At 38.3% G+C, this 144,179-nt stretch overlaps 1 long non-coding RNA gene across 4 annotated transcripts; it reads right to left on the reverse strand.

Moving 5' to 3' along the window:
* Positions 1-26,568: 26,568 nt before the first annotated feature.
* On the reverse strand, positions 26,569-89,909 carry LOC102151835. 4 transcript variants are annotated; one of them, XR_005384392.1, is made up of 7 exons: positions 89,805-89,909; positions 85,152-85,262; positions 77,410-77,502; positions 76,749-76,843; positions 31,097-31,248; positions 27,436-27,556; positions 26,569-27,303 (listed from the first exon to the last, which is right to left on the reverse strand). It is a non-coding gene; the product is annotated as an uncharacterized LOC102151835 (long non-coding RNA). The 4 variants fall into 4 exon arrangements; XR_005384393.1 differs by lacking the exon at positions 27,436-27,556; XR_005384391.1 differs by lacking the exons at positions 26,569-27,303; positions 27,436-27,556; positions 31,097-31,248 and adding an exon at positions 33,420-33,860.
* Positions 89,910-144,179: the final 54,270 nt, after the last annotated feature.

Genomic DNA, 144,179 nt, shown 5'->3' on the forward strand with positions numbered 1-144,179 from the left:
GAACTGCATGGGTCCACTGATGCATGAGTTTTTTATAGCACAGCACTGGGAGTATATTTTCTCTTCCTTATGGTTTTCTCAATAACATTTTCTTTTCTCCAGCTTGCTTTATTGTAAAAGGACATTATATAATACATATAACACACAGAATGTGGTTTAACAAATGTTTAGGTTATTGCTAAGGCTGATGGTCAACAGTAGGCTCTTAATACACAAGTTGTTGGAGAGTCACAGGCTATACCCAAATGTCTGGCTAGCCCTGTGTTATTCGAGAGTCCGTTGTATTTGCAAAATACAATATAGTAAGTGCTTCACTCGTACCTCTGGGACATTTCTTCTCATGACTGTTGTTACTTTGGGAATTAAGACAAGAACCGTGGGCACTGATGAAGAGAGGTAGGTTGTATGAACTCCATCAGGGCTACAGTTTGAAAGATGCAAAAGCCATTTGAAAGGGGTAAAGGGATATGTACTCAGAATATTTTGGTTCTGAGACACAGACCTCAAAGAGGCTTGGGATGTTTAATCTGATCATGTGTAAGGCTCTGCACCAGGCTTTTGTTTGTTTTATACATTATCACGTGCAATCCTCATTGCCATGAGCTAGATTTTCAAACCTTCATTTCACACATGAAGAGAATAGAGTTCAGAAAAAAAAAGATATAGCACAATGAAAACACGTGGATTTGGGATCCAGTCTTAATCTCAGCTCCGCTATTTATCAGTCATGTGATGTTTTGAAAGTCACATCACCTTTCAAAACCACCCACATTTTATGTGTAATACAGTGATATTACTACTGATACCACAGAGTTTTGTAAGGATTCAAGATGCTTGCATAGGCCTTTGAAAAGTGCTCATGCATGATAGGTTCTCAATGGTAGTTATTTTTGTTATTGTATTATTTTAACCATTAATATGTAACCTGGTTTATCTGGTGTCCTAGCTAAGGAGAGATCACCTAATTACAGCTGCCATAAAATTTTGAACTTCTCCTTCATAGGATCTTACTTGTTTCTTCCTTGCCAAGAAACAAGCTCCATGAGAGCAGGAACCATATTTATCTTGTCCCGTCTGCCCATCTGATGGGCTGAGTTTCAGAGAAGTGTTCTGGGCAAAGAGAAAATCAAATGCGGTGTGGCCACAGAATGAGCCAAGCATGGAGCAAGCACTCGTGGCAAGCATCGGTGGCTTTGGGAATTGCCATGCATCGTCTACCATGAGCAAAATGCAGAGATTTCAGAGGCAGGAACTGCCCATAAATGTCAGGGAAAGTGGGCTAAGAGATCCATCTGGAAGTGTCACTGTATATTCTAAGACAATTTTTAGAATTGTTTACAGTTTTTGATTTCTTCCATCTCTCCTCTCCGTGTGTAGGTCTAGCTCAATAGTTTATAACTCTCACATCATGTTTCTACTCTCAGGGAGGTCTTCTGTTCCCTTAGGTATAATTAGCAATCCCACACAGGAAATATCTGCAACATAACACATGCCATATCATATGTTTGTGTCTGTAGAGAGCTGACAGAGAGAGAACTAAAATTTAGAGTAGATCATATCCAAGCAGACTCTGCTTTTACTACCTAAATAAAGGTTTTGTGATTTCAACCTAGGATTCAGTAGCTTCCAAGTCTACAGGGGAAAAGAAGTGAACTCCTAATAATCAGAGGAACATAGACCCCCACTTACCTTGGATAGTTTCAGCTTTCCTGAGATAGTATCAGTTTACACCCATTATTCTAGAGTAATTATTAATGGTCCCTCTTTTTACTTTTGTACATATCCCAGTTAGGATAATAAAATTCATAGTTTCCCTGTTTATGAGGAAATTTATAATCAGGTTCTTCTGAATCCATCCTAATTTACCACCTGTGTACCCTGATATATGACCCTGTAATTATCCCATTTCTGATGTCTTTCCCACACTGCAATAGCTTATTGGTCTCCTCTTTGCCCTCTTCCCTTTCAGCGTTTGTCATCAATCTTTATCCTATTTCCTTTGCCACATCATCCCTAGGATGTACTCCATTGACTGTCCTTGACAGTGCGTTGTTAGAGCACTTTTCATTGGCACCATACAATTTGCTTTGGTTACATATGTTTGGCAATTAACCTCTGATTGTCTCCCCAGACAGTTTGCAAATCTATCAACAACTGAGAATTATTTGTACATTTGAGTCCCATTTCTTTCCTCTTATTTTTTTTTTTCCTTACAGAGTACTGGTTCCTGAAGAAGCATAAGATAAGGAATCAGAATTTGAAAAGCACTTGAGATTATGTAGTCTAGGTCCTTCAACTGAAACATGAGGAAGTGCATTCATGGGTGTTGAGACATAAGTTTAAAGTCTTAGAAGTCATCAGAGAAAAAGTCGGGCTTAGAATACTGTTCTCCCAATATTCAGTCCAGTATTTTTTCCATGTTACAATTCTGTCCTCTTGAGTGTTCTTTAACTGACTTCATTATCTTATACATTGTTTTTTTTAAGATGAAAGTATGTTTGTCATTTTGTCTCTCAGAAGGAGACTCAGTGCATCAATTCTAGAGCAAATGGGACAATCAGGCTGGCTTCACAAGTAAACAAACAAACAAACAAAATACACTGTGTGAGGTCAATAGTGCCATCTGCCTCCACATAGTCTAAGCACATTCTCAATGGCTTCCTGGCACTGCACTTAGATACTACAATTTAGAGATACATTCTTTTCTTTTTTTTTTTTTTTAGAGATGCATTCTTTTGATACAAGATCTACTCTTCAACTAAAATGCCCATGGGAATGATAGCTAATTAAATCTAACTCTGCATTTGTATGTGGCAATTTTGATTTATTAAATTCTTTACTGAAACTTTGAAAGACTGGAGAAAGAAGAAAGCAAAATAACATTAGAGCTCTGTGAGAATAGGAAAAGGAGGCTTCCCTAAGGAATCAAAGGGCACCAGATGAGGGGGATGTGGACACATACATACCAACTCAAGAAATTTATAACTGAGTCCAACTCTAAGGATAATGATCTGGGGTATTTTAAGAGAAACTATCTTTTTTTCTGCACTGATTTCTAGGGTGAGCATTTTTTTCTCTTGTTAGAATGGGTTTTCTTATTTTTATCACTCTCTTCCTAAAAAGGGAAAAATGCATTGAGTTGAACTATATTTTAGACCAATTTAGAGTTAGCAAAGGGATGATCCAATAACTAAATGCCTGAGGTTAAGTAAATAAACATTTCACACTTCCATATTTAGAAAGCCCTGCAAACCAAATGACTTGGGAAAAATTAATAAACTTTGGGAACAGCAGATTTCTGAAATGTTTAATAAACCATGAAAGACTACACAAAGCCACAGAATTAGGATATGGAAAAAAATGAGAAGAGAGGGGACTTAAGTAATAGACAACATTTGTTAGTAGTCTTCTTTTATGGAATGTTATTGGGACTTTATATCATTTTTCTCTTCTCTGTGTTTGTTCAGTTGATATGGATCTCCTTTTGGGGTTAGTCAAGACATTGCTGGTTTCCTACTCAACACCTTTTCCTTACTAATAGAACCCAAACTTTGTTCAAATATTTGAGAATGAGGAAGGTACTGTGTTCAAGAAATGTAAGCTCAGCTTTAAGAGGTGAACATATTGCACCTAATTCAGCCATGTGAGTCCTGCTCTCCCTTGGCCATTATGGGTTGGAAGTGGGGATATTGCTGGATTTTTTCCCAATGCAACCTGAGGGTACAGTTGACTCTTGAACAACATGGGAGTTAGAGGTGCTGACCCTCTCTACCCCAAGCAGTCAAAAAACTCCCTGTATAAATTTGGACTCCTCAAAAACTCTACTACCAATATCTTACTATTGACCTCAAACCTTACTAATAACATAATCAATTAATGCATACATTTATGTTATATATTATATATGTTTTATAAACTATTATTACAATAAAGTAAGCTACAGAAAAGACAATTCCATTAAGAAAATCCTAAGGAAAAGAAAATACATTTACAGTATGGTACTGCATTTACATATTTTTAAAAATCCACATATGAATGGACCTGCACAATGTACACCCATGTTATTCAAAGGTCAACTGTATATGTCCTGAAGGTGCTCCAGGAAAGATTTTCTTCCCTAATCAAGAGAAAAGTACGAGAAGAAGTCCCCACTTCCTGCCTGCCTATGGACCTTGACATGTAATAATATAATGCTTGGTGCTATGGCAATTGACTTGTCATTGTGAGGCCCGAGAGCCAAGAGAACAGCAATCAGAATTGTTCCTCAAGAATTTTGAATTGGGATAAAGTAACTGTAGCTCAACCTAGCTACAGCCTAGCCTAGTCTTTGGTTTAAAAAATAAATAAAGTGTATCTTGGAACTGATGATAACATTAAGCAAATGTCACTTTGCATAAAATCTTTAGTGGTTTCCTATCTCATCAGGAGTAAAAAATCAAGAGTTTCACCATGGCCTGCAAGACCCATGACCTGGTTCCAGTTACCAGTCTAACCTCAGGTCCTATTTGCTTTTTTCTTGCTCATATTGGTTCAATCATACAGAATTCCTTGCAGTCCCAGAGAGTAAGCTTCAATGCCTCTGTATTTGCTATGACAGATACTTGGATGACTTGCTTCCTCTGTTACTACAGTAGAAACCTTTCCCTTAATCATCATAAATGCACACATATACACACAAATACATATTGCTTTGTTTTCTGTTCTTCCTATATTTTTCTTTATAGAACTCATCATAAATTTACATCACATATGCATATATATTTATTTTTTTTCTCCTCCAGAGTCACCAGAGCCCACTCCACCCACTGAGGACTCCTCTGACCAACTATAAGCAGGTCAGTAAAAATTCTCTCCCTTTCCTCACCCCCCACCCCCCTTCTTTCTGCTCTTCGGATCTAAGGAGTAAGGGGGAGAGAAAGAAACCTTAGATTGATGAAATTTGAGCCTCTATGAAGAATTATGAAATTCTACTTTTGATTCATTTTGTGACTAATCTCTGGATCAAAGAATCAACTACAAAGAAAATCTAAGGAAATTTAATTCGTGTTTTGAATGTTAACCTGAAGCCATATACTCAACTACTTCTCCCTAGCACATGGAAGGAAGCCCTTGTGAATCACCACTTAAGCTGCTGTGTCTCTCTATGGCTCAGTGTGGAACCCAGAATCCCAAATGAGGATAATATTCATCGATCACCCTTGTTACAAGGCCACACATTTAAATCTTCAGTGTTATAAAGAAAATTCGACAAACAAGTTACTCAGATTTTACTCCTACTGTAGTACATTCTTTTGGCATTTACTCTCATCTGATTGTGTTCCTTCAAAATTTGTATGTTGGAAACCTAATGCCCAAGTGATGGTATTAGGAGGTGATTAGGATCTCCTTTGGGAGATGGATTGCGTCACAGGTGAGGAGCCCATATCTTTTAAAAGAGGCTCCCGAGAGATCCAAACTCCACCTAAGTCCCTTCCACATGTGAGGATATGAGAAGTGTTTGATCAGAAAAGAGCCCCCATCCAACCATGCTGATACCCTGATCTCATACTTCTAGCTAGAACTGTGAGAAATATATTTCTGTTGTTTAAAAGCCCCCTCGTCTGGGTATTTGAACTAAGATGGCACTCTTTAAAACTCACACAAGAGCTCTTATGGACTGGCTTGGTAGAGGCAAGCGAAAAATCCTGGGCTCAATCACCTTAAAATGACCACTACCCTCTAAATCTGATACTCTTAAAATTGAACCAAGCCTAATTAACTTGACTTTATCTTCTCTAAGGTTTCTTTGACCCATACATAAGAAGAGCTCTGGCTCTAGCTAATCAATCTCGTTTCCAAGGATGGTCTCTATAGTTCAGAATGTTAACAGCAGTGACTCTCAAGTATGGCCCCTTCTTGAGAAGGATCTACCACAGTCTTTGAACCCCAATTGTTTGCTAGGAAAATATTAAGAATATTTAGAAGTTATTTTGGCTGGTTACAGTCAACGGTGTTCCCCAAAGGGGAAATTCACCTCAGAAAATTTAATCAGCATATTCAAGAAACCTGTGCTTTGGGCTAGAAGTCTCCGATTAACCAAAGAACTCAAGCTTTTGGGATTTTTAAAGATAGCATAAATGTCTATCTTTTTTTTTTTTTTTTTTGAAGATTTATTCACTTGTTTTAAAGAAAGAGTGGAAGAGAGAGAGCATGGGGGGAGGGGCAGAGGCAGAGTGAGAGAAGATTCAAATCCTAAATAGGCTCCACACTTGGTACAGAGCCCCACACAGGGCTCCATCTTATGATGCTGACATCATAACTTAAGCCTAAATCAAAAGTTGGACGCTTAACCAACTGAGCCACCCAGGTGTCCCAAATTGCTGTCTTGTTTTAATCCATGTCTCTACAACATACTTGACCACAAAAACTTTCCCTCTCACACATGGGAAATATTGAGGTAGTCCACTTCTTTGCTTCTATAGGGACACTAAGGCTGATTTCTTTTTTCTTTGACAACTAAGGAGAATGACTAAAGAGTCATAATTTGTGGATTTTGATAATTATACAATTAGCTATACATCTTAAAGTTTTAAAGAAAAATGAGCAGAAATCATACTCATCTCCAGGCATGTTGTGAAAGTTGCTTTTAAAAAAAAAACAACTAAAATTAATTTGTACTTTAAGAGATTGCTCATTCTATTAAAATTAAATTATTAAATTAATTTATTAGGGTAATAATTTCATTCCGATTAACTAACATTGTTCTTTTTATGTCTCAGCATTCAGCCACAGGATACGTAAAGAGATCTATTAATATGTGTACAAAACAGTGCCTTTAGGATGAAAAAATGCATAAGGAAAGTGAAGTATATTTATAGATCTCCAAGGAAAGATTGCCATAATGGAAGAAAAAGTCAGAGACAAGTATTATTCATAAAGCAAAGAACATTCTATAGTCATTTTATCACTGCTTATTTCAACGACAGTCAATGAGACAAGTAATAATTGGGCATTGATGATTTTTCTCCAGTATAGCCTGGCAGAAAGTTAAGTTGTCTCCTTCTGAAATTACCTGTCTTCACACAAGTTTAGTTCCTTGATTCTTCTCCGTGAGGGTTCAGAAACAATATTTCAGAAAACTCCATGTATATCCCTGGAGCCACTTTCATTGAAACTTTGCACACTTGAATGCTACTGACTTATCTAATCTTGTAAAGTAGAGCAGATAGATAAACTCCAGAGGGACGTGATAGATGTTGTTCATTACACCTAGGTAGACCTGGGCAAAAATCATTGATTTTGAAATGCCAAGACTTTTTTTTTTTTTCTGGTACCTCAAGGAAGTCTTCCAGAACCAATAGAAAAGTTATAGGCAGAAATATAAGTGAAGGATATCCACCCATTTCTATGAGTAGGCTCAGGATCAAATTTTCAACTCATCTTTAACAATTAGGTAGAAAAAAAAAAACAATTAGATAGGAATTCCTGGCATTCGTTTTGATTGTCAGGTTTATTATTTTATTTTATAATCCTTTTGCCTTTACATAAGTCTCTTTACTTATGCTGTTCTATCATATTATATGAGCATTCTTATAAAGCTACTCATATCTTTTTTTAATATGATTAAGGAAATAAGTACTCTTATTCACCCAAGACTTTGCTCTATTTTGATTGTTCTATATGCAAATAAAAATCTTTGTCTGACAAATATTTTAATGAATATTTTACTTACTGATTATTAAGTACTCAAAAGTTATACTTTGTAATGAAAAATTAAAAGGAATCATCCTGTTTTAAATGGCTTATATTGTTTCTTAGGAAAATAAGATTTTTATACATTTCTATGTATTCTCTCTCTCTCTCTATATATATATATACTCAGCTCAACATGCATTTATTATAGATTTCTGTAATAGGCAACAGGGAGAAATAAACATTGACTAAGCTCCTGTTGTACATCAGGTACTTGGCATGTTTATTTCACTTACAATTCAAAACAACCCTTGGTGGTATGTAACATGGTTTCCATTTTACAAATTAGGAAACAGAACCAGAGAAGTTAAATAATTTTCCAAAATCACTTAGTTCATTTCCTAGTTATAAAAATCCTGGATGGAAACTTAAGTGTATAAACTCTACAGCTTACATTCTTTCCCTTAATAGTCACTTATAGTGACATGAGGTATCCTCTCAGTAGGTATGATATTACTTTGTACAATGATTCACAGAAAACAATCAGTGTAGTCTGACATAGTAGGGACTGACTTCAAGAGGTAGGATTTGATTTAAAGGATGGATAGGAAGAAAAAAAGTCAAGAGGACTCCAAGTAAGTTGATCTGCACAGGGAGACACAGAGAAATGGGAATGAGTGTAGCACATTTGGTGATCAGTGAGATGTCCATTTTTGTGGACTGGTAGATTCCTTTTTCATCAATATAATGGGGACCTATGATTCTAGAATTATTTTAACTATGTTAATGCACCATCAGTTATAATGATAGGGATGAGCAAAACCAAAAATGATGATAATAGTAATAAATTGCAATATACTCTTTGCCAATCTTCACACCAATGGTAAAAGATTGTACTAACACAGTATTTTACAGTTGAGGAAACTAAGGGTCACAAATTAACATCTAAACCAGGATCAAAAATAAATAAATAAATAAATAAATAAAAAATAAACCAGGATCACACAAAGAGCAAGCCCCTATGCTTACCTGCCATATACTGCCACACTGTGGGTTGACTTTTGGGAGCTCTATCAAAGGTACGGAGCCAGACACAAGTGAGATTCTCCTTGTCAAATCATGCTAGAGTTTACAGATTTACTAACTAATACTAATTAAGAAAATTTTAGAGACCTTTGGCAATGACATACAATGTAACCTCTTTTATAAGAAAGAAAAGGCCCAAAGAGTTTAATTGTCCATGTCATATAGACCGGGCCATGAACATAGTATTAACTGCAGGGTTTCCAACCTAACATCATTTCCATTGTTTTTATTCTGACTCAAAATGCTGTTTTAGAAATATTTCTCATGTTCCCTCTCTCACTCTCTCTCTCTCTATTTTGCCAGTTTTTCAGTCTAAAATTACAGAGTACAACAGTGTTGTAAGGCTCCCTTTGTCAAAATCACCTTTACATTCCAACAGAGATGTTTGCCTCTCTCCATTCAATTAATAATAGTTTTTATGATTATCTGTATTTATTAAATAAATCACACTAAAACCAAGATGTCTTTTCCCAGAAGAGATAAATTAAACAAGTTATAAAATTGAGATACATTTTGCTAGTTTGATGTTTAATATTTTTAATTAAAAATAGTGAGAACTGCCTAGTGAATTTGCCTCAAGTGAGAAAACTAAATTATGCTCGGATGATGTGATTAATAACATCTGGACCAGAGGAGGAAATTATAAAGGTCACAACACCTATTCCCTTTGAAGCAGAAGCCCAATTACAGAAAATATTCTTGTCCATCTTCCCCAAAAGTAGGGGTCCACACAGCTTCTTGGGAGAAAACAAAATACAAATTAACTTAAAAAAAGAAAAACATATCCCATAAGCAGATAGGTAAAACTAGTATGGGTTAACATCTGAATTTTTATTTATTTTGAAAGTAGAATGTGTTTTTTGATTTTTTTGTTTCAAGTTTTTTATTTTAATTCTAGTTAGTTAACATATAGTATAATATTGGTTCAGGAATAGAATTTAGTGATTCTTCACATACATATAACACCCAGTGCTCATCACAGCAAACACTCGATTTTTATTTATTATTAATCTTAAGGTTTTATTTATTAATTTGAGAGAGAGTATGAGTAGGGGGGAGGATCAGAGACAGAGGGAAAAGCAGACTCCCCACTGATCAAGGAGCCTGATCGCAGCTTGATCCTGGGACCCTGAGTCATGACATGAAAGCAGATGCTTAACCTACCGAGTCATGAGATGCCCCAAACACCTGAATTTTTAAGTGGTGTTTAGGGAAAAGAACAGCAAAGCATGGAAAAGGAGAAACAGCAGAATAAAGGATAAAAGAAAGAAAAAGAAAATGTTAATTACATGTCATTTTACTCTGTGAACTCTTGACATATTTTTAGGTGGACTATATTTTCTTTGCCCTTAGGAAAGTACTTTTATGTACATGACCTTGGAATAGTTATTTATAATATCCCACTTAATTAGGACTTTATCAGTTTGGTTGACAAATTATGTGCTCGCTCTTCTTATTTTGAGTGAACTCCAGTTATGTATGAATTTAAAAGAGGTTCAGGCACTCTCCAAAGTGCACAAGGGGGGAGGACAATCAACAAGAAGGAGCATGATAACTCTTAACTCTCCACAGTTCATTTCAGACAATGTTAGCATTGAGAGGGAATACACCTATCCTTCAGTTATAAGACCAACACTTCTCTCTGACCATCATTAGTTGAAATGAAGAGTTTGTCTAGGGTGGTTGGCAATAAGTAGTCCTAACATCTCTATTTTAGGAACCAGAAAAATATCGTTAAGCTGTGGTCATTGTAATAGGTCAGGGAAGTTTTCATTATAGATGGTAGCTGTTGGGCCTTCTTGATGCTTTCTTTTTTTTTTTTCCTTAAATATTTTATTTATTCATTCATGAGAGACACAGGAGGAGAGGCACAGACATAGGCAGAGGGAGAAGCAGGCTCCCCATGGGGAGTCCCATGCAAGACCCGATCCCAGGACTGAGAGATCACAACCCGAGTCAAAGGCAGACCTCAACCACTGAGCACCCAGGCACTGCCCCTCTTGATGCTTTCTTAGGGAAGGAAAAGAAAGTTTGGGGATGTGACATGGGTTTAGGAAGGGATGAGGTAAGGGAAGAGAAAGAGTTGAGGTAAAAGAGTGGAGTAAACAAATTAAGACCGAGATTAAGAGTGGAGTAAATGATGTAGGGCCCAATCTAGAGGGTTAATGGTTTTTTTTAAGATTTTATTTATTTGACAGAGAGAGCAAGCAAGCAAGAGCAGGGGAGGGTCAGAGGGAGATGGAGAAGCAGTCTCCCCACCAAGCAAGGAGCTCGACGTGGGACTCAATCCCAGGACTCTGAGACCATGACCTCAGCTGAAGGCAGATGTCTAACCAAATGAGCTCCCCAGGTTTCCCAGAGGGGTTAACATTTTAAGCATTTACTGAATCTGCCTAACTCTAGCCCAAATGATATATCATGTTGTGAGTGAGTTACCTAGGATAAGATCTCTACCTTATATAAAAGTAGTTGTGCTCCCAGATGAGCAGAACAACAGTGAATAATGTGTAGGAAGTTTGCCAATTAAGAAGGAAAAAGCCATGAGGAGCAGTTTTTAAATTAGGATAGGTTTTTTTGTCTTTCGTTTTTTGTTTTAATTTGGGGGAAGAGAGATGTTGTCTGTAAAACATGGGCCAAAATAAGCCAACCAGCTGAGAACCAGCTAGGCAGTCCCATTTCAGGGTAGCCTTTGAGGTGCCATTTCCTTACAGATAATTACACAAATAAATGCTAACTGGAGGGAGCTTACCATTTCATTTTTTTTCTCATGCTAACCAATCCAAACAATGGGCACAGCTGGAAGGTAACTATCATAGAGGAGAGATCCCTTTACTTACTCTTTAAACACAACCACAGAAGATAGCTCAAGAAATAATAACTAGCCACCTGTTCTAGAAAATTCCTAGGTAGAAGTTAGATAGTGCCTGATTCTTCTACCTCCTGGAATATGTGAGCTACTGGCCCAGTTATATACACTAGAAAGTCAGTTAGCAGAATGGTCAGGGGCATGAGTGGGCTTCAGAGATTGAGACTTGAGTTCTAACTTCAGCCCTGCCAACTTCTGGCCACCTGATTTCAGTTAAAATAGCGTCAAGTTCTCAGATTGACTTTTCCCCATTTAGGAAGTGATTCTCGGGTTGTTGGGAATATGAATCAAGTAGAGAAAAAACCCTTAGCCCAATGCCTAACAGATAATGCACACTCAAGAAATGGCAGCTATCTGTACGAAAACTGACTTCAAATATGACATTTCATTACATGGGACCCTTCATTCATTTTCTATTGTACTTGGAAAATACACAAAACCCTAAATACATCTCTTCATGATAGGCAGCCCCTATCTCGTCTTGACACTCTCTTTCAATGAGGCACATCTGTTTTCCTTCTGTTTCTTGCTGGTCCTTTGGTGTAACAAACTCTTACCCCACTCTCTGCACCACCAATGCCGAGTACAGTGACTGGCAGGATGCGGGCTTCCACAAATGTATGCCACATCAATGAGCCCACTGGCCCAGGTCACAGGAGTATAATACAGGGAAACACTTAGCTCTAATTTTGTGGTCCAAAAGGATTACTGCAGTCTCTGAGTGCCTGAGCATATTATGTAGGCCAAGGAAAGAAAAAAAAAAAAAGACATTTTACTGAGTTTTGGACAAAGCATATTCCAGGCATCCAGTTATTAGCACTTTGGTCTCAGTCACTTCTTCATGTTTGGCATTAGATTATCATTCCAAAACCACTACAAGTATGTTTGGTGTACTTTACTGTTTTTATGTACTTTACTGAATATTTTTCCTGTTCAGGAATGTAAATATGCATATGTACCTCTGTGTGTCTGTGTTTGTGGGGAGAGAGAGAGAGACAGACAGAAAGACAGACAAAGAGGAATGTGTGTATATATAAAACTCTCAAAAAGTCACAAAAATAAACAAGAAAAATGGGGTTTCATATCACATTTGTTTTTATTCTAAAGGGTATAGAATATCTCCTTTTTCTCTGAGTCAGTTCACAGCACACTGTGACTTTCTGTAAATACTTTTTATTTTTAAATACTTCTATTTAATCAGGGGAGCCTGGGTGACTCAGTGGTTGAGCGTCTGCCTTTGGCTCAGGTCATGATCCCAGGGTCTTAGGATTGAGTCCCACATTGGGCTCCCTGCAGCGAGCCTACTTCTCCCTTTGCCTATGTTTTTGCCTCTCTCTGTGTCTCATGAGTGAATAAAATCTTTAAAAAAATAAAAGTACAATACTTTTATTTAACCAGTATTAGAATCATATGACACAGAAAAAGCTATAATGCATTTTTATATAACTTCATTTCCTTTGCTTTATATAAATTGTCCATGTGGGAGGGGGGTGTTCTTATTTTCATTATTAAATGCCACATTCGTTGTTATGAAGAAAATAATTTTAAACACATTTCCAAAGCAAACCTCTCATTTCATATTTTTTTCTCTTGCTTAGTCAAACTAAATTGCACACCCAGTTGAAAAGTGTCAGGGATTCTCATTCTGTTTCATTAACAGTGATAAATCAAAAAGGAATCAAGATGCTAGTCCTTTAAAACAAAGCAGAGCCACTCCTAAGGAGTAGAACAGAGGGTCCCAGGGTGACTCCAACAATGCCCACCCACACACGTTTCCTATGGAGCAGAAATCCTGCATGCAGAGATGGCGAATAACAAGGATAGAGCAGTGGTTAGTTCTCAGAAGGGAATTAAAGCAAAGGTATTACACCATTTCAAAAGACTGTCACAGAATTAATCATTAAAGACTGTCAAAAACTCCTCCATCCATGGGGTCATTTCCAATCCTTGTTAAAACTGGGAACCAGGGATGCCTTGGTGGCTCAGCAGTTGAGCATCTGCCTTTGGCTCAGGAAGTGATCCTGGTTTGGGGATCGAGTCCCACATCCAGCTCCCTGTATGGAGCCTGCTTCTCCTTCTGCCTGTGTCTCTGCCTCTCTCTCTGTCTCTCATGAGTAAATAAATAAAATCTGAAAAAAAAAAGAGAACCAAGAGAATATTGTATCTGATATTTCCCCTACCCCATTTCAGTATAGCAAATTAATCTTTCATTGAAGCCAGTTCTTAAGAATGCTTTTGTTTTATTCTAAGGAGCAAATGACTTAGCAGCTGAAATGTTATTAAGTGTTACTACCTCTACCACTACTATACTACTAGAGCACTGCCACTAATGCTGCTGCTGCTTCTATACTAATACTACAGCCACCATGTGTTGCCATGTATGCATCAGCGTGATATACACACACACAAACACACACACTTACACACAGATGTATCTGTGTGTATATAAGTAATGGTATTTTTCACTTCCACTTTCTAAAAAGGCATTTTTAAGATAATTATAATAACTAATATTAGCATAATGGTTTTCAGTATAATCATCACCTTATTTGCAGTGATGTATAAAATCACCACTGATTTTATACATCTTTTATAACAAAAGTAACAGAAGGACATGTCCAAAACCAAGACCAACATATTCTGACTCCAAGTGACTTCTCTTTTTCTGTTCTAACTGATCCTCTCTTTGAAGAGGTTGCCCTTCTGAAGCAAGGAGGAATTGGGGATGCAGCATAATACCTTTAATACCTACCTTCAAATACCCATGAAAGTACAAAGAGTCAACCTGAGAATGGTGTTTCCTGACATATTTTTGGCTCTATTCAGATAACAAGATTAATACACATAACAATAAATTAGGGACACCTAGGTGACTCAGTCACTTAAGCATCTGACTCTTGGTTTCCATTCAGGTCATGATCTCAGAGTCTTGAGATCCAGCCCCACATGGAGCTCCGCACTTTGTGGGGAGTCTACCTCCCCTCTCTCTCTGCCCTTCTCTCTTACACACTTTATTTCTCTCTCTCTTCTCTAAAAAAATAATAAATAAATCTTTAAATAATAATAATAATCCATACTTGAAGTGCAGGGACAAAAAAACTGCAAGTGAAACAAAACAAGAAGCAGAGAAATATACCCACACATTATTTGAAAACAATATATGACGGAGGTGAAGTTAGAAAGAGTAGACAACAGCCGCTTGCTGCTGAGATCGTAGGTCACACAGTTAGTTGGAACAATTAAAGTTTGATCCCTACCTCACACCATAAAGAAATAGAACTATAGCTGGAGCTAAAACTTAAATGTGAAAAGCAAAGTCAATTGGCTTTTATCAGAAAATAGAATATTGTATATATATCTGGCCAGGAAATCATTTTCTGCTTAAGACTTAAAAATTAGATACTAGGAAAAAAAAATACGCTTGACCACATTAAAAGTAAAACAACAGGTGCATTTTAAAGAGTAGAAAACACAAGCTGCCATTTGGAAGAATATATCTGCAAATACTTAATCAACAAAGGATTAGCCTTCAAATTATAAAATTATCTTCTCCAAATCTGTGATAAACAATCACTCCAAATGGAAAATCATTAAGTATAAGGAACTCCCAAGTAAGGAAATTCAAATGTCCAAAAGAAACAAAAACATGCTCAATTACATCCACAAGCAGAGAAACACTAGTTGAAATACTAAAACATAATTTAGCATCTATCAGAGAGGCAGAAATTAAAAATGTGTTGAGAAGATATAGAGAAAGAAGTCTCATACTGAGATAGTGGAAGTCAGTATTAATTAAACTTCTTGGGAGAGCAATTACAACAACAGTTGGTAAAGTTAAAGATATGAATGAGCTCTGATCCTATAATTCTCCATCTTTGTATATATCTTAAAAAAACAATATGCATCAGGAATCATGTATAAAAACATCTACAGCAGCATCTTATAATAGTAAAAGTAATAGAAATAATTTCAGTACTCAGCGATAATTTGAAAATCTTGGCATATACACACTAGAATGCTAAATGAAGTTAAAATGATTGAAACAGAACTGCATTATTAATATGAATATATCAAAATATAATGTTGAGGGACACCTGAGAGGCTCAGTTGGTTAAGCTTCTGCCTTCAGCTCAGGTCAGGATCTCCCAGGATCCTGGGATTGTGCCCCGCAGCGGTCTCCCTGCTCAGCAGGGAGCCTGCCTCTCCATCTGCCTGCCTCTCCCCCTGCTTGTGCTCTCTCTCTCTCTCTCTCTCTCTTTCACTCTTGCTGACAAATAAATATAATCTTAAAAAGTATATAATGTTGAGTAAGAAAAACAAACTGCACAACATACACAGTATCGTCAGTTTATAAATTTTAAAATTTGCCAAGCAGGGTTACATATTATATGTAGATACCTATTTACATACCTATTTGGAGATATTCATGACAACAGTGAATACTAAATTCAAGATGGTTATTATCTCTGTGTAGAGAAGAAGCAAATTTTTACTTGGATACGTAGGGGTCTTCAAATGCTTCTGAAACATTTTGTTTCTTAAAAGTATCAGAAGCAGGAGGAGGGGCAAGACGGTGGAAGAGTAGGGTCCACAAGTCACCTGTCCCCACCAAATTACCTAGATCACCTTCAAATCATCCTGAAAATCTACGAATTCGGCCTGAGATTTAAAGAGAGACCAGCTGGAACGCTACAGTGAGAAGAGTTCGCGCTTCTATCAAGGTAGGAAGACGGGGAAAAAGTAATAAAGAAACAAAAGGCCTCCGAGGGGGAGGGGCCCGCGAGGAGCTGGGCTGAGGCCGGGGCGAGTGTCCCCAGGACAGGAGAGCCCCGTCCCGGAGGAGCAGGAGCTGCACCGACCTTCCCGGACGGAAAGGGGCTCGCAGGGAGCTGGAGCAGGACCCAGGAGGGCGGGGATGCCCTCGGGCTCCCGGGGACACTAACAGGCACCTGCGCCCCGGGAGATGCGCCGAGCTCCCTAAGGGCTGCAGCGCGGGCGGCGGGACCCGGAGCAGCTCGGGGGGCTCGGGGGCGGCTCCGCGGAGGGGGCTGCGGGGCGGGAGCGTGAATCCAACAGTGCAGGCTCCGGAGCACAGGGCGCCGGACACATCCCGGGATCCGGCCTCCCCAGGGACAGGCAGAGGCCAGGAGGGCCCAGGACAGCAAGGACGCTCCTGCCCCAGCTGAGCAGATCAGCGGCCCTGCCCCGGAGCCTCCAGGCCCTGCAGACGGAGAGCTCCGGAGCTACTGCGGGGGCTGACTCCAGGACTCCAGAGCTGCCGCCGCCACCGTGGTTGTTCCTCCTGGGGCCTCACGGGGTAAACAACCCCCACTGAGCCCTGCACCAGGAAGGGGGCAGAGCAGCTCCCCCAAGTGCTAACACCTGAAAATCAGCACAACAGGCCCCTCCCCCAGAACACCAGCGAGACGGACCAGTTCCAGGGGACGTCAAGGGACTTAAAGTATACAGAATCAGAAGATACTCCCCCGTGGTTTTTTTTTTTTTTTTTTTTTTTTGATTTTTGATTTTTGATTGCTTCCGCCACCCTTTTTTTCACCTTTCTTTCTTTTTCTTTCTCTTTTTCTTCTCTTTTTTCCTTTTTTTCTTCCCTTTTTCTTTTTTCTTTTTCTCTTTTCTTTCCTTCTCTCTCTCTTTTTCTCCTTTTCCCAATACAACTTGTTTTTGGCCACTCTGCACTGAGCAAAATGACTAGAAGGAAACCCTCACCTCAAAAGAAAGAATCAGAAACAGCCCTCTCTCCCACAGAGTTACAAAATCTGGATTACAATTCAATGTCAGAAAGCCAATTCAGAAGCACTATTATACAGCTACTGGTGGCTCTAGAAAAAAGCATAAAGGACTCAAGAGACCTCATGACTGCAGAATTTAGAGCTAATCAGGCAGAAATTAAAAATCAATTGAATGAGATGCAATCCAAACTAGAAGTCCTAACGATGAGGGTTAACGAGGTGGAAGAACGAGTGAGTGACATAAAAGAAGTTGATGGCAAAGAGGGAAACTGAGGGAAAAAAGACAACAATTAAAAGACCATGAAGATAGATTAAGGGAAATAAACGACAGCCTGAGGAAGAAAAACCTACATTTAATTGGGGTTCCCAAGGGCGCCGAAAGGGACAGAGGGCCAGAATATGTATTTGAACAAATCATAGCTGAAAACTTTCCTAATCTGGGAAGGGAAACAGGCATTCAGATCCAGGAAATAGAGAGATCCCCCCCCCCCCAAAATCAATAAAAACCGTTCAACACCTCGACATCTAATAGTTAAGCTTGAAAATTCCAAAGATAAAGAGAAGATCCTTAAAGCAGCAAGAGTCAAGAAATCCCTGACTTTTATGGGGAGGAGTATTAGGGTAACAGCAGACCTCTCCACAGAGACCTGGCAGGCCAGAAAGGGCTGGCAGGATATATTCAGGGTCCTAAATGAGAAGAACATGCAACCAAGAATACTTTATCCAGCAAGGCTCTCATTCAGAATGGAAGGAGAGGTAAAGAGCTTCCAAGACAGGCAGGAACTGAAAGAATATGTGACCTCCAAACCAGCTCTGCAAGAAATTTTAAGGGGGACTCTTAAAATTCCCCTTTAAGAAGAAGTTCAGTGGAACAATCCACAAAAACAAGGACTGAATAGATATCATGATGACACTAAACTCATATCTTTCAAGAGTAACTCTGAACGTGAACGGGCTTAATGACCCCATCAAAAGGCGCAGGGTTTCAGACTGGATAAAAAAGCAGGACCCATCAATTTTCTGTCTACAAGAGACTCATTTTAGACTGAAGGACACCTACAACCTGAAAATAAAAGGTTGGAGAACCATTTACCATTCAAATGGTCCTCAAAAGAAAGCAGGGGTAGCCATCCTTATATCAGATAAACTAAAATTTACCCCGAAGACTGTAGTGAGAGATGAAGAGGGACACTATATCATACTTAAAGGATCTATCCAACAAGAGGACTTAACAATCCTCAATATATATGCCCCGAATGTGGGAGCTGCCAAATATATAAGTCAATTAATAACCAAAGTGAAGAAATACTTAGATAATAATACACTTATACTTGGTGACTTCAATCTAGCTCCTTCTATACTCGATAGGTCTTCTAAGCACAACATCTCCAAAGAAACGAGAGCTTTAAATGATACACTGGACCAGATGGATTTCACAGATATCTACAGAACTTTACATCCAAACTCAACTGAATACACATTCTTCTCAAATGCACATGAAACTTTCTCCAGAATAGACCACATACTGGGTCACAAATCGGGTCTGAACCGATACCAAAAGATTGGGATCGTCCCTGCATATTCTCAGACCATAATGCCTTGAAATCAGAACTAAATCACAACAAGAAGTTTGGAAGGACCTCAAACACATGGAGGTTTAGGACCATCCTGCTAAAGATGAAAGGGTCAACCAGGAAATTAAGGAAGAATTAAAAAGATTCATGGAAACTAATGAGAATGAAGATGCAACCGTTCAAAATCTTTGGGATGCAGCAAAAGCAGTCCTAAGGGGGAAATACATCGCAATACAAGCATCCATTCAAAAACCGGAAAGAACTCAAATACAAAAGCTAACCTTACACATAAAGGAGCTAGAGAAAAAACAGCAAATAGATCCTACACCCAGGAGAAGAAGAGAGTTAATAAAGATTCAAGCAGAACTCAACGTAATCGAGACCAGTAGAACTGTGGAACAGATCAACAGAACCAGGAGTTGGTTCTTTGAAAGAATTAATAAGATAGATAAACCAATAGCCAGCCTTATTAAAAAGAAGAGAGAGAAGACTCAAATTAATAAAATCATTAATGAGAAAAGAGAGATCACTACCAACACCAAGGAAATACAAACGATTTTAAAAACATATTATGAGCAGCTATACGCCAATAAATTAGGCAATCTAGAAGAAATGGACGCATTCCCTGGAAAGCCACAAACTACCAAAACTGGAACAGGAAGAAATAGAAAACCTGAACAGGCCAATAACCAGGGAGGAAATTGAAGCAGTCATCAAAAACCTCCCAAGACACAAGAGTCCAGGGCCAGATGGCTTCCCAGGGGAATTCTATCAAACGTTTAAAGAAGAAACCATATCTATTCTACTAAAGCTGTTTGGAAAGATAGAAAGAGATGGAGTACTTCCAAATTCATTCTATGAGGCCAGCATCACCTTAATTCCAAAACCGGACAAAGACCCCACCAAAAAGAAGAATTACAGACCAATATCCCTCATGAAAATGGATGCAAAAAGTCTCAACAAGATACTAGCCAATAGGATCCAACAATACATTAAGAAAATTATTCACCATGACCAAGTAGGATTTATCCCCAGGACACAAGGACTGGTTCGACACTCATAAAACAATCAATGTGATGCATCATATCAGCAAGAGAAAAACCAAGAACCATATGATCCTCTCATTAGATGCAGAGAAAGCATTTGACAAAATACAGCATCCATTCCTGATCAAAACTCTTCAGAGTGTAGGAATAGAGGGAACTTTCCTCAACATCTTAAAAACCATCTACAAAAAGCCCACAGCAAATATCATTCTCAATGGGGAAGCACTGGGAGCCTTTCCCCTAAGATCAGGAACAAGACAGGGATGTCCACTCTCACCCCTGCTATTCAACATAGTACTGGAAGTCCTAGCCTCAGCAATCAGACAACAAAAAGACATTAAAGGCATTCAAATTGGCAAAGAAGAAGTCAAACTCTCCCTCTTCGCTGATGACATGATACTCTACATAGAAAACCCAAAAGCCTCCACCCCAAGATTGCTAGAACTCATAGAGCAATTTGGTAGTGTGGCAGGATACAAAATCAATGCCCAGAAATCAGTGGCATTTCTATACACTAACAATGAGATGAAGAAAGAGAAATTAAGGAGTCAATCCCATTTACAATTGCACCCAAAAGCATAAGATACCTAGGAATAAACCTAACCAAAGAGGTAAAGGATCTATACCCTAAAAACTATAGAACTCTTCTGAAAGAAATTGAGGAAGACACAAAGAGATGGAAAAATATTACATGCTCATGGATTGGCAGAATTAATATTGTGAAAATGTCAATGTTACCCAGGGCAATGTACACGTTTAATGCAATCCCTATCAAAATACCATGGACTTTCTCAGAGAGTTAGAACAAATTATTTTAAGATTTGTGTGGAATCAGAAAAGACCCCGAATAGCCAGGGGAATTTTAAAAAAGAAAACCATATCTGGGGGCATCAGCAATGCCAGATTTCAGGTTGTACTACAAAGCTGTGGTCATCAAGACAGTGTGGTACTGGCACAAAAACAGACACATAGATCAATGGAACAGAATAGAGAACCCAGAGGTGGACCCTGAACTTTATGGTCAACTAATATTCGATAAAGGAGGAAAGACTATCCATTGGAAGAAAGACAGTCTCTTCAATAAACGGTGCTGGGAAAATTGGACGTCCACATGCAGAAGAATGAAACTAGACCACTCTCTTGCACCATACACAAAGATAAACTCAAAATGGATGAAAGATCTAAATGTGAGACAAGACTCCATCAAAATCCTAGAGGAGAACACAGGCAACACCCTTTTTGAACTCGGCCACAGTAACTTCTTGCAAGATACATCCACGAAGGCAAAAGAAATAAAAGCAAAAATGAACTATTGGGGCTTCATCAAGATAAGAAGCTTTTGCACAGCAAAGAATACAGTCAACAAAACTAAAGACAGCCTACAGAATGGGAGAAGATATTGGCAAATGACGTATCAGATAAAGGGCTAGTTTCCAAGATCTATAAAGAACTTATTAAACTCAACACCAAAGAAACAAACAATCCAATCATAAAATGGCCAAAAGACATGAAGAGAAATCTCACAGAGGAAGACATAGACATGACCAACATGCACATGAGAAAATGCTCTGCATCACTTGCCATCAGGGAAATACAAATCAAAACCACAATGAGATACCACCTCACACCAGTGAGAATGGGGAAAATTAAAAAGGCAGGAAACCACAAATATTGGAGAGGATGCGGAGAAAAGGGAACCCTCTTACACTGTTGGTGGGAATGTGAACTGGTGCAGCCACTCTGGAAAACTGTGTGGAGGTTCCTCAAAGAGTTAAAAATAGACCTGCCCTACGACCCAGCAATTGCACTGTTTGGGATTTACCCCAAAGATACAGATGCAATGAAACCCAGGGACACTTGCACTCCAATGTTTATAGCAGCAATGGCCACAGTAGCCAAACTGTGGAAGGAGCCTCAGTGTCCATCAAAAGATGAATGGATAAAGAAGATGTGGTCTATGTATCCAATGGAATATTCCTCAGCCATTAGAAACGACAAATACCCACCATTTGCTTCGATGTGGATGGAACTGGAGGGTATTAAGTAAGTCAATCGGAGAAGGACAAACATTATATGTTCTCATTCATTTGGGGAATATAAATAATAGTGAAAGGGAATATAAGGGAAGGGAAAAGAAATGTGTGGGAAATATCAGAAAGGGAGACAGAAAGTAAAGACTGCTAACTCTGGGAAATGAACTAGGGGTGGTGGAAGGGGAGGAGGGCAGGGGGTGGGGGTGAATGGGTGACGGGCACTGAGGGGGGCACTTGACGGGATGAGCACTGGGTGTTATTCTGTATGTTGGTAAATTAAACACCAATAAAAAATAAATTTATTAAAAAAAAGTATCAGAAGCAACAATGGCAAAACATTAGGATTTGATAGATCTGGGTAGTGGGTACATTGGTATCATTTTGTTATGCTTTATGCTTTGCATACATATGAAATATCTCCTAATATCAAAAGGCAAAAAGGTTAAAAATATAAAATAACTTGAATTAGTATCACAATAAAATAGAATGCATTTTATATTATTAAATGTTAAAGTATCTAAATTGCACTGTGCCTGTCCAATTCCTAAATATTGCATATGGAAATGCATTGTGTAAATTTGAACTACATTAGTACAGGGTTATTTTGTTTTTAGGAGGAAAATTCCACTAACTTGATGTAGGAACATCAACATGCAAATTAATAATATACCCACAGCTTACATTACACCAGACAAAACCCAATTGTCACAGTGGGCTGAGCCAACAAACAAACCACCTATATCCCAAAACTCAAGTTGATAAACCAGAAACGTGGTTTATGATTATTATATAATCATAATAAACCTCATTGGACAGGCAATTGTGAAAGTTATTGTGCTGCTAGTCCCTTCACGAGCCTGAATTTGGATTTCAGTCAGGAGCTCCACATTCTTCTTCTACGACGTGGATCTCCATCCTTGGAGCTGGTGGCCAACCTGGCCGGTGGCATCATCCTATATTGGGTATCTCAGAGTATCTACGCATTGTTATTTTTTATAATATTTTCAAAGATAGTTCCTGAATATGTATGGTCACAGCTCTTCATAAAGTAGTTTTTATGTATCTTGTTAACAATACACTGGATTTTAATCAGTGGTTCTTTAAATCATCTTATCTAATTTTCTGAGCAGCATTCTATGTATTTTTATTACTCTCATTTTACAAATCAGAAAAATGTGGCTCAGCTACATTATACAAGTTGCTAAAGAAATGACAGAGCTTTGATTCAAATGCAGTAGGACTTCTAACATTCAGTTACTCAGCAATTCCCTTCTACCAGCCTACTCCCTTAAGGGTGGGGATAAGAAACCATTGCGTCAGTCCCCTTGGGCTTTTAGCAGATTCACAAGCCAAACTCATACAATATTATATTATGGGAATCATAGAAATCATCTCTTTTAATCATCTCGTGTTTTTATTGTCTTATTTTTATAATTTTACTTTCATATTGCAGATATTACATATAGTTAATTCAATGCAGACCTCATATAAACAAAACTTGAAAACAAGAGCCTCTGAAATGTTCACCCATCAGTTGTAACACTCTGAGTAATTCCATGCATGTAACTACAATGCTTTTCATGAGTCTTAATATATTCTCCATAAATATTAATACTGTCTTTACACATGAATAAGAATATATTCAATATTTTTCAACTTGATTTTTTTCAGTTCATATGTCTAGGACACAGTTTGCTCGTCCATATATTACCTACTTCTTTATTTTCAAGGGCTACGTAGGTTTTCATTATCTAACCAGTTTCATATTGGTGTGCATTGAGATTATTCTTTTTCTTTAAGATTTTATTTATTTATGAGAGAGAGAAAGATCTCAGGCATAAGCGGGAGGGAGGGGCAGAGGGAGAGGGAGAAGCAGACTACCTGCTAAGCAGGGAGCCTGACATGTAGCTCAATTGCAGGACCCTGGGATTATGACTTGAGCAGAAAGCAGACATTTAACCAACTGAGCCACTCAGGCACCCCTGAGATTCTTTTCGGTTGCTTTATGAAGGAAGCTACAAGAAACTTTCTTGTAGATGTCCTCTCAAACATTTGTGGAAATGTTTATGCAGAATAAAATCCAAGTAGAAGTGCTAAATATAAGGGTATAAACATGTTTAATTTTTATAAATATTGCTGAATTGCCCTCAAGTAAAGACTATCCAGTCCCACTAACATTACACTTTTAAATAAATTTTAGCATGCTTCAAGGCTGGTGAATTTCAGCACTAAAAATGTGGCAGTTCATGATCCACTATTAGAAAATGTTATTAACAATGTTTGCCAAGTCTTTCTCTCAGCATTGCTATAAAGACCAAATAGAACACTCTGCATGTTGTAAGAGCTCTTATTCCAAAACCCAGTCTCTTAATAAAGAGTACCTATATATAGTAAAAAGTACCTGCATATGTATAAACAATATGAACAAGTTTTACAATGAAAAGTAAATATCCCTTCCATACCAGATGCCCAGTCTGTATCTGTGAAGGCACAGAAACATTGTTTAAGCCTAGTATAATATGCACATATATGTGTACCTCCCCCCCACCCCAACACACACTAGATGATGTTTTTGATGGTGTGGCAGATTGTATTCAAAACCTATTTTTAAACTTCCGACATGCAGATGTGCAAAAGCCTATATTCTCTAGAATTCCTTATAACTAGGATTCCAGATGTGTTGTATTCCCTGCTACAATGATACAGTGCTGTGAGATTTCCAAAAAGAAAACGGGGCAATGGTGCTGCTTTTACGCTTTTGCATTTGCTGCTGAGGAGCCAAATCGTGGAGGCCTTTGGTTTTTCCTGGCAGCCTTAGCAGAGATCTCGATACCAAGTAACTACCCATCAAGAGTCAAGGTATAGGACACCCATCTTGATGCAGACTGGTTCTGGCCAGGTCATTAAAAGGAAATGCCTGGGACGCCTGGGTGGCTCAGCGGTTAAGCATCTGCCTTTGGCCCAGAGCGTGATTCTGGAGTCTGCAGATCGAGTCCCACATCAGGCTTCCTGTGTGGAGCCTGCTTCTCCCTCTGACTGTGTCTCTGCCTCTTTCTCTCTCTGTGTCTCCCATGAATAAATAAATAAAATCTTTAAATAAATAAATAAAAGGAAAAAAGCCTTATCTTGATGGAGACAGAAATATGAGTCAACAAGCCAATGGGACTTATGGTACCTATCACTTCTTTCTAACACATGCATCACACATAACTTCAGTCCGTGTATTATGTACCTGAATGTTCTATGTGACATTTAAGTATTTTTTCATAATTCCAATAGTGTAATCTGATTTAATTTAATCTGTACTGAAATAACTTTTTCCACCTTTTCATTTTTATAGTTATTGAATCATTTTGTTGTCAAGAATATATTTGTATAAATATGATATAGCATCTGATGACTAACTTGAATTATACCTGATATGAATTTTCTTTTACCTTTATCCTTCTCCTATTCATTCCATATACTGATTTTACAAATCTATAATTATTTTTTATTCTAAGATCTCTGAGAACTATTTGTTCTTTTTTCATAACTTTGTTTACTGAATTGTATTCATTTATTTATATGCTTTATTATATTTCCAGTTTTCTCCCTTATCTAAGGTTTGTGTTTAATTTTGTTTTCATTAAAGTATAATGTAAATGCATTAAAAACAGTACAGCACTCAGTTCTGCAAGTTTTGACAAACACATAATCATATAAGTACCTACTGCCTCAGTGAAGATACTCCTCACCTGAAAAAAAGTCTTCCTTGTTTCTTTGAAACTAACCCCTGGCTTCACTCCTGTTTCCTAGTGACCACTGATAGCTTGGCTTTGCAAGAATGTCATAAAAATGAAATCATAAAATATGTGGCTCTTGGAGTCTGGCTTCTTTTGCTTAGCATAATGCATTAGCAATCCACCCATGCTTTTGAGTGCGTCGGGGATGTGTTGCTTTTTATCACTGAGTAGCAGTTCATTGAATGGATATACCACAATTTGTTTACCCAGTCCCCAGCTGCAGGTGTCTGTATGTGCATACATCTTAATTTCTCTTAGATAAATGCGTAGGACTGGGATTGCTGGAGCATACAGTAAGTGCATGTTTAACTTTATAGGAAACATCAAATGTTTTTCCAGAGTGTTTTAACCATTTTGCATTGCCATTCACAATACATGGGAGCTGTAGTTTTCCACAGCCTTGTTAGTTCTTGGTAATGGCAGTTTTGTTTCGTTCTGTTTTGTTTGCCATTCTAATATGTATGTATTGGTGTCTTATTGTGGTTTTAATTTGCATTTTCCTAATGACTAATGATAGTGAGCATCTTTTTACATGTTTACTTATCATCCACAGATCTTTTTTTAGCAAGTAACTGCTCAATTATTTTGTCCATTGTATTGTTGAATTGTTTTTTTTTTTGCATTATTTTTGACTTCTGACAATCCTGTATATATTCTGAATATTAGTCCTTTAATCAATATGTAATTTGTATATCGGTGATTGGTCTTTTCTATGACTTATTTTAATTATCTTAGCAGAGTCCTTCAGAAAGCAGATATTCATATAATTGATAAAGTCCCAATTAGCAGCTCATTTTCTTTATGAGTTCTGCTTTTGGTGTCACACCTAGGAAATTTGTGTGTAGCCCAGATCACATGATTTTCTCTTCTATATTCTCCTAGAAGTCTTATAGCTTTCGACTTTACATTTAACCCTATAATCCACTGTGAGTTCATCATTCGTATGTGATGCAAAGTATGAACTGAGGATTATCCAGTGTGTGTCTAGTGCCATTCATTCCTTATCCCGTCTCCATTGAAGGTGTACTAGCTGTTTTAAAAGTGTGTATTTATTTTCCTCAGGTGTAAGTCATTGTTTTTAGTGAGTTTGACATTCATTTTTTTTGTTCTAGCTTCTCATTAATATTTGGTGAATTTCGATTCTGTTTTCATCTTTGCAGTTGAGATTGTTATTCAAATTATCTGCCCCCCCGCGCCCCGTTTGTGTAGCCCGATTTGGTGATGTAGGGATCTCAGCAGCAGGTCTCATGGTCATAAATGATTCATCTCAGACACTGTCATCCTCCTCGGCAGAGATGGCATAATCAGCTTGCTTGCTCAGCACTTTCATGGGGAGACGCACATTCTTCCCACTGCTGAGTAGTCTGCCTCCTGCTTCTACTCCCACTGGCTCTCTCTGCACCCCTCCTAATGCTAGTTTCCATCAGGTAACCTTCATGTTGCTCTCCCACTTCCATGATCACGTCTGTGTCTGCACGTCCACATTTTCTCCCTGTGAGAAGAACAGCTACTCAACAGATATCCTTAAAACAAACCAATACAAATGAATTCATCTCAGGGAATTTCATAATGTCCTGTATACTGGTGTGACTTGAAGTGTCTCTAAAAGAATGTGAAGACTAACCATGTGAGGAAGAGGAAGAAAATCCAACATCAGAAGCTCATTCTCACGGGTGGTCTGGAAGTCACAAAAGCTCTTTGGCTTCATACTTCTCTTCTGCTTCAAGTTCTCAGATTCAATGACACTATATCAAAAATGTGTAAAGCTAATCACTTTAAATTGCATTCAATTTGTGTGGTATGTCTCAGTGCTTCTCCGCACCTAAATAATTAATATCTACTTATCCTGAGTTATGTTAAATTACTACATAGCTGACCTACTTTATAAGATTAATCTTTAGTAATACAATTAAAATTAAATGCTTATTGATTATGTAATTTTAAGCTCATTGCTAAGAAAAATTATTGTACATATTTGTTGTCCCCAGTTCTTCCTTGGCTTTAAATAACTTAATCAAATACTTAGAAGGATCACATAAAGTGCTTGTTAGAAAGAGAACCGATGTATTGTAAAATAAAATTAAGTGAAACTATGAGTATTTCTTAGAATAAAACCAAAGCAATATGCTTATATTCTGAAACCCTAAAAAAAAAAAAAAAAGAAAGTTTGAGAAGGAACTTTCTTTCTCATTGTTTATGTGAAAATCATCACATTTTCTGCAGTGACATGCTATTCAAGAGCTTGTTAGACAATGTTAAACTTATGGGTAAGGTAAATCATACAAGAAGATGTGATCATTTTACATACATTATGGTATCTGTACATATTAACATGATTAAACATTAAAGAAATTTATAATATAGAGGTTTGTATTCCCATAAGGAACTGAACATTTAGCTAAAAGAAAAATATTTGGATACCTGATTTTTGTAGCTATCATTTAAACGAAGGTAGAAAAAAATTATCTGGGTTATCATTTCATAGTTCTGTACAGAAAATAGAATTTTCTCTACATCAGAGCATCCAAAGGAGGAAAGTTTTGAGATCTCAGTACAGAACTAATTGGATTTGCCTACATTACTAAACCCACGCATTATATCCTAAAGAGAGATACATAAAAAACATTTCATATTTGGGAGCATCTGGGTGGCTGAGTCCATTAAGAGTCTAACTCTTGATTTCAGCTCAGGCCATGACCTCAGGGTCTTGAGACTTCATCAGGGATACTGCTTAAGATTCTCTCTCCCTCTCCTTCCATCCCCCCACCCTTTCCCCACCCCTCAAATAAATAAATCTTTAAAAAAAATTACTCCACACTTGCTGAGATGATGGTTAGAAAAGCTAGCAGAACCAATATCATCACGTTTCCCACTTTATTTTCAGAAATTCACCTTTTCAGGCAAATTCCAATAACTTTGAATCAAGAGCTCAAAAGTCATCAAGTTGGATAAGGAGGGAATCAGAGACCCAGTGATGGCCAAGCACAGATAATGATCTCTGTCTTCTGGTTAAAGTGCCTGTCCCAGAAAACCGGGTGTCAAGGGCTTCACGTTCTGAGCACAAGATGATAGAATTCCTCCAACACATCATGAAGGGTAGACCTGACTTCACTTCCCCTGAGCAAAGAGGACAAATGAAGGACCCGAAAAAATACACTTGTGATCCTGAACTAGAGGAGGAAACTGTAGATGCTGTTGTTGGTGATGGAAATATCCTAGGCCTCCCAGCTAGATTAATTTCATGTCAGCTACATGAATAAGTGTTCTTCACTTGTTAAAAAAAAAAAAATCTGTGCTTTGATAACGCAGCAAATTTCAACTCAGCAAAATGCTGACAGGACTAGTTCTGATGTTTGCCAATTATTTGAGAGAGCTCCATTTTCTAACACAAATGGCATTTAAAATATATGAACTAAAAACTTCAAACACGTGTCACGTCAAGCCCTCCCCTTTGACTTTTTTGGTCCACATCTCCTAGATCATACAAGCAGTAGTAGCTCTTAATGCTCTTTATAGTTAGTTTCAAATGGTAACTACTATTCTTGCTTAATAACAATTGTTATTTTCTATGCAACGGTCTTATCCTTAAACATTTCTTTTTTAAACCTAAATTTAGGCTTATATTTTACAAATGAATAATTACCATGAATACCTGTCTAAAAATCCTTAATAATATTTTAATGATGAAATTACTAGAACAAACACAAATGTTAGCGGGTTTATATTTGGCTTATGTTTAGATCTCCAGTGGATTTTAATCTACTCATAGTTATACAGAATTTTTCTCAGATACTGACTACTTACCCAAATTATCTGACCCAAACAGAAAAAGTTACCAAATTAACAGTATTTTAGGAATCGGGAGAGACTATACAAATAAGATAGTCCATCATCCTTATTTGACTACTTAGGAAATGGAAATCAAGAAGTTACTGAATCACAGAATGGCTAAGGTTGCATACCTAGCGAGTGACAATGCCCAAATCAAATGTAAGTTCTGTAATGCCCAAGTTATAAGTAATTTTATTATTACTTTTTATTTTGTTCCTTTGTTTTTTTTTGTTTAGTTTTTATGTTTATTTTGCCTGCTTGGTTTCATACCCAGAACTTTAAGAGAGAAAACCAAGATGATTTTCTTATGAGACTTTATCAGACAGAATTATTTTATTTAAAGTGTATTTTAATTTTAAAAAATGTATTATGATTTATTACATTCTCAACGAAATCTTTGAGGAAGTGTAAAAGAAAGACAATAAGGATTCCCACATGATAAAAACTATTATTATGAATGACCAAAAGAAAAAATAACCTGAAGTAAATAAGTATTGTTGAATCTGACTCTTTAGGTAAAAAAACAAAGTCTTACACAAATGCAGATCACCTTTATAAAATAATCATTAAAAATTCATTAGCATTGATTAATAGTTGAAAATGAAATTAGAACTATTTCAGAGACTCTTAGAAGTCATACTTACATGAAGCAAATGTTTTAGGGAAAAGGAAACAAAAAACTCAAAGTCATCACAGAACCATCCGTTATTGAGAGAACATTTTTTAAAATCAAGATTCAGATAAACAGACTCTAACAACACATGGAGTCAGGTGGGAAATAAAAACAGCAGTTGTTTCTAAAGGGCAGCCTGACTGTTGGCAGATGGATGGTATGCCTCTCAAGGGAAGGGAAGGAAACATGTCATCCATGTGGACATGGGGTAACTGTTCTCCATAGTTTGGGAGGACCCCGTTTCTTGAGGGACAAAGGGTCAGAAAGGAAGCACCAAGATCTTGCAGGGGGGTCCAAAACAGGTGAGATTGCCTCAGAGAGAGGCCACCAGGTAGGGATGCATGAGCAGCATCTCTTGGTCCACAGGAACAGGGACAGCTCCTGGCTTCCTTGCTGAGGAGGAGCCCGCTCCTTCAGGGAGCCCAGCCAGGTGCGTACCAGCCCGTGCCAAGTGGACACGTTTGGGGAAGTGAAGTGTGGCAGCAGGGCAGTGGTGACCACAGTGCAAAGTGCTATGACTCTCTGGAATCCTGGGAACTGTTCGTGCAGGAGAACCACTGCATGACCCCAGCAGCCTCCTGGACACGGGGAGACAGCCGCTGCCAAGTGCCCTGGGGTTTGACATCCTATGAAGCCAGAAGGAAAAATCTATAGAAACTGCCATTCCAGCAGGCATACTTGTTTGCTCAACATGGAGTGACTCTTGTTATTCTCATACTTCCTCAAGTAAACCCAGTCGAGAGACCTGGCTGCTAAAAAATTTAAGAGGACATCACTTTACCTTCTTTTCCAGTTTTCTTTGTGCCTCCACTATGTTATGCTAGGCACTTTTTCAAAACAGCTCGATTCTTTATTTCAGTTCAGCAGAAGAGGGATCCAAAAGTTATAGTAGATTCATAGTTGGAATTAGAAACACGTGTTTTCTCTGCATTTCTATGAAACGAGGATGAACATATCAATTTTTCAAATAAAAGCAAAAAGTAGCTTTGAATTAAGGGAAATATGGGTATTCATTTGATCAGATTTAACCTCAAATTACCTTTATGTGTATGCACTGGGAAACAGGCAAGGAGATAAGACTCAGAGTGGCAGGAGAAAAAAGAAGAATCCTACTAACTCAGAAGCAATTTGGGTTATTCAGACGACAACAGTTGACACTTAGAAAATATGTAATATTGAGGTCTTATGAATCTGTCCTGCTTTTAACAGAGCGTTGATTTTCCTGAAGACACTCTGGACTTTAATTTTAGCCTGTAAAATAAGCTTCTCAAGAGTCAAATTCTCTCTGGATTTAACAAAATCTATGTACCTAGATTGCTTTCTGTTTTAAAAGTAAATAGGTAATTCTAGAACAAAGATCATCTGGTATGTGAACAGTGAGCAGATTCCCAAAAAATTGGTGATTGCATATAAATTAAAAATATGTATTATTTCTCTTTAAAATTACATTTACACTAAATTTCTCTCAACTGTAGGCTTGGATGTTTTGTTATTTGGGGAGTTCTAAAACACATGAAAATCAATAAAGACCATAGATCAAAGGACTCAATATTTTGATAAATTCTAGAATGTGTAATCCTGCATCTTGCGCCTATTCACTGAAAAACTGTTCACTAGCCATGCAGGAGTCCAAACCTGTGTCAAGGTGGAAAGATCTGTGAGGGAAAAGCGGCCTTCCTAACATTCTATTTAGGGCCTACTTTGGATTAGAGTATTTTGTCCAATGCCAAGGAGTCACAAAGTTTCCAGTTTCTTTCCTCTGCCTTTTCTTTTTTCATTTTTTTCTTTTTTCTTTTTCTTTTTTTTTTTTTTTTTTTTAAGGTCCAGTTTATTCTTCACAGCCCCTAGCAAGGTTAATTCGGCTGTCCTGAGTGATTAATTGCTGTGCTCAGAAGTAAATATCCTGTGCCACATCAATTTCTTTGTATGTACTGTGTGTGGTCCCCTGCATTCATCTACGGATATGTGTATGTGGGACTGAGTGAAAACATACTCTCTCCCACCCCCACCTCTTTTTATCACAAAACAATCCCAACGTAGACATATTCCAGGAGCAGTATAGCTGCAAAGAGTAGAGATTTGCTGTGTTACAAAAGCATCACAATTAATGGCATTTTATACAGCTCAAAAAGTGTTTTTATCTGAAAACTTTCCTTTTGTGTGTTGTCAACATACCTTAATTTGAAGTTGGAAATCAAAGAATGGGACCGGGCAGCTTTTCTTTTTTTTCCTATATTTTTAGCATTCATCCAGCCAGCCTGTTGATGTTCAAAGACTACACACAAAGTACTTTAAGCAAATGGGCAGAATTAGCCTACACTAAATATTGCCACCAACACAAATGCTACTCATTATGTTAATGTCCGTACAGCTCAGGGGATCATGGTAAACTGAGGACAGGAACATCTTAGTGATTCGGGGTTGACCCAATGAGGAAGGATATCGGAAGTGGTGTCTTGACCATAAGTTATTGTGCAGCTCAGAATAAAATAAGTTAAAGGCATACAGAAGGAATTGTTTGTATATCTAGTTGGAGGTGTGAATCTTACTGCTGTGCAAATTAGAATGCATCTGCTTCTTTGTACATAAAGACATTTGTTGTACAATAAGTGATGTGACTGCAACAAGAACTCTGAGAAATGAACCACTGTTGCATAAAGAACTATCATTTAAAAAAAAAATAGTAAGTTGAAAGTATCGTATAAAGGATGCCTGAGTGGCTCAGCGGTTTAGCACCTGCCTTTGGCCCAGGGCATGATCCTGGAGTCCAGGACCCAGTCCCATATCAGGTTCCCTCCATGGAGCCTGCTTCTCCCTCTGCCTGTGTCTCTGCCTCTCATGAATAAATAAATACAATCTTAAAAAAAAAAAAGAAAGTATCTTACAGTATATATATATATATATGTATATATATGTGTGTGTGTGTATAAAATCTTCAGTTGAAAGAAAAAAATATGCACCATTAAGAATTTTAGCTTATATTTGAAATAAAAGATTAGTAAAATATTAATATTTTGCAGACTATATCAGCTAATCAAAATGGTGTGGTAGAATTGTGGAGAAATCATCCTGAGTCTGGAATATTTTAAGGAAGTAAAATAATAACAATAATCTTTATTAGCTGTCCACAAAGACCACATTTAGCCTTTAAAAGCTCCACTTCTTTAGTCTGTACAGATGATTTTCCTCCAACATCCTCCGGACCACACAGAGCAGAACTGCAGTAGTAAATACCCACCAGATGAAAGTTCTTCAGGAAGGGGAGAGATTTTTGGCAATAATTTTGAGGAAAGGCAGTTACATATTATCAAAGGAGTATCCTGAAATTCTGAGAGATTGATACAAATGCAGGATGGCCTTCTGATCAGTGAGTCTGCAAGAGCTGAACTCTCTGGCCTGGGGAGGGCGGATGCAAGTATTTGAGGAGGAAGCTAGATAGGATTTATTGCAGAGATGAGCAGATGTAATAGGTCAGATCAGGTCACTTTACTGGGATGAATCTCTTGTGGGAGAGATTTGCAAACCAGAAGCCATCAGAAACCGATCTGGAATAGAATGGGAATATGAGATTACAGTGCAAATAGCAAGCCTATCAGTTTAAGACACGCTTTTTTATGTGTTTTGTTTTATTTGTAGTTGATGATATAGAGCAAAGCAGCCCAAGTTAATACCAACCTGTCCTGGGAGGAATAACTAGCCAAGGAAACCAACCATGGTTATCATGTCCTCCTCGAAATATGGAAGCCAACCTCTCTTTTTGAAGATTTTCCAGGAATGAATAAGAAAGTGTAACAAAATGCTAAAACAGGAGTTATTCTTCTTTTTCATGAAGGATTACTGTGTGTCTAAACTTTATATTTCATTAGAAGTGCAGGAAAAGCATATTGGATCGGAACTTCATGATGACTCTTAAAACTAGGGCATGTTTTATAATTCCTGTTCCACAGATGAGAAATTTAACACTCAATCAAAATGAAGGTGGCAGAAACACTGCTGATCAGCTATCCACATGCTCCCCATCTATTTTGCAGATGCTCTTACCCTGAAGGTAGAGCCTTTTGATTTGAGTGGCCAACAGACCAGAAGCAGAAATGATGGTGTCATTCTGAGCTGGGGCAGTGAGCCTCCTCCCAGTCTTTCCCTTGCCCTGAGGGTTCTGGAACACACACAAAGTCTGTGTGTTCCAGATGGCCTCTCTGCACAGTGGAGGAGGCTGCCCAACATACAGTGGACAGCACAAGCAGGAGAAATATATCTATATGATATTATCCCCTGGATTTTAGGGTTCACACTGGTAGCCCCAAGAGATAAGTATTCTGACTAATGTAGAAACTGTACAGAGGATGGACTGGCACACTGGTGATTTAGGTTAGGAAGACACGAAACATCCCAGGATGGTGCCACACATGCTCGTATGGGAGGTGAGCCACAGGCCTATTGCTTTTGCAACTTAGTGAAAAGGCTTAAGAAGTAGAAAAGTGTTTTGTGAATTGCCCACTATTGGTAATATTTGGTAAGATGCTATAGATGTGAGGTGAGGAAATGAGAGGCAAGTAGAAATTTAAAGAAATAGATGATGTTCAAAAATTCAGGGACCAGATATATTGAGAAACTGCGTGCTTATAAACTCCAAGCAGGTGGGCAGGCCAGCATACAAACAAATGGAAATCCAAGGTTGGACAGGGGAACTATGAGGTCAAGAAGGCTTTAAGTGGCAAGAGTCCCATAAAACTTCGACTATATAGGAAATGCCTGAGCTCAAGTGTATGAAAGAAGTCAGGATCACACTAAGGGAGTCCTTCCACCACCACCACCACCACCACCACCACCACCACCACCACCACCCCGCAGCCAGCTCCCACCCATCCACTAGCTTACCCTACCTAGGCATTCATCAGAAGTGGGGCCTAAGCAAAAGGCTTGTATGCAAAAATCTTATTTGGGAAGATAGAATGAGGGATATGAAGTGAGTCAAGGAAAAGGAAAACCAATAGGGAAATGCTTTCGGAGTTGGCCACTGCTCTAGACAATGCCATTAAGTTTTGCACAGTATAGTGAGATTTGCAGAGTTCATCTCAGAGCTGTATACCAAGGAATAGAAGGTGAGAGACTTTATCCATTGTGTCCCATTCCCCAAAATCCAAGAGTGGATACATTTAGATTCATTTCTTCAGCAATTCTACTTCTGGTGTATGAATGTGAAGGGTCCCTGAGGAGGTCACATCCAATATGACATCAAAGAACCCTGGAAGAAGAAGGAAAAGATACTTGACTCCAGTCTGTAGAAATGTACTGCTTGATTATGCTTGGAGGAAAGTGATCAAAACCCACGTGGGCCTGGGTGAGCAACAACAGAGAAATCAAAATATGGCACCCAGGCTTGGGCATGATGCACATGAGGGGGCCAGTAGAAACACAGCTGAGTTGACAGAAGTAAGCATCTAAGCAGAACAGAAAGGAGGAGGGAAATCAGATTAAGAGCCATGTTTCAAAGAGAATTTTGAGTAGACTTACTGGCCCATAGAACAGATGGGATGCAAAGAGACTGGAAGCCTACTAAGTTTTGTTGGTGGGGGTAATTGATACACTATTTTTCCAAATGAATTCCAAGCCTTAATCAAAATAAATAGGAAAATAAATAAAATCCCTTTCACACTTTGAAAATTGACATTCTCTGTAAGCTCCTTATTTTCCATATATATGGAAGCAGATCGCAAGAAAGTTGTGCAACTTGCCAAGTGGTCACATTCCTCAACATCTTTTTCAGATGTTGCCAAAGACGATGATGGAAAGGGCAAAACAGCCAGGAGGGTACAGCTGGAGTTCCCAGAAAGAAATGGAACACAGAAGAAATGTCTCAGGGAGAGGAACAAAAATGTAGTCCAAGTGCCTCCCACAATACAGGGAAGGGGGTTTTGCAGCTTCTGCTCTCTGTGATTTCATCACTGCCACAGGACATTTACAGCTCTATCCCATTCCTCTTCCTCCCCACTGGGGATTCTATTGCATCTCTCACTCCTGCTTCAACATTATATGTAGCGGATATATGTAGAGGGGGAGGAGCACAGATAATTTGCCATGTTTCACCCATGGGCCTCTGGAGCAAAAGGAACAACATTTGGGTGAAGAAGATATGGCCTACCCAGAAATCTTGGATTTGAGCTAACTGTGGTAACTAGATGGGACTCGGTGTCATCTCCCTTGAGGAGGGAGGGGGGTGTGATTTCTGTGCTGGAAGAATTGAATAGGATATTGAGTGACCCAAGGATTAACAGGCAGAGGTTGTTAAGGCATAACAAATATCTCTGTGCTTCTCTCTATTCCTCAGCCTTTCTGGAAGTTGGGTGGGAGATATGAAAGTAACCTGACCAAGGCAATAGGAGGGAAGGAAGTCATTTCTGATCTCAGGGAGTTCAGAAACACTGTGTCCCATCCTCCCTATCTGCCTGTGCCATAGTGAGGGGACTTTGGAGGCTTCATGTTCCACTAGATGTAGCCTGAATCCCACTGTTTAGAAGAACTCTTCTAAGGAGTGGCATCACCAGCCACAGATATTGACATGATTGAGAGTTCATTTTCTGTTACACCATGGAGATTTGAGAACCTGTGTGTTGTATTAATTACCCTCGCTAATATAATGAGAGGACTCAAACCTCATATGTGTAATTTGAAATCCCCTATTTTTTCAAGCATAGCAAAAAATAATAATTCATAATTTAAATTAGAGGGTTTGACAGCTGTCATCTATCTGCCCATTTCGTGTATCTGTTTCAATCAAACCCTTCTGAATTACTACCATGTCCATGCAATCCTGGTCAAACTGATGAGGGATGGGGAGGTCTGGGGAGGGATGGAGAAGAGGTCTGTGTTCGCCTTTCAAGTCTCAGCTCAGAGATGGCCTCATGTATGACTCTGTTCCTGACACGCTTCTTCCCTGAGAAGAGCTGACCATCTGTCTTGGTCTCCCCACTGAACTATTTAATCTCAAACACAAGAAACCAACTCTAGCTAGTTTATCCAGAAAAAAAATATTTATTAATATATATTGGGTAACTTATCAATCCTTTGGTAGGACACAGAATAATCATAGATGCACTGAATGCTCACAAGCACATCATAGAGCTGTTTCAATAGAGATTTCACTGTTACTATCCTGAGCATGGACCTTTCAGCTTCTACCACCAGCATGACAGTGTTAGGCATTTTATTAAAGGGGCTCCTCTCCCTCTGCTGCTCTGGAACTCAGAGCTGTCACCACCCACACAAGCCTGAGACTTTCTTTCACTAGCTTCCTCTTTAAAATCTAGCCTGTACCATAACTGAAAAGCAAAGCTGAAGAAGTGAACACGATGTCCTGAGAGAGGAAGGAGTAGGGAGCAAACAATTTGGGGGATTTCCCAAACATAAGAAATAGTTTCTGGGTCTCAGTGGCCAAAAGAAAGGACCAATTCCACTACATCCACGTACATCCTGCTCCCTGGAACCATTGCAGGCATGTAATAGACACTTAATAAGTATCTGTAGGATGGACGAAAATAACAAAGAGTGACCAGGATTGGAGCACTCAGTTATTGCCATTCACACAGCATCACTTTAAATGACACAAGAATGATTGCACTATACAGCGGGCCATATGGCTCCCGTGGGTTCAACCGAATTATTATTTCAGTCCCATTCAGTTCAATAGCAATCAAAGCCAGAGCTACAGAGAATGAGCTCCAAGTGACACACTCAGCCCCATCCTATGGACCAAGGAGAGGAGCTCAGCTTTAATAGGACGCTGAAGAAAACAGAGTAGGCTCCCACTATCAAAGTGAAGTGGGGAATTAGAGCAATTTCCCTGACACTCCAGACAAAAGTGGGCAGTTTGTCTGGATTATCTAGGTCACTGCTGCAAACTCTCAGATTCATTTTGCCCGTGGAGAGCTGTCCTATTAGCTCCAGTTACCACAGTAACTAACTCAAAAAAAAAAAAAAAAAAACACGCAGGATAAAAACATCCTCATTCCTACCAATCTCCATTTAACTATATTTAAATGTCCATAAATTTTGGTCATATTGATCTAGGCTGGATTTAAAAGAGCAACCCTTGGAGGTGGATTGCAGATGCCACACACTCTCCACCTGCTATATTGCGGAGTGCAGAATGCGTCAAATCAAGCTATAAAAAATGAAGATCCAATTCTCTCTCAGGCTGACTTGCAGGATTCCCTCATGATTATGATGGGAATGAATCATCCGCAATGATATTTAGGTTAGTAATGCCATTATAATAAAGTGTGTAATTTAGGTTAGACTCCATCATGTCGGGAGAATTGCCACAGACTCACCTCCTTCTCTGGCTCCTCGGCTTTGCCCCTGTGGCTTACTCAGGGCACTGTTAATTGACACAATTAAGAGTGAAGACTGATTTACAGGACCCAGAGGAGCCCTAGGAGAGTGAGGTTTATGTTCTCGGGAGAAGGTTTTATATACTCTATATTGACTTCCTTCCTGACATCCCAGTTCTTCTCCAAGTACAAGAGCTAGGGTGGGGGAACCCACAGTAATACTGTTCCTGAAACTGCTCTCACTCATTCTAGTTTTATTTACTTAAATCAAATACCCTTTCCTGGTTCTGGTTTCCTTTTAGGGTTCTATTCCATTTGCCCATCCATTTGTCTTTTCCTCACTTATTTCCTGATACTGCAATATATAATGATAAAGTATCACCGAAAGCCAAAATATTTTCGAAATTATTTCCCTATGCTTAGAAAGGAAAAAAAAAAAAAGCAAAAACACAATGGGATAAGTGCATTCCCCTCATTAGGTAAGGGAAATTCGTGTCTATTCCCATTAAGTGAGTTTAGCTTTTGAGATGCATACGGCATTTTGCCTTTCAGCTCACTGTTGAGATTCTTATTTACCAAGCGACCACTTGATCTGTCTAGCTTAACATCTTAACTAGGAAAATGAAAAAAGCCTGGAATTAAGTGGTTGTTTTTCACATGCAGAGTCAGAGAACAAAAGCAGAGACCCACATCTGTACTTATTTTAGTTCTGTGAGTCTTGCATCTCTTCTTAGGGGATCAGCACTAGCAAACTGCTGTTAACTGGGATAATTATACAGCACTCCGAGCAGTGAGCATAATAACACTGTGAGTGTCCAAGGGTTTGAACAATTTGGACTGATTTTGTATAGTGTATAATTTACAGTAAAGATTCAGAATGCCTTGTTTTCTTTTAAGAACAGCTTTCATCCTTTTGCTCTAGATCATTATATATGGAGACACATATTCATAGTCAGAGTTGATACAGATAAATCTAAACATCTGTGAAACTAGAATAATTTCATTGGCATTTACACTATGAAGCGGTGCCTCAGGCCTTTTCTGTAGCTGATTGTCAAAGCCCTAGAAGTCACCTACGTCTAGAAATGTCTCAAATCGGTAGACTGATATCAGGACTCTAATATTATTGTTAAAAAGTTAGTCAATGGGATCCCTGGGTGGCGCAGCGGTTTGGTGCCTGCCTTTGGCCCGGGGCACGATCCTGGAGACCCAGGATCGAATCCCACGTCGGGCTCCCGGTGCATGGAGCCTGCTTCTCCCTCTGCCTGTGTCTCTGCCTCTCTGTCTCTCTCTGTGTGACTGTCATGAATAAATAAATAAAATCTTTAAAAAAAAAAGTTAGTCAATTAAGAAATATAAGTGAGAAAGATAATCTAAAAGTGGAATTTAGAAACAAGCGCTCAAATATATAATCAAATAATATATGTAAGACCTAATTATAGTGCTATAAAAAACACTACATTTTTTAAAAGTATGCTTTAGTAAGTTTTACTCATTTGCTCATTCATTCAGTCATTCAACAAACATCTGCTTGCTTTGGGGAAAGAGGGGTACTCTGAAGAGTGCTGGACACTACATGGTTGAACCAGATGGTCTATCCTTAGCTCAAAGATTAGCTACTGGGTAAATACATTTTTTTAAGAAGGCAGAATAATAGCAATCGATACATCTAGGGTAAAATGGAATTTCACTTCTTTCATAGATAATTACTTAAATTAACTTTTGTATTAAGTGATGATGCTCAAAGAAACGAAGTCCATAGAAAGTCTAGTATACAGATAAAGAACAAAACAAGAACACTATCACTCCTGCAATTAGTTCTTTATAACATTGTTTTGAGTTAATTCTAGCAACTGTTTTAGTAGCTTAGCCCATTTGTAATAAAGAACTAGCTAACCAAAAATTTTGGCATATTTACATGAACTTGCTGACCAGTTAGTCATTGAAAATTTATTTTTCATACTGGATTTATTATTTAAGAGCCATCAAGATTAACTTCAAAAGTTGGTTTCTTAGTATTTTTGTGTGTTGCCTTCTAAATCAAAAACTGAGTTTCTGGAGATAAAGAATATCCGCAATCTTGGAAATTATAATCAGTTTTTAATATTTCTTTTTTTCCCAACCAAGTCTAAAATTTAGAAACTGGAATGGAGAATATGAACAGAAGAGGTGAAGTGAATTGCATTGTTTAGTGGACATAAAGAAAGCAGGTCTTCAAACTTTGGTAAAGTTAACATATAATGTCTCCATAGGGGTGTGAGCATAATGCCTTTGTTTTTGTTTTTAAAGATTTTACTATTTATTTGAGAGAGAGAGAGCATAAGCCAAGGGAAAGATGGGGGAGAGGGAGAAGCAGACTCCCCGCTGAGCAGGGACCTTGACATGGGGCCCAATTCCAGGACCCCAGCAGACACTTAACTGACTGAGGATGCAGGTGCCCTGAGCATAGTGCTTTAGATGGAAGCAATTAATTCCATCTTCCACAAAACTTTTTCTCCTCACATGATCTTCTTGAAAAGGTGCCTACAGTTAGGGTGTCAGGCTATTCTTCCTTTCCTATGCCTCCTTCTCATTTTACATAAACCTATCACAATAGCTAAGATAAACAATACTGACAATATCAATATCAGGTGATAGTAAAGTGATAGAAAAATGGTAATTTTCATAGAAAGCCAATAGATGCAAAATTGCATAGCCACACTGGAAATTGGTTTGGCAGTTCCTACGTTAAATACATACTTAACATAAGACCCAGCAAACCCAATACTGCATATTTATCTTACAGAAATGAAAACCTATGTTCACACAAAAATCACACAACCGTTTATAACAGATCTGTTCATAATTGCCCCAAATTAGAAACAACCTAAATGTCTTTAGATGCATGTATGAATAAACAACTGTGTTATATCCATACAACTGAATACTACTCAGCAATTAGAAGGAATGAACTTATAGGAATCTTAAAGGCGTAATGCTAAATGTAAAAAAAAAAAAAGTCTCAAAAGGTTACATAGTATATGAATGCATCATTACAACATTCTGGAAAAACACATATGTGGTGATAAAAAGCAGAATAGTGTTTGCCAAGAGCAAAAGGAGGTGTGGGAAGAGAGCCTGAATACAAAGCATCAAGGGAGTGCAAAGAAACTTTTTGGGAGAAGGGGCCAATACAACTTTCTGTTTCCTCCCTGGCACGGGGTTCACGTGCCTGTGGTAGAGATCCACAGAGCTATACGTACAGAAAAATAAGAATACATCCAAACTAAAATACATATAAAATAATCTTTATTTAAAGCAAAATAAAAAGAAAAACAAATAAAAATTTGCATATCCATTCAGAATTACACCATGGAACATTGCTCCAAAATATTAAAGTTCCTTGAGTACCGAAGGACAGCTTAAAACATTGCAGTTTATTTATTTATTTATTTATTTATTTATTTATTTATTTATTTGCAGTTTATTTAGAAGGATAAATGAATCTCCTGACTATACAACATAATTTTACGTGGGGTTTGTGGTTCATAACACTTTGCTCTCAACAAGATGTTCATAGGATCTCATCTTTTTGTTGATTAATGTGTGTTTTAAAAATTTTAGGGATAGATCTCTATGTGGTTTTTGATAATAAGGGTTCATGCAGTTAAGAGCTACAAGGAAATTTCCTCCATTCTCATCTACTTTTTTATGTGAACAAAGTTTCTCAGCTCTTAGATCTATAAAAAATGGGGGAAAAACCCCCATGTAGGAATAGAACTGATGCTGACCCCTGACTCAATCAGAACACCTGTTTTTGTTTGCAAATGTCTTGTCATATCTGTCCAAAGACTCGTTTCTTCATTTCCTTCATCCTACATATCAACTTCTTTGGTTATCTTCTCAATCTTTTTGTCTACATAGATTTAACAGTAAAGCATAAATAGGAAGACCAGAAGCTTTGTCTACATTCATGGAGCTTGGCGGTTTTGTTGGTCTAATGAGTTGGATTGTGTCTACCCTCAAATGGACATGTTGGAGTCCTGACACCCAGGACCTTACCTCACAATGTGACCTTACTTGGAGACAGGATATTTATCATAAAGTTAAAATGAGGTTATTATTGCAGGGCCTTATCATACATGACTGCTTTCCTCATAAACAGGGCGAATATGGAGACACAGATGTGCAAGGAGAAGCCGGCCATGTACGAGCCGATTAAGGAGGTCTGTCTGGGACAGATTCTTTTCTCACAGCCCACAGAAGGAAGCAATGCTGCCAACACCTTGGATTCAGACTTCTAGACTCCAGAAATATGAGACACTTAATTTCTGTTGTTTAAGCAACCCAGTTTGTGGCACTGTGTTCCTGTGGCGTGAGAAAGCAGTACCATCGGGAAGCCTTGTGTATTGGTACCTCGCACTGTCCTGGCTGGTTAGGCTCTGTGAAGTTCTGCTGGGAACTCATGGACCCGGCTGCCAGCATTCTGAGAGCTGATGGAAGGAAGAATGCTGAGTTCTTAACATGGAGTGTGTGTTTCCTTCCAGTAAAATTTTAACTAACAGCTGAGCCTGGTGTTACCCAAGCCAGAGACTCTGTTACCACCTCTCCACAGGGGTAGCCTCCTGCCTGCTGCCAGTGGGAGAAGCAGTTTGGGGCTTCTCATACAAATTTCAACAAATTTCTGTATATTTATCCCCAAATTTACCCCAATTACTAGATACCCAATGCTACAAAGTCCTGAGCCTTTTGGGGGTTGGGGGCAGGACTGTGTTGTATAAATAAGGTCATTTCTTGGCTTTTCCTGCTTCCAGCTTAGAATCCAGCTTTTTTTTTTTTTTTTTTTTTTTTTTTTTTTTTTTTAGGGGCTGTTCATTCCATTATCATGAGTATAAAGCTTCCTGGCTTCCAAAATGTTAATGCTGTGGTTCCATTCCCATTTTCCTTCAAATCAGGAGTCTCAAGGTTCATTATTCCTACGACCTCAGCAATATATTATATATGATACTTGATATATTTTGGTATATGTTTTGAGTCAGGAGCTATTTTTAGGGTGACTACTCAGGCATATGGCCAGAAAAGGCATGTTGTAACTATAACACTTACTTACGGTGATCAGAAGATATTAAATCATCTCTGAGTTGGGATCTGTTCCTTTTTAAGCACCTAGAGTTTATCAGGGCTTATGCACAGATGCACTTATTTTCATTCAGCACAGTTTGAATTGCTACCTAGTAACACATCACAGCTACCTGGAGCTACACTGATGTTCTAGGAGAGTTTATACTCAATCACTAGCCATCTGTGAAAACTGAATCTGGAAATGTGACTTCTTTCTCAGGCTCCATCATTTATAGTTGTGTGCTATTGAACGCATGCAATATAACTACAATCTCAGCTTCTTCTTCCATAAAACATGTAACTCCAGAGAAAAATTCTATAATTATATATTTTTAATTGAAAAAATGTCCATCCTTTTTCATGACTAAGGCATGGAATTGGTAGGTCGTATTGTAATTTTGTATTTAACTTACTGAGGATCTTAAAAACTGTCTTGCACATCAGCTGCACTATTTTACATTCCTACCATTATACATTCCATACTGGTTACTATTTGTTTTATGTAGTTAAATGCTCTGATGTTGGGTGTACAAATATTTACAATTGTTATATCTTCTTAAGGAATTGATCCATTTATCATTATATAATGAATTTTTTGTTTCTTGAGACCATTTTTGGCTTAAAGTCCATTTTGCCTGATGTAAGCCTCATTACCTCTGTTTCTTTGGGTTATCATTGCCTGAAATATTTTTCCATCACTTCACACTCAGCCTCCATATCAGTCCTTAAAGTCAGATTGAGTCTCTTGTAGGTAGCACATCATTGGATCTGGCTTTTTTTTCTTATTATTATTCATTCAATCATTCCGTCTTTTGATTACAGAATTTATACGTTTATATTTAAAATAATTATTTATAGGTAAGGATTTACTATTGCTATTTTGTTGTTTTCTCTTTTCTATTTTGCTTTGCTTTCCCTTTCCATATCATACCTTGTGGTAATATACTTTATCATAATCTTTGTGGGCTTACCACAGGTTTTTCTTTTGTGTATCATGATGTTTCTATAAAAAACCTTATACTTAAAAATCCTATTTTATGCTGATAACTTCAGTAGCACACAAACACCTTTACTTTTTCCTCCCCTTGTTACCTTTTAGGTTATTAATGTTAAAATTTACATTTTTGGTATTACATAGCCAATAACAAATTATTATAATTATGGTTGTTTTGAATATGCTTTTTTAACTTTTACTTATTTTTTAAAACATTTTATTTATTTATTCATGAGAGAGGCAGAGACATAGGCCGAGGGAGAAGCAGGCTCCTTGCAGGGAGCCCATTGTGGAACTCCATCCCAGGACCACAGGATCATGACCTGAGCAGAAGGCAGTTGCTCAATCACCGAGCCACCAAGGTGCCCCTGTTTTTTTAACTTTTAAACCAGAGTTGTGATTTATGCAGTACTATTACAAAATCAGAGAATATAACTTTCACTATATATTTCCCTTATCAGTGGGTTTTACATGTTTATGTGTTTTTACAATGTTAAATAGTAACATTTTTTAGCTTGAAGAATGTTCTTTAACAAGTCTCGTAAGTCAAGTTTAGTGGTAGTGAACTTTCTTAGGTTTTGTTTGTTCCAGGTCTTTATCTCCCCTTACTGCTGAATGATACTTTGGCCAAGTGTAGTATTTTTGGTTCACAAGGTTTTTTTTTTTCCTTTCAATATTTTGAATATACCATCCTCCTCTCCCCTGGCCTGTCAAGAGAATCCACTACAGTTGAAAATCCACTGATTGTCTTATGGGTTTCCCCTTGCAATGACAAGACACTTTTCTTCTGCTGTTTTCAAATATCTTGCTTTGTTTTTGACTTTGATAATTCTGTTATAATGTCTTCTGCTAAACTGATTTCTTTTGCTTCACTATGTCTCTTCTTTCACATGACTCTTTTTACATTATCAAGTAAAGTTCATATTATCTCTCTGCTTAAAATCCTGAATGGCCTTACATAATACCCTGAGTAAAAGCCATGCTCTTATATAAGCTTGTAGGACCATATGTGATCTGACCCAAAGAACTTCTTTTGACCTCACTCCCTACCAGTTTTTTCCTTGATCACTATGCTCCAGACACACCTGCCACCTTGACTTTCCTAAATGCTCCAGTCCCGCTCCTGTCTCTAAAGGGTTCTTCCAGATATCCATATGATTTACTGCTATAGTTCCTTCATGCCTTAAGCTGGGTATTATCTTATCATAAAGGACTTTACTGACCAGCTTATGTCAAATAGCACTCCTTTCACCCTCTGTTCCCTGCTTTATTCTTTTCCATACTACTTATTATCTCACAGGGTATTTGTTTGTTATCCATCTACCTCCATGAGACTAACCAATCCGTGAGAGTAATGCTCAAAATATATCTTTTGTAAGAATGAATATAGAAATAAAAAAAAAGAATGAATATAGAAATAGAACACTTTGGAAAGAAGATGATAGGTTTAGTATTGATCATGTTGAATTAGACATGAGCATTGCATATGTTTTTTTCTGGAGCTCAGGAGAGGACTAGCTGCATACAGATTTATAAGTCATTAACATATGTCACAGTAAAGCCACAAACATGGACATAAAATACATAGTTTGTCGTTGATAAAATCATTGGCTCAAAATTAAATAATTATAGATTTTGGCACTGACTCTAGGCAGTGTGACTCCTCTTGTGGACATGCCAATTAACTTGGCCATTGAGAAGTATAGAGGCTATGGGACCCATAGTCAAGAGTTCCTGAGGTCATTTATGTTGAATCTCATAAAATGCATATCTTGTTAAAGTCTAGTATCAACACCTAGAAATTGAGCATTTCCCCAAATTCTAAACAAGTAGAGTCTTATGATGTCCCACTTTCCAAATTTAAAAAAAAAGATTTTTTTAAGATAAAAGAAGAATTATATCTTATATTTAGGAGATTTCAATCTTTGCAATTGTAACAGAATGTTCAGTAGATCCTTTGCTGTTGCTCCAGAATTAGTGAATGAGGTCCAAAAATGAACACAAGAAGTGATGATTACTACTACATTAAAAGGAGTCAACATTGAAATGTCCAGATAACTCCCCAGAACTTAAATCAGGCAATCAAAAATGGTCTGCTTCCTCAGCCATTTTCCCATTAATCTCTTCGAGCAAAAGTTATAAAGTAGGAGAAGATTCAAGGCTATACATGGAATGGTGGGTCATTGGCATAGAGTAGAGAGTTCTGGGACCCTTCTCTATTTTCCTGTGTGGTAGTAGAATGGGGACATGTTTTTGTCATCTTTTTTACAACCAAGTAAGAAGGCTCAAAAGAGTGGCATCTCATTCCTGACCATTCAACTTCTTAAGAAGAGCTCTCTGATCTGCCTCCTGTCCTCTTGAATGGAGAAGGGGGTAGGAAGTGAGGATAAATGGCTAAGCAAAGAAAGGAGAGCACAGTGAAATAATGTGCAATAGTGTAAGTTTTGAGTAGTAAGGCAGAGAGATCTTCTGTGGCTTAGATAGACATAGAAGAAAGAAGACAGTCTTGTACTATTGGGGGCAGTCATGTATTATACAAAACCTGGGAAAAGAGGTATGTGGTTGTGGAGTACCTAGCTAGAAAAGGCAGTTGAGGAGGTATTACTGAATATCAAAAATGAAGAGTTTTCCCAAGAGCTCATGACAGAACCAGTCCATGAGATGTACCATGAGATGGTTCACAGGCCCCAGGAAATACTCTGCCTTAAATACCAGTGACATTGGCCCCAAGACAAGTCCACAGTCTGAATACCTGCAAAAAAAAAAAAAAAAAAAAAAAAAAAGCCCTATGATATCCCCAGAGGCTGCATACCTGTGTCATAAGCAACCCAAAAAGATCATAGTGGCACTTGCTAATGAAAAGATATTTGATGCTCTTGTTTAATCTTTCCCTTTCAGTCCAATAACTTAAAAGAAAGGGACACAGAAAAAAGAAAGACCAGAGTAATATAACAGGCCACTCATCCACCCACTCCTAGTTGTCAACTAAAATTTCACTGGTAGCAGTGGAAGGGCAACAGTGAGTGTTAATTGGATGTAAAATTAAGAATTTTAAGAATTTAGAACATTTTTAACTCTTGAGATCGAAAAGCCATGGAGGTTGGCAGAGACATCTTACAGTCAATAGGGTAGATTTTTCTAAGCATGATTAAAAACAGTGAGAAAAGAACATTAGAAAGTTTTGGTTTTGTATCTGGTTCTACAAAACCCTTTAGAGTTTCATCTAGTACAGATTCTCTAGTAACAAATTCTTATAGTTTCTTTTATTAAGTGCCTCTATTTTGTTTTCATTCTTTAGAGATATTCACACACTAAGGGTAGTATTCCACTAGCTGTAGGACTCCGTTGTTTTGAGGATAAATCAGAGATCATTTGAATCATTTTTTACTTTTATTAAATTTGATTTTTTCTGGATACTTTCAAGATTTTCCCTCTATCTTTGGTCTTTAGCAGTGGACCGGGATTACCTAGGTATATTTTGGGGGGATTCATCCTACTTCAGCTTTGCCGAACTTCTTGAATGTTTAAATTTATGTCTGTCAACTTACCAATACCTATTCTACCAAAACACTACTCTGTTTAGCATTATCCAGTATTGAGTTTTAAATATTTGCTCTTTGGGGTATCCTTGAAATTATCTGCCAGAGCATTGGCCCAATAGATGCTATCTGGTTACTTCCTACATAAGAACACTCTATTGATATTTTCCATGCTGTCAATATTATAGCATAATATTCTCAAGCTACATCCCCTCAAAATAAATATATTTTTAAAGATTTTATTTGTTTATTTATGAGAGACAGAGAGAGAGAGAGAGAGGTGTAGAGACCTAGACAAAGGAAGAAGTAGGCTCCATGCATAGGACTGACATAGGACTCAATCCCAGGTCTCCAGGATCAGGCCCAGGGATGAAGGCAGCACTAAACCACCAAGCCACCTGGGCTGCCCCAAAATAAATATTTAAAACTGAATATTGGAGCATGTTGGGTAAGAAAGTGTATTGCTTGGTATTGTGCCTAATGAAAATTATTTCAAAGCTTTCTTTTCAAAATAATTATAACTATGATAATTACTGTCATTATATACTTTAATAGAATAACTAAGTCTTATTATATCCTTTAATTTTTCAAGTAGTGTTCTAAATGCTTTAAATGTATCAATTTATTGAATCCATTTAAAAAAAAAACACACGAACATGTATATACTACTATTGACTCAATTTTAGAGATGAGAACACTAAAGTATAGAGCGTCCCAAGATCACCAGATAGTACGGCAGTAGAGAGTGGTACTCAGGTACCCTAGCTATATGTACAGGATTTGTATTTAACCATCAGTTTAGAGGTGATTCTTAGAGGTGATTCAATATCTAACTGCAGGAAAGGAAGTTTGGCTCACATTGTTTCCAGCACAATTTGATGATATAAAAGATTTCCCCTCTCAGAGCATAAGAACACTGAGAACACTGTAAATTGAGACAAGAAGTTAGGGAAATAGAGGTCTGTGCATGTGTGTATTTCCTTAATGGAATGGGATAAAGAGCTCGTCAAGAGTTAAAGGGAAAATCAGAAAGTACTTATTTTTGGGATTACCTCCATCATCATGATCTTACTTTACACAAACATCAGTCTACTGATTTATTCACCCTAGTCAAAAGGAGAACTTCTTGAGCCTCAACAGATTTTAAAAGAGCTATAACAGGACAGTATGTCCTTACTGTGGGGAGTCAGTGACTGATTTTAAAGAACAATTTGATTTTGGTGACTAATTTTGAAACACATGTGGTAGTGGTAAATGAACAAGTTAGTAGAACTCTAACAAAACAGAAACATCATTTTGGGGATTATGTTTTAAAAATAAGAAATTCAGTACAGAAAGCAACATAATTATGAGGGCTCTGATTCTACCTGACATTCAACCTTTTCCCAACCTGAGACTTATGGCAAAACAGTTCATAGAGAAAAGGCCATTACCGTTACCAGTATGGAAAACACAAGTCATGTGCATACCCCAATTTCTCCAAAGATGAATAGCCACTGATGAAGGGTGAATATTCATCTTAAATAATAACAAAAAATTTAGCCTACATTGCTCTACTCTGAAATACTTTGAGATTTCTATGTGGAGGAATTTGAAAGAGGGCTTATTTTAGAAGTGCAAGGCTAGAAGAGAACTTGAACATCAGACTCTATTTAATTTTAGTGATAAGGAAATCTTAACCAAAGTCCATAGTAAACATCACTTAATCCATTCAAGAAACATTGGCTAAGCTTCATTTACACGCCAGCCACATGATCATATATGTATGAATACATGGAAAAAGTAAAAGATAAATTCACAGAATAACACAGAGATGGGCTGAGAATTCAGATCTGGGGGTAATTCAAATCAAGCACTTTCTCCAGAAGGAAAGTGGCTAACTCAATGAATGAGTGGTAGCATCTGAAGAATCATAAAATTTAATTAGATTGATTATAAGAAAAAGAGACTTTTTAAAATCCAAAGCTTTCAATGGAATGTTATTTAGTAGGGTTTGGTGTACTTTTACTATCTTAAACTACACTATCACCTTTTGAAAGCAATGCAGAAAAAAACATTTTGCTTTCAGTGAATCCTTCAAATACCTCTTATTCAAACAGAGCAGTTATCTCCTCCATATAAACATATCACTTCCATTAATTTTGGAGACTTGCATTATTCGTTTTCAAAAAAACTGTTTAGGATGCTAATTGGTGTTTTAAAATGTTGGATAAATGGCAACTACTCTATACATTCTACTACACAATGAGAAATCTCATTTTTCCACATACCAAGTGAAAGGTATTAATTTGAATTAAATGACCAAATTATAAAAGGCAACAGAGGTTAACTTTACACAGTGTTTTCCAACACATTTGAAAGTGAACACAAGTTTGGAGGACCAACTTCAACATGAAAATGTTCCCAAATACTGCATTCCCCAAATACTTGCACAAAATTATTGAAATCAAAATAATTCTGAATGCTGAACTTTTTTTTGAGAGAGAAAGTGTGTGTGTGAGAGAGGGGAAGGAGCAAAGAGAGATGGAGAGAGAGAATATTAGGCAGACTCCATGCCTGCAGATGAGGGGCTGGATCTCACCACCCTGAGATCATGACCTGAATAGAAACAAATTAAGAGTCAGACCAACCTTCTGAGCCACCCAGGAACCCCTCTGAAAAAAAATTATTTTGTAATGAGGGCATTAATTTACATTATATTAATGTTTGCCCTATGGAATCTGAGATTGTTTTCATTATTCTGTTATAGTTTAAGGCAATGGCCAAGTAATAGAGCTAACATTTTGCTCCAAGTTGATCAAATGATGATACTAACATGGAGTGAAGATTTACTATATAAATAAGCTACGGAAAGCCACACTGTGCTCTCTCTTCTCTGAAGTCCCAAATTTGAGTTTCATTTCATTTCATCAGTGACTTAAACCATACTTATTTTATCTGTATAATATAGTGCCACGTGCTGTGGAAGATAAATTGATGACTCAAATATAAATATTTCCTTCAAGATATTTAGAGATTAATAGCAGAGATAAAAAATATATGTAAATTAAAATGCAAGTATTCTTGGGGCTCCATTACTGTGTAAACAGTAACAAATCAATGGTAAAAACAATGCTACAAAGCTGCCAAGAGCTATCACATCCTGAGTACACAATGTTTTCCCCCTGGGAGCTACTAAGAGTTTTCTATCAAGCTAACTTTAGGTTGGGGAGAGGGAGTTGTTACCTTTAATTTTTTTATAAATTTTTTATTTATTTATGATAGTCACACACACACAGAGAGAGAGAGAGAGGCAGAGACATAGGCAGAGGGAGAAGCAGGCTCCATGCACCGGGAGCCCGACGTGGGATTCGATCCTGGGTCTCCAGGATCGCGCCCTGGGCCAAAGGCAGGCGCTAAACGGCTGCACCACCCAGGAATCCCCGAGTTGTTAACTTAAAAAAAAAAAAAAAAAAAGAGAAAGAAAAAAAAGAAGAACCTTTGCAGAGAAATAAATTTGAGAGAGAATGAAGCTTACTCTACAGCAATGCATTCAGTTAAGTAAGAGGGTGTCTGACGTTCCCTGCCAAGCTCTGGTAGCTTGAGAGAATCCCCACTGACCACCAGTGGTCTTCATTTGAAACCCAGCATATGATGTTGGAGAAGGACTCTCTTCACTGACAGTCTCAATATAAACTATCTCAATGGTCAGGAATTCTTCTGAGCTCTTGGTTGAGAAATTTCTCAGATTCCTTCCTTGGAAAGAAGATCCCTGATTGGACTGAGTATTCTACTTCTTCAAGGATTTTTCTGTACTTGGTGGAATTATTTTGGCAAGGTAGCAATAGGGAATAGATTCTTGACTGAAAAGAAGTCCAGGATACCTCAGAGCAAGTCCAATGTGGGTAGATCTGTTAGCCGCTTACCTGAATTTGAGAAGGACCATCAACTTCACTACCCCAAAGAGAGAACACAGCAACAACAACAAGACACATCTCTTGGTAGTATACAGACTGCCAGATTAATGATATAAACCAGATGTTTCAAAAGACTTCTCTGTCTATTCTTCTTACTCTAGATATTCCTCTTGGGATCAAGTCTTTGGAAAGCCCTCCAGACCAGACTGGAAATGCAAGTAGGAATTCATTAATTACTTTACCTCTTCTTTTATTCTACAAGTATTCATTAGGCAGCACTTCCCTGAAAAGGTGACCTTTCCGCTGACTTTTGAAGAATGTGTAAAAGGCAACTGGATTTTGTAATGAAGCGTTTCATACAGAAGACAGTCATATGCAAAGACATGGTAAGTTTATGAAACAAGTGGATATATCTAGAATCATAGATTTTGGGGATGGTGATGCTGGCTTTATTGACACGAAGTCATGATGGTGCCTTATCTGCTATGTCAGACCTGGGACTTTCTCCTATAAGTTACAGACTGATTGAAAGATATTAACAAGAAATGCATGAACAATCTTTCCATTTTAGAAAGAATCCTCCAGAAAAGTCTGAACAATAATTGGCACTCAATGAATAATTTTTGGATGAAGCAATGAATGATGAGAATCATAATGAATCCAATATCAAAGAAATAAAAAGGACAATTCTAGAGATAACATAATGATATGCTCTTTAAAAACTCAAAAATGACTGAAGTCTGGATTGAAAAAAAATAAGAAAAGTAAGTATAGCTGTGTAATAAGAGAAAACAGAAAGAACAAAACCTCAGGCTTCTTGTTTAGGGCTTTCCCAACACACTTACCCACATGGACAGGACCTCATTTTGGATACACAAATGCTGATGCTCTCTACCCATAATTGGCATTTATTGAAGCTCTAGGGTGATAGTGGATACTGTGGGACTTATTTAATTCAGCCTAGATAGCTCTCCTACAACTTCTTGGATGGATGTACCATTTAAACCATGTCCTCAAAATTTCTAGCAAAATTGGCATATTGTCCCAGCAAAAAACAGCTGCTTTGATTCAAATAGTTCATATAAAAAGCAGCAACACAAACTTAGTAATAGCACCAAAATTTAAAAAAAGCCACAACAACCCACAAATGGTAAACAAGATTCTTTGTCTATTTTTAACATTTGTTTTAATATTGAGAGCAACACATTTTTGAAACAAATAATATTCACTTTTTCCTAAGTTGTTTTCAAATGCAAATCTTTAAAAACACTCTGAGGCAAGCCTTTGGAATCTTTCAACTTAATAAACTCCAGCTGCCTTAAAAAAAAAAAAAAAGCGATTTAATCTTCCACTATTTGCCTGAACCTCTTCTGATTTTAGATGTAATTGAATTGGTCCAGAGTTATATTACAAAAGAAAAACTCTAAGAGGATTTTGGGAAAAAGGAGATGAAATGTTTAAAGTTATTTTTTAGTTCATTTGGAGGACAGCCATATAGACAGAAACTGTCATAGCACTGAACTCTAAACAAGTAATCTCAGTATACTTGCAGAACTGAAAAAGAAATTCCTACTGTAATCCATTTTTAGTTTTAGAAGAGATGAGAAAGGACTATGTTCAGTTATGTATCAAACTCTTTTTTATTTATTTTTATTTTTTTAAAAGATTTTATTTTTTTTCATTCATGAGAGACACAGTGAAAAAGGCTGAGACATAGGAAGAGGGAGAAGGAGACTCCCTCCCTTCAGGGACCCTGATGCAGGACTCTATCCCAGGACCCTAGGATCATGACCTGAGCTAAAGACAGACGCTCAACTGAGCCACTCAAATGCCCCCAAACTCTTTTTTATTTATTTTTAATTTAATTTTATTTTTTTCAAAGATATATTTATTTATTTGAGAGAAAGAAAGAGAAAGAGCACAAGCACAAGCATGAGTTGGAGGGAGAGAGGGAGAGAGAGTCTTAAGTAGACTCCACAGTGAGCATGGAGCCAGTCTCATGACCCTGAGATCATGACATTTTGTGTCCCTTGATATGATGTACTATGAAAGACACAATGTCATTTTGTAGTATTTTTGATAAAAATGCATAAACTCAGTCTAATCATAAGAAAACATATTTAGCCAAATTGGGGAACACTTGAAAAAATAACTTAGTGCTCTTCAAAAGTGCTAAGGTCATGAAATACTGAGAAGTCGACATAAACAGAATTGAGAAGGTGGGGGCACTTGGGTGGTTCAGTTGGTTAACCGTCTGCCTTTAGCTCAGGTCATGATCCTGGGATCCTGGGATCGAACCTTGAATCGGGCTCCCTGATGAGCAGAGCCTGCTTCTCCCTCTGCTCCTCCCCCTGCTCATTCATGCTCTCTCTCTCTCTCTCTCTCATTCTTTTGCTCTCTCACCCTCTCTCTCAAATAAATAAATAAAATCTTAAAAAAAAGAGAGAGCTAGAGAAAGTGCCCCTAGCATAACAAAACCATTGGAGAGGAATACGGTGTGGGAAGTCCTTGACAATCACACTGAGGTTTATAAGAATCAGTGATCAGCAAGAGCTCCACCTCTTATGGAACCCAGAGTGGGTGCTGGGGGCAGAAGGCACAGGCCTCCTAACCCGTTTCCTGTCCAGAGCTGCTGAAACAATCACGTCAGTTGAGTGCATGTGTGAGTTGAAGGAGACAGAGTCCATAGGTTGTGACTGTGTGTGGAAGAAAACACAGCGGCCATGTCTATCACTAATTCTTGTGCTGGAAGACTTACATGGAAGAAGAATGTTTTGCAGTGAGCCTCAGGATCTGATATTTAGTTTGCTCAAAATGATGTGAATTTGGTATACTGGATCTGGGCAGAATAAAAGTCAAAACCAGAGAGGCTGGGGGAAAAAAAGGAAGAATGCACAGAAACCAGAGGTCTGGGTAGGGAGAGTCCAAAGATAACCAGAGAAAGCTGCACCGGCATGCATATGCATCTATTGGAGATGTGCATTCCCCTTTCTCCCTTGTACTCTGTAAAAAAGAATCTCTCAAGGATCCTCCTAAACATATATTTTCTCTTTTTTTAAGATTTTATTTATTTATTCATGAGAGAGAGGCAGAGACACAGGCAGAGGGAGAAGCAGGCTCCCTGTGTGGAGCCTGATGTGGGACTCAGTCCCAAGGACCCCTGGATCACAACCTGACCCAAAGGCAGATGCTCAACCACTGAGCCACCCAGGGTGCTCCCAAATATGCATTTTCTTGACATCATCTCCAGAATACACTCTGAGATACAATGGCCTAAAACTAAAGGCTTATGGTTAGATTTGGGGGCAGGTCTGGATATCTCGAGTATTTTATACACAATTTTGTATATGGGAGTTTGCCCATGTTTCTACACTTTGATTTATAGCGTCTCTAGATTTTCAGTGAGCCAAAAAAAAAAAAAACAAAGGAAAAACCATGTGAACCATCCCCTGGTTGAAACAGGAACCAGAGGTGCTGGCACTACCTCCTTTATTTTTGTCAGTAATAGTAATAACTCACTATAATTTGACCACAACCATGCACCACTTGCCATGTGCTTTACAACATTAGTTCACCTGGCTTTCAGGAAAGTGATACAAGTGATAACCATCTGTTTTGCAGATTGAAAACCCAAGGCCAAAAGAGGTTAGTTTCTTTCCTGGACTACAAAGCTAATAAGAAGTAAAGCTCAAATTAGTATCCAGGTCTATAAGATTCCTATGCCCCTGACTTTTAAATTGCATTAAGCTATTCACTGCAACCTAATACTTTACTACAAATCTATGTAAATTGTTAAAAACCCACTTAATACTATAAAAATTTTATTTTTTAATGGTTCTAGTAAATTTGGAGAAGTTGTCTATTTGCCTGATTAGCTGTGAATACAGCAAACGTATTTCAGCAGCTACTTTGGAAAGAAATGAACCAATATGCATTATTATACATTTTCCAGATTCCTTCATCTGAAATGATAATAAAATCCTTTGCTACCCCAATTTTTCTGTTGTACAAATTCTCTTGATGTGATCACTTGAGATTAGCTACTAATCTGCTTGTGGACACACTGATAATTGCCAATGTCACTGAAATTCTTTTGCCTAGGCAGTACAGGCTTCCTGAATTCAAATAATTCATCTTGCTGCATCATGATAAAGTTTTGCTTATAGTAAATTGCCTTCAAATATACACTATGAAAATGTTCTAAATTTTGAAAAAAAATGACTAGGTGGTAGATGCAAGGAAAGAGAAAAACTAGAAATCAGTATTTACCATCAGTTCCTATTCTTAAAACAATCCAGTATTTATTTACCCTAATCCAGTGTTAAACTCATGATCACCTTCTTTAAGTAATAAACTTTATTTTTTAGAGTAGTTTTAGGTTCACAGCACAATTGAATGGAAAGTATAGATATTTCTCATATATCTCCTGCCCCCACACGTGTGCAATGTCCCTAACTATCAACACCCTGCACCACAATGATACATTCATCGATGAACCCACATTAATGCATCATTATCTTCTAAGTCCATAGCTTATGTTAGGGCTCACTCTTCACATTGTAGTTCTAGGAATTTGGACAAATGTATAATGGCACATATCTAGCACTATCCTAAAAATCCTCTCTCCTATGCCTATGCATCTCTCATCTCAACTACTAATAACCACTAACCTTTTAACTGTCTCCATAGTTTTGCCTTTTCTAGAATGTCAAATAGTTGGAGTCATGCAGTATGCAGCCTTTTCAGATTGGTTTCTTTCACTTAGTAATATTTATTTAAAACATCTTTCCATGTCCTTTCATGGCTCGATAGCTCCTTTCTTTTTAGCACTGAATCATAATAAGCCATTGCCAGGATGTACCACAGTTTATTTATCCACTTACCTACTGAAGGGCATCTTGGTTGCCTCCAAGTTTTGGCATTTACACATATAAATTTGTAAGAACACCTTTGCATGGGATTTTGTACAGACATAAGTTTTCAACTCATTGGAGTAAATACCAAGGTGGACTACTCCTGGATAAGACTGTCTTCCAAAGTGACTTTACTACCCATGATCATATTTTAAAAGATCCAAAGGAAAAAAAAAAAAAAGATCCAAAGGTCTCTATGAAAATCATTTTCTAATTCTTAGGATAACTTAAAAACTCACTATAAATTTGCAGGTGGCTCTTTTTTAAAACCTGTGAATTTAAAACGTGTAAACACCCAGCTCCACTCAAAATCAACAGGATCACAATTTCTGAATGTTTTAGAAGTTCTCTGATTCTATCCGGCAGGTGGGTAGATCCATACCAAGGAGGTGATTACCTAAAAATCCCACACCACCGCATGAATGCATTGCTGCATTTGTACACATACTTCTATTTGTGACAAACCATCTAGTAACATGATGGTATTTAACGTTTCATGCATTGGTAAGTATAACTGGCTGTCATTAGGCTGCTGTGCTCTATTATCAGAATGACAATTGTACAAAGGCAGCCATTTACTCCTGCTGAATTACGTTTCCAGTCGTGAAAACAACCCTCTTTGCACTAGTCATTCACAACTAAAACATATCTTCACAGAAACAACACTGGGGTTTAACAAATGACTTTTTAAAAAAATGAGACTTGCAATCAAAAGAACAGCATAAAATACATCAATTGCTCATCAATTGTTTCTGGCATCTGAGAAAAGAAGAAAGATAGATTGAATATGAAAATGAAATTTTGGCAAGGGAGAGCCAAATGATCTTTGAACTTGTTACATCAAGAATATCTCACGATACATGAAAGTAGTAGAATTGACTCCTCGAACATCGTATAGTCACATAGACAACTCCATGTCAAAAGATGCTGTTTGCTAGTGGTGGGTAAGACCTAACTGAATGTATCCCATCTGTGCTAATGTGTAATAATCTGTTGCTAGTAAGTGCAATGGTGTAGACTGAAGATACTAGCTAGGACATGAAAGCAGGTTCTCTTCTGAAACATAAGGTTTCTCTGATGACTAACCTTGGCTTGATAACTCCCTGGTGGCCTTACAAGCCTTCCTTAAGCTGCTTCCCCTAATCTAGAACGCTTCCAGTCAACTTTCTTTCTGTCAGTCCTCCACGGGCTCAGACTTCTATCAGACTTCCTGGTCCTCTCCCTATTGTTTCTCATCTAAGTTTCTCTTAATGAAAGTCTCCCATGTTTATTATGGCCTCTGTTTCTCAGAAGACCTAGGCTAACACATGGGTCCCCCAAAACACTATAAGCTTGGTGGCTGAAAAATGATATTGTTTTCCTCAACGCACATCATTAATCATTTTAAATTGATAATCATTGTAGTGTCGAGTTGTTGATTTTCTGTGTTTAGGTGAGTTCTATCAAACTGACTCCAAATCAATCATTTTTTTCAGTTCAGCTACCTTACCTCCAGAGGTTAACCCAGGCAGCATGGTGAATTCTCTCTCCAAACATAATTCCCACTTGTGCATACTCACTCCTGCTATAAAACTAAACCACCATCAACTGCTAATGTGTGTTTTGCTAAATGAACCAGCTCCACCCAGTCTTGCTCATTCACCACAACCCAGTTTTTTTAAACACCACTCAGATTCCTGCTTCGACCATTTGTGCCCATGTTGGCTGGGTTCTCCAACAATTTAGGAAAAGTCTGGAGGCCAATGAACAAGTAAACTTAAACAGCCACAAACCACAGTGCCCCAAGTCTAAATTACTGAGTTTGCTTATTTAGTATACCTCAAGCTGGGGCAAACCCATGGCCAGCCTTAGCTGGAGGCCAATGAACGTCCTGAGAATGCCAGGAACGCACTGCTTAACATCTCTAAAAAACACATGGTCTCCCCTATTCAGAGATCCAGCTATGAACATAAAGCAATATTTCCTTTATTGCTCCATAACTATATAATCATTGCTACCATACTTAAAAAGTTCTTCACTACCTTTGGGATCTAACCCACTTTTCATTTTAAAGGACAACTCAGGGTGGGGAGATGGATAGGAAGAAGCACTCCAGATTTTTGGCATTGCCATCTTTGTTACTTGTAAAGGGAGCTTACAGCAAATAAGGAAACAGAAGCAGAAATGCAGACGCAGTACAGTCATCTCCATCACTGAGAAGAACAGTATGGCATATGCCATGAGAGGACCAGGCTCTTTCCACGTTTCTGAGCTAGAATCACCTGGCGAGCAAGAAGGTGACATCTGGCATCTCTGTTCGTATTACAACCATACAGATGGGCATGGACTTAACCCATCTCCCAATGCAATGAAACAAGACTTTCTGGCGGGGGGGGGGGCAGTACCCAAGAAGCATCATCACCCCAGGTGACTCCAATTTCCATCAAATTTAAGAAGAATTACACTAGGCCTAAGACATTAGTTCTCAAACTTTATCATGCACCAGAATCACATAGACACTTGTCAATACAAAAATTGCTGGGCTTTACCCCCAGTTTCTGATTATGTAGTCTAGGTAAAGAATTTGCATTTCTAACAAGTGCCCAGGATTTGTGAATACTGCTGCTGGCCCAGAGACTTTGAGACCCAATACTCTAGGAAACTCTAGGTTATCCAGAAGGTCCACCTAAGCACACTCCTGCTCACATTTTATCGGCAATGACTATGTCACCTGAACATCGCTAGCCACAAGCGAATCAGAATATTAAATACTTTTATTGAGCATAGTACTGCCCCAAACAAAATCAGAATTCTCTTACAATACGAAAGGAAAGAAGAGATATCTGGCAGGTCAGTATTTCCTAAAAATGTTAGTATCATGTGAACATGAAAATGATGTTCTTTCTGGGGCACACTGGATGCTGATGCAGGTACTGCAGCCACCCAGGTTCTGTTCACCCCTGAGGGGATCTGAGTTCTGTCCACGCAAGTGATGAAGCTCTGCACTGGCAGCTAGCAGTGTCAGCTACGGAAACACACCAAGGTAAACTCCTGACACCTGATCTGTCTGACTGCTCCATTCTTTGAAGGAAAGAAAAGGTTCATATTCAACAACTTTAGCAAGTGTCAATTTACATAGGAGCAGGTATGATGAAGATGTGGCTCCTTATGGCCAGCCTCCCACTTTCCTGGGCAAACTTCATTCCAAGGGTCATGAGTGAACTGGCTATACCACCAGGGGGCCAGGGGATATGTTTGCACTCTACTGTCATCCTCAAATGCCATTTCCTTCATATTTTTTTCCTCTATGAAGAGATCTCACACCATGTAACTTTAGAGTTTTAGAATCATTGCCAGGAGATTAGCTGAGTGACTGGGGGAGCACCTATCAGCATAATGTGCACCAATACCCCTAATTCTGCTCTTGCCTCTGCCCACTGAGCCCATTTGCAATGATTGCAACGCTTCCCATTTTTCTAATGGTTGAATCTGAAAAGGAAGTGGGCCCTGAAATGCCTTAGTGCAGAGCAATTTTAAAAGATTTGAAAGCTTTTTCCTTCAAGCCACAAAATGTCCTGAAAGCTTCTGATCACTTGACTGTATTCTATCCCACCCAGATCTGACCAAGCCCCAGTCCATCAGCCTCACGCTGAAAAATATGTCTTTAATCATTAAGATGTTCCTACTGCTTCAAACGACTCTATCGTTCCTATAAAAGCTAAAATTATTTTCACTTGAGAAGGCTCAGGCCTGTGATTTCCTTTGCCAAAGGAATAAGGCCCATAAGTAAAAATTACATAAAAGCAAAGGTTTGCATCCAAAATGTCTTACTGTATATAAATAAGATGTAAGGACTTCTAATGTATATTGGTCTCCCTTGTTAAAAAAGGAGAGAGAGAGAGAGAGAGAGAGAGAGAGCATGAGCACTATAGTAATTGCTACAATCTTGATGGCATTACTGCTGTCACTCTCTGGGTGATAGAAGGCTCATTGCTGGGACAGTCACAGAGCCATACACTCACACTTTGGTCTGTGGCCCCCCCGCAATTTCCAAGGCTTACTATTGGGTGAAATGCTACATCTTTGTTTCTCAGGCTGTTAAACCTTTGCTCAGAATTGATCACCTTGGCTCTGATGGCCATTCACTGACAGCGCTCCTCCAACTGCTCTGGGCTTTTACAGTATATCAGGGGCTTTTTAGTAAATGTAATAGTAATGAAGAATTAGCAAATTCTGCGTTAGGTGAGATTGTTAGAGCTCCGTGATCACACAAAATTCTTACTTCCACCTTCTCTATTAATTTTCAGTATTAAGATTATTTAAAAATATGTTCACATCATCATTCCCTTCCTAATTTCATGAAAGTGAAGTTGCAATGTTTTGCTGTTGGCAAATCAGCCTATTTCCTTTCCTACACATTGACATATAGGGTCTTTTATTTAATAATTGATAAAGAAAACATCACATCACCTCAATTAGAATTAATATGAATACATTCTTCCACCAGTCACTTGGAAAATATTTATTGAGTGTCAGCTACATGTAGACTCTGTGCTAATTGTAGGGGATGCAGCAGTGAACAAAACAGTCATAGTTACATACTCAGCAAGCTCACATACATCCAATACATTGATTTATACAGTGCATATTTAATCATCTAGGTTTCTTAATTGGGCTCTTGCAATCACGGGATGAGTTTATTTTGGATAGTTTTCTAACTGTGGTGGGGGAAAGTAAGCAACTGAAAATGATCTTTCCCTAGCATCCAGTGTATATGCTTCTTTTGAGTCTTCTTTCCTTTGGCCTCATTACCCTCCTTCGGTTTTTGTCCTTGGTCCTCAATCCACAAAGGAAGTTAGTAAACTAATCATTTATTTATGTCTTTCTCCCTCTTAGAGGATGAGCTCCATTCTTGAGCACAGAGAAATAACCCTTCATGCACGGTACTTGCCTCTCCCTGACATTTCTCGCCTCTGACACAGCACATATAGGAGCCCCCATCACTGGAAGAGCCCAAGCCCTGTTGGATGGATGGATGGATGGATGGATGGATGGATGGATGGATGAGTGCATGCCCAGCTGTGCCCAGAGAACATGTCTATGAAATTGGTACTTTGTTAAAGTCACTACCACAATTTATTTAGTCCACATGGCATCCTTATAACAACAAACTCATTTCTTCAGGTTTCGAAGGACTCTGTGAAAGCAGAGTACTTGGGCCCTGTACTCAGTACTCAGGGAAGGGACATCATATTTTCCCACAAAGACAAGCTCTTCATGGGATCTGGAAGGCATCTCAGAGAACATCCAGTTCAACTCCATGATTTACAGATGTGGAAAGGAGCCATGAAAGATGAAATGTTCTACCTGAGGTTATGCTACAGGTCAGACACCAAACAAAGATTAGAACCAATAAGTCTTTACCTCGAGCCCAAGGCTCTTCTCTGTGCACAGTACGGACCCCACTTATAAACAAGACAAAATGAGGCAAAATTAAGAATGTCTTCGACAATGGACCATAAACAGGGATGGACAGATGGTTCACCAGGTTTCCTGGATGCCAGCCAAAGGTCCAGGGAGAAGGACAGGGCACCTTGAATTTATATTTGCTCAAGAGGCTACAAAACGTTTACCCAGAATGTGTAGCAGATGCTACGTCTTCCCATCTGCCTTGGCTATGCAGCTGAGCCCAAAACTCTGTGAGGCCACTTCCTATGCAATAATTCGGTTGTGCTTCATCCCCACCAAAAGCAAATTTAAAAAGACAGAACAAAATAACAACCCTGACAAAAACTTAAAGATGTTATTTAAACCATGGTAGATGTTCCTTCATTATAAAATAAGTACAATCTGGAACACAGTGGGGCATTTGGGAAAAAAAGGAATCGTGGTACAGAAGAGCATGACAAAGAATTGTTAAAGAATGGCATTCCCTTGGTTATCAGAATTAATAGTAAAGCTATATCGTTTTTAATTCACCCAAAGTGTAGCACACACAGGTGGAGTAGTCTGTACACATCTGAGAGGCAAATAAACTCTGCTGGCCCACAAACAAACTTAGGCAAATTTCAGCATGAGAAAATCACTCCTTTGGGCTTAAAAGTCTGGTCTTCAAAGTACAAATAGTTGGAAGAGTTGTATCATAAAAGCATATAATTATACCATCAAATTCATAACCTAACGCACTTACCTTTAAGGACATGGTGCAAAATGACATTGCCAACCCCCTCCCTGGTGGAGTGGGCTATTTGTTTCTCTGACAGGAGGACATCCCTAGACCAGCAAAGTTCCACATTGTGTACATGTTGTAACACACTCTCCTTCCCCAGAGAGCTTTTAAAATTATTTCAGTTATAAGTCAAAGGATAGCTAACTCAAACTGGCTTTTTTGCCTCTGTATTCATCTCCGATTTTGCCTTTGTAGCCAAACGATGAAGAGGGTAAGCAAGCTTCAAGTGAGATTCTCACATCTTCCCCCTGTTTGTCATTTTGGCTACATCCTCAGGATGGCTTTTCCATCAGAATGGCCAGGGCCACTCTACATGTCACACCATTCATAGCAGGAGACATCACCTTGTCCCCTGTTCTATCCTTAAATAAAGTCATGGGATTCACTCTTGTCTGACCACATTCCAGTAGATGTCTTTCCCTACACCAATCACTGCATCCAAGAGGATGGACTATTCTGATTGGCTAGGGCTGATTGTGGTCAATGTCTAGAATTTGCAACTGCATGGGGGCAGAAAACGGGCATTTGCTGGGACAGTCACTGCAGAGTGTACTATGCTAGATGTGAACAAATGGAAATTGTCATGCTGATAGAACATGGGAAAAGAGAACGTAAGTTCAGAACCGGGAGAGTACCAGAAGAGGATAGACACAGCTGTATTCCAGGATGGGAGTTCTGTAGTACCAGACTGATATATCAGTCTGCGGCTGAGGAAAGGGAAATGGTTGCTTTGAGTTGAGTTTTAGAAAGAGATGCAGTGTTTTTTAGTCCACAAATGCCATAATTTACAGATGCTTTCTGCAAATCTCTAGCTCAAATGTATCAGTAGTGGATGGCAAGTACCAAAACATTCACATTTCTCCTTACATCTCTCTTTCCCTATGGAACATAACTCAAATTGAATAACAATAAGGTTCTACAGGTCATTCACCACATTCTGGGTGGGAAAAGGATAAAGAGAGAAAGTAGAGTTCCTCATAACCTTATTGATCCATATTGTACTCTTCAGATATGGCTGTTTAAGATCATTGTTAGGCTTTTCTTTGAAAATTAGAGGTTCATTTGCTTGTTTTGTGTGCAAAATCTTTGTAACTCAAAGGATGAGCCTAAAGATGACTGCTCCTTTTCTTTGTCTTGCTCCTGAGAAGTCATCATGTGCCCTCCCTTCTTGATTCTCCACATGCATCTCTGAATATGCCTTATCATACAAGCATTCTATGAAGTTAATTCAGGGTAATAAATGCTGCAGACAAATCAGCAGTTCAGAATAGTAACAAGTGCACACAGTTGCTCAACATCGAGCCTAGGAAACCACTGCTAACTAACTGTGTACTTTGGTCAAGTCCTTCCTTTTTCATGGCTCCTGCAACAATTTTTTCCTGAGATAAGAATATTAATGCCTTACCTGCCTAAAAGCAAAGAGCTGGACAAGATAATCTCTTGATTTCCCTGTAGGATGAAAATATCTATGATTCTTGGGGAAAAGTCAACAGATGACACTTGCGAATGACATGGTAATAATCCTATGATATTTCAAAATGTTAGTATTAACATAAATGGGCTACTGGTGTATTCATTGATGGTAAACAAATTACCACTGTGAGGCAAGTTAGCAAAGGGCAGCCTTCATTCTGAGATTTTTGTATCTTGTGTCTCAATCAATCACTCTTCTTCAATTTTGAGTTCAGTTTTAGTTGTAACTTTTTGTGATATGTCAGCATATAAGATGAAAAATACAGCGGTTTCTAGAACCAAAACATTACGCTAGACTGATGACTTCTCCCTTACCCTATAATGTGCCAAGTATTTAAACTTAATCTATTAAAAGGCACTGTTATTAGTTTGATTACTCTTTCTTGAAAGCTGCTTTTGTATTTAGCTGTTTCCTGCATTGTCCTTAGAGGTGTTCAGTGTAAGACTGGCACTAAAAGCTAATTTATAACACATGTGTGTAGATAAACAGTCATCTACACACATGCATGCATTATTCATACATGCAGGATATACAGTATGTGGCAGGCACTATGCTAGGAGCTAGTTATGGAAAAGTAAGTGAACAAAAGCTTCCCCTGGCTTCATGAAGCTCCGAGCAAATGTCAACAACAGCATAAAGGAGGATGCATTGTTCTACTTAGAGAAACCTGAATGGATTCACAAATTTGTATGAGTATCCTCCATATATCCATAATAACCAAGTAGGTGACATATCCCAGGAAAACAACGCAAAGCTGGAAGATAGGAAAATGGAGTGCAGAATATGGTGGAGAACTTAGATTTTAAGAAACTGGTGGAAGAGGACAGAAAAAAATAGTGAAAAAAATACAGTCAGAGAGGTACAGGAAGAATCAAGAGGCAGGGTATTTCAGTGATCAGGGTGGAGAGAGTTTCAGGAGATCAACTCAACCTCACATGGTATGGAAAATTCCAATAGGATAACATCACAGACAAGGGCTTAGATTTGCATGCAGGTGGGCACTGGTGTTGTGTGGGGGCATCTTTTAAAGAGCAGCTATTTTATTTACGCTATCCTGGGCATCTCTCAGACCAAGAGGCCACATTTAGGTCATTAAAACATTCTCAAAAATCACAGTAATCAGTTCACCACCACCGGTTGATCCTGTTTTCTGTCAAGGGGACTTGATAGCCAGCACTAGGGAATAGGAACAGCATCTATAATACACGGTGTCTTTCCTTTAACCTCTCAAAACAACTATTTCCTTTCCTTCTAAGATACTGAGGGCTATTCACATTCCTGGACAGAGCCTCCCTGATATCCTTCTTCACCTTCCAGAGAAAGGAAATAGATTGTACCAATGTACCTGAACCTGGGTTGGAGGGCACTTCTCAGGGTGATAACTAGCATCTAAGACCTGGCTTGAACATCTCGAATCTCTTCTGCCTATCGGCATCCTAATTCCTTCACCTTCCTCCCTAACGTTTCAATTGGAGTCTTTGTCTTGGGTCCTCGACTTTGACAATTATTTCTAAAATCATCTTGTCCTAGGAGACCAGCCAAGTCTTCAGACAAATAGAATTTTTGATGGTATAAATGCCAGAGATGCTATAGTTGATAAAATTATGATCCTCCACAAATTTTTCAAGATCTATTTTGCAGTTTGAAATCAAGCCATTTATAATCAAAACTGGATCGTTTCTTCTTATATTAGGATAGGTTTGATTAGAATCAACTTCAGATTCTCAAATAAGTATGCACCATATAATTTGCCCTATTTAAACATGAAATATTAACCAATTCTATTTTTCTTGGCATTTCCTTTCCTGTCTGGCCCTTACCTCAACTTTGATAGTAAAGTTTTTTTTATGCTTATTGTGTCAAGAAAGGTATGTGTGACAGTGGAACAGAAGAAAAGAGAGAAAAAAATTTTCCTCTGGGTGAATTTTAAAATATTCCACTCATAGAGTAATTTAAAAGACTTGTGGCCTAACATAGATTTTTGTGGGACAAAAAGAGTCAGATTTTTTCTTTTCACCATACCCTTCCAAGGGCAAGGAAATAACTTTTTTCCTTTTTCTTTTTTTTTAAAGATTATTTATTTTTTCATGAGAGACAGAGAGAGAAGTAGAGAGATAGGCAGAGGGAGAAGCAGGCACCCTTCAGGAACCCAATGTGAGACTCGATCCCAGGACCTCAGGATCACGACCTGAGCCAAAGGCAGACACTCAATCACTGAGCCACCGAGGTGCCTGTAGAAAATAACTTTTTTAGGCTAAGAAGAGGGAGGACACTCAAACTGGAAGTGAACAGAGTGTGAGGTTGGTGGGCACTCAAGAAAGGGGATTGGTGTTTTACTGCTTCCAAGGTGGAACCTTGAGGAGGCAATACAGTCTCAGATCGGTTTGGGGATATAAGAGAAGAAAGGAGATAACTCTTGTTTCCTGGATAGAATCCTGGGAAATGGTAAGAACCCAGAGAGAAGAAATGCTCCCAACTGTGTCTATGTGGAATGGTCCTTACCCAGTGTGTTGGGATTGTCACTGCCTCCTGTGGGTCAGGATATCATAGTAGGGTCATCAAGAATTATAACAGCATAGATAATTTAAAGAAGGCAACATACAGCAATGAATGGCTTAGTAGATGTCTGTATTGACAGATGAATGGTGTGCATGGAATAGACACCTAGAAGAGGCACCCTCAACGCCCACCATGTTCTGCTGGTGAGATCACAGGGTTGCAGAGAGTGTCGGTGAGGGCTGAATGCTTAGCCTCAAGCTTGAAGGCTATGTCCCAGCTATAATTCAGTTCTATCACTACATAGGAAGTATATTTTTTGACAGGAGATAGCATTCTCCACTACAGGCTACCCGTCATGTCACCAAATTTCTACATAAACTTCTCCTTATATGTAAAACACTATCAATTCTACTCAAGGGAAATAAAAAATTCCACCCAGTTACTTTATCCTACGCAAATTTCATATTTTGTGGGTGATTTTCTGTCCTCCATCAGGTTGGGACATGGCTCCCTGTACACAAAAACTGATTCATAAAAACTACCATTTAGAAAACTGAACAAAAACAGTAGATGAGGTAGGAAGTGCAAAGAATTCCTGATCTGGGAGTGATGACTTACTTCCATGCTGGCCTATACAGTTAACCTTGAAGGAAGATTCTGAAAAACAATAATTATATCCAGTTTTACATGTTTTCTATTATATTGTATTTCTAATTTTACGTGCTCTCTATTATATTGTATTTTACATGCTCTCTATTATATTGTATTTCTTCTTGAAAACAAGCCAGTCATTGCCTGAGTTCATCATTCTTATAATTCCTCAATATAATCCTCAAGAAGCAAATTCATGGGCAGCCGTGCTGGCTCAGCGGTTTAGCACCGCCTTCCGCCCAGGGCGTGATCCACAGAGACCCGGGATCGAGTCCCACGTTGGGCTTCCTGCATGGAACCTGCTTCTCCCTCTGCCTGTGTCTCTGCCTCCCTCTCTCTCTCTCTCTCTCTCTCTCATGAATAAATAAATAAAATCTTAAAAGAAAAAAAGCGAATTCACTCTTATAATATGACGCCAAGTGCTTCCTTTAAAGCCAAGGATGTTTACGTACATTGTCCACCTTCCAGGTTGTTCCAAGGGTAGTTCTACTAAATATTTTTCATTGCATAAGAAAGATGACCAGCTCTGCAGGCTGCAACATGTGTCTGCCCCACATAGCCTGACAGCTTAGCTAAGGACATGTATTTGAGTCTTGTGGTATTATTCAAGCTTCTCTGTTCTTTGTTGGCCTAAGAGATGCCAGGTTAAATCAACAGCATAAAGAAGTTAGAAATTCATTTCTCTCACAAGAGTGAAAAGAAAAAGTCTAGGGGCAGTTAGGTCAGTTCTTCCCAGTCAATCAAAGACCTGGGTCCTTTCCATCTTGTTTCTCTGCATGTGCAAAAATGTGTGGCAAAGCTGAGTCTCAGGCATGTCCATATTCCAGTTCATGGGGAGAGGAAAAGGCATACAAAATATTGAAGAGCAGGCCTATAAAATGAAACATCATATTTAATTCTAGTCAATCTCCAAAACTTAGGCATATGGTGGCCCAGAGCTTCAAAGGATGTCCCAGCCTAGACAATTGCATTCCAGCTAGAATGCTACCATTGTGGAAGAAGAGAAGACAGGGTCTGTGGGAGTAGTTAACCATCTATTGCTATGAAACAAAGACAGAATAGGCTCTAGTGGGCAATTTTCAGCTTCTGCTAAAGCATGTTCCTTTCCCTTATAGTTTACAGTCTTATTGGAGAAACACACAAGATTAATAAATGTATTATATATAAATAGTCTGTTAAAGACTATGACAACTGGGGATCCCTGGGTGGCTCAGCAGTTTAGCGTCAGCCTTCAACCCAGGGTGTGATCCTCGAGTCCCAGGATTGAGTCCCACATCAAGCTCCCTGCATGGAGCCTGCTTCTTTCTCTGCTTGTGTCTCTGCCTCTCTCATTCTGTCTCACATGAATAAATAAATAAAATCTTTTAAAAAAATAAAGGGTATGATGACTATAAACACAACATGATGTTAAGAACAAAGTAATGAATCCAATCTGACCTTTAGGGATCCAGAATTCTTCTTAGAAGAATATATAAAAGAAGTCCTAAAGGATGAATAATTGTTTTCCTGCTTTGGGGAAGAGAGGGGAATCAAGGGTTGGAGGAAAGAACTCAGTCCACATGAAAACCTGAAGACAAGACAGGGAATGGCACTGCAGGAAAATCAGAGAATCATATGACTGCACATAAAATTTTGTTTGAGAGATGAACTTGTAGACTGTAGAGAGCATGGGGAAATGGAATGCCATGAGACTGAGCAGCTAGATTATAAGGGACCTTACAGTACCTATGACCTCTAACTCTGCAGTCCAGATTTAACCTGAAGACCATGGGGAGGCAAACAGCCCAGACAGCCTCCATCCTGGAAGGGAAGGCAATTTCTTTCTTTCACCTCCCTCCCCAGCCTAGAATGTCATTCTTCAGATCTCCTACCTATCATTGGTCAATACCCCAAAGGTAAATCATCTTCTCATCTGGCCCATGTGAGAGGAAATCTGCATATGTTCTCATTTACAGCTCTGTACTTTTTCCTGTTCAAGGAGAGCCCAGATAATTTGACTCCAGGTAGAGGTAGGGGTAAACCCAGTTGTGCTGGAGATTCACTGTGAATTATAATGTCTCTATAAAATCTCAGCAGTATCACTCCTTGGTAAAGCATATTCTTTTTGTTACATCAATTCAAGGCTGGTAATCATAACCAACGCAGCAAGTATCCTTTGTAAATACTGTTCTCCTAGCTGTACTCTCACAAAAACTATTTTACTGTATTTCCCCAGGGCTATTGCAAATAATATATGACCACTGCTCTTGCCAGGACTGTGAAGGCACGAGCAAATTGTACTGTAGAAAACCCAAGAATGAGGTGAAAAGCCAAAGAATTAAGATAAATGCTCAGCAGTATAGCCATCAAGGTGTTTTTGTTTTGATGCATCTCCATCTTTATCTATTTAGAGAAGAGGGTTGCAGTAGAAGATGGGCTGATTCTCCCTTATTTTTATTAAGGCACCATATGATTTCCATCTTTATCCTTCTTTTCACCTACTGGCATAGGGAATGTTGGCTGTAACCTTGAATTGTTTTGTCCTTCAGGGAGACATGGTTAAGTTCCTGTGCAGGTTTTGTGAAGGAGAATAACAGACTTGACTTTAGTGGCCAGGGGTCTCAGCCACACGTATGTGATGCTGGATCTCATGTCCCTGACTCACATGGACCCCTGGGAACAGTGCTCACTTCCCTCTGCTTGCCACTGGGGCTGCCTTCTGTCAACTGGTACATCTTTGAACTAAAGTCATGCCTTTGAGGTTCCTGACCTTGTATCACTCTCACTCAAAGCTAGTCTCCCCAGCTACCCTAATTTCAACACCTGCAGAACAGAACATCTTTCCATCCACCACTCCTAGCACACAACCAACCCTGCTGCTCACCTACCACCATACTTCATCAAGTCTAAGATATCCACTTTTCTCATTTAAAAATATCTGAAATCAAATTTGCCTTACAGTGGGTGGCATCTTAAAATTGCAGCTGCCAGGCAGAAGTTGCAAAAGTTGACCTTGGAATACAATAACTTAGTCCTAAGTGTTTTATATTGATGAAGAGCCTTAACAGGAATCTCTCTGTATATAAAGTAAATGTATTCCTCAAAAACAGTCTCTAAACTAAACTAGAATACTCTACCCTCATTTTTCTTTTCACTTATTTGAAAAAAATCATATTCAATAATATGTCAAAGTCATTCTAAGTATATTTCTAATGCAAACCTAATTTTAAAATTAAATGTTAACATCCCAGAAAAAGTCAGAAGATAAAAATACTGAAACTAAAAATATGATGATCAGCAGATGAAGAGGTGGAAGTAACACATCCTAAGCTTTCGTGATTTGACTTTAGGTTTTCACCTGCTACACATTTACACTTCCAATTTTAGTAATTATTTTACATTCTTATTTTTCTACTATCTGCTATCATTACCATTTGGCGTTCCTCAGACTATTTTGACCCCAGCTAGTAAATCAATCAGTCAATCAATCAATCAATCAGTAAATGTCTTCAAAGAAAATCTCAGCAGCTAAACAGGGCATGTCACGAGGTCAAACAGATCCAAGAAACTCTAACTACTCCTACACTCAAGATGTATTTTAGGTTCTTTGAGCGATAAGTCATAAACACATCCCAGCCCACACAACACAGATGTGCAATAAATGTCATTGCATAATAAAAATTTTATTGACAGATAATGACAGTAATAAATTAATACCAACAATAAAATGCAACATATGACTGTTTCTCATAAGCAGTGTAGGTCTTAAGAGCTCTATGCTTTCATATGAGGGGAGATGGCTAAGGCCGACCTTATCAGAAGGTAACTGGGCTACAGGTGAAGTGCTGCAGGTAGCCCACAGGGTCTCCATGCTCATTTGAATAAGGCACCCCTTCCTCAGACAAATACAATCCTAAATTCTGTGGCTTCCCAAGTAAAATATAGGCTGGATCTTAGCTCCATTCCATACATTTGTCTAGATCCTCTTGTTCGGTTAACATCTGAACAACTATGCATGGCAGCTCCAGAAAGAGAAATTCTAACTGAAAAAGCACAGAACACTTTTCCTGGGCTACAATTTGTTTTCCCAAATTCCTCTTCCAGTCCAACAATGACCATAACTTTTATTTCTTTAAAAATGTTAGTGTCCTCATGCTTAGGGCCATCTCACTCATGACCCAGCAACATGCTTTATTACTTCAGATGACTCTGAAGTCATCTTTTGCCCCCCTTTTTCCCCTCCTCTGTTTAAAAAGTCATCGAATATCCCCACAGAGAATATAAAGTCATAATAAAATTTGTATGAAAAAAAATTAAAAAATAAAATTTGTATGAAAGTATGTATTTTGTATGTAATAATTCACTCTCTGCATTGGTTTTTATTGTCCTCTTTAATTTTCCCAGCCATCTGTGCACTGGTGTGAGCAGTGGCCCATTTTACAGATGAATAAGTTGAGGACCTGAGAGTTTCTGTGACCTATTAGCTCTTGCAGGAAGAAATTATTAAGATTTTATGTATTTATTTATTTATATTTTTATTTTATTTTATTTTTTTTATTTAAGAAAGGGAGAGAGCAGGGTGAAAGGGCAGAGGAAGAGAAAGACTCTCAAGCACACTCCATGCTGAGCAGCAAGCCTGACTTGAGGCTCGATCCCACAACTGTGAGATCATGACCTGAGCCGAAATCAAGAGTCAGATGCTCAACCAAGCCTCCCAGGCATCCCTGAGGGTGACTTTCAAATGGACATTCTGCTGTCCTCTTCACTGTACTTCATGTCTTCCTAATAATTATAGCACTTCAATACTGTTGCAGTTTATAAAATAATCTTCTGTACATTATTTTATTGAACCATGGACTAGGATTGTTTGTCCTATACATCATCTTCTCCTAACTGAGTTTTATAGGTTTATTTTGTTGTTGGTGGTGGTGGTGGTAATTGATAAATCTTAAAAAAAAAAAAAAAAAAAAAAAAAGAAAAGGAACAAACAATAAGATAGTGAAACCTCAGGATATTGGCCTACAATTAAAAAAATAATTCAGATATTTCCTGGGGTTAAAGAGAAAATTCAAAATTTCATACATACGTAATTACTAATGCTTCATTAATTCTTTGTTTTATTTTTTTCCAAAAGTTTTCATATAAGGAGCACGATTATTCCACAGAAAGACTGAATAATGTTTTTGAATTTTTTGGTCAACTACATTCTTATTTTTCAAGAAGTTAGAGGCTTGGGTTTGATGTTTTATAGATTTATACATATTTTTTCTCTATATGATTTACTTAGCCTACTAACTTCCAATCTAAGTTTATTGGGATGATTTATTGTATTTTTAAACTATTATCTAATTTATATCCAGGAAATTTTGAAAATATTCCTAGAATCACTGACCTTGAACGAACTTTAGTGCTTTAGTGCATGCTACAGGGTTTCTCAATTATTCCTCAATGAATTTGAATCCACAAGACTTTTAGGTGACCTTTAATATTACAATACTACCTGAGTCATGATTATGTAACCTTGTATATTTAGATTTTCAGGAATAGATCTAATGGAAATATATTTTTTTTTATTTATTTTTTATTGGTGTTCAATTTACTAACATACAGAATAACACCCAGTGCCCGTCACCCATTCACTCCCACCCCCCGCCCTCCTCCCCTTCTACCACCCCTAGTTCGTTTCCCAGAGTTAGCAGTCTTTACATTCTGTCTCCCTTTCTGATATTTCCCACCCGTTTCTTCCCCCTTCCCTTATATTCCCTTTCACTATTATTTATATTCCCCAAATGAATGAGAACATATAATGTTTGTCCTTCTCCGACTGGCTTACTTCACTCAGCATAATACCCTCCAGTTCCATCCACGTTGAAGCAAAAACTCAAAGACAACCTACAGAATGGGAGAAGATATTTGCAAATGACATATCAGATAAAGGGCTAGTTTCCAAGATCTATAAAGAACTTATCAAACTCAACACCAAAGAAACAAACAATCCAATCATGAAATGGGCAAAAGACATGAACAGAAATCTCACAGAAGAAGACATAGACATGGCCAACATGCACATGAGAAAATGCTCTGCATCACTTGCCATCAGGGAAATACAAATCAAAACCACAATGAGATACCACCTCACACCAGTGAGAATGGGGAAAATTAACAAGACAGGAAACAACCAATGTTGGAGAGGATGCGGAGAAAAGGGAACCCTCATACACTGTTGGTGGGAATGTGAACTGGTGCAGCCACTCTGGAAAACTGTGTGGAGGTTCCTCAAACAGGTATATTACAGGTATAATTTATATTATATTAAATTATATTATATTACAGGTATAATTAATTTATATTATATTACAGGTATAATTTATATTATATTAAAAATATACCTGCCCTACGACCCAGCAATTGCACTGTTGGGGATTTACCCCAAAGAGACAAATGCAATGAAACGCCGGGACACCTGCACCCCGATGTTTATAGCAGCAATGGCCACGATAGCCAAACTGTGGAAGGAGCCTCGGTGTCCAACGAAAGATGAATGGAAATATATTTTTAAAAGACTGGAGAACTGAGGCCCTTGTGTGGCTCAGAGGGTTAAGCAACCGCCTTCAGCTCATGTCATGATCTCAGGGTCCTGGGATGGAGTTCTCCAACCTGCTCCTTGCTCAGTGGGGAGTCTGCTTCTCCCTCTTCCTCTGCCTCTCCTCCTGTTCATGCTCATGCTCTCTCTCTCTTTCTCAAATAAATGGAAAAAATCTAAAATAAAAAAAATGAAAAAGAAAAGTCTGGAGAACTGAGGGAGTGCTGCTATAAAGTTAAATGAATTGCTATACACGCACTGTTTAAAACACTGATTAGTCATAGCACTGTGAAAGTGTTTTGCTATTATTATAATGATCATCTGTATAGTTCCTTTATTCACAAAGATTCCTTTGAGCATATATTTTTTCTCTCTTTCTCTATCTGTCTCCCCCAGGTGGACATCTAACATTTTGTTTACCTAGGCCACCACTAAAGGGCATTTGTGATATTTCCAGTTTTAGGCAATTGTGCTATAGAATGGCTGTAAACATTGTGTATATATTTTTGTATCAACATAAATGTTCATGTCTGTAGTATCTTTTCAAATCTGCCCACTGTAAAATTGAGTTTTTTGTTTTCTTATTATTGAATATTGAGTGTTAATTATATATTATTAATATTAGTCCTTTGTCAGAAATGCTATTTGGAAATATTTTCTCCCCATCTGTAACTTGTTGTCCTTAATTCTCCTAGGAGTGTCTTTTAAAAGGAAAAATTATTTAATTCTAATGTAGTCCAATTTATCACCTTTTTTTTCATGAATTAGTGTTTGGCTGACTTATCCCAGGTCACAAAGGTTTTCTCTTATGTTTTTATCTAGAACCATTTAGTGTTACATTCTACATTTAGATCTATGAATCTCTTCTAGGTATTTTTATAAGGTATAAGGCTAAGCTAATTTTTGGGCATATGGCTGCCCAATTCCAACATTATTTTATTAAAATGACTATGCTTTCTCTATTGAAATTCCTTTGCACTTTTGTCAAAAACCAGAAGTTGTATTTGCGTGGGTTTGTACCTGAATTCTATTCCCTACCATCAGTTGTGTCTGTACTTTCAGCAATACCATCCTATCTTCACTACAGTAGCCTCGTAGTAAGAGTTGAAATTGGGAGATAGGATTCTACAACTAAACTCTCCTTTTTCACAATTGTTTGCCTTTCCTTATGAATTTTAGAATCATTTAGAACTATGAAAAATATTTTTGTATTTAATTCATTCTTCTTTCTTTGGTGTTCTCAACTTTAATGTTCTAAAATTTCCCTTCAGCACTGTTTTAGCTACATCCCACAGATTTCAGTATTTTTTTTTTTTTAAGAGAGAGAGAAACAGAGCACAAGTAGGGTTGAGAGGGAGGGGCAGCAGGAAAGACAGAAACCCAAGCAGGCTCCACACCGTGCACAGAGTCCAACATGGGGACCGACCTCAGGACCCTGCGATCATGACCTGAGCCGAAATCAAGAGTGAGATGCTTTGCTGACTGAGCCACCCAGGTGCTCAGTATTTTCATTTTAATTCTGTTTACAAAGTTCTATAATTTTCCCTTGAGATTTCTTTCATCCTTGGATTATTCTGGTATATTACTTAATTTTCATGTTTTGACATTTCTCTGTTACCTTTCTGTATTGCTTTCTAGTTTTAATTCCATTTGAGTCAAGAAGATAGTTAGCCTGATCTAAATTTTTCTCACATTTCTTAAGTTTTATTTTGTGACCTAAGTTATGGTCTATGCTGGTGTATGCTTTACATACACACACAAAAAAAATGTGTATTCTGATAGTCCTAAGTAGTGTTTGTAAACGTCCGTTATATCCAATAGGTTGATCGTATTTAGTTGTTCTAAATCTTTGACGATTTTCTATCTACTGGTTCTGTATGCTCCAGAGAAAGGACTGTTGAAGTCTCCAGCTGTGTATGGTACAATTTCTCCCTTTAGCTCTGGTAGTAGAGTGGGAGAAGTATAAGTGGACACAACCTCACCCTCTTGAAGCCACAACTTGACCCAACAGAAAGGAGGGCTCACTTTCCCCAGCGTTCTGACTCTTAGGGCATCCTGTAACTATCCCTGCCATTTCTGACACACATAACAGAGGAAAGAATAAAGAAGTGCATTTCTTGACTCTCTAAAAAGGAATCTTCTCATTTCTTAAGCCACAGCTAGAGGTTTCTCCTTGAGCTCTGTCTACACCACTATTAATTTCTGCTTTCCTAATTGTTTTACCTGTAGGTCAGGAGATGCCAGAAAGAAAAAAAAATTGGTTTTACCTTCAAATTCTGATGTTCTTCTCAATTTGCCTGTTGCCATTTACTTGGCACAGTCTTCAAACAGCTGTTCCATGCATGTTGTCCATGTTTCGTAGCTGTACTCAGGCAGAAAAAAGTGTGTTTACTCCATCTTACCTGGAACCAGAACTCTGAACATTTCCATTATATACATACATATTGTGCTCCTGGAAGGCAGGCCCCCGGATATCTAGAATGGTATCTAGAATATTACTCTTTTTTATTCCCTGGATATCTAGAATGGTACCGGGGACATAGTTCTGTCCCTGCAATATTTATTGACTAAAAAAAACATAACATTTCTCTAATGGCATATGGTTTATAGTCTATAATATCAGACAAATGCCAACTTAAATTATTTTTAAATATTAATTTATTTGTGAGAGACACAGAAAGAGAGAGAGGCAGAGAAATAGGCAGAGGGAAAAGCAGGCTTTTCACAGGAGCCTGATGTGGGACTCGATCCCGGATCCCAGGATCATGTCCTGAGCCGAGGGCAGCCAGTCCCCCAACCGCTGAGTCACCTAGGCGTCCCTGCCAACTTAAATTAAATCTTCTTTATGAAATTATGATATTTTGAAAAGCCCCAAAGCCAGTTTTTTATGCACTTATTGATTCAAAGTGTAAAAATATCTCCACTTACCTAATGAAATGGAGAATGGCAGACTTCCCACAATCTTGGAAGATTATGGGATCTAAATATGGAAGGTTGAATCTAGGAACCAACTCACATGATCTGAAATTCATAGAACAATGGTTGTCAGAAAGAAAGAATGAAGAATTATACCAGAAAAGAGACAGAAATATGACTAGTTATAAGGAAAGAGTAATGTTAAACCAGATTGCCACAAAGTTGGAAATCTCTCCTTTCTGTTGTAGAACAGCATATCATTTTAAATATGGCTTAACTATTGTCTGACCAAGTCAGTAAGGTTGGAATCTTTCTGATTGCATAAGAGGCTACACCATGAACATCTGACCAGTCTTCTATAATTATTTTTATTACAGTAGAGCCCAGAAAGAGTTTTTATAGCAAACCATTTAGAATTAAACTAAAATTCATTAAATACGTCCTATGGACATATATTTTAAAATCTCAAAAACTAAAGTCCTGACATACTTCATTAATTCCTTTTTAGATGGTGCACATTATTATTATGCATCTCTGTTGACATTTTTATTTATCTGAATATAAATACTGAGCTTACAGAATACTTCAGAGTATGCAAAGTTGTCTCTACCCCTCCTCAAGGTTGATCACCTTGTACAGGAGGCTAGAAAAACACAGCAGCCCATTAAATAGCACTTCATGATCCCCCAGACTAGACAGGAAAAGAAGGCATGTGTAAGTGTGTGTGTGTGGGGGGGGGGGGGGAGTGTGTTTGCTTATGCATGCACACTGTCCACACCTTCCACTGAGTAATAGCTTCCATATCAAACATTCTACATTGTTACATAGATTTCATTACCAGTTTCTTTTTTCTTTCTTTTCTTTCTTTCTTTCTTTCTTTCTTTCTTTCTTTCTTTCTTTCTTTCTTTCTTTCTTTCTCTCTTTCTCTCTCTCTCTCTCTCTCTCTCTCTCTCTCTCTCTTTTATTTACAGTCAACAAAACTAAAAGACAACCTACAGAATGGGAGAAGATATTTGCAAATGACATATCAGATAAAGGGCTAGTTTCCAAGTTCTATAAAGAAATTATTAAACTCAACACCAAAGAAACAAACAATCCAATCATGAAATGGGCAAAAGACATGAACAGAAATCTCACAGAGGAAGACATAAACATGGCCAACATGCATATGAGAAAATGCTCTGCATCACTTGCCATCAGGGAAATACAAATCAAAACCACAATGAGATACCACCTCACACCAGTGAGAATGGGGCAAATTAACAAGGCAGGAAACAACAAATGTTGGAGAGGATGCGGAGAAAAGGGAACCCTCTTACACTGTTGGTGGGAATGTGAACTGGTGCAGCCACTCTGGAAAACTGTGTGGAGGTTCCTCAAAGAGTTAAAAATAGACCTGCCCTACGACCCAGCAATTGCACTGCTGGGGATTTACCCCAAAGATACAGATGCAATGAAACGCCGGGACACCTGCACCCCGATGTTTATAGCAGCAATGTCCACAATAGCCAAACTGTGGAAGGAGCCTCGGTGTCCAACGAAAGATGAATGTTTTTTTGTTTTCGTTTTTGTTTTTGTTTTTGTTTTGGTCAAACCAAATGTAACGAAAATTACATGGGAGGGAGATAAAATTAGAGGTGTGGTTTGGAGAGCCATTATCCTTTCATATATGTTGGGTCAGAGATTAAACTGCAATTTCAAGTTTAAGTAGAGTGGTATAAATGACATAACAGGACTTTAGTATGTTCAATGAAACACATAAAGGAAGATAGGATAATTGCTCAAACTGCTTGATTATCTTTTAAATGACAGAATAACAAAAAACAAAACAAAACAAAAATCTCATCGGGGAGATCAGGAGATCACCCCCTTAGAATAACCTAACAAAATTAACTCTGAGGAAAAAAATGTGCTGAATCCAAGTGGATGTGTTGAGTAATGGAAAAGTAGCATTAGAAACAGGTTGAGAGTAAATTCCTACCCTGCTAGCTCACCAGCATCTCTTCAATTTCTTTACTGATAAACTGAGGATAATTATACCTCCACGAGCTGTCCTCAGGTTGTTGTAAGGTTTAAATAAGATGATGCAAATAATGCCATTTTCACCGTCTGGATCATATAAACACATTCGGTAATGCTAATTGCCAAGACAGGGTCAAAGAAAAGAAAGAACAGAGAGGACAGGAAGATACTGGAAAAAACCCAGAATTAAAATATCCCCATTTACAAGAGGGTGGAGTGTGAGCCACGCTCATCTCTGACATGCAAGGCAGCATAGTCCCTGCTGTTTAAAAATAAATGTAGGTCCAGACTCTATAAAATGCATTGGGAAATGCAAAAAGAAGTCCTAACCATAAAATGATTTTTTTTTTCTTTAAAGTTAGGGGAAGGAGTGTGGACTGACAGTGGTAAAGACAGATATTTTTAAAGTCATCTTAAGGTTTAGCTGTAGTATTAGCATTCCTATTTGGTGGCAGATTCAGATAAGTAATTAATGATAGCACACATCTCTATCATTGGCATGGGGCATAGGAATATCCATTTTTCATGCTATAAACAGAAGTATGAAAGGCATCTAAACCATTCCACCTTAAATTACTAATTTCTGAGCTCAAGTCATCAAACTAAGATTTGAACAAAATCCTCACACACCTCAAGAAAGAGATTTCCATTTCAGAAGTGAATATCTATACAACCCAATTCCCTGGGAAGCTGCCCGCCCCTGAAATGTCTACAATTCATCTTTCACAACCACAAATTACTAGAAAAGTTGCCAGCTTATTCTCTGCAAGATTTCTGGAAGAGTTTGCTGGCCCGCTATGTCCTATCTTGAGGTTTGCAAAAGCGAAAGGACAGTTTGACAAAGCCGTGTCAGGGAAATATTATTCCACCAGCAAGCCAAAGGTCAGACTGCAGTTGAAGCAGCAGTTGGCCTGTCAAGGGTGAACACTCCCTGGTTTCATCTCGCAAGCAAGGAGAAAATCAATCCCTTAGGAATCTTCAAGTGCAAAAGTTTAAGTCAGGACAAAAAAAAAAAAAAAAAAAAGTAAATTTGTTTTGCCTTTTTTTTTTTTTTCCTGATTGGTCAGCAGACAGCTTTGTTTGTTTTGTTGACCACGTAACTTTTTTCTCCATGTCAGTAACATTAGACATTTCATGTTTTTTTAATGTGCCTTTTCTCTCTCCCTGGTCTCAAAATATGCCAAAAACAGGGAAACTAAATGTACGTTTGGACCCCAGGAAAATCACTAGCAATGACTACCCAGATGTTGATTCCAATGACTTCAAAATTGGAGAACAACCCAAGTGATTTGCCCATAATTGTTTGCATAAAGATAACTTTGTAGCTACCCACCTAATTTCCTTAAGACTCATGGGCCTGGATGCAGGTTCTCTGGAAAATATAGCCCTAAATGCAATGCAACACTTTGGGAGAATTACAATGAAAACAGCTTTCTTATCCTGAGACCAGGATAGTTGCTAGAATTTGACTGAACTTTCAGTTTGAATTCTAATGAAGAGCACTTTACCTTTTCCCATCATTTCATTAATAGCATTGTGTTTTGGCTTCCTTGTTTTTGTTGCTCTGTTGTTACCATGCTCTTCACCTGACTTCGCTAGTGGTCTGTTTGGTTTAGCCATGTTATGATACTGCTTAGGTTTCATGATCTGAATTATAAAAACAATACATTCCCATTGTGCAGAAAATAATCTAACCATACAGAAAAGTCAAACCCCCAATTGATAACTGGAAACCGAATGGAATTCTTAGGCCCTCCCTGAGAGACTCAGCCCCAAGCCAGTGCCAGGTTTTTTATTTCAGTGCGAGGAAGAATTCAAGGACCAATCAGAGGAGAAAATGTAGCAGCAGGAGCTTTATTGCAAAGCGAAAGTGCACACTCAAGGAGAGAGTGTGGGCACATTCAGAAGGAGGATCTCAGGTGTGCCAGTGGATGTGGGGCTCTGACTCTTCTGGGTGTTATAATTGGACACAGAATATTTGTGTCAAGTTCTAGGAATAGGCAGGGATTTCCAATAACTCTGCAAGATATTGCTCATGCTCTATGCTAGCTGCTATGTCCAGGCGCAGTCTGACTTTTGCCTTGAGAATACCCCATGTACAATCAAGATCTTTTGGGTGCCTCTAGCGCCCCCCCAGTGGAGGGGCCGTTTCCAGTCGCTTGCAAAATAACTGGGTCTTGGTGCTCATGTGTTTCATGGGCTTGAGCAGCAACCGGATGCTTATGGCCATAAGACTCCGCAGGACCATGACAGGGTTTACTCAGTTGTCAGGATCAGTTCCCCATCTTTTGTTTCTCCTACAGTGCCCCAACATTTCCCTTTTCTACCTGCCTCACAAACAGCAAATCTTAGCTATGCTGACTTGAATCCTTTTCACCCCTACTAGCAATACCTCCGTCTTGCCCAGGGACTGCGGCATAGCTTCCTGCCCTCTCCCTGCCTTCTCAGACTGTGAGCTTTCTGTTTCTCAGGCCATAGCCATCAAAGCCAGGTCAGACTATGCTCCTTTGATGCTTGCAACATTCTGGTGGCTTCCCCTGCCTTGAGATGGACTCTGAAGTTCTTCTTTTTGCCAACCAATCCCCATGTAAACAGCTGTCTCCTTTCTGGCCTTCCTCCCTTCACACTCACTACTCCTCGAGTTCCCAGACACCCTCCTGGCCAGAATCTGCCCTGGCTGACACCTTACCTGGGAGACTTTCCCCAGATACTTGCTTGTCCTCCTCTGCATTCAGATCCCTGCTTGGAGGCCAGCTTATCTAAAATAGCAGTCCCTGTCCCTCCAGATTCTCTTATCATCTGTAATGTTTTCCTAATACTATTCATTACAGATACTGTATTTTCTTTGCCTCCTTCCTAGAAGATGAATTCTACAAGGGCTAGGACTTGTTTACAGTTATATTCTCAGCACTGGACTCGACAGCACCTGACATGAGCAGGCATTAAATATTTACTGAATGAAACTGACTCCCCCGAAGTGACCACTATCAATATTGTGGTGTAGGGGCACCTGGGTGGCTCAGTGGGTAAAGCATCTGCCTTCAGCTCAGGTCATGACCTCAGGGTCCTGGGATCAAGCCCCACATCAAGGTCCCTGCTCAGCAGAGAGATAGCTATGAATCTAGTTAATCAGTGTATCAAAACTATTTGTCCCATAAATCCCTGGAAGTTGGAAATAGTTCTTTTCTGCCATTATACCCCAAAGGACAAATGTCAGGTACTTGAATGAAACTCTATGGGCAGCAACTTTCCCATTTCTAATTAAATAGCGCTGTGGTGAAGATTGATCTAATTGACTCTTCTATTTTGAATCTTTAGGGTGCTTGGAGTTCTCTGCTCCTATCCTACAAACCCTGATGTTGGGTCGTAAGCCCTCCATCTTGTATCCTTGCTACTTGGGTCTGCTTCCTGCTTTGTTTCTGTTGCCCCTGTTTGCTGTGGAACTGGGTTCTACTCTCCTTCTCCTCTTTCATGTTAAGTGGATTCCACTGCTACATGCAGCAGCATGGCACTGATTGCCTCACTGGTTCTAGGTTTGCTCAGTATTTCCCCAGACTGGATCCCTTTGATTGTGGATATCTATACACAACTGAACCTCCAGCTGCATGTACCCTAAGCACATGGAACTTGTCTATCTTATTTATGGCTCTATCTGCTTTGCATCTCTGCATTCGGAGATGCTAAACAGGTAGTTTTAAATGAGTAAATAAAGAAGTGAGTGGACTAAAGTAAATCTGCCGTATTTCTGTTTGAATTTTGCTTCTGTTTTCAACCTGCTCCTAAGGGAAAGAAGCACCCATCCTGCATTTCACTAGGCATCTGTTAGCTTTTGGCTGATTTTCCTTCCTCATTTCACTTCTACTTTTGTTTCCTCTGTTCAGATAGACAGCTTCAACCTGAGAGGTCCTCTAACTCCTTTAAATGCTGTTGCTCTGTCAATAAGACTGGAAATAATTAGGAAGTATAGCACCTGTTGCTACTGGTGATGTCAGGAAGTGGGTGTTTGCTTGCATTGCTGGTGGAAATGCATAGTGTTACAGCTCTGGAAAACAATCTGACAGCACCAATTAAAATACACAGACTCTCAAACCAGAGGTTCAACTGTGAGAATCTCTACCATAGGGAAAAAAAAAAAAAGAGGCAATTTCTATATAAAAGGCCATTTATTACTGGATTGCTTATAATAGTTTAGAAAACTGGAAATAGATGCAAATAAAGGACAAACGATTTAATAAACAATGTGTATCCTCATCATAATGCAACCGTGAATTCATGCAACAGCAGATTACTGAAGGGATTCTTGAATGAGAGAAGCAGACTGTAGAAAAGCTTGCATATGATGATATCACTATAAAATGAAACAATTACCAACTTTTCCATATATATATGCATATTCTTTGTAGAATTACATGAGTACAGGGGGGTGCCTGGGTGGCTCAGTCTGTTAAGTGTCTGCCTTTGGCTCAGGTCATGATTGTGGGGGCCTGGGATTGAGCCCCATATTGGGCTCCCTGCTCAGTGGAGAGTCTGCTTCTCCCTCTCTCTCTGTCCCTCTACCTGCATGTGTGGGCTTTCTCTCTGTCAAATAAGTAAAAAAAAATCTTTTTAAAAAAAGAACACATGAGTACAGAGACAAATACAGATAAATCCTTATGAGATGTAAATATTGATGCATGTGTGCCCTGAGTATGGATAGAAGTGAGAAGAGTGGTATTGATGTTAGTGGAAGGGGAGAGAGAAAGATGGAAACCAAGTCTTCTCTCTTTCAAAAAAGACTACTTCTTAAAAAGCACATAAATTTTCACATTCATCCATTTCTATATAAATAATAGCAAGCACTCAGATGGTTCTTACTTTATGCCCAGTATTGTTTTACTGTCAAATAGACTAAATCATTTAATCTTCCACCAGCAATATGAGGTAGTTACTATCAGAAACCCCCTTTTCACAGACAATGAAACTGAGACACAGGGAAATTAAGGACAAGCTAAAGTCAAGTCACACAGCTGGAAAGTAATGGTTTGAATTTGAATCCAGACAATCTGGCTCCAGAGACCATATTCTTTTCTCTTTTTTTAAAGATTTATTTATTCATTTAAGAGAGAGAGAGAGAGAGAAAGTGTGAGCTTGAGTGCAGTGGGGAGAAGCAGAGGAGGAAAAAGAATATTTCAAGCAGACTCCACGCTGAGCATGGAGCCCTCGTGGGGCTCAATCCCACCGTGCCCAAGATCATGACTGGACTTGAAACCAAGAGTTAGTTGCTCAACGGACTATGCCACCCAAGTGCCCCCAGAAACCAAATTCTTCACCTGTATGCTATGATGCCTCACAAGGTATGTGCCATGTATAAAGAAAAGAAATAAAAAATAATTCTTAAAGATGCACACACAAAGTGGAAATTAAAATAATATTGCTTTTAATATGTAAATGATGAATCACTTAATTCTACTTCTGAAACTAATATTACACTATATGTAAACTAAAATTTAGATAAAAACTTGAAAAAAATAAAAAAAATAATTATATTGTTTCTAAGCTGCATTTCCCTAAACCTGACTGATCTTTTCCTTCATTTAGAACTGATTGCATTTTTTTAAGTTTTAGCTTTAAGTATATTTTACATGAGCTAATATTACTTTTTAGCTAATGTCTGGTGTTCTGAAGCATTAACTCCTCCTGGGTTGTATCAGTTAAACCCACAATGATCTTGGTCACCACAGTCATCAAAATACCTCAGTATCAAGGGTCTCATTTCAATAGGAGAGTGTAACTACTTGTTGCAGGTGCTTTTCCCATACAATCGATCCTCTTCTTCAGCGGAAGGTAGATTATCCAAAAGTTCTCTGGGCCAGAATGAAAGAAACCCACCTGTGATTAGTGCGAGGAGTTTACAGTATGTTGCTCTCTATTTCATGAAAAGGGACCAAAGTGAAGGCAATAGCACACCCCAAAATGGAAATTAGAACAAAATCTACATAAATGACCACCTGGAGAATGACTTGCTATAAGGGGTAAGCTTGCAGCGTGAGACCCGGATTCAAACCCAACTCCGGGTGGATCTAAGTTCTTCCCAGGGAGAAACTATATACCAAGAGGCAGTCTTCGAGTCCTCATTCAATCAGGTAACCTTCAGAGCTTTGACTTGATTTCTCCTGAACTCACATACCCAGTAGTTTCTTCTCAACCAGAGGAAATTACTGATCTGGCTCACTTGAGAGACCTGTCATCCACTTTAAATTCACTCCCTGATATTCTGGTTTCCAAATCCACTTTGGTGAGTTCCTTTGGCCTGAATTTGTGCTCCAAAGTCTAATCACCTCTCAGGGAGCTGCTCAGTGGAGATTCTGGGCTCATGGAGAGGAAGCTTCCCTCCTATGTCACCTCCCAGGCCTTGTCGCCATGCATCCAGGCTCCCTCCTACAATTTGACATCTATGAGCTGCAATGCCTCTCAGCCAAGAGCCTCTGACCACAGAACTGTCTGTCTGTAAAGATACATCTTGATCTTGACATGCATCAAAATGCATATTCAGGCTTTAGAAGCATGTGCCTGAGGTGATTCTAAATGATGGAATGGAAGAGGGACAAAATGAAAGATTCTTTCATTCTCAAATAGATTGGGCATGCATGTGAATGCCCAGAGGAGGCCTCTGATTGACAGAGAAGCTATATATTGGGACAGAGGTTAGAGGTAGACAGAGAAGTTTCAGAATTGTCAATGTAGTCATTGTCACTAACGCATTCAGCCAAAAGAGGCCACAAAGAGATGTGGGGAGAAGGAAGGAAGCCAAGGGGTCAAGGACAGACTCTTCTGAATGGAGAAGAAAGACTCGGGAAGAGGAAGAGAGATGAATAGAAAGAAGTAGCATCTGCAGTGAATGCCTTTGCTAAATACGAATGAGCGGATTAGCAGGGTAGCTGGAAGAATGGGTGGGTTGACATCAGGAGAAAATCAATGGCTCTTAATTAATACCACCCCAAAGAGTAAGGATGATGGGGGCAGAGAAATGGATGATTTACACCAAAGAAGGGGTCAATCCTGGTAAGAATAAATTATACCCTTTATAGATGGCCAGGCACACTGTGGCTTTTGTCTTATTTTTTTTTTATTTTAATTTCTAACTATTGAGTTTATGAGTAGAGGAGCATATGAGCACAGAACAGGAGCCATTCACATCAAAACAACAGTCTGCCTTCGTAAATAAAGTAAGCTGCCATTACTAAAATAGGGAACAATGGCTAGGTGACCCTGACGCCCAAGAACCAAAGGTCAACTCACTGAAAGGCTCTTCACATCATACATGCTTACTATAGCCTGGCCCCGTTCCATCTGTCATGACTTCATTCTGCACTCCAGGTTTTCTCCTGCCACGGGAAATAACAAATCTGAAAATCTCATTTTAGAAATCCATGGGAAAAAAAACATATTAAAAATATAAATTTAAAGAAGAGAAAGGTTTAACTGACTTAAGAAGAAGATGCTCATAGGTGTTTAAATATACCCTTCACATATGCAATGGGAAGAACATTTATTAGCTCTTTATAAAAAAAAGCACAGTAGTGAGTGATATAAGAAATAGAAAAGGAAAAAGAAGTTTGAACACAAAGCCATTCGTTAGGCTCACAATTTAGGCCCTCTGAGAACATTGTGGAAATGGGTTGCTGAGGTCCTGTCTGACCAGTACCGGACAGAACAGAGCAGGGCGAAAAAAATATGAGTTGGCCTCCAAAATATCTGCTATTTTCCCCTTCTGATCATCAAACAAGGAAAAAGAAATGTTGAATATTGAACTCCCTAGAAAAGACACTCTAAGATAGAAAAGACACAATCTCGGTGTGTTTAGCCAGCTTTCAGTTGTCAGTTTTGATGCAAAGTGCTGAAGACATTTAGAAAGGCTAATATTTAAAATCACAGAGCTACCAAAAAACTGACTTAACAGAATTGTCCTAGCTCTTCAAGCTTAGAAACAAACTATTTAGATATGAAAATGAAAATCAGGATTAAATTGACTCAAATGGTAATTGATGACAAGGGAAATAAATGGTATTTATTTGGTGCCTTGTTAATGTATTATTTTATAGCTCTTCATTAGCAGGGAGCTAATCAGTCTTTTCTTCACTGCGGTAAGCAATCCAGAGAAGTGTTCTAATATTTCTATTAGCCTTTGGCAGCATAGTGTTGAGCAAAATCAAAAACAAAATTGATGTGTAGAAATGGGTTGTGAGATTTTTTTTTCAAAATTTTTACGGTTTGGATTTTGTTAATTTCTTTTTATCTCTATTCCCCCGGTTATTTGCTTCTTAGTTAATTCCCCACTTTGCTGAAGCCCCTGCTACCAATACTACCTCGTGATGGTTTCCAAACTTTAGGTACAGATTTTCAGGAAGAAGTAACAAGAACTATATGAAAGGATCTCTATTTCAAGAGTTATACACTAGCACTCAACCAATAGAAATTATTATTAGAAATATTTACTGGGTACCCCTGTGTCGCTCAGTGGTTTAGTGCTGGCCTTTGGCCCAGGGCATGATCCTGGAGTCCCGGGATCGAGTCCCACATCAGGCTCCCTGCTTCTCCCTCTGCCTGTGTCTGTGCCTCTCTCTCTCTCTCTCTCTCTCTCTCTCTCTCTCTGTGTGTGTGTGTCTCATGAATAAATAAATAAAATCTTTTTTAAAAAGAAATATTTACTGAAAAAAAGCCTGTAAAAAAAACAACAACTGTGTCTTTACCCATCCAGAGCAAACGATTATTATAGGAAAACCACAGTATAAATCACAAGATAAAAAGAGCAACCAGAATAAATGAATCATTAGTGACCTATGAAGATTCAGTATTTGTTTTAGGTTGGCTTCCTCAGACTTGAAAATAGGATGATGGGTCAGGGACTGTACATGTGGCCCTAGCTGAGGGGGGGTGCCCACAAGATCCTGGGGCATGACAGGGAGTATGTGTTACCTGCTGGTACAGCTTACCTATCCCCCTTTGTTTGCTTATGCCCAGTCTTGAATTAGAGATATCAGTGTGAGGAGAGCTTAACATCTCCCATGTGAAGACAGATTGCTGCTGGGCCCATTTAATCTTATGATTTGGTAGATCTAGAGGTCCACATTGTGATTTTCCTAAATGGGCTTTTTGGAAACTCTACGTGTTTGGATATAAACTCCACATGTTTTTCTATTCTTCCCAGCAAAGATATCTCTAATGCAATGAGGTTTCCTGGGTTCTATTGCCCACACGGAAGGCTCTCTATACCACAGCTTGGGCCTGATACAGAACCTTATCCTACTCAAGGGTCCACACAAGTTGGGAACCTTCTGTGCCATTTGGTAAATTGGTTGGAGAAGTCACCTAAAGTTGAAAGGTCTTGAAGAGGCCTATCAAGCATTACCTTTCCTTCCTGGTGGTAACAGGTGTAATACACAGCTAATAAATATACTTATATCTGGCCAGCTGCAAATGGGCCAACTGTTTGAATGGTGGTAGTTGACTGTGATCTTCCAAGATCTTTTGGATTTTTGTAAAGACCAGAGTAGAGTATTAAATGTGAATGTAAGGGAAGCAACAACCTTCCAATCCCTTAGGTCAGTAAGTGTGGCAAAACTCTGTCAATGTGCAATGCAGTTTTATATTTACTACCTTGACTTGGGTAGGCATGAAAGGATGGTTTTAGAACTTCAGCTTGGCTTCCCCACTGTGGCAGCTCTAACCCCATAGACCAAGAAATCAACATGATGGTTCCCAAATATGAACATGCCTATTATAAATTTGGGTGCTGGGAACATAAACATGGGACAATGAACTTCCTGTGACCTGAACCGGAACTGGAACCAAGGACTCCACTCATTATCTAACCCCACTCAAAGTCTGCCATTTCTCAAAATGTTGAGGTATTTTCCTTTCCTCAGTGTATGGTTACTTGAGGATATGGCCACAGGTACCCTTAGGGGAAGATCTGGAGCAACCAGTGCTATATTTACAAACTGAGATTTTTATGGGGCTCTCTCCTCCTGGGAATCTTGTCTCTGCTTCAGTCTATGAACTCTGGGTTTAGAAGCTGGCTAAGTTACAGAAGGCAAGGGAGCTTGGCTTCTTACCAGATGGTTGCCCTCCATCTCCTGACCACCCTTTTAAAATTTCTTCTGTGTCTGCTGAACAATACTCAGGCTGGCTGACCATCTATTTTGCCCTCAGAAAGCCTATGTTCAACCAACCATCTCTGTAGTTTTCTGCAGGTCAATTTCCCATGGCTGTCATTCCAACCTCATTGCTCTTTATGATAATTGTGCCCGCCTCACTTATAACAGTTAAATGTTGCCACCTGGGTTCTCACTGCAGGACCTTCCCATCTCCATTGCTATCAGGGAACCTTAGTTTTTGAACAATACCTCCTATTATATCAGCCCCTTGGACAGCCACCATTGGGCTTCTCAATGATGTTGATGCTCCTCTCAAGAAGCTCATTGCCTGTTGCTGTGGAAATGGAGTATATCATGGAGAATTCCATGGAACATAGTCAGCCAATGGGATTTCTGGTCTATATTGTGGTATGCACATTCTGGAATGCCTTCTACTGAGTGGCCTTTTGATTTTTTCTATTCCCTGCCATTGCAGTTCTGTACTTTCATTTTACTTCCTTAGGCCATCACTTTCCTAAAATGTCCCAAAGCCATTCTGGCAGCATGTTAGCACTGCCTCTGGGACTCCTATCTCAAGGGATAGTGCTCACTTTGACCAAGTATTCTCATATTAGAATCCCATATACTTTTTCCTAGCTCATATTGGTATGTGCTGCTTCCATCTTATAGTTCCTTCAGAGTATAGAACACAGCAGGTCAGCATTTCGTCAGACAGATAATGTTTCACTTAACCCTAGTTAATGGTCTGTTGTCCAGGAAGAGCTGTGTGGGCATATCCTGAGTGGGGCACACTTTGTCTTGAAGAGGAGATCTTTGCAATGTCGTAAAGCAAAGAAGGAGAGGGACTAGTCTTGAGTGAGAAGGAATGGACCACTTTTGCCAGCCCAGAGGATTCAGAAGGATCTAAAGATTCAGGAGTTTGAGTGCATTGACCCATATATCCTATCCCCAGTCTCCCTCAGATTGCTCTTCCTTCCATCAGGGCCCTCACCTTAGCACAGAAGTCTTTTTGGGACTTAGAATTCAACTTTCTCTAGGACACACTTTTACAACTGCATTCTAGATTTCCCTTCCTCTTTCTTCATAAGATGATAATTTTTTTTTATATTTGCAAGGAAGTACTCTAGCTATTACTTTTTTGCTTTATTTCTTTTCTCATAGAAGTCAATTTTAGGGAGTGTCATACACACACACAGACATATACACACACACGTCAGTGTGTATCACTCTTTGCTTTAAACTAACTAATCTCCCTCATCTTTGCTTCTCCACTGCATTGCTAGCCACCCATCACAGCCATCTGATCTTATAATTTCTATTTTTCTGGAACCTCTCAAATGCCTGGGGTACTTTACATGTTCATACATCCCTTCCACTGCTACCTCATTCCAGTTCCCCAGTTCCCCATGGGTGGAAATTCTTGTAATATGACACTACTTTCCAGGAGTTATCAGTATTTTGTTGACCTAGAGCAATGCAGTCCCTGGTGTAGGGGGGCTGGCAAATGATCCAGCTCCAAGATGTCTTTTAGAGTCTGTTTCTTAGGACCACCCCTAGCACTAAGTGCCTTACATTGGTTTCTTGAGAAACAAACACTAAAATGGAGATTTACGTTTAGATGGCTTACTAGGGTATGCTCTCAGAAACACTTGTAACAAAAAGAGTGAAGCTGGATTGCCCAGGGAGAGGAGTTGCACTTAGGTGTACTTATAACAGAGGCCTCAGGTGATCTCACAGGAAGCTCTGAAGTGGGGATGGTCCCACAGAGATGTTCCTAATAGAGACAAGGGGGCCCAGAATTATAGTCCTAAATTGACCAGTTATTGAATGTGGCCTGTGTCCTGAGTGAGGGTATAATATTAGGCAAAACTGCTTATTTTGGCTGAGGGAAATTCTTGGGGGTAGGAGTCAGCTATGAACTGTCAACAGGCACCATTCTTCAGCCACTGGGGAAATGATTACCTCATATCTCAAAAGTGGATCTTGGTAGCACAGCAGAGTATCCACTATGATATCAAAGCAACAGGAAACATCTAGCAATAAAGAAAACTGATGTAGGGAAAAACATTAGGGTTCAAAGCCCATGACCAAAAAAGAATTCTTGAGACATCTTTGGTGCAAAAAGGTGATTTTATTAAAGCACAAGGATAGGACCCATGGGTAGAAAGAGCTGCACTGGAATCATGAGGAGTGACGCACTATATACTTTCAAATTGGGAGGGAGTTAGTAAGAGCGTAAGCCTATAAGGAATCTGGAAGCAAGGTTACCAGGACCTTGAGGGTGCTAGCTTTTGTTGGGAAAAGGTCATTTATTACCGTCTAATAAAACCTTAGTCATGAGACCCTTCAGGTGTATATCAATAGGCCATATGCTTGGGGGATGATTGCCAACACGTATCTTGCGGGGTAGAGATAAAAAAAGGAATTTTTATACATTAAAGTAGGCTTATAGGATCCTGGGGATTGGGCTAAGATTGCCTGTTGCCCTTAGAATATTATTAATATCGAGGCAGTTGAGTCCCTGGAGGAATGTCACTCTGCCTGTTTCAAGGACTTGTCAATGGTCTGTAGGTAGTAAGAAAATTTAATAATATTTCTTCTGCCTTTGTTTCCCACATCAAAAACCAGGTAATCTGCTCTGTGCCTCAGATGGCTGTAGCCCAAAATAACTTTCACACGCAAATCCTGGATGACATCCCTCTTAGCCAATCAATCAGGCAGAGCTGCCTTGACCTTCACCTTCTCAAAGAAGAAAAGTTGCCAATAACTTGCCAGAGCAGGGCGTATTTTCTTCTGTAGCAAAGTTCTTCCATAGTAATTGGAGTCAGAATGGGGTAAATTACCTCCCAACAATGTTCCTGAACATGTCTTTATACACTATGAGTAACTACCTGGTAGACTGCAGTCCCACTTAATTAACATCCATGCTTCCTCTGATCTGGGAGACAGAATGAATTCCAGGGGATTCTAGTAGACTTGTTAGACTTTAGCAAAGCCAAATGCTCCACATAATTAAATGTAGATTGGGAAGAATTCTGCCTGAAAATCAGAGCGAAACAGCATAACATATGGCCCGGGTGTCAAATTTAAAAGGATATTTGTAGAAAGAAGTGTGCCTATCTGGAGGCAATTGGCCATAAAGCTCATGAAAAGGAAATCTTGGAAGAGTTTCAAGGTTAAAACTCAGTGCTACAAAGATGACCCAGAGTATTAATGGTGGAATTTCCTTCTTCCTCTTCCATCACCTTTTATTCTTTGCAAATCTAAGTAAGCTTCATATGTCTGTTCTGTGAGTTTGAATTTTGGAATTTGGAATGAGTACTCCATAATGAAAGGGGAAGAGGAGCCAAGTTTTCGACTCAAGGTTGAGTATGTGCTTATTTGCAATGCAAAATAACTGATAATGGAAGACAGAGAAATGACGAGAAAAACAAAAGTATTCCGTTTAGGATTTAATACAGGTATTTTTCACTCATACAAAAGTGTGCTGCTTATCATGCTTCTTTGATTAAAACACACACAAACAAAACAAAAACTGTCAAGACTTCAAGAGAAAACTATACAGTACAAATGGGGTTTTCTTAGTCATTGCAAGTTAACCCTCTTGCACAATGTGAGGGGGCTTCTGTCTTCCCACTCACTCCAAAGCCTCTGAATCCCCTATTTCCATACTCCCTCTCAGAAGGTGGACTCAATTCTACATAGCACTTCTAAAGTAAAAATTGAGGCTACCAACTGGAATTTCTTCACCTTCGTGTAGTTAAACCTTTTTCCCACCTGCTTAATAAAGGGGAGTTCTTCCAACTACATAAGGCCAATTTTGCAGCCTGTGGTCCGCATCTCATCCTCTACAAAATCCTCAGATGCTTTGTGCTGGTGATTAAGCCCTTTCTTCCTGTGCTCTTGTTTTTTCTCTCTCTCCACCTGCTTCTATATTTTCATTTCACAAGACTCTGTAGCTCGCCTGCATATTGTCCACCACTGGGAGGCTCTTGCATTTCAATGCTGTTGAATACTCTTTGAATTTACAGTAGGTTTTATTTTTCCCTGTTGACTAATCCCCACCTCTTTGACTTCTGCGCTAATTAAGCATCCTTGACCTTTCCCTTTTCCTCTGGCCACTCCTCACTACCCAACCTTTAGTGTTGGCATTCCTCCAGATCTGACCCTGGTCCCTTCCCCATTTGACTTTTCAGTAACCCCTTAAATGAGCTCATTGTCTCAGATAGCTACTGTGGCACAAAACATAATGAAATATCCATGACCTACATCTCCCCAATACCTCTGTGGCTCAGTTAGTCTCCAGCCAATTTGGGCTGAACTTGACTTGGTTTGTCTTCAGGCTGCAGGTTAGGCCCAGATCTGCTCATGTCTTCTGTACTTCCCAGATCAGGAGCTCACCAAGGCTGGTGAACGGCTAGAACACGATATAGACAGCCCAGTTCCATAAGCACATTTCAAGCCACTGACTATATCATATTTGTTAACATGCTGTTGGCCAAAGCAAGTCACATGGCAAGCCCTAGGCCTGGAGAAAGGGAAGTAAATGTCTTTCATGGTAGCAGACAGGGGAGGAAGTAGGTGTTTTGTGAACAGTGATCTAATCTTCTATATTAGTCATATATTTATGGCTGGTGACTCTCAATATTTATATCATCAGCTCAGAATTTCCTAACTCTTGAGCTATACATACAGCTGTCTACTTGACATCTTCAGTTAGTTTTTCAGCTACTTCGACATTAACATATTCAAAATTCATCATCTTCCTTGTCAGATTTCATCTTCCTTCATGATTCTCTACCTCAATGAATAGCACCATCATTCACCAAATTGTATGATCCAGTCAACTAGGAGTAACTTTAACACCTTCCTTTCCTTAACTACTCCCAAGAAAATATAGTTAGTCAACAACTTACATCCATTTTAACCCTAAAATATCTTTTTTAAAATCTCCAGACACACATGGAAACTACCAACACCTTTTGTCTGCATTATAACAATAACTTCCTGACTATTTAACCCCACATGAACTTTGTCCCATTAAACTCAAATCAATAATTTACCCTTATATTTTTCTTTCTTTCTTTCTTTCTTTCTTTCTTTCTTTCTTTCTTTCTTTCTTTCGAGAGAACACAAACATATGAATGGGGGGTGGTGTGCAGAAGGAGAGGGAGAGAGAGAATCTTAAGCAGACTCCCTGTCCAGCACAGAACCCAATGCAGGACTCAGTCTCAGAACCCTGATATCATGGCCTGAGCCAAAACCAAGAATCAAGTGCTTAACCCACTGAGTCATCAAGATAGTCCTACCCTGATATTTTTTCAAATGGGAATATTTTCCCTGCTCCTGCTCACTGACCACACACACACACACACACACACATACACACACAAATCCCTTCAATAACTTCAACAGTCTTTTCTTGTGCCTCTTTGTATTATTTTGTGTTCCAGTCACACTAATCTTTCTTCTGTTCCTCAAAAATTTCATGTTTCTTAGTTTTTTACACATTTAGAGTCTGGAACTCCTGGGTGTTTTTTTCTATGCTATCTCCAGAAAATTAAAAAATAACTAACTAACTAACTAACTAAATAAATAAATAAATAACTATGTTTCCTTAGAACTTACAGGTTAAAATCAACATTATAAGCATAAGTATTTATGTCCATGATATTCTTAGAAGATGCAGTATTGCATAAGTTAAATGAAAGAGTAAATCACTAAGAGAATCAAAAGACAAACCATACACTGGGAGAAAAATATTTGTAAAACACTTAATAAAGGCCTGGTATCTATAATATAGAAAGAAGTCTTCAAACCCGACAGTAAGAAAATGAACAATCTAATTTAAAAATGGGCAAAATATCTGAACAGACACCTCACCAAGAGAGATGTATTATAGAAAATAAGCATATAAAAAGATGCTGTACATCATATGTCCTCAAGGGGATTGCAAATTAAAACAAGCAATGAGATACTGCTACATACCCATTGGCCAAAATCGAAAACACTGACACCGCAAACACAGACAAAGATGAGTTATGATAAGAACTCCCCCATTTCATCGCTGTTAAAAATGCAAATGGCACAGCCACTTTGGAAGACAGTTTGGCAATTTTTTATGAAACTAGATGTTTTTTTTAATCACATAATCCAGCAATTTTGCTAGTTGGTATTTACTCAAATAAGCTGAAAACTTATGTCCACACAAAAACCTGCATACAAAAGTTTAGTGTGGATTTACTCATGATTGCCAAAAGTTGGAAAACTTCAATCAGTGAATGGATAAGCAAATTGTGGTACATCTGTGAAATGGAATATTATACAGTGATACAAACAAATAAGCAATCAAGCCACAGAAAGAAATGGAGGAAACATAAATACATATCGCTATGTGAAAGAAGCCAATCTAGAAAAGCTTTGTACTGTATGATTACAATTATATAACATCTTAACAAAGATAAAGCCATGCAGACAGTAAAAAAAAAAAAACAGTGGTCACTGGGGTTCTCAGGAATAGGAAGAGGAATAAAGCATAGGAGAGGTGAAGGGGGATTTTAGGGTGGTGAAATTATTCTGTATGATATTGTAATTGTAGATATTTGCCATTATACATTTGTCAAAAACCTACAAAATGTACAGCACTGAATAAACCGTTGTGTAAATTATGAACTTTAGTTAACAATAACTTATCAGTATTTACTCATCAGTTGCAATAAATGTACCATCTAGATATTAATTATAAGAGAAAGCATGGGTTGGGGTGGTAGTGAGAAGGTATACAGGACTTTCCATTCCTGGCTCAGTTTTTCTATAAACCTAAAATTTCTAAAAAAGTTTCCTATTAAAAAAGATGCAGGAAACACTCATATTTTTAGTCTGTTGTTAACATAGGATAAAACAAAGAAATTCTTTACCCCTTAGCACCAAGATCATTGTACGCCAAGTGGGCCTTGGGGCCCCTGGGTGGTTCAGTAGGTTAAGTGTCTGACTCTTGATTTCAGTATAGGTCTTGATTTCAGGGTAGTGAAATCAAGCCCCATATTGGGCTCTGCACTGGGCATGGAACCTGCTTGGGATTCTCTCTCTCCCTACTCCTGTGCCCCTCCCTTCCCCCAATCATAGGTGATCGTGTTCTCTCTCTCTCTCTCTCTCTCTCTCTCTCAAAAACAAAACAAAACAAAAACAGAAACAAACAGAAATAACCAAAAAACAAAACAAACAGAAAAAATCCCCCCAAAACAAAAACAAGTGAAATAAATACGGGCCTCATAAATTAGTAGCATATTGAGCCAGGATCATGAATGATAGATGTGGAAGTAGTCTATAGAGAACAAGTAAAATTTAAAAATTGGTTAAAAATAAGTGTGATATAATCCTTATTCTCTACTCTTGGTAAATAAATTAATGACAGGATACTGAAAATATTATCATTGATTTACTTCCCAGATGATTGTTTAGTGTCCTAGTAGCAGTCCTTAACCAATATTTTCTTGCTCCCATTGAATTCTTTCATAAGACGGTGAACAGATGCTTCCCAGCTGTTGCCCTATATCAGGAAGCAGCTTTAAAACTCTGTCTCCCAATGAAATAAATACAAACTGTAGGCTATAGAAGTTCCAGTTCTCACATCAGTGGTATGTACTGGGAATGCTATAATGGCTACCACCTGATACATGCAGAGGGAATGCAAGTACGAAAAATGTTCCATGCACCTCATGCCTTGCTGAAAAATGATAGCTTTCCCCCAAGACATATGGAAACAACTGCTTTCCTGAATGTGTAATGTCTCAGGGTACAGATGAAGCCAGTCGGCTTGACAGGTAACAGCAAGAAGAGAAATATATGAACATTTCTCTTTGGGCCAAGAAGCAATAATGTGTCTTACTAGAGTTACTGCCTCTATTAAAACTAGATACAGGATATTAATTGTATTACTACAGGAGATAGAAACAAGGACTGGGAGCACAGCTCCAAAACAACATGGAAACTATCACTTCCCAGTTCAGCCTTCCCTAATTAAGTCCCAATGGGGTCTCCTGTTCGTTGCAGTAATGTGCGCTTCTCAGGATAAATGATATTTAAACACACAGAAAAAAAAAATCCCTGCATCCAAATTGGTCACCAATTCAAATTCATACTAGATGGCAGTAGCTTCAAGTCATTAGACGCGCCTCCATTGTCTGTTTGTTTACCAGTGAGCACTTGTGAGTTAGTGGGTTCTCTGCCTCCTCAGAACAGCCACCAGCTGTATTTTAAGACCCAAGTCATCAAAGTCCAAGCCAGACCCCAAAAAGGGCAGAACACCAGCAATATGGAGCCACATGGAATATTCAGTCTAGAAGCACACAGTACAGAGTCAGAGTGGTTGCTGTCTGCTTGCCATTTTTGTCATTTTCAGTTTAGCTGTTTTGAGGTGGCAAGGGAGAGGTTGGAGGGGCGGTCTCTTTTCCTTGAAACCTTCAAACCAGATCTGATACCTTTCTCATGAGGACTCCAACAATACTGAGAGTATGCACCTGCACCCTGTGTTGGCTCCCCCACATGGCTGTACCTCTCCACCCAGCGGTGTCTACCTACCTCTACTTACCTGCATCCTGCAAGTTTACTTTGCTCTCCTTGCTTCCAGCATGAGTCTAGTCTTCACCCCAGCACTCAAACACTTTTTAGTACTCGTGTCTCTTTCCCTGGACGTTCTCTGAACTTAACACATTTCCAAAGACATAATATAACAAACAAAACCATGTCTCTGATTGAAACCCACAAAAACTGATTAAACATATCATGATGGGCACTTATTTGCCCCTCTCCCCCCTTTTTGTAAATATTGAGTTCCTAGAGGTAGAAACTACATTTTTTCCCAAATGAAAAATCTATGAATAAATATATAGATACAGAATTAAAGTTAACTAAGTAAGTTATAAAGAAAGGTTGCCAGTTCTGGCACAAAACAGTCTATGAGAATGGACCTGATAACTGTGATGTACGATTGAGACCATGTCTGACTTGAACAAGAGGTGAATTGCTGATCTTGAAGGGAAAGCCATGTACTCCATTCACCTGGCCGTTTTCATTCCCCAGAGCCTTGCATACTTCCCTGCTGCACTATTAATAAAACAAGTGGGTCCTGTGAGAACATCTATTTTACTAAGCTATTATTCCATAAGGGGGTGTCCTAGGTTAATAAAGCCTCATTAACAATTGCTCATAGAACCCCTCCAGCTTTTCCAAGAATTCATTTTACAATAATGGAAAGAACATCAAGACTTCCCCCCTCCAAATCCAATTTCAGATGCCCTACAGCAAAGAATTGGAAGTTGGAAACACAAAAAGGTATACGCTATCTTTTCAATGTCAAAAGCACGATCATTCTGGGGGTCACTGTTAGTTACTGCACAACCAGTGTGTATTAATGTGCTGCCATTTTTAACATGCATAGTATTTTATTCTTTGTCCCATGGAACACACAGCCCTACGACACACAATTGATGGAGAAAATCCACTCTGTTGGCCCTGGGTGTTCTAAATTTTCCAAAAAGGAACAAGACATGTTTCTTGAAGCCTTCTAATACAGGCACACTACAGTTGTTGTGCCACATTCTATTGTCGCCATTTATTTAATGCTGGTACCATATTAGTTACAGTGAATAAGATGCATATTTGCTTGGTGCAAGTTTGAAATGTTCATTCAAAAGGGCTGATGATTATTAACACACGTTATCTCAATAATTAAGAGTTACCCAGGTCATTAAGAACTCATTAATCTGCAAGCATTTTTTTTACCCCCAGGATCAGGTGAGAAGGTAGAAGAGGGAAAAGTTATGCTTTGTTTTTCCATTGGAAATAAAATAAGAGCCATACAGTAATGGGACTGGAACGTGGATCTCTGTTTCATTCAGTTTATATTTCAACTGCAGAACCACTTAATGTTTTCAAGGATGTTCTTTCATTTTGTTTAAAAAGATGTATCTCCTAATGATGGTCCAGATATCAATGTTTCTGTTAAATATGCATAGGAGTTAGCAAAAGTCAGTAATCTTTCCACCTTCGTTTCAACTGTACTTGAGTAATAAAAACACTCTGTAATCCCGTCCACTCCTGCTATTGGCCCAATGCCCTTCAGCCTTGTGCGCCCTTTTGCATCCTCTCATTTTATAGAATGTCTTTCTCTCCACCACTTGCTTTTTTCCCTCTGTATCCAACTTCTCCTCCAAGATACAAGGCCATTATTTTACTTTAAAGAATAAAATCTTCTTTTCTGGAGTGTTGCACAACTGGAAGTCAAAGATTTCTGAGCATCAAGAACAAAGACTTTCATTTTGTAAAATCCTTCATTCTGAGTGATCCTCTTTCTTACTGAGTTGAGAATGTCAATGTCTTGCTGAAGGCTCAAAGCCATTTAAGCCAGGCAGTGCAGTAGAAAGAAAAACTCACAATGTTTTCTTGTAGAATGTTTTTAATGAAATAATGGTCTTGGGAGAGGTGAGCCTGACAGCTCAACAGACAGAGATATTCTGATTAGCCAAAGGGTGAGCAAGGCATGGGTCAGCAGCAGGACACCAGCCTGACTTTTGGCTAGGGGCAAGCTGGCCAAGGGAAAATGCGGTCTGTCTCATCACCATCTGCGGAGCCTAAGCAGAACAGCCCCAATTAGGACCAGCTGTGAGGGCTGGCCTCTTGATGGAGAGATGCTCCAACTCAAAGCTGAGCCGAACCCCCAGCCTGCTGCCACAAAGTGCCATCAGGCCAAAAATCTCTGTGTGCTACCTCCCTAATCAAGCTCCAATCAAAGATCCACCCAGCAGCACATTACTTCCTTCTTTGTCATCTCTTTGCCCAACATCAATGATGAAACCACAAATCAGGTCTGCCCAGTATGCTGTTTTGATCAAGCAAAAAAAGAAAAAAAAAAAAAAAAGAAAAGAAAATAAAACTTCTTATCCTCTTTTACTTCATAGTTCAAATTTAGTTTTTGAAGGAGACAGTTTTCTCTATAAATGATATGATTTTGCAAAGATTATTTAAAAAACCAAGTCCCAATGGTTTCTTAGTTCACACATTGGGCCATAGTCTATGAAAAATGATTAATTTTTACAGAAAATGTATTAAAAGCCCTTCATCTCATACCTCTACCTCTGAATTTCCATGGAATGTCACTGAGAAGTCAAACACTGATCATCAATCCACTACAGTGTGGATCATGCCACCAGCAAATCCATACACAGCAGCAGCAGCAGCCATCTTTCCAAAACAATACCAGATTTGGCATCACCGTTGTTTCCTTAGAGTGAAAAGCATTGGTTTAGTATTTAGTTACCAACAAGAGTATATTGTGTGAAATAAACCCAGTGGCTATGTCAGGATGGCTAGTAATAACTTCAGCATACATGAAAATGATGGCAAACCACAGGAATATATCCCAATAAATTCACCTTTATAAATATATCCCTAAATTAACTCCTCCTTAGTTAGTTTACCCTGGAAATCCTATAGCTACCCCAACACCAGCCAATATGGGAGATAATGGGATGGAAGGGGGTTCAGAATGGAATATTATACTTTGTCAAGTTTCATATGAATGCGTGACTAGGTTAAACTTGCAGGCTCCTTCTTAAGGCCACGGAAGGGCCTTAAGAGAAGGACCCAAAGTTTAAGCTTCTTAATTTTATAGCAGATTTCTTCTTATTTTATCATATACTTGGAACTTCTCTACTAAGGTCATTCCAGAAACTGTAATCCAAATGTGACAGATCTGCTGACTTTTCTAGTATGCCAGGCAGTCTTGTTGATAAGTGCTTATTTCTCATCTCAAAAATTGAAATGATGCCAATGCTCTAAAAGAAATGGATTTATCAGGCCAGTTCCAACCTATTGGGGAACTTGGGAAGCGTGTATCTGACTTACCACATGGACAAAACCAAACTGACCTGTAACCATTAAAAGTAGATAGATCTTCTGGGGTATCTTGTGGGAAAGTCAAGCAAGAGGTACAGAGGAGGCATTGCTTGCTGGTGGGGGCTCGCTAGCACTGAGAAGGTACCAGTAGGCAGAAGTTCTGGAAGCTGGACTGGCATCAGGAGGTCTGAGAGGGTCTGTGAGTGAGTTGTCAGTGTTTGGGTAGCACAACAGAGCATGGAGTCAGGTGAGTCTCCTAGGAGAACAAAGAATTGGAATCAGGAAACAAGTGTGACCTCTGGTCCCCAAAGAATTTCCTCTCAAGACAAGTAGGTAGGACCTGTGAGTAGAACTGGAATTACAAGCGAATGAACCAATTTTACCCCAAGTTTGGTCACTAGCTCCCTATTTGAGGCCCTCAAGTCCACGTCTCCGCCTTAGCGGCCCAGGTAGCTAGCATTCCATTTCCACAGCTCCACCAGACAAGGATTGTGCCTTTTTTTCTGTGAATTTATTCATTGATCAGTACAGATGTATTTAAATGCTGGTTACACCAGGCTCTGTTCTAGTTACAGAATCCCCAACACGTGGAGCGTATAATCTAGTGAAAAGGCATAGAAATATGAATAGACTAAATATGCTATGGAAAAAATAACACCAACAGCATAAGGCACATGTCCAGTGGGGGAGTCACTTTCTCTAGGGATGATCAGGAAAGATGCCCATGAGGAGGTGTCATACAAGCGAAGACCAGAGTAATGAGAGGGGCAGTCTAGGGGGAGAGAGTGTTAGACAGCAGAAACAATGAATACAAAACCTGTGGCCCTTGGCATGTTCAGCAACAAAAAGACTTAACTATATGGAGAATGATGTGCAAAGTGACAGAAGAAAAATATAGAGAAGGAGGCGGCCTCCAATTACCTAGAACTTTAGAGACCAAGTTAAGAAGGAGGTACTTTATTTTAATTGTCCAGAAAGTTATTGATTGTATTAAAGCAGGAAAGTGATGGAAACCTATTTATTCTGCAAGATGATTGCTCTCATTTCCACATGAAAAACATCAACATCCCTCTCTCTATTTCCATTTCTGGGTGTTTCTCCTTGGTTTCTGTTATGATCCTTCTGGACGACCTCTTTCATCACCTCCTGATGAAGCCACTCAGCCCATGGAGTCCAGTTCTCTCTGGTTTGGATTCTTTCCTATTGCCAATAGGCCCCATTCTGGGCTCAGTTGGTTAAGCATTTAACTCTTGATTTCAGCTCAGGTCATGATTTCAGGGTCATGAGATTGAGCCCCACATCGGGCTCCATGCTCAGCCCAAAGTTTGCTTGTCCCTCTCCCTCTGCTCCTTCCCCTCTTCTCTTTCTTTCTCTCTCTCAAATAAATAAGTAAAATCTCCTAAAAAACAAAAATGTAACAAGATCCACTGAGCATCACAACTATAATGTACATTATTTAATATTCTTCAGTTGAAAAGTTGTTCTAGAATCTTGCAATAGCAAGAGCAATAAGCATCAATGTCAACTAAAATAAGCCTAGGTTCATGAAATTACATAGTTGCAGAGTTTAGAGTCTCAGAGATAGCAATACCAACAAGGAACCAAACAACTCCTAGATATTTGTATCAATAAACTGAACTTTTCCAAACTTAACCTTCTGGGATTCATAGGATATCACAAGCTGTGCTGATAACTGCAAGGGGGAGAAAATGAAACTCTTTAATTTGCACATTTCATAGGGAAATGAAATATGTTCTGAAACTTTCAAATGTCTAGATTTTTGGGGTGGTGCTGGTGGGGCATGATTTGGTCTTAAAGAGTTGCAAACGTAATAACACAAAAGGAAATATTACATTGCATATATATGCACAAGATATAAAATTTGCTCAAGGATGGAATACTCAGCTCTAGCCAACAAAAACTCAAAGCCAGATTAGAGGTGAAGGCTATAAAGGGGGGGGAGTGGGAAGCAGCTTCCCTAAGGCTAAAGTGGAGTATTGGGTTGAACAATATGTATAAAGAATTGATGTTTTATACTCTCTGTACAGCAAGTTAATCCTATCAGGAATAAGTATTGATTTACATTTCACATCTAACTTTCTTAGCTTCTGTCAAATTTAATGAATGTTGATGCAGATATTGATTTGTCTGGCAAAAGGAAATTAACAGGACATTGTCCAATTTTGACCTTTACTTAATGAGCCATGTATATATCAAAAGCTTTTTAGAACATGTTGTTGATCAGCCACAGAGCTTCAAAAGCCGTCTTATGTACCCTCCCAAAATTTTAAGACTTTTAATGATCTCCAAACTCATAATTACTATAGAGACAGGGCTCAATGGAGATTTCGAAGAGGGCACTCCCCTTGCCACAATCCGGGCAATGAGAAATCTTCAGGGACTTGCAGAATGTGGAAAATGGGATGTGTCTACTTTTAATTCAAATACCATCTTTTACAAGGCCCTGAGGGGAGTTTATTTAATAGCAATCCTGAATAAAACCTCTGGCTGTGTACCTTTATGTCTAAAAATAAGTTCCAGCACATGTTTGTTTAAGTCACTGCTACTGGAAAAAGCTTGACCTGAGTTTTGATGTCCTTTTGAGCAAAAATTTAGTTCCAGATTGTCAAAAAGAAATCACACTCATTACTGTTGCTCTCCTACTTTTAATTATTTGACTTCTTTTTTCTGCAATGTGTGCTTCGTCCAAAGGATCAGGAGGCATGGAAATGATCAAATAAATATCCAGATCCTCTAACTAAATGCCCTTATAATCCAAAGTAGATGTAGAACTAAAGAGTTGGGATCACATGTTCTATTTAATATGTGATATAAATGTTAATGTAAACTCCAAGAATCTTCTCTCTTTTGCAGACTATTGTAGCATTGTAGTTTTTTATATCAAATTATCCAAAAGCAATAGCTATTACTAAGTCTTGAATATAGTTTGTTGTATAAGTACATATGATGGCATTTTTTTATAACCAGATTCTGAGAGCCCAAAGTGCAAATTACTGGCATAAGACTGCAAGTGAGTCCATAATTTTAGTTGAATTAAATTTGGTTGAATGAATTTTGAAGAGCTTTGCAACTATCTGCTTCACATCTCTCCTTGTTTAAATTATGGACCTCTCAAGCTCAACAGATCTAAGGGCAAACAGAATTCGGAGGCATTCTGTGAAACTGGCCAAAGAAAAGAGAAATACAAAGTGGTAGGATAAGGACCAGATCCAAGAGAGCTGGTCATACATAGTGCAAGGGAATATCAAGACTCTTATAAAGGGAAGAAGGTCATTATCTGCTTGGTAGAAATGTTCAAATAAGTTCCTGGATTACTGAACAACACTGATTTCTTCCAAATATACGGAAATTAAAAATATGCAAATCGTAAATGGTTCACAGATATACGTCAACTGAAACATCGTATACCTCTAAGTTAAGCTCTGCGTTAACCTGTCCTTTCCTTAAATAAATCCATTTTTTAATAAATCCATTTTTAACTGCCTATATTATTTTGAATCCCAAGCTACAATATAGCATGGCCTAAGGAGCCTTCTATAAATATTTCTGATTATATGGTAACTCTGATTATACTAAGGAAAATATTGAGGAAGTTGTAATTATATTAGGTTCTCTCTCAAGTGTTTTTTCCTAATATTTTAAATGAAGTCCAATTATGACTTCCTTTTAAAATCTGATTTTCAACAAATAATAAATAAATAAATTATACTGAATGGAGGAAATGGTCATCTTTTGCAAATTCATGTATCAAGTAGATTCTTAAAATTTGTTGTAGGAATATTCTTTTAAATAAAAGATTCATAATCAAGACATTGACCTGACTTCAGGATCAAATCCCATCTCTGCCCTCTCTCTTACATCCTGTGCTTACTTTAGTTGGCTGTGTAAAATAGTTGAGGTCAGTAATTCTTTTTTATTTTATTTTATTTTATTTTATTTTATTTTATTTTATTTCATTTTATTTTATTTTATTTATTCATGAGAGAGGCAGAGAGAGAGAGGCAAAGACATAGGCAGAGGGAAAAGCAGGCTTCCTGCGAGGAGCCTGATGTGGGTCCCAACCCCAGGATCCCAGGATCATGACCTGAGCCAAAGGCAGACCCTCAAGCACTGAGCCATCCAGACGCCCCCAAGGTCAGTAATTCTTGACCAAGAAATTCCAGTCTGTATCTTGAATAATATTAGATTGCAGGACGTTTCCTAAAAAAGTAGGTTAAAAAGTATTTTATACAGCTGAGAGATATTAAAGAGTAGAAACAAATTATCAAATGGAGTTTTGGAACTTCAGAAGTTTTTCTTTAGAAGTCTTAAAAATAGGTTAGGAAGTCATATGGGAAGGTAGAACCGTGGTCTCTCTTGAAGCAGAGAATGGACCATATGACTACTTGAGATTCTTTCCAGTTCATTGAGTCTATAATTTTATTTCTTAAATGCACTAGCAATGTGTAAAGACCCTTTAAGAGCTATGGGATTGGGAATGGTCTTATTTTTATACTAATGATACATCATAGTCACATGATGCTCTTTCCTCTAAGGATCTGGGAGAGCTTTCTTGACATTTTCTAATTAACTTTCCTTGCATTTCTCAGAAGCATGAATAAGGTATATGTTATTATCTACATTGTAGGCACAGCAAAGTTGAGTGCCTAGGGATTAAAAAAAAATGAGTGAACCTATACTTATAAAGCTTGAATACTCAAATTAAGAAAAAGACTTGCTATGCTTTTAATAAGGCAGAGTTTACAGAGAAAGTAGTTGCACAAAATCTGAGATCTTAGAAAGGAAAAGATAAAAGACAGTTTTTGGGACAACTGTGTAGAATCATGGACATGGCACTGGCTTGCTATATGTAGCAAAAGATCTAAGGGCAATTGTGAACACAGCTTTCAGGGAAAAACCCAATCAAAACCAATGGATCTTTCAAGTTATGTATGGTATGAATTCCATTTACCTCAACTAGTTATTTTATTGTATATAGGTTGTCATTTTAAAAGTCCCATCAATATGTATTAAGGGAAAGTGAAAGTATGAAAAAGACATGAAAGACAATATACGGCCATATTCCGGTAAACAGGGTCTATTTTTGCTTGGATGTGCCACACACTGAAACTCAAATGATGTATTTTTATCCTTACAATAACCCTCATGTAGTGATAGAAATTGAGGTTCAAATAGATAATTCCATGGAAATCATGAGTATTTGTATACGAAGAAGGTTTTTACCCAGTTTCTTTCTATCTTCCAAACCAAACATGAAGCTTTCAGAGTTTGGAGATTTTAGGAGAAGGGGTATCATGTAGTCAGGGCATGTGGTCATTAAGAAATATGCATGTTTTTAAATTATATCCTGTCCTCTTTAAAATTCGAAGTAAAAGTGATGCAAAAAATATGTAAGACAAACAGGAAAGTCTCCTACTTCTTCTCTTTATCTTTTGACCACTTTTTAAATTTAGTTTTTTTAAAGAAATGAGGAATGAAGCGAAATTGTGATTGAGGAGGAAGTATTTAATAGGCAGCTAACAATTTGGAGGACTTAATTCCTCTGGGATCTCAAATCTTCTATCTAAAGCTTCCAGGGCTGGGTTTTGTATCTGTATGGTGGAAAGACACACTTACAGAGGAACTGAGATAGAAAAAAAGAATGATAGAATCATAGATAAATAGATGATAACATAGATAGATAGATGATATATAGATAACAGATAGATGATAGATAGATAGAGAAACATAGATAAACAGAAATAGCTACGAGGGAAGGAAGTTCTACTTCAAGTATGGCACAGTAGCTCCTATAAAACCAATCCTGCTGGAGAGAACAAATATAAATTCTGGAAAAAAAAAAAAAAAAAACCGAAAGCAACTGCATGAAGATACCAGAGAGTGAATGGAAAGAGACAAACACTCTCTTTCAGAAGGAACATTTGCAAGAAGAGAACTGTAGTGAGTAGAATTATATTTCCCAAAAGATATGTGCAAGTTCCAATCTCCATACTTGCAAATGTGACCTTATTTGGAAATAAGGTCTTTGCAGATGTAATTGAGTTAAGATGCGATTGTACTGCATGATTAAGTTCCTTGAATGAAGAGGGATATTGGACATGAAGACACAAAGGGAGAATGGCATGTGATGATGGAGACAGAGATTGGAATGATAGGTCTATACACCAAAGGGCATCAAGGATTGCTGGTAACCACCAGAAGCTAGGAAAAGGCAAAGAAGTATCCTCCCCTAAAGCCTTCACAGAGAGTAAGGCCCTGCTAGCCCTAAATTTTGGACTGCCAACCTCTAAAACTGTGAAAGAATAAGTTTATTTTTTAAGCCACATCTTTAAGGTAATTTTGTATGGCAATACTAGGAAACAAGCACAGCAATGTCACTGAGTTTCCCACTTCACAGCTTTTACCCTGAGAATGCCCCAATATTCGGTGCAGGAGAATTATAACTTCAGTAGAGAAACCTCAACATTACTGGATTGATAAGTCAGAACAGAATTTGGGACAATCACATCCCTTGGAAAGTGGGATTCCAGAAACAGAAGAATCAGAGAAGGGAGCCTTGGATTTCATGTATACACTCTCCCTAAGTCTCTGGCTGACCCTTCTATGACATATGTATGATTCAAATACATGCATTATGCAAACAACAAGCATCCCTAGAAAGACTAAAACAACTGAACTGCAAGGAAAAAAAAATAGAATTTTCAGTTTGAATTAAGCCCACTTAACAGCCTACAAAAACAAACACAGAACTCCTTGGAGGCACATAACTGGCCCAGAATTTTGTGAAATGTCATTTACAATGTTGAGGATACAATACAAAATGACTCAATAGTAAGCTGAGAAATAATAATAATAATAAAAGGAAAACAGGGGCACCTGGGTGGCTCAGTCAGTTAAGTGTCTGCCTTCAGATCAGGTTATGATCCCTGGGTCCTGGGATCGAGCCCCATGTCAGTCTCCCTGCTCAGCTCCCTGCTTAGCTTCTCCCTCTCCCTCTCCCCTCCCCCCACTTGTTTTTTTTCCTTTCTCTCTCTCGCTAATAAAATCTTAAAAAAAAAAAAGAAATGGAAAAACATACACTCTTCTATATAGAAAAAGCAATGAGTAGAGACCAACTCTATTGAGAGATATTGGAATTAGCACATAAGCAGCTATTATTGTATGCTCAAGATTGTAAAAGAAAATCAGCTCCTATTGAGAAAATCTCAGCATAAAAATAGAAACTTTTAAAAAAAAGATCTAATAAAAATTATAGAACTGAGAAATATTTAAAATAAAAAAATTCAGTGGATGTGATTAACAGCAAAAAGGAGATGACATAGGAAAAATTTCATGAGTTTGAACTGTTCAGTGGAAATGACGAACGTAAAAAAAAGTCTAAGAATGAGCAACCCCTCACGAACTTGTGAAATGACTCATGAGATCTACTAAGGATGTAATTGGAGTGCCGGAGGATAAGAGAAATGATGGAGAAAAAAATACATTAGAAGAAATAGTGGCTGGAAATTTACCAAATTTAATGAAAAACACAAAATTACAGATTAAAAAAGCTCAGTAAACACCAATCAGAATTAACACAAGAAAATCTCTCTTGGGCACTTTATGGTCAAACTGTTGGATTTTCAAATAACATTTAAAATAATTCTATCAACTTCTATCTTAAAAAATTGCCTTGATTTTGATTGGAGTTACTTTGAATTTTTACAGAAGACTGAGACTATAACAATTTTGAAACTCTCAGGGCATGAAAAAAGTACTTAATTTCATTAATTCCGATTTTTTTTCTTTTTCCTCGGCAGTTTTCAGTGTATAGATATTTTCTGTGTTTTGTTAAATGTAGTCCTAAATATGTCATATTTTTTATATATTTAAATGTCTTCATTTTCATTTCAACTTCCAATTGGACATACTAGCATATCAACATATGATTAACTTTTACGTGCTCAACTGGTATCCTGTCACCTTGCTAAAATCACATATTACCTCTGGCAAGTTTTTTGTAGATTCTTTTGATTTTTCTAAGTAGAGAATAATATTGTACAAACAAAATTTTTTATTTCTTCTTTCCAAATTGGATGCCTCTTTTATTATTTTTTTTTTCTTGCTCTATAGAACTAGGTAGTATCTCCAATACAATGTTGAAGGAAAGTGGTGAGTGGAATATTCTTGCTTTGTTCCTGGTATGAGGATGAAGGCATCTGTCTTTTACTGTTAAATATAATGTTAGCTCTAGATTTCTCTTTCTTTTTTAAAAAAGATTTTATTTAGTTATTTGAGAGATAAGAGAGAGAGAGACAGATACATAGGCAGAGGGAGAAGCAGGCTTCCTGGAGGGAGCCTGACGCAGGACTGGATCCCAGGACCCTGGGATCCACCTGAGCCAAAAGCAGATGCTCAACCAATAAGCCAGTCAGGTGCTCAGCTCTATATTTTTCACAGATGCACTTTATGAGGTTAAGGAATTTCCTTCTATTTCTTGTATGCTGAGAGTTATTACTTTTAAAGTCACAGATGTATATTAAATTTTTAAAAATACTTTTTTGGCTCTATTGCTAAAAGTATTTTTTAAAAAAGTATTTTTTTCCTCTTTTAGTCTATGAATAGGATGAATTAAACTGATATTCACATGTTATGCTAACTTTACATTTCTGAAGTAAATGTGCATGGACATAAAAGGCTATTATTTTATATGTGCTCATTATGATTTGATAGCTTTTTTTTTTTACCTTTTTATTTTTCTGATAGTAGTCTGTAGTTTTCTTGTAATGTCTTGGTATCTGGGTAATTCTAGAGTCATAAAATAAATTGGAAATTCTATCATTATCTTTTATATTGTGGAAAAATTTGTGTAGAAATATAATTCTTTATTCTTTAAATATCATGTAGAATTCAATTGTGAAATTATATAGGGCTAAAATTTTCTTTATGAGTAAGTTAAATCACAAAGTCAAGTTTATAAAATTGATACAGGGCTCTTTGAGGTATGTATTTCTTCATAAGTAAACTCTTACAGTATATGTCTTTCAATTAATTTGTCCTGTCAAAATTGGGCAATGTATTGGCAAAAGATTATTTATAAAACTCCAGCACCAATTTTAATATTTGTAATTTCTGTAATTATTCCTTTCTTTCTTGATATTGGATATTTTTGTCTTCTTCCCTTTTTTCTTGATTAGTCTCTAAAAGGGATTTCAACTGATATTTGCTTTGATTTTTCTCTATTATTTTTCTGTATTCCATTTCATTGACTTTTTTATCACTGATTTTTTTAACTCTTACTTTTATTACTGATTTCCTTCTGCTTAATTTGAATTTAATTGCTCTTCCTTCACTAATTTCTAAAGGTATTACCTTATGTAATTGTTCAAAATCCTTCTTGTTTTCTCAGTTAAGCATTTAATCTTAAATTTTTTCCTCTAATCACAAGTTTAGTGACATTTCACAAATTTGAATATGTTTCATTGTCTTTTAGTTCAAAGTGTTTTCTATTGTGTGTGTGTGTGTGTGTGTGTGTGTAGCCTATGGACTGCTTTGACATCTTATGGTTTTGCTCTTTAGCTTTATTTCTCTGGGGTCAGAAAATATATTTGTATGATCTCAATCTTTTTTAATTTATTGAGATTAATTTTATTTCCAACAAAATGATGCTACTTGGTAAATATTCCGTCGTATTAAAAATGAATTTGTATTCACCTATTCACCTATTTTTGGGTAGAGTATTTTATAATTGGTCAAGTTTGTTGATAGTGTTTCAAGGTTTATATCCTTGCTGACTTTCTGACTATTTATTCTATCACTTACTGAGATAAGTTTGTTGAAATTTCTTACAGTGCTTGTATAGTTTTCTATCTCTCATTTCATTTTTGTTAGGTTTTTGTTCTGTGTATTTTAAGCACTTTAATAGAGGCATACACATTTTGAATTATTATACCTTCTTGATATTGACTTCTTTTTTTGATATTGACTTCTTTATCGTTAACTAATGTCCTTTATTAACCATGGTGCTTTTCCTTTTTATTACATCTACTTTTTCTGATATTAATATAGCCATTCCAGTTTTTATTTTTATTTGCAATTACATGATATCCCAAGACAAGCTTCCACAGATACCATGAACTAATCTCTGGAAGCAAAAATGTCACTTTATATGACAAAGACTTTGTAGATTTAAGTAAGTTAAGAATATTGAGAGAACAAGATCATCCTGGATTATCTGGGTCAGTCCTAAATGCCAGCACAATTGTCCTTATGAGAGAGAGACAGAAGGTGATTTGACACAGAGAGAAGAGGTAAAGGCGTTATAATCCAGAGAGAAGGATTACAGAGATGCAGCAACAAATCAATAAATACTGTAAATTACCAAAAGCTGAATAAGGCAGAGAACAGATTCTCCTCTAGGGCCTCTGGAGGGATGGCCTCCAGGCTGACATTGAATTTGGTTCAGGGATACTGACCTCAAACACGTGGCCTCCAGAACTATGAGAAAATGAATTTCTATTGTTTCAAGCCACCAAATTTGTGGTAATTTGCTATAGCAGCCACAAGAATGCAATATACAAGGTCTGTCTTCTTTCATTTTACTTGTAGTCTATCTTTTTTAACTGGGTTTAGGTAATATAGAGTAAATTCTTTCCTTACTATTCACCTATTCCTGCCTTTAATTATGTTTTTTAGGACACTTATAGTTAATGTAATTACAAATATAGTTGAATTAAATCTAGCATATGCTCTTTTCTTTTGTCCCACTTACTCTATATCCTTGTGCCCCTCTTCATGCCTTCTTGGATACAGAATTTTTATGAGTCTATTTTTCTCTACTACTTGTTTATAAACTATATTATAATTTGTTTAATTCTCTTCAGTAGTTGCTCTAGACGTGTACAATATATCCTTTTATTTTTTCTTAACCATCTATCTTCAAGTAACATTATTTTATATTATTTCACATATAAAAGCAGAACCATTACTGGCTTCCATTCTTTACGAGATTGTTGTCACATCTTATTTCTATATATCTTATAAAATTCCATTGTTACTCATTTTACTTTGAATTACTGTATTTTTTAAAAGATTGAAAATTCTAACCAATTCCTTTATTTTTACCCACATTTTTACTATTTCTAGTATACTTCAATTATCTGGTTATACACAAATTTTTATCTGGATATCATTTTTCTTTCTATTGAGTAACTTTATTTAACATTTTTTGGTACATCAAGACTGCTGGCAATAACTCTTCCAGCCTCTGTTCTCTAGAAATTTTTTTTTTATTTTATCTTAACTTATGAAACATATTTTATCTGGATATAGACTTAGAAGTTGATTTATTTAAGTTTAGTAATTTCATTAATTGTAGTAAAAATAGTACTTTGGGGAGATTTTTAATTTTAAATTTATGATTTTATTTGGAAAAGAGAAAACTGAGGTGAGACTTAGTAAAAGTCACTTCAGGATCAGAAGGATCGGTACTCATCCCATTTCCAGTAAGGAGACTTTACTTTAAGGAAAGATAAAATAGACTCCCAATAAAGGATCTGAAATTAAGGTCAGATGTAAGAAAGGGGCACCTGATTGGCTCAGTCAGTTAAGCATCAGACTCTTGATTTCAGCTCAGGTCATGATCTTGGGGTCATGAGATGAAACCCAGTATCAGGCTCTGTGCTCAGCGGGAAATCTGCTTAAGATTTTCTTTCTCCCTCTCCCTCTGTCCCTCTCTGCCCCCACTCTCTCTTTCTCTCTAAAATAAATAAGTAAATCTTAAAGAAGAAGGAGAAGGAGGAAGAAGAGGAGGAGAAGGAAGAGAAAAAAGAAGGAGAAAGAAGAAGAAGGGGGAAGGGGTAGGGAAAGGAGAAGGAGAAGAAGAAGAAAAGGAAGAAAAATCTGGCAGTAAGGGCTACTATATACCTTTCAGTGAATCTCCAAAGAAGATTTGAATCCAATTTCTGGAGTTTTTAACACTAACAAAATATCTCATCTGTTTGAATTTTTTTAAATATTGTCCAGGGAGGTGGAAGTTAACATTATAAGATCTTTCCTATTCAAATATTTTATTTACTTACAGGGTAAAAAATAACACATGGCTTGCTTTTTAATGATGTTTTTAGCTTATTCCAAAAATTTTAACATCCATGATCTTATTTGATTATTACAAACTCTACAGAAGAGGTTTAGAAGATATTCCTTTTCTCTATTCACAGATACACTAACACAAACACAGAGATTGCACAGCCATTAAGTGGTACAAATGGGACCAAAATATGCTGGTCACTACAAAACTACAATACCGAGTCAATTCTTTACCATAGTACTTTAATAGTTTGATGCTAAATTTTGAAAACCAAAGAAAATTATTATCTAGTTGAAGAATTCTAATTGTATGTATGTGTGTGTGAGTGTGTTAAACAAAAGAAATACTGTTTACTAGACAGAATTTATACCCCAAGTGAATGTGTATTCACAAAGTGCTATACCAAATATCTTTCTTTCCATCTCATGGACTCCACTATGAAATGTCTCAGATTTTATATTCAAGAGTCTTCTCTTCTAATCTCATAGATTTCCATCTCAGGCGTTTGAATAAGAGACAAGAGGTTAAGCTTAGAAGTGGACATTCCCACATTGCTAATATTTTTCTCAAAACTTAAACCATTTTTGTGGATCAGACAGGCCCTAAAAGTCCATAAGCTCATAAATATGTCAGAGTTTTACTTTAAATCCATCCTGTTATTAATATATATGCAGCCTCCTAAACCCAAATACCCCTGAATTAAACCATGGGAGGTCAAGATATGCAGTATTCTGCCAAAGGCATCTTAAGTTTTTTTCCATTTTTCTGCAGGGTTCACAACTTTTAAAATAATAACTCCCCTTCTTTTTTTTCCCCTTTACCTATAAACAAGAAACTTACAGCAAAACACTTGGACATAGGACTTTGTGTTCCAGCAGTGATTGAGTGTAGTTGGACTGGAAATACTGACTTTGCTGTTACGGTGTTTGTGTATTGAATTCCTGGCAGGATAACTATGGCATTAGAAAAAAAAAAGGAATTCCACCTATAGAGTGTTTTTTTTTTTTTTCAGGAATTATCAGTGCCAGGCATGGTTTTAAGTTACATTTTAACAGTGAGGTGGGGAGACATTGCCCCAGATGGTGGATATAAAATGTGCCATAAATTTTAATGAAGCAAATAAGTCACTAATAACCCTACTGCTAACACTGCTATGTTTGGGGCCAACCTTAATAAAGGAAAATTAAAAAGGCACATGTAGCCCTTAAACAAGTGCCTAAGAAGCCTAATATGATTTACTAATTCAGCTATTCACACTCTGATTGCACAGCCCCTGGTCATCTGCTTAAATGCAGCTGCTTCATGTAAAATAAATAAATAAATAAATAAGTTTATTGACCACCAGATGTCCCAGCCTACAATGTGTGCTGGTAGATTTCAGGTCACTCAAAGTTCAGGCAGATTTCCTAAATATACATATGTTTTTGGTAGCAACACTACCTTGAAAATCATACATGTAATATTTTTTTCACCCAGAGCCCAGAGATAACTTCAGGCTTCCTTGAAGTTTTAAGTTCTCAACCAATTGATTTATTCTTGTAAAGCAAAGTCAAACAGATAGGCTACTGGTTAAGGATTCTGGAAAAGGGCATATGGGACTTTCTCATTTTTCGTTAAAACCCTGGCAAAAGATTCCTGAGGCTAGGCATCATTAAGTTTTCACCAACCCAAACAATTAACGTGGACATAATAACTGAGGAATATTTTCTAGTTGAAGCAATGATATTCAAGAAGGTTATATAACTCAGGGAATTCCCTAACACACTAAGCATTGAATAGAACCAACTCTCAAATGCAAGCCTCATAGACCACATAATGTAATAATGCACATATTTAGGGTATAGACCTAATAATGTATTCATACATTTATGTACTATTATATAGCATATATACCTAGTAATGTACTATTACATTTATGTAGTATTATATGTACAAGAATATCAAAATTTAAAGGGTGAGATAAAAATGAAATGAATGATATTTTAAAATATCTTGCTAAGTTTGATAGCTTCACTATTCTCAGCTAAAATCTCAAGGCAGAATGCACAGTTAAAACAAGTCTCATCATTAACCACGGACACATATCTCTATTTCAGATAATCTTCTGTGTAATATTAATTCTAGGGCACTGATTTCTCGTCAGATCTGATTATATCATTCTTTTTGCCTCCTGAAGCAGTTGATGAAGAGCTCATATGAAGCAGATAAGTGTCAGCTCTGCTACCTCTTCTTTGCTGCAATTACATGATCTGTATTATTTTTGACCTAGACTTCTCCTCAGGACTCTTTTTAAGACACTTTCCCATTTTATAAAACAGGCTAATATCCTTGAAAATCTCAGTTAACTAGGAGCATACAAATTAACAATACATGATGTAATTTTGAAAGCCGACACATGTGTGAAGACACTGTGGGGTGGACCCTTCCTCCTGATACCTCACTTACTCTCCGCGCTCAGCAGATGGGGGGCATAGTGCTTCCAGAGTAAAAGTCGTTCATATATTGGATACATTTCCCTTGTCGCATATTATTCATTTCTTATTTTTAGGTAAAAATAAATATACATAAAAGTTCTATTTTTTTTTTCTCCCTCACACTCAACTTTAAAGATATCACCATGGGACATAAAACTATTTCAAAGCATCATCCACAGTCCTTAATACAATGCCCCATGTCTGACGCTCTGCCTATTCCAATAAAATATTCTTGTTTGTCAACATGTTCCAGTTCCCCTCCCAAAATAATCCAAAATTTCACGCAATGTTGAATTACATTTTGCTGAAGTACTTTGTACAGATTAGAAACCACATGCCTCCAGGAAAGCATGAGCAATGTTATGGCTGATTTATGTAGATTTTGACCATTTATGTATTTTTGTAAATGTATGTAGACTAAGATTTTGGCCACATACAAAAAAGGGAAAGGTCAATTCATAAATTGCATATGTTTGTAAGCTTTTTTCAACCTATGTTTGAGCTCAAAAAATTACATGACAATTACTGGTTATACACCAGGGGACCTCAATAGCATCTTTGTTCTTTAAGCATGACCATACAAGGTTTCAGCCCCTACAATTTTTTTTCCTGAAAACTTGTTTCCATATTCAGATTGTTCTTCCTTTGCCTCTGGTCCTAAACAAGAAAAAATATGTCCTTTCAGCCACACAAGAGGATGATCCAAACTGATCCTCTTTTCTACCCGCTTCTGTCCACACATTTTGGAGACTAAAAAAAGCCAGCTTCTACCAGTTACCAGGAAAACTTTTAATACAAAAGAGAGCCACAGACCCTGCAACTTAGTGTCATGCTTCAGACTTCTGTCAGGTTACATTGATTACATTAATCCTCCAGGTAGAAAGAGAAAGGAAATTTCTATTGTTAGGTAATTATTTTGTATACTAAGATACTTTTTAAAATCATTTACAATCTTTTCCCATTCCCAACCAGTCTCTTGAGACCTTTTTCACCCTCAAACTTTTGAGTTAAATTTCACCAAAGCCCCTAGTCCCAGGAAACTTTCCTTTCATAAGTGTTTAAAAATGAAACCATTATTTGTTCCTCTACCGCATGCTGACAAAAATCCAGAACAAACTAAGCAGCTCTCTAAAATATTCCTAAATGTTTCAAACATGGGTAGTTCAGGGGATGACAGGCCAAGATGTATGCTGCATTTTAAAAGTAAAAGTAATGTGTAACAAAAAAAAGGGATTGTAAAGTAATTTTAGTAAAATTAGTTTTAAATCTGGGTGACAAAGGAGGTGGAAGACATGTTCAGAGAAAACTCTCCTACAGTGAGATGCGAAACTTTTCGCTTCAGTGTTTCAGTAACAAACCATCTAGCCTGTCATTGACTTGTCTTACTTCCAGGCAGGAAAGCGAAGAATATAATGCTTTTGGAATGAAACTGGACTGCAAATACAGACATGGTGGAATATCTCAGTAGAACCACCAGCGGAAGCTTCAGGGATGGAAGGTTTAAAATATGGTTTAGGTATTTCTCTGCATTTGGAGCCAGGTGAAGACGACCCCACAGAAGTGGAGGGCGGGGGGTTTGGGTGGATTTGGATACACATGGGGTGGGGGTGTCTTTTCATCTCTTTTTATCAGGAGTCCCCCAAAGCCAAGGCAGGTGTCTGTGGGATTAAACATAATTACGAAGGGGGAGGGTGAGAGAAGGGAGACAGATAATAGATCCCAACAGGGCTGGAATTTGAGTAGGAGAGCAGGTGCTCCAAGAGGCCCCATGTATCCAACTAATTTAAGCCTCGATGTTGTGTGAAGGCCCACATATTCATCCTTTCAACGGGGAGGGCCCTGGCAGCCTGTGAGTACAAAGGCAACCAGTCAGAGCGATGCCAGGATGACCGGCTTCAGCACCACGGCTACCCGGGTAACCAGACCCGCTGCTCACTGCTGCCTTTGTTGGGTGGCAGCCACAGGAAACAAAGTGCCACTTCTTACGATTGTGCAGGCACATGCATAATCGTCCTCCTCTCGGCTTACCGTCATGAATTAGCAATTACTCTATTATTAGATGGACGAGCGGCAGCAGGTGACAAAGCACCGCAACTTCTAGTCTATGCTTCTGAAGCCCTTCATTGGGGTTTTCAGTTCTGGCTTGACCCCTTCAGCGAGTGTATTCCTATTGTGCAGCAAATTCTATGATCCCATAGAAAAGTGGTTTTCTTTCTCAATTTGGAGGGTCTGACCCACGGTTCGACGGGAGGGGGAGGGGGAGAACGCTCTGAAAGAAAGATGGACAAAAAGGTCCTTCTTCCACTCAGAGAACACCTGGACCGTACAAAGGAGACGAGCCTTGGAGCTCTCACCCACCCGCTGCGCCCAGGCGGCTTCCCATCGCCGGCTGACTCATCTGGGCCACTGTGACTCTGTCTGGACTCTTCATTTAAGATCCATTATTTACTGAAACTTTTAAGATAATGCCACTTTTAATCTACTTGCACCCACAGTTCCCTAGCATTTAGAGAATCAGGGGGGAACTGGGAGGTTTCAGCTCTTATGACTGTGCTTCTAAGCTCAATGAATGGAGAAGAATTTTAATAGTAACTGATAGATTATTTCAACGAGTCCTGAAAGAAGGAAGTTTTTTGTGGGCCTCAGAAAGAAGAAGAAAGCCCTATTTTTAAAGCTGGGCAACAATTCTTTTTTTTTTTTTTTTTTTTACCCCCAGACCTTGGAGAAAAACTTGAATGTCAGCATTCCAAACAGTAATAATAAGGCAGAGGGAGGAAAGCTATTTGTGCAACATGTCTTGGGTGCCATTTATTCCATAGTGGTGTATAACTCTATGTAACAGGAATATTTATATAAATAAAATATCTGTTTTGATATTCTTCTGTTCTGTCAGGAAAAATGAAATCCAAGGACTGATATTTTCAATACATGAAATTATAAAATAATTTTATCGTCTAAGTATGCATTTCCTATAAGCAGCCAGGTACAGTCTTTCTCTCTTTATATGCTATCAAGTACTTTGTAAAGTATCTGGGAACACAGGGTCTGGTTGCTTTCTACGGCCATGGTTAGATGCTAGTAATGTTAGGGCTTACAGTTTGATGAGCATATATATTTAGGACACGGGAAGGACTCAATCTGGGCCCATTATTAGCACACTGGCACTTCAGGATATGGCAGGGCATGCTAAGAAAGTGAGGATATATCTTTGAAGAATTAAAAAGACTTTCTTGATGAGATGGAATAAAGATAGCCCCTTTTGAAGAGCTGGTTCTAAAAATCTAGAGCAAGTTAAGGGCATCTGCCCTTCTAAACAACAGACTGAATGGAGAAAACATTCACTCTGAGAAAACTGGTAGGATGTGCTGATTCTACTTGGGGATACTAATTAGGTATCAGTGGGAAAAGATGGGGACGGAGAGTAGATTATCAAGATGAAAATCATTTTCCAAATTAGTCCCAGGGGAATTTTGTACCAAGATGCTAAGAAGGACATATGCAATAAGATTAAAAATGAGTCAAATGACAGAGCTCGTCAACTAGTTGGAGTTCTGCAGCAATCAAGGTAAAAGGCATCTGTTTAGGGGCTGACAAAGCACTTGATCATGAATGACGGGAGAGGGCCTTTCTGCATTTCAGCGACACCATCACTGGGCTACCTGTCATCAGACTGATAGCACACAGAACAGAAGGTGGAATTTCAAGGCAGTAAGACAGGGCAGCCTCCAGGACTGTGAAAGTTCAATCAACACAAAGCCTGGAGAAACCTTAGGGGAAACTCAAGTAGTAAGAGAGAAAGTGTCAGAGACCTGGTACAAAGGGCCTAGTCGCAATAGGATTCTCTCAGGAGGGTAGGCTTCTGGTTCTAACAATTACTCTAGAGGGGCTCAAAGACAGAGCAATTTCTGTTATCATTTCGTTATTAATTTTAGCCTATTTGTACCTATAGCCTGCTCTAATCTGAGAAGCTCTGGTTTCTCTATTTGCAAAATACATGGCTTGTCTGTGCTTATATAAAATATGAACTATGGGTGCTTTCCAAAGGAAAAGAAAAGCTTTGACAGAATGATCTCTCTATCTTCTTCAAGAAGAAATCATTTGACATGCTTAATATTTAAATATTATAAACTATGACCATTTTATTCAGTCTCTGTGAAGCATTCATCTCAACCTTGGGAGCACAGTGAGGAAGCTTCAGGAAGCATGCTGGAGAACAAGACGACATTGGTTACATCGCTTCAACCTGAATGCTGAGGTCAAGGAACAGAAATCTGAGAGTGAGTCTCAAGCTGGAAACAGCCGGCAGATAGCTAAAGAAAAGGTTGGACTTTGAAACAAAAATGATGAGGATTTTTAGAGGTATTTAGCTGCCCCTCAACTCACCCCCTAAAACAGAAACCAACTCAGCAACAATTTTGAGGTTCTTGGCCATGTGGCTCCCAGACCTGGCTAGGGAGAGCATGAGCAATGACAAGAAGTAGAGATGAATGAACTACCAGGGGTCAAGCCTAAAGACCTCAGCTCTAGGCACGTCCTGAAACTGCCCTATTCATGGAAACACCTGGAAGTCGGAGAGTCTGGTTGTACGTGTGCGCATCCGTGAAGCAACGTGGAGCTTGTAGGGAAAGCAGAGAAGCCTAGGTAATAGCCAAATGAAATCATGAAAGAAGTTTCACAGAATGATCTACGTAAAGCTTTTCCTGCTCAATGGCTCCATTTGTATGGATCATCCAGAAGGTATCCAGTGGTGAGCCTCGGGCCTGGGCCTCCTATGACACTCCAGGACCTGCAGATGGGAGGATGGTTTGGATGTGAGGCAGGGAGTCCAAGGGCAAACTGTCGTCAGCTGGCTATCATCCCCCTGCTCACCATGGTAGCTCAGTGAAATGGCTTCATTGGAGCAACTGCTGCTCCCAAACATTGTGTAACATTCCCTTTCCACTTCTAACCATGCAGGGAAAAGGATTCTGGAAAATGTAGTTTGCAGCTTAGCCACATTGACATACCACAATTGGACAGTCCATTCCTGTCAGCCTGACAGCCATACACACTTTTTTTCATCATATTTACCTTACAAATAAAAAGAATAGCAAAATCAATCTGACATATACCACTCTAGCTACAACCAAACCATATTTACCTTCCACCCAAAAGAGGATAGACAACAACAGGCTAGCCCTATTTGGGTGATGTTCATTTGTCTTCTAGCTGAGTCACACGCCAATTTTGCTATCTTGTAAAGTACATAATGAAATATATATTAATGGCTAAGATATCTTAGACATCATTTCTACAGTTGCTCATGCGATGAGATTTAGTATATATGATATTCTTCCTCCAATAGCCAATTCCTATTCTCATTGGCCTCAGAAAGCAACTTAGCTGGTCATGTTTTCTTGCTGGGTGAGATGATCTAAACCTTGACTCCTAAAGTATCTCCCCATCTGCAGTCCTGACTGAACTGGATTGTAGTTTAGAATGAACTTTTGTCACAAAACAGGGCAGGGCAGTAAGAGGCATACCTCTTATTACTTACTGTCCTTTGTTGCCAACACATCCCTCCCTATTTCTACAATGTAGTAGCAACTGAAACCCCCTTAATGAGATCAACTATCCCAGCCTTATGCCTCATGGTTTAGTGTTATGAGGAACCCCAAAATTGCCAGGTGGCAGATTCAGCATCTAGCTTAATGGAAGTAGCATGTGCACCCTGGTGAAAGCTTTTCTTCCTTGAAAACAAAAACCTCAAAACAGAGGTCTAAGCAAAGCTCCAAACCATGGAAACAAGAGTCAAAATGTTGTTGGTGGATGATTAAGAAGAGTAATAGTGGAAGTGGTTGCTTACATTCCATTTCTTGATTCCCACACCTCTGCCTACTGGCTATGGCAGAAACGGCAGCATGAATAGGCTGTTGATTCAGAGTATGCCCTGCAGTGTTGAAGACATTACCCCCAAACAGCTGACACTATAACTATTCAGCTGATGCAGGTGATGGAATATGTGGTAACACCGACACATTCCATCAGCATGACCCGTTGCGGAATTGTAAGGCTGCAGCTGCTCCAAATCAATCTGTGTGGAATATCATGACAGAAAATGAGATATTCTATAAGTCTACAGGTGGTTTCTTTAGAAGCAGTATTTTGAACAGGAAAGGCAAATCCTTAGCCACAGTATGGATCTATTCCAGTTAGAAGAAATGCTGCTCCTTCCATGATGGAAATCATCCAACATAACCAACTTGCAAACAGATGGCGGGCTCACCCTCTGTGTGCCATACTGGGGAATCAGGGTGGATCTCTGCTGTTGGCAGTGTGGAAATTCATCACTGCCTGTAGCCAGCACAGCATTGGTGAATGGATGTTTATGTTGTGGAGTTCATGTATAATCCCCATGCCTGCTTCCATGGCTGCTTGTCTTCACAAAGCTCATTGTGCAAGGTGAGGAATAACTGGGGAAGGAGGATGATTACATCCACAGAATGAGCCATCTTATTCCAGATGTCCAAACATCTCTTATTGATGTTTCTAGTTATGAGCAATTACAGTGGACACAAATATCTTCACACTCAGTGCCCATGTGAAGAGATAGAGTCGAATACTTCCTTTCTAGACCTCCTTGTTACTGATTTTCCAATCATTTCCTTCCTCATTTTTACCATTCAGCCAAATTGTCAACTAATGCCCATGAATTCATGTACATTTGTATATCTGGATGTCTCCCATTACAAATAAAGTCAAAAACAAAACCAAAAACATATGCAATGCTAAAAATTTTGTCATCAGAAGGACTTATCTTCTTTATCATGTTTCAGGGCCTCCCTGGGATAATGGCTAAATTGCTTCAAATGCCTACTTTGGATGGATCCAGCATAACATGTAAAATCATATTAAATCAGGATCTTTTTTTTTTTTCTTTTTCAGTCAACTCATTCCAGACAATGATCCATGAGACTATATAGACTGCTGGGAGAGAGAGAAAAAGCAAAGTTGCAAGTCTAGGTACCATGAGACTCTGAGCCACTTCCCATGCAACTTATGGGTAGGTGCCTTTGGTGACTGCTTGAGTCGTTTCACATTTGCCACTTCAAGTAGATAGAAAACTACTATGTACACCCAACTATACTCTATAGCTTGGTGGGCCCATATAACATCCAGTTTGCTGTGAATGGCTGTGTTACTGAGAAACTTAGGAGCCTATGGACAAGGGTTCCTCCTCTTCTAGGTCCTGGTGATAAGCCAGAAGCTGTTTATCAAAAGGAGAATTATTATATGCTGAAAATGATATGATTTTATTCTAAAACCTGAAGCCTATAAAGTGATTCAGCTAGATGGGCTTTATAAAAGCTCCATAAAGCATATCCATCTGTAATAGACACACTGGGAGCCATGGAGCTAGCTGGGTCATATGGCCCAAGTGACAGAGCATCTTACACAGCAAGTAGGGCCTATTACAAAGCCTTCTCTTGCTTCTAGTCACATTTAAAACTCATGTTCTTTCATATTGTTCCAAAAATGAGTATATGTGACTTTCAAAACCCAAGAAGGCCCCTTAGGTGTTATATTTCTTTCTTGGTAATTAGGAGGATCAACTGTAGTTACTTTTTCTTGACCTTGCAAGGGATATTAAAACATGCTCTAGGTATTTCAGTAAGCTGCCAGGCCCTTGAATATTAGTAGAATGTATTTCTCAACCTCTGGCATACACATTTCTTTCCTTCCAAAATATACAAGGTAGCTGCTACTTCTTGCCCCTGAGTGGAGGGCCTCATATGAAGTCTTCTTGAATGGAGAGGTGATTAATGTTCCAGTGAATGAGATTATAACAGAGGGCTGGAGTAATGAGAGCCCCAAGATAAAATGGCAAAAAAATATATCTCTGGCTCTGTAAACTGAAAGCAATATGTTCTTTGTGGTCTTTTACTAAAATATTTAAAAATCCAACTAATCAATAATTGGCTACCAGGTATCAAGGTGTATTCCTTTGCTCCAGTAAAGAAACTAGATCTTCTAGCAACTGGAATTGGAGTCATGGTTTAAGTTTAAAACAATACCCTAGAATTCTCCCAAGAGCTGTGCATTCTGCTCAAGACAAATTGGTGAGGTCCAATGAGGATGTGGTAGTAGTCACAGTCTTTGCATTCTTTGTCTTTGATGGCATCCTTCATTGTTGCCTTTCTTGCTTATACTCATCCTAACACAGTGCTTCCATTCTAAATGTGCTCTTGATTTCCCTGACCACTGACCCAGATGCAAGAGCATGACCATATGCATACCTCTCGTGATCAGTCTTCTGTGATTCATAACAGAAAACCGTTACAAGGATCTATATTATTACCTCTCAGGTTTACCCACCATCCTATTTGGTATGTAACTTGCTTGAATTTGCTTTGTTTGTGTTCGTTTCTTTACAAAGAAAAATGTTCCTTCTGTATCATCAAGGTGGTCAATAAATATTTGTTAAATTAACTTAGACATTTGTGAAGGAGAAAGATAAAGTGTATCTATATTGGAGCCAAGGTTGGGAATAGATCAAAATGTGCCTATGGTTGCTAACATGCTAGAACACGATGAAACTTGGGCAGCTCCAGAGCCCAGGTAGATGGTTAAAAGAAAAAAAGAAAAGGCAAGGTGAGATAAAGTTATGCTGGCTCTACAGGCTCAAGCCCCTTTCCTACCTGGATCATTTCTTTTGAAGGTACAAAAGGGTGAAAAAACCATGAGGAACCATGAGAAACCCCATGAAATTGAGTAATAAGGTAAAACAATATTTTAAGAGATTTGTTAAGAAAGTTCTATTTGTTTTTTTATACATACATACAGACACACTCAACAACATAAAAAGCAGAGCCACATACACAGTCTAATCATATAACTTGGTATCAAGACACTCCTAAGAGTGACAGGTATGCTATTAGTAATTACGTTGGGACAGCATGCAAGAAGCCCCAGGCAACCAATACATACAGCCATGTGGTAACAATCACCTGCAATACACCTAGTATTCTCAAAGCTCATCAGGCTATATTTGTGGGGGATGGGCTCTCAGGGATCAGAGTCAGGAAATAACCTGTTACATGTGATCCACAAAATTACCCACATCCCTCAAGACATACTTGCTTATGTTATGTTTGATGATAGCACTCCTTTCCCCTCTATTTTTCCCTATCACTTTCATACGGACTTCCCTTTATTTCCTATTAATTTTGCTTATTCACTACTGTTTCCTTTTGCTCCCATTCTGATACTTCCACAAATTGAATTATTACCCCATGCCTCGAGGTATCTTTAGAGCTAGGACCGAGATTCATGGGGTAAGATTTCTTACCTGAGGTATAAATTTGCATCTTCAAAAGCAGATATAAATTTAGGATCTTTTATTTACCTGGTCCAGGACTCTAAAGAAGTGGTATAAATCCTCCAATTATACAAAAGAGAAATACTAAAACTACGAGACTTCCTGTTTCTCTGAGCAAGCTGGATTTCTTAAGGAAAATACTTTGGGAGATAAAATACACTTTGGAAATCATCTTGTGCAGCTTTGTTCTTGTTTTAATTTCACCTACTTTCTGGGATCTTAACTTAGAAAAGTCATTGAAAAAAAGGAACCACTATTGAAAAGAGCAGCTTTTAACTGACTTAGCATATATGGAGGAAGTGCTGAATTCTGCAACACGGACTGTTTGCTGAGGGATTGCCATGTTGTTTCATTACCAGGGATTTGGGATTCCAATCAGACCAGGAGCTCAGGAAGTAGCAGAATTGTACCATTATGAGGCAAGCAGTCACTTGAGGGAATGTGCAGAGGTAAAATCTAGTTCAGGGATTCTCTGCATATCAATCACGTTCAGCTGTCATTCTACTATTTAGCTGAGGCTGCTTGCTTAAAAATCTTCAAATTGCAAGCTAGAAGTGACAAGGCAGTGGCAGGGCTAAAAGAAAAAATGTAGGAGTCTGAGCATGGAAGCCTTAAAAAGGCATCATTGTATCTCCTCTGTTACTGAAACTTTTTCTTGTAGAGTATTTTAACAGTTTTATGATATGTGATCATCCATGTCTGAAAGATGCCTTTTTTTATGGAAGTCACTACCAAAAAAATTAAGCTCTAGTTAGCAAAATGTGTTTTTAAAGAATTTTACAGAGTTTTTCCCCTCAAGACTTTGTGAATGTGTGTATGGGTGTGTGTGTGTGTGTGTGTGTGTTTGACTAAGTCACTTCATCTATTATGGTTTAAGGAATTCCATGAATAGGTAAATATTTAACATCTGCCTCTTTTTTGCCTAGTTACTCTGATAACTGTGATTACATTTGGTCATTGTCTATAACATTCAAAAATGGCTTGTGTTTCTCTTAATATATTATTTTTTCCCGCAATTATGGTAAAGAAACCATGAGTTTCTGTGAAAAGAAACCATAAGTTTCTGTGAAATGTCAGAGCATTTTAAATGGGTTTGATTCTCTGAGATCAGTGGATCTCTTTCCATTATTTATAAATCTTCACTGAAAACCCTGGCAAACAATGTCATTAAAAAAAAATAGGTGACACAACACAAACTTATGCCTGTTACCACAAAATAAATTTACAATACATATTCTCCTTATATTGTGTTATTAGCATTTTATTCTACAAAGAACAGCATAATTTTTAACAGTTGAATATCTGTTCCTAAATTCTAGTCTGTTCCACCAGTGTAGTCCTATGTCAAAATCATAATCGTTTTAATTTGCAGCATATTTATAAATCAAGTTATAAAAAGTATATAGTAAATAAAGAGCATTATCAAGTTCTATAATTTCTTACAGATGCATGTATTCTTCAATATCAGAAGAAAATCCCTTAGAATCTTCCACTTAATCAAATATTGTATTTAGGGTATCAAAATGATCTGATTTTTGGAGCATAGCTAATCTATTATTCTTTATCTTTGTCTCAAAAACTTTTCCTACCAAAAGGCCAACCTTGAAAAGCTATATCTCAAAATAATATTAATCATTCATAATTTTAGAGCTAAACCAAGTAAACTATTAGAAGGTTTAATCATTTTTTCTGAGACCATCCTTTGTAAGAATGTTTTATTACTAAAAATTTCAAACATACACCAAAGTAAATAGAGTATTATAAAAAACTTTCTGGCATGCTAAATATTCGACACTCATGTTCTATCATTTCTGTCCCAGCCTTGGAATGAGCCTTTTCTTTAAGAAGCACTGGTTTCTTTGAATTTACTGTAGCATATAACTTATAAATCAAGATACTACATTTCATATACAAACAGGGCTACTTAGATTTTCTATTCTGATCTGATAATTTCCCTCTTTATTCCTGCACCAATATGAAATTTTTTATTGTGTGTTTTAATCTCTGGTAGGTCTAAGTACCCCTCCCACCCTTAGCTCGACTTTTTAAAGGTTCCCTTAGATATATTTGCATGTTTGCTCTTCCAGGTAAATTTTACAATTACCTTTTCTGTCTCCAGAAAATAATGCTGGCATATTTATTGACATTACATTCAATCACTCCAGGAATTTATACAAATAGTCATCTCTATAATATTGTGCCCTCCCATATTCCCTATATTGCTATGGAATATATTCCATTACTCTTATATTTATCCTTATATTGTCATTCACATGCCAAGAATCACACGGTGTCTATAATGTTCTATTTTAATCATAAATTGCATACTTTTTCCTTAATTAAATTCTTATTCAGATATTAACCCCAAAATAGTCAATAAGTCTTGCTAAACTTGTCAGCAATTTAACACTGTTAAGCTCACCTTCATCTTTTTAAACATGTATGGTATTTCCATTGGTAGAAACCAAGTTAGTCCTTTCATACTTTAAAAATAGTAATGGGGCATGGTATTAATATTGTTTATGCTTGCACCACACCAGTGAGCTATGGTTCCTTACTTTCTGGCACCTCAACAACCTGCATCCCATATACATTGCGTGGTTATTGTATCTTTGACAAGAAGAAAAATGCATTTTGGTAGCAACAATGGCAAGTTTCATCAGAAGGAAATCAAAATTAAAGAGAAAAATGCATTTTTCTTTGTTAACTTTATTAAAATCTAAGGGTGAATGAGCTTTCATCTTTCTTATTCCACTTAATAACCAAGGATGCCAAAGAATTCTTTGAATTGACTACATCAATTGCATGTTTTTTTAATAAAAAAAGTTTTCATAACAAATTTGTTATTTGTCTTGTTTCCGCAAAATCATGTCCTTCTCTATTCCAATGTACCACACACTAGTTTACAACAAGTAAAATCAATAAGGTCACTATCTATTCTTAAAACTTATGACTGGTGCCTACAGAGGGAATCAAGATGGCCATCAATATGGTTCCTATATGAAACTGCCAATACTTTACTGTATGACTTTATATCAGAATATTTTCTCCTTAAAAATATAGAAATTTCAGAGTTCAGATTAATATAGATAGATGAGTTTATAAAATATATAAAATGAAATAAAGTTATATGAAAAAGAAAGGAGGTAACTGTTCTAGGAACCAGAACTAAGTTAATTATTGAAATATAGTACCAAATTTGGCTCTGAGCTTTTGTGAAACTAAAACAAATAGAATATTAGAAATAGAAATTTACCAGGTGAAAAGACATAGGGAAGGACATTTGAATTAGCAGTCATCAAAACTATAAAGAAATGTTAATATGAAAAATGTATGAATTGGCATGAATAACAAGCAAGATGGTGACTTCTCAGTAAGTTTCAGACAAGGTGGGAAATGAGTCTCAAAGCATCATCATAGCCTGTAGTGGTTTTATGCTACATCAGCTGAATGAGACTAACAGCATTTGCTGGAATTCCCCTCTCTGGAGTTTAGGTGACCCAGGAGAAATATAAGCAGATTTGGAATGCAAAGTGAGGGAGGACATCAGATTCTGAAGTTGGGTTAGGTCAGGGCAGCTGCTACAGCTCAAGCACAAAGTTGTTGATTTGTTTGACTATCTGATCAGCCTGGGGCAGCCTCTCTGTCTGCAGCTCCCTCCCACAGCCCCACTTACCCCTCCTAGTGCAAAGTGCATCTTTTATTGTCAAGATTGGATGCAGTGAGATGCACACCCAGGGTCTAGTTTCTCATATAAATTTAGGATTTATAAATTTACTAGTTCATCCTTCATCTACCCCAGCTTTTCTCCCACTGCCGGCCCCACTGACCTATGGCAATGTCATTCCCACTACCAGGGCAGAGGCAACAGCTTTCCATAACACTTCTTCACTAGCTCCCAATATCATGTAAGATCTAAAATAAATCTCTTATAGCACATGACTCATAGTAATTCTGCTTCCCTAGTTGAGCCCCCAGGGATACACAGAATTTTCTATTATTTAAAATTTACAAGTAAGGTACCAAAGCATCACTTTACCTTCTGAAAATAAGGTAAATCACGTAAAACCAGATTGATTTTTGTGTATATATTTACCAACCTGTAGGGGAAGTAGTGAAGAAAGATCAGAACTTGTTTTAGTAGAGAAGTAAGAGGCGTGGCTACATCTCAATGAATGTCTCCATGAACAACCCGTTCCTTCTTGAAAATAAAGCAACGGTGAAAGGCTTGGATTCAGAGTTGTTCACAAAGAGTAAAACTGAAAATGCTAGCATTATTCTGGGGTTAATCTGAAACTGAGGTTTTTGAGGTGAGAACTGATCCTCTTTTCATGGGTATATGTCGTCATGTGTATAAAATCATAAATAAATAAATAAATAAATAAATAAATAAATAAATAAATAAATAAAATAATAAATAATGGTACAAATGATGCTGTTACATGTTGTCTTGGTCCCATTTATGGTGAGATCCCACAATATCCTGCCATATTGGATGCCTTAATCCAAGGGTAACTAGCAAACTACTGTGCAAATGTTTAATAAATTTGATAAATGTGTTTATTTAATGCAGCAGTTGAGTATTGAGGGTCAGATGCTTTTGATAGTCAATCAAAACACCTGCTTTCTGGTACATAAACTTAGCTAATAGTTAACTTCAAGCTCTACCTTTATGTTTTTTGGTTTATTTGGCATAAAAGCTAAGAAACATTACTTTAAGACATCTGTTTCAGATCTACAACAATATTTACCTACAGTTCTTTCTTTATACACTGAAAAATAAATAGCTATTTGAACTAGGAAAAGACAAAAGATTGGCTAGGCATTCCTGATAAGGCCTTATGATGCTGTGTGTGTGTGTGCATACATGTGCCTGTTGGAGAGGAGCTGTGAATGACAATCTCAGGAGGCTGAATTATTTGTCCTTGGGCTGCAAACTGGAAAGGAAGAAAATGCTTCTATTGACATTAACCCTACAGACAACCTAGCTATAATGATTTCAATCAAATTTGCCACCATATTTTGCTACAAAAGAATCATGAACACAATTAAGAAATCAATGACGATTATTATATGACAAAACACAGTGTCTGGCAGGGAAAAAAATCTCCGAAAAAAAGAAAAACTTAATTTTCAAATGGCCATTGGTCCCCTAAAGCTAAATAACTTAAAATATAATTTTAAGTACTCTCTTACAAATAACCAGACAATTTCACCCATTCCCAGCAGAATGATAACTGTTGTTATATTGCTGTGGAGATAACAATGTCTAGCTTCTTTTAAGATAAACATTTCCAAGCAGAACACCAGGAATTTCAAATGAAATAATGTGCCCAAGACTTTCTTCACGAGCAGTTTATACATTGTTTCCCAAATGAGTAGGGATTCACAACAGATAAGGTATAGACTCCCCACTTTAACACTGAACTAACCATGAAACAAAACAGAGGCAGAAACATGTTGAATACACAGACATATGCTAGCATAAGCACATGAAAGCACATGAAATACAAATGTTTTATTTGTATTCTATGCATGATAGTTTAAATTAAAGGTAGGTCAGTAAAGCATCAAGGCTAATTGGATATAAGGCCAGCTCTGCCCATTCGAAGTAGTCTCCATGAAGAACATGAGGTTGGGGTGTTTTCAAAAGAGATATGATGCAGGAGGAATAATTTTCCTGGATCACAATAAACATCATGGCATTTTGAAAGCTATCTTGTCTTTTACTTAGAAAATTTCTCTTCTACTTATTTCCCCCATAAAATTAAGTGTAGCTCCAAGGATTTCTGCTGCAATATTATTTAGAGTATCAAAAAAGTTTGACCAAAAAGATCAACTGTAGGGAATTGTTTAAAGTATGATATATGGTATAAAATTCCAGCCAGATATTAAATTAGTATTTGTTTCAAAAAAATATTTCCATTGTATATTATTATTTAAAAATACATACTTTACCAAATCAACTGTATTGTGTGTGTGTCTGTGTGTCTGTGTGTCCGTGTCTGTGTCTATGTAAGACAGAGAGAGAGAAATCTTGCATTATATACCCCCCAATTGTGGAGGTTTTTTTTTTTTTTTTTTAAATATTTTATTTATTTATTCATGATAGTCACACAGAGAGAGACAGAGAGGCAGAGACACAGGCAGAGGGAGAAGCAGGCTCCATGCACCGGGAGCCCGATATGGGATTCAATCCTGAGTCTCCAGGATCACGCCCCGGGCCAAAGGCAGGCGCCAAACCGCTGTGCCACCCGGGGATCCCGGTTTTTATTTTTCTCCTGTGTAGTCTTTTTTAAAAATTATAATAATAAAAAAATAAAAATTATAATAACATTGTTTTCATAATTAGGCATAAGTTATTCTAGTTTTCTAAAAATCGAGTGACAAGAATAGTGGATGACCCAGGCAGATTTTCAGATTTGGGAGGAATTTCATATCAAGCAGTTACCAAAAGGCCATATAATGTCCTCTCTTCTAAGGGAACTCCTCTCCATATTACTCTCTCGATTTATTTTCCTTCCTTCTCTCCATAGCATCCTTCAATTTGCTGATATCTGGGTATCTTATTTCATATTGACTACACTTCTTATTGCACCCTACAATAATATGAATCTGGGAAAGATACCTAACAGAATCAAGTCTGCATTGGCCTCTTGACATCTTTGTCAAAGGTAACATTACCCACCAGGTGGTAATGGAAAAGCAGGGAAAAGCAGCTGTTTTAGGGAAGGGGGCTGGAGGGTGAGGTTGAGTAAACACTTCTGGAAGAGAAGCAAAGCAAGGGCACACCTAACATTTTCAAAGAGTGAAGGACAAAGGAAACCTGATTTAAAACAATATCCTCACTTATTCGGTCCAATGGGTCCTGGTATTCTGGGTGGTACTCTCATCCATCCACGAGAGGAGTGGGGTTCAAGGAGCAATCAGATTTAAGACAACTGGCATTCAGCCTTGGCAAGGAGTGGGGACAGAAGGCCCTTTGTTGAATCAGGCAGCCAGAGTACCTTGTGCTGAGCAAAATCTGGATTAAGGGCGTGCATGCTCGCTTGTCACAAATGTTTTATTGTGTGTCTGGGCAAGTCATTCTCACTTGTTAAGGAACAGCAAGGGTTTTGTTCTCCATGGGCTTAAAATAAACCAGAAAAATCAGAGGGGCTTAGGTGGGGGAGGGCAGGAGGAGGAAGAGTTCATGTTTATGGTTTATTTTTGTTTGGTTAGCTCTTTAGCTTTTTGAATAGGAAACGTCTATGGGGTTTTAATTCTTAAAGTCTTTATTAGCTCTAATTTTAAAGTACCTTTCATGCTGATAAGTTTTTAAAAAGCTAAACCATAATAAGAAATTTACTCTTAAAAAAAAAGAAATTTTATCTCCGTATAAATGTCATCATGGCAAAGTGGATTGCATACCATAAATGTGTGTCAACCCTGGCAGGCTACGTGAGCTGAGGAAGAGTATGAGTCTAGTGAAAGAGAGCATTTGAGTGTTGTCTTCCTTACTCTTTTTTTCTGTCCATGCCCTTTTTTGAAAAATAAAAAAATCTCATAAACCCCCTTATTTCATGAAATATCATGAATGCAACAAAAAGCAAATCAACTTATTGGAACTTTTTTTAAATTCATATTTCCCTTCCTCCAATCTATCAATCTCCCCCACATCTACCACATCTTCCCAGGGCTGTGTATTTCTTATTGAAAACCATTTATTGTGTGCATGTGATCAGAAAATCAAATTTCTATTTCCAGGCCCATGTTAGCTTAGCTGTCATCTATACTTGGGCAAGCTTACCTATTCTCTCTGGACCTCAACTTCCTCATCTGTCAAATGTGGATACTTTTATCTTCCTTCTTATGTAATCGATAAAGTTATTGAGATTCAAAAATATGACAACTTTTAAGATACTTTGTGAATAAAGAATATGTAATGGTAGCAATTATGTAAGGCTTTCATGTTTGTTATTGCAATACAGCTAACATACCAAAAAAAGTGCACATATTGTAAAAAGATGTCAGAAAGTGAGAATTTGTGGAGATGACTATCATTGGAAAGAGATTTTTGCTTTGCTGTGAGTCTTCCTCCCACTGCTCCAATGTTAATGGGGCTCACAATCTCCATTACCTCTGGCCGGGTTAAGAAGAACATCCAGACTAATGTGAATGTGTTCACTGCTTTCAGGAGAATCACAGAATCTCGTGCCTGGCTTAAACCTAAGAAAACTAAAGCTGGCTGTGGAAGAAGATAGAGATGTCTGAATTGAATTTAGCTAAAAAGATGGACAGGTGCTTGCAATGAACAGATGTACGCTCACCATGAAGGAGAGAAATACTAAATGGTCTGCTTTTGCTTAAAATAGGAGCACTTAGAGGGACAGGGGGCAGGAAGCATATGTTAAATAACTGGACCTATATGTCACATTTCCAAGAGCTATTGAAAGAACAAGAGGAACCACTAGAGTAGAGACACACTCCACCAACAATGACCATCACCAGCAACCAATGGAAGTGCCCCAAGAGGGAAGCAGTCAATTTTAACTATTTACAAGACTCAGAGAAAAGAAAACCACTTAGTCAAATCTCATATAGTTCTCCATAGTTGTTGCAGGAAATGTAGATGAGTATCTTGGAAGTCACTAGCAAGAAAATGGAAAATATAGACCCTCTTTTTACCTATAGACCTTTTCTAGAATAGGCATCACAGTGTGTTGTAAATCATGCTACTTAGGCATTCATAGAGAAAGATAGCATAAATATTGGACCCGCTTAAGACAATGGTGAACCAATTCAAATAAGAGTTCTCTAGAGGAATAAAAGATTGTCAATAAAACAGAAAAGAAATGATACCCTATGTTAGGGGTTTAATTGCACCCTCCCCCAAAATCATATGTTGAAATCCTAATCCCCAGTATGTCAGAATATGACCTTATTTAGAAATAGTGTCATTGATGATGTAATTAGTTAAATGGGGTCATCCTAGAGCAGAATGCCTAACCTAATATGTCTGGTGTCTTTATTAAAAGGAGAAATCTAGACACAATAAGGGAGAATGCCCTGTGAGGATTGGAGATACGCTGCCACAAGCCAAGGAATTATCAGAAGTTAGGGAAGAAGCCTGGACAAATCCATTTCTAGAACCTTCAGAGGCAGCATGGTCTTCCTGATGCCCCAATCATGGACTTCTAGCCTCCAAAACAGGGACACATAGGTTTCTGTTGTTTAAACCACCCAGTGTGTGGAACTTTGTTATAGCAGCCCTAGCAAACTAATATACGCTTTCGTAGGATGAACTTACAAAAAGAAAGTATTTCAATATATATTTTATAAAGGTATAAAAATATTATTTTAAAATAGCACAACACTGGAATCTAATCCCTAGGAAACGGAGCAAACATACTTAACACATAGGAGAATTTTAAACTCAGATGTCCATAGAAACTAAAATAAAAAAGGATAAATGCTCAGCTCTGAAGTCTTACTTCTGTGCTTATAACATCACATTCAAATCTTCTATTTACATTATCTGTCTTCCTCTCTAGTCTGAACGTGCCTTAATAGGAATATATTTAGCTTTATAATCCTCGCACTCTGCACAAAACCCAAAATGGGTCTGTGAGATTTGAACTAAAGAAAATAATCATAATCGGCACCCAACTGACAACCAGGAACCATTATTTCAGTTAATCTGTGACCCTAAACCAGACCTGTGTATGTATTTCCTTGTTGTTTTTATTTGAATTCTAAACCTATGTGATGGATGTGGACATTAATTTACCGCATTTGGGTGCAAAAAACATATATATATTACTTAAACTTTCTAAGTAAACTTATTTTTGACTCTGAAACTCTGTCTTCAATGATGGAGAGACATTCAACTTCATTCAGATTGTAAAATGCTTCCTCCATCCTAAGATCACCAACAATGGAGCTGGGTCTTATTCTCTGATGAGCAAGAGCCCCAGCCCCCAGCCTCTGCTCTTATGGTTCCTTTGTACTTCTCCTTCTGAATTCCTCAGGTTGCCTCAGAAGACGTCTAACATGCATCTGCATCAGTGTTGAACACCAGGTATCTTTGCCAGGCTGGAGCCCAGGGGCTTGGGATCCATCCCCAAGAGAAACCCCCAAAACATTCTTTGTCCCAGGGGCTTGGGATCCATCCCCAAGAGAAACCCCCAAAACATTCTTTGTCCCAGGGACGTGGGCAAGAGCAGGTACTTTTCTTTCTTAAGTGTCCTTTAAGTGCCTGTTTCAGCACTCTCTCACCTTCTCCAGGGCCAGCCAGCTGCTTCTGTCTCACCTCCAAGAACTTCCGGGTCCTTGCCCTACTTGGACAATCCTGCAAGATCTCTTTCCCAGGCCTTTGTAGAGGCCAGACTCAGGAAAGGCTGGTTCTTACCAGTTAGCTGTTTATTAATTCATCCCATCACCTATATCGTGGAGATGTGCAGCTCTCATCACTAAACCAACATTGCACAAGCATTAAGTTGGTTATCAGAGATTGAGACTCTCATGTATACCCTTGATTGATACACTCCCCTTAGCCCCTCCAAGAAAAAAAGAAAAAAAAGGTCAAGCTTTTCCTGAGCATACAGTGGCACCCAGAAAAAACAATGGCACTGTCTGGAAATGGTAGCAAACTGTGTGCATGTTTCCCTTAGATTTCAGCAGAGACTTAGAGCACCCTCCTCTCCATTCCCCTGGAACCACACATGTGTCTGTGTTTCCCTGCTGCTGCTGTCACACACTTGTGGGGGAAGGACAGTGCATGGGGGTTGGGGACACACACCAGGAACATCTCTCACCCCCAGATCGGACCAGAGGCTGCTCACCAGATGTGCGTGACTCTGCCTGTGTACTATCCAGGCTGCTCACCCCATATAGACTGCAGCCGTCCTGAGTTCACACTAAGTAGGAAAATCAATTAAAGGAAAGCCAAAGCATAACTTGGGGGAAAACTCCTCCAGTCTCCATATACTATTTCTACATTTTTTCCTTTTACTTTAATCAAACTTTGATGAAGCCAGCTCACTTTTCCATACATGCACTGTCCCTGCCCATTAGGTCAACCCAGGGGAGTGGTTAGGTGGGGGGGGAAAGAAAGCATAAAATCCCTTAGTTGTTTCACGTCTCAGCACAGTTTTCAAGTATTGTTAATTACACAATCACAAATCAGCCCTCACGTCTGCTCATGACCTACAGAAAATAGGGGGCTTTCAGGAATTACCTCTGGGCCCCTGGAAATCGGTGAAATTGTGTGTGTGCTCACACACATGCACTCATACATGTACATGCACACACTCTGTTTCAGGAGCAGTGTGCAAAGAATCAGCCCCCACCGACCATTTTATTACTGTTTGCACATTTGGTGCAGAGCAGCAGTGAGGGCCTCAGCGTCTGCAGCAGCTCCGGCAATTAGCTCCGAATGAAACAGTCATAAATAGTAATTAGCCATTCCCTCAGTCATGTCCCAAAGCCTTTAAAAAAATCCTCAGAGAAATCAATGCATTCTTTTCTAAAGAACTATTATAGACACACCACCCACTCCACCATCGTTTTTGCAGAAGCTGAGAGCTGGGGCAGCATTCCTGATGCTCTCCAGATGCCCCCGAGCCTGTTCCTGATGGGGATCAGTGCAGGAAAGTGAGCAAAGAGGGAGGGGAAGAGATGAATCATGTGACTGAAGGTCAGGAGAACAGGTACTGAGGTAGGGAGAGACAAGTCTGAAGGAACAGAGAATATTCAACACAGGATCCTAATTAGTACAGAGCACTTCCTACTGGGGCTCTGCCTCTGCTCCGGCTTTGAACTCAGATGTTTCAAGAGAGCATCCCCTCACTCGGGGGTGAGCTCTCAGCCTGAAGCTGGCAGTGCCATGGCACTCCTGCATGGGGACAGTAGAGGGAGAACCTAGCACAAGGTCTCTTACTACTGAAGTTCCACGCCCTGTCTTAGGAAATGGGTTTTCAGACCCTGGCAGGCATATCTGTGGACTGGGAGGGAGTCTGCGCAGTGACCATTGAGCCCTGTCATCCAGGAAACAGACACGGTCCAGCCAGTGAAGTGCTGAGTACCCTTGCCATGATCGCTCTGATTCTCTCAGTCAGAGGTCTCACATGGGCCCAGTGAGCTTATCCAATCCCTTCTCTTGACCTGTTATATCTCTTCTCTTCCATTTCAAACAGATTTACACACAGGAAAACCCTGAGCTTGGCCTCTCAGGATCCACCATATGGACCATGCATGGTTCAGGCATTACCAGTGGCCTGAACAGAAGCCGGCGGTATCTCTTTCATTTCTGTGCTGCTGTATTGGTTCCTAGCAGATGGCACCCGAAACAGAGACTTGAGCATCTTTTCCAGCCTTATTTCCTACCAGACATCTTAAGTTCTCTGGTTAGCCAAATCGTAGGACATAGTATACCCTGAATGCATCGTTTCTGAGTATCCCCTTGATGCACACATATACACATCCATTGTTCACAGTGCTCTGCCATCGAGCGACTCCATCCTTCCAGGGGCGGCCTGAGGGAACCAGACCCCTGTGCTGGAACCTTGACTTTGCAACTTACTAGATGTATGAACCTGAACTGCTCTTTGATCCCTCTAAGCCAAGAATCCTCCTCCCTGGTTGCATATAAATACCACCTGGAAGGTTTAAACATCAAACAACCACCACTACAACCACTGCCCCAATATCCACACCCTACTGCAGACTCCTGGAATCAGAATCTGTAGGAGTGGATCCTGGTGCAGGTACTTCTGAAAAAGCATCTCATTCGAGTCTCTTCCTATGTGATCTTGACCATGATTTGAAACTGCATTTTTGCTCACCTGTAAATTGGTGATAATAACGGCCCACTTCCAATGGTTACCGTGAATTTTTAGTTGTACAACATGGGTAAAATGCCTGGAAAATATTTTTTTAAAGATTTTATTTATTTATTCATAGAGACACAGAGAGAGAGAGAGGCAGAGACACAGGCAGAGGGAGAAGCAGGCTCCATGCAGGGAGCCTGACGTGGGACTCGATCCAGGGTCTCCAGGATCATGCCCAGGGCTGAAGGCGGCGCTAAACCCCTGTGCCACTGGGGCTGCCCAATGCCTGGAAAATATTAAATATGTATTTGCTTATGTGTGATTATGACCCTATTATCCATTTTACTTCCAGGCAGGAAGTAAAATGGGCCTCTGAAAGCTCTACTGTAGTGCAGTGTAAGTTATGGGTGTGCTGGATTTTGAATTTCTTGAGACCTTTCTACCTGCCTAGCACTAGGCCAGTATCTGGCACAAGAGAGCATCAGCATCACTAATGAACCACTCTCCCTTCTGGAATGTTCCCTACCTGGTAGGGTGTTCCAGACATCAACCCATCATTCAACATCTATGTCAGCCTCTCATGTTTCCTCTCAGCAAACTTTTTCCTATCAGAATTCAGAGCTCTTACCGTGTAGATCTTTCACCTGGTAACTAGTATAAGTAACCTAGCAACTAGTTACAACTACCCTTCTTTCATGAGTTTATATTATTTTAACTAGTTTGGCTCTTTTGGGTATCTTGTCTCTTCAAATAGATATTAGATTTTTACCTTTTATATCCTTCACAAAAGCTAACATGGTGTAAATAATACATGGCACATACTAAGAAAAACAAATAAATCCTCTGATGGAGGAAAGATATCCTACTTTACTTTTAGTGCAAATGGAAATGGGATAGGAATGGCAATATTTTTTAAAAATTTGAGCAAACATTTTAATTTCATGATGGTGGAGCGTGTGACTCTTGATCTCAGGGTCATGAGTTCAAGCCCCAAATTGGGTGTAGAGATTATTATAAAAAAATAAAATAAAGTAAAATAAAATAAAATGAAATAAAATAAAATAAATAATAATAATAATAAAATATCATGACAATGAATTGGATTTCCTTTGCTGGTAAACACCTTCTGAGCACCAGCTGCCAAAAATCAGTAAAATCATACAGCAGAAACTACAGAATTTGGAGATATGGGTTCTAGTCTCAGTGCTATTCATACTTAACCTGAGATTTTGAGCAAGTCACCTTTATGGTTTTCAGATTTTTGTAAGAGGCAAGGGTTCTACGCTGATCTGTGAGATGGCATTCAGCCCTGACCTTCTGTATTTATGACTCTTAGATTTTTAAATACAGGTGTGCTATGTTACAGACATTGAGGCCTTCCCAATAGATAATATTATTTCCCTAGAATGGATGATGGAATTACAAAAAGAAGTGAGAATCCAGGGGAAAAGGGAAAACCAGTGAATAATGAAAAGGAAACAAAGACTGTGGAAAGAAGTGTGATTTGTGGGACTCTACTGCCCTCCTCAGAGAGAAGGGTGGCAGTGGGCCTGCAGACACAAATGTGGGCAGGGAGAAAGAGGCCTTTCCCCACAGTCCAGATACACCAAGCGAACTTGTAGGCAAACAAGATTCAGCTTGGGTTAAGATAACCATTGCTGAGATGATGCTATGCCTCTGAGAGTCAGATGTACTAATTTGGAAGCTAATCAAATCATCTTGATAATTATTTCAACCAACACTGATGAAGTAATTGCTGGGCCTCAGTCAAAAGTAAAAAGGACAGTATATATAGGAACATTATTAAACCTTACTTCTCACCCTCAGATAAGCTGCACCATTCTCCTATCTGGTGACTCTCCTAGCAAGTGTTCAGAATTTTTCATAAAAGCCACTCAGCTTCTCACATTTTACTGGTCCTGAAAGGCCCTCGGTTATGTAATTTTGTGCACAGAGACATGGGTACGTCCCTGAGTGTCCCCTTCTCTTCCACAGGATGAGGGAGGCCATGCCCTTTCCTCCACCCTGTCCCTATGTCTGTCACAGGCTCTGAGTGGACTTCCTTCTTGCTCCACCTTTCTGTACAGATGTAAGTCATTTATGAAAACCCACCTCTGAAGTCACTACTCTGGGAATCCCTCACCAACCCTTCTGTCTGACCAAGAGAGAGTCAGTGAGACCGTGACATGTGGAAGCAGAATATGAATATCCACCTGCCTTCCAGCATCATCCTCAGGTCACACTAAAATGAGGGTAAGGGAATAAAAAGTCAAAACCCAAGACAAGAAAGAAAAAAGGACAGAAGACAATTTCATTGGAGAAGTGTGGTCTTCAATAAAAAGAGAGAGCTCTATCAGAGTTTAGTGGGAGAACAGCAATTAGAAGCACATTTCCAAAAGGGAGTGGGGTTGTTCTTCACAGGAAAAAAAGAAAAAGAAAAAGAAAAGAAAGAATTAGATGCAATTATCTACATTAAGTGATTAAATAATGTATGCAATGGTAAAGAATATATTAAAAAGAATATATTATATATAAAAACATAGTGGTAGTATGTGAGAACATAAGCGTAATAAATCTTAATATACCATGATAGGTGGCTTACCGCTTAACTACATACATGTATTTTTAGAGAATCAAATAAATGCCCGAAAATAAAAAGCTTAACAAAATTGAAAGTGGTTGCCTTTGGGGAGGCAATTGATGCTCTTGCTTTTGACATATGCCTTTACATGGAATTATATTAAACTAGCTGCCTGTAATATCTATGTAAAAAAAAACCCCAAACATTTTAAAAAGGGAAGTAGAAAGAAAAAGATAAGTAGAACTGATCAACTAATCAATCTCTTCTGTCCTGTGGCCCCTACCAGACCCTTGTTTATACTTTCCTTATCATCTTATATCCTGTATTATAACTGTATACTTTGTCTCACTAAACGATCATAAGCTCCCATGCCATTTATTTTATTTCTTCCATGCTTCCCTGACAAGGGCTATTTGGAAATGTAACCATACATTTTTGGGAGTTACCATGTACCTGTTATAGAAGGTGCCATTATTCTAGACATCTTGTGATTGGTGGGATATTTTTATACAGCAAAGAATTATCCTGGTCCAAACACTTTGAGAAGTAGCAGGTGGGATGGTATTCAGTTTAGTTTCCAATCAACAGGCTCAGGATGCCAAGGAGTAAGATTTGTAAGCCAGTGGCTGTCGTTTAAAATTTAGTGTGAACAAGTTATAGAGGCTGATTAGATAAGACTATACATCCATGTTGTTGGATCTCAAAGTAACAAGAGAGAAATATTTTAATCATTTAATCCCACCCCAAAAAAAAATATTCCCAGTCAGTGGCTCTAAGTAAATAAGCTCTATACAGTTGTTGTTCAAGTTGAGCCCGAGAAGCTTTCAGAGTTGAACTTAGCTAGAGCAGTATCTGCTTTCTGCAATACCCAATCTAGCAAGACAATACATTTACTTTCAAATTGCTGAGAAAACATGGGTTTTGCCACTAGCCTACAGACTTTACAGACATTTTGGGACATGGACACTGTAATATTTTTTCTTAATACATGAATAATTATGTTTCTCTTTTAAACAAACTGTTCCTGAGAGTTCTATAACTATATCTATAACTTCCAGCCCTAAAGCATTGGCCCATAGGTAATATTTAAACACAGTTCAAAATGAACTTTAGCCTCAGATATGCAGATTTGTGTGGTATTATTAAGTATTATGCTGTCTAGTCACCAAATAGTGACTGGACGGCCAAATAAACATTTGAATAACTATTCAGTTGCTCTATCAATCAAACAAAAGAAAGGTAAAACAGCAGCATAATATTTTTACCTGCCAAAATAGCAAATACTATTAAACTTATAATACACTATGTCAATTACATGCACAAAAATTTATACAAAAGGATTTTTGCTGTTAACAATCTAAGTATCCCACGATAGGAGGTTAATTAAATGAACAGGCAAATTATTATTTAGCCATTAAAAACTATGCTTCCAAAGACCATCTAAAGAGATGGGAAGATAGTTATCATAAAAACATTTTATAAGGCAAGATATCAAAAATCTATATACAGTATCAGTATCGTAAAAGATACACAAACAACCATATATATAAATATATTTAATGTGTTAAAATGTAGCAACAGAGTAGTATTTCTGGATGATGAGATTATGGACAGTTTTTATTTTATTTTTCTACCTTCTGAGAGTTTTTCAAATTTTGCACCATGAAAATGTGTTATATATTTTTTAATTAGAAAAAATAGACTTCTACATGCTAGCTGCTCAGCAACACTCAACTGCATAGACAACACTCACCAGTGAGGAAAACCAGTTGCTCGGGGCAATTGCTCAATCCCAGAGAGACTGGAAGGCCTGATTCAATTAAGGGAGAAAAATCATTACTTTTTTTCCCCCCTCTGAGATGTTTTTTTATATGTTGTCAGAGTTGGGGGTGGGTAGAGTAAGACATACCACACAGAATACTAAATCAAGAAGAAATAGATCCATTTTACAAGAGTGTGTTTTGAAATCATTATTATAAGTGAACTTACTCACTGTGCATTAGGCTTTAGCAATAAAACAGCACCCTTCTCTCTCTGTCACATGGTTCCCCTGCTCTGTCTCCACACTTCTGCAGAGTAAAATAAATCAAATTACCCCAACAAAAAGCATAGTATTCTCCAAAGAGAGGCCCTGTGTCCCTCCCTTTATTCTATATTGTGCTTGAATAAAGCACATGAGACCCTCTCATTGAATCGGTCTAAATATAAAGCTTTTGGAAAAACCAGGCATCCTCCCCTTTCCAAACTCACTTACAATTCCCATTAATGTTAATAAGACCTATGTGGTGGGATGAGGAAAAACCATTCCCATTATGTTTTATTACATTTTTATTTTATGAACTGGTCTCTTGGATGATAAATCAGTGCTACTGCAAAACCATAATTCTTTAGGGAAAATCTCCATGAGATTTCCCTTCTTTATGCTACTCTGATGCTGTCAAAAAAGGAAAAGCCAAAAAAAAAAAAAAAAAAACTAAGCATAAGCCGAATTTTCTGGGCCTGTCGTGACTATTGTGCTGTGGTGGCACCCCAATAAAAAATGCCAACTGCATTGTTCATAATGAGCAGGAACTTCAGTTTAGCTGAAAAGAGAGAGAAAGTGCCTGGGGCAAAATATTGCATTTTACAAATATCCACTCAGCAGCTGGCAATTAAGCAACCTGGAATCAAATCAGGCTCGCCATCAGCTAAGTCTCAGTCACCCAAGGGTTTGGCCCAACTGGGGCTGGCCACATGGCATGGCCTTATTTGTCTGCTCCAAGAGGAAGGTGCAGGAATTTGTACCTCAATTTGCTAATTCTTACCAACTCTATATGGCAGATACTGCCTTGAATGTGTCCTCTTCTACCTATATCCTTATATTTCATGCCTGGCCTGAAGTACATCCCTCTGCTCATGCAGCTCTCAGAATATAAAGAATTCTTCCTTTAGTTCTTTCTCACTTTGGCCCCTTTACTCCATAAACACTCTTCCCTGTACCCCTTCTGGTCCACATTATTTTCTCCCTTTTTGAAAGACAAAACAAAAATTTATTTTTTTTGAGCAGATCTGAGTTGGCGGAAAAAGATTGAACGGGAAGTATAGAGTTTCCATGTACCCACTGCCACTACATGGGCACCAGTGGGGCCACACAACAGCAGTACATCAGTTACAATCACTGGACCTATGTTAATACATCATCATCATCATCCAAAGTCCATAGTTTACCTTAGGGTTCAGGCCTGGTGTGCATTCTGTGAGTTCTGACACATGTACACTGACATGTACAGTATCATGAAGAATAGTTTTGCTTCCCTAAAAACCCTTTGTGCTCCCATCTCACCTCTCTCCCTTACCCCCTGGCTACCACTGATCTCTCTCCATAGCTCTGACTTTTCCAGAATACCATAGAGTTGGAATCATACAATGTCTGGCCTTTT

This window comes from Canis lupus, chromosome 35 (assembly GCF_011100685.1).
Source record: "Canis lupus familiaris isolate Mischka breed German Shepherd chromosome 35, alternate assembly UU_Cfam_GSD_1.0, whole genome shotgun sequence".
In the NCBI taxonomy this organism is placed as follows: domain Eukaryota; kingdom Metazoa; phylum Chordata; class Mammalia; order Carnivora; family Canidae; genus Canis; species Canis lupus.